We start from the raw sequence: 144,179 nt of genomic DNA, 5'->3' as shown, positions 1-144,179 counted from the left end.
TGCTGGCCTCCTGATGACCCTCAAGGGACTTCCGAGCACCTACAACAAGGACTTACAGGTGTGAAGCTGGGATGGGTGGTGGGCACCCCAGATGCTCACATATACCAGTTCTCAGGTCCCTGGCACAGCCAGGCAAGTGTCCACCTCCCATCCTGTGTGCCCAACCCTGTGGCTGTCCCAACAACTCTCCTCTGCCTTGGGGTGGGGATGAGGGGTGCTCTGTGTCCCCAGGGGAAGGCAGCGGGGACGGGGCCCCGGGGACCATGGGTGCCCCGGGGGCTACTGAGCCTTCCCCTCCTGCCATGTGCCTCCCAGGAGGACAAGGAAGCTGTGTTTGAAGTGGCAGACACCATGAGTGCTGTCCTCCAGGTGGCCACTGGCGTCATCTCTACGCTGAAGGCAAGACTTGCCCCTCCTCCACTCCTTCCTGCCTCAGCCCTACACTGGGGTGGGTGGGCTAGGAGGGTGGTCCTGGAAGGAGGCATGGGTGGGTACAGAAGACTTAAGGGGGATATATGCATGTTTCTGCCCCTGGGGAACAGTGGAGGGACACAACAGAAGCTGCTGCCGTAGGATGGAAGAAAATTAGGCTCAAAGGGGCCTAGGGCTTGTCAACTGGCCAGCTAAGATTTTCTAAAAAAATTACTTATTATGGAAAATTTCAAGCATATATTCTTTGAAAGAGTATATAATGAACTCCTGTGTACTAACACCCGGCTTCAGTAGTCATGAACTCATGGCCATGGTTGTTTCTGCTCTGTCTTCAACCCTGTACCCCCATACCCCATAAATTTAGAAGCAAGGAGTCCCTGGGTGGTGCAAACTTAACGCACTTGGCTGCTAACCAAGGGCTTGGAGGTTCAAGTCCACCAAAGGTGCCTGGGAAGAAAGGCCTGGTGATCTGCTTGTGAAAAAGAAGCCACTGAAAACCCTGTGGCGCACAGTTCTACTCTGACACACGCGGGGTCGCCGTGAGTCGGGAAATCAGAACTGACTCCGCGGCAGCTGGGGCTTTTTATGTAGCAACACACAGCTTCGACAGTCACCAACATACGGCCATTCTTGTTTCAGCTGTATCTTTCCTCACCACCCCCACCCCATTATTTTCAGGCAAACCCCCAGCATCTTATTTCATTCCTCAATATTTCAGAATGTCTCTCTAAAGCAGTGGTTCTCAGAGTGTGGTCCCTGGACCAGTCCCATCGGCATCACCTGGGAACTGGATAGAAAGCCATTCTGTCTCAACGCCAGGTCTAAGGAATCAGAAACCCTGGGGGTGGGGCCCAGTGATTGTTGGTTTCAGTACACGGTAAACCCTCTCGGTGATTCAGATGCATACGAAAGTTAAAAAGCCACTGCCCTGAAGCTAAGGACTCTTGGGAGCATGAATATAATACCACCTAAAAATTGTCAGCAATTATAAGAAGATGGTTCAAGCAGAGAACACAGCGGGGAAGGGTAGGCCAGAGCAGATCAGCCTGAGGCAGGGGACATCCTGGTGGAGGGGGCCAGGCCCAGGGTCCCCAGGGCTTACAGCTCTGTGCCCATCCCAGATTCACCGTGAGAACATGGCACGGGCACTTAGCCCTGACATGCTGGCTACGGACCTCGCCTACTACCTGGTCCGCAAAGGGGTAAGTTTGGGGTGGCGGAGTGCGGGGAAGGGGTAGAGGTGTCCTCTAGCCTGGGCAGGTCCTCCAGGAAGCACAGGAAGTGCAGAACACCTGCATTACCAGTGTCGCCCTGTGCCCTGTGCCCAGATGCCATTCCGCCAGGCCCATGAGGCCTCTGGCAAAGCTGTGTTTGCTGCTGAGACCAAGGGGGTCGCCCTCAACCAGCTGTCGCTGCAGGAGCTACAGACTATCAGGTGTGTCCCGCCCTGTCCCTTTGCCACCTCCCAGGAGGCTTAGCCCGGGCACCTGGAGGCTGGGGCCCCCATTACCCTGGGTCCACTTCCTCTTTCCCCCCAGCCCCCTGTTCTCCGCTGACGTGAGCCACGTGTGGGACTACGGGCACAGCGTGGAGCAGTACGGTGCCCTGGGTGGCACTGCACGCTCCAGCGTCGACTGGCAGATCAGCCAGGTGCGGGCGCTGCTGAGGGCGCAGGAGGCTTAGCCCCCCACCCCTTCGCCAAATAAAGCCGGAGAGAGGAGCCCACCGCCTGTGTCCTGCCCCATCTGTCTCCTCTCCTGACAGTGGGCTTCGGGGGTCTGGGGAACAGGCAGTGGGGACCCTGAGGAAGTGGAGAAACTGGGCAAGGAGGGTGAGGGTCTTGGATTGGGAAGACCAGGGAGAGGATTGCGTGTCCTCAGAGCCCTGCCCTGTCCGGCCACGTCCCCTTCACTATAGGGTATCATGCAATGACCTCCGCCTTGGGCCTCCGGAGATGAAATGGGCACAGCCCAGTGGTCACTGTCCATTCCCCTGCCTCCCCAGTGTCCCCTGGGCCCACCTGCTCAGTCTCCCCTTGCTTAATGCCCCCTCTTCCTTGACCATTCAGATACCTTTACAGGATGTCCCCTGGGCTGCAGCCTGTGCCAGGGCTAAGGGGTAACCTGCAGGAGAGAGGAAAGTGGGGTGTTTGGTGATGGTCGGTCATTGTGCTGGAGTACATGCCAGGCACTACGCTAGCTTCATACAAAGGAGAAGACGCTGCCTCATCAGCCTCCACAGTGACTACAGATAAATGCCTGCAAGCCCCAGAGAGCCGTGCTAACCATGAGAGGTGGGGCCTGGGGGGGCCCAGCCGTGCTGCACCCAGGGGAGGGGCGGCCACAGCGAGTGGGGACCCAGGGTGGGGCATGTGCAGCACGTGGCAGGTGAGGTCCTAACACTGTGCACAGTCACACTCGCAGACACTTCCTGAGGAGAGGGTCTAAGACGGCCATCTCTCACTGTGGGAGTGGAGAAGGGGCACTTCTGCCCGGGAGAGAGGGCAGTGTGAGGGGGCAGCCTCTGCACCAGCAGCCACCCTCTCACAGTGAGGAGACATGACCTAGATGTGGGAAGTGACCAGGCCCACCACAGGTAACAGCCCCTCCTGTGGAGGCCAAGCCCATTGCTACAGGAGGTTGGACAGTCGGGAAGAACTTGGCCCAAACAGAGTTCTTGTAAAAATCCAACTCCTTATAAGCCAGGAGCTAAGTCAAAAGAAATCCTTTCAAAGAAAGCATAGGTTAACATCAGAAGAACTTTCAAGAAAGGCATAAAGGACGTGGGACAGATGGCCTTTAGAGTCTCTTAGGGGTCTCTAAACCCTGGTGGCATAGTGGTTAAGTGCTACAGCTGCTAACCAAAAGGTTGGCAGTTCAAATCCACCAGGGGCTCCTTGGAAACTCAATGGGGCAGTTCTCTGTCCTACAGGGGCACCATGAGCTGGAATTGACTCGATGGCAACGGGTTTGAGCTGGTAGGGTTCTCTAGAAAAACAGAACCAATGAGGTGTATATGTGTGTATATATTAAATTACATATATATATGTATGTATGTATGTATAGAGATATTTAAGGGATTGGCTCACGTGATTTTGGAAGCTGGCAAATCCAAAATCCATAGGGCAGGTGGCAGGCTGGAGACCTCTTCTGGCTTATGTCCCATCCTAAGTCCCAAGATCTGTAGATCAGGGAACAGGAATAGTGCAGAGTGGAAAGAGAGAATGAGTCCTGCCAAAATATTTACAGTCTGGAGGCAGACCACACCCTAAGGAAATGCCCTTTTCAACTGATTGATTGGTTACATTACATTAGATTACATTATGGAAGATGATTACATTATATTACACTTCGTGTGGAACAGCGACTAGACTAGCATTTGGTCAAACCATTGGGAACCAAGGAGCCCTGGTGGCACAGTGGTTAAGAGCTTGGCTGCTAACCATAAGGCCGGCAGTTTGAATTCACTAGTCACTCACTGGAAACCCTAAGAGGTGGTTCTACGCTGTCCTATAGAGTCACTATGAGTTGGAGTTGATTTGACTGTAACAAGTTTTATTGAGAACCCTGGTTGACACATAATATTAACCATCATAGAGTCAGACAGAGTGGGGTCTGAGCCCTGCCCTGTCACATGGCAGCTTTGGTACCTTAGGCCAGTGGCTGACCTCCAGGTCCCCTCATCAGTCATCTGGAGAGGAAATGACAGTCTGCACAGTGCCTGGGGCAGGTAAATGTTCAAGAATTCAGGGATGAGCCCCAGGGCCAGGGGAGACAGAGGAGCCCTTCTACACAAATCTCACCAAAATCCTGGTATGAAATGTCTGAAACTGATGTTTTATTAACAAAGAGAAACAAGTTAAACTCAAAGAAAAATGAATAACCCCTCCTAAGTAAGCTATGCTGGGAGCAGTGAAAACATTGTTGTAAACTAAAGAACCAAACCCCCAACAGTCGGGACACAGCACCAAATTCCAAAAAGGGTCAAAGTCATGGGTCACAAATAGAATCTTCTAGAGCGTGGGTCTCAAAAGTGTGGTTCTACACCAGTAGAATCATCGCCGGGAACTTGTTAGAAATGCACATTCTCTGGCCCCACCCAAGACCCACTGAATCAGACTCTGGGTGGGCCCAGCTATCTGTGTTGTGATCAGTTATCCAGCTGAGTCTGATGTGCTCTCAAGTTTAAGAATCACTGGTCTAGAAAAGGAGCCCTGGTGGCATAGTGGTTAAAGCAATCAACTGCTAACCAAAAGGTTGGTGGTTCGAATCCATCAGCAGCTCTGCAAGAGAAAGATGTGGCTGTCTGCTTCCACAGAGATTTACAGCCTTGGAAACCCTATGGGGTCGCTATGAGTCTCGATAGCAGTGGGTTTGGGAGGTCTTTAGAACCTTGCTATACACAGTGTGTTAGGTTAAGTTGCTGTAAACCAGCAATATAAGCCTGACCTGGGTCCCAGTCCACACCTAGTGATTCAGAATATGTAGTTTAACAAACTTTCCAGCTGCTTCCTGTGAATGTTAGAGTCAAAAGTGCTGATCCAGAGAATGTCTGAAGTCTAGTATCAGAAATGGAGAACTTCCTGTCCATCAAACCACACATAGAATTAAAATAATAATTGTAATACATGCAACGCGAGGAGAACTAGGATGCAGTGAATAAGAAGACTGATGTGATGCCTAGCTGCTCACTTCCAGCAATGAAGACACCCCAATCCACGTGGAAACTCTGTGTTTAGACAGTCCTGTTAGAAGGCTCTTCCTTAATCAAACCAGAATCAGCTTCCCACACACGAGCTTGGCCACGTGTGATCTGACCTGACCAGAAGAAATGAGTCTCTCCTAGCTCAGGCAGAGCAAGAGTTTGTATAGTTTTTCTCCAGACTCCGTCCAAACCTGAGAGTTACTCATCACGTCTGCCTCTTCCTGTTCTGCTGCCAACTGGCTTAGCCTTTTCCTCTCCTTCCCTCTTTTGTTTTTAACCTCAACATCTGTTTACCCCAAAGCTCGGTCTGATGTTGTATTCATTCCCTATCGTGACTGTAACAAATTACCACAAGCCTAGTGGTTTAAAATGATATAAATGTATTATCTTGTAGTTCTGGAGATCAGAAGTCTGAAATGGGTTTCACTGAGCCAAAATCAAGGTGTCAGCAGGGCTATGCACCCTCTGGAGGCTCCAGAAAGGGATCTATTTCCTTGACATTTCCAGTTTCTAAAAGCCACTGGAAACCCTGGTGGCATAGTGGTTAAGTGCCACGGCTACTAACCAAAAGGTCAGCAGTTCAAATCCACCAGGCACTTCTTGGAAATTCTATGGGGCAGTTTGACTCTGTTCTATAGGGTTGCTATGAGTTGGAATCGACGGCAACGTGCAACAGGTTAGAGGCCACCTACATTCCTTGACTTCAGCCCCTTCCTCCATCTTCAAGGCCAGCAGTATAGCCTCTTCAAATCTCTCTCTGACTCTGACCCTCTGCTTCCATCATCACATCTTCTTCTGATTCTGGTCCTTCTGCCTCCTTTGTTTGAAGACCCTGTGATTACCTTGAAGCCACCTGGATCAACCAGGATAATCTCCCCATCTGAAGACTCTTAATTTAAACACATCTGCAAAGTCCCTTTTACCATATAAGGTAACTTATTCACAGGTTATAGGGACAAAGACATGGACATTTTTTGGGAGCCATTATTCAGCATAGCACAGTCCATCTGACTCTTAAAGATTCACATTTGTCTCACATGCGAAATGAATTCACTCCAACACGAAGTCCCCCAAAGTCTCAACCAATTACAACATCAATTCACGTCCAAATTTTCTAAATCTCATCAAAAGTCCCAAATTTCATCATATAAATTAGGTATGGATGAGGCTCTGGGTCTCCATCTTGGGGTAGAATTTGTCTCCATAAATACACTTGTGAAACTCATATGATTGTGGTAAAGATTAAATGAATTCACATATACAAGCCTGGTTGAACAGGCACAGAATAATTGTTACAGATGCCAGTTTTAAAAGGGGAAAAATGGAAAGAAAAAAGGCATCATTAGTTCTGAGCAATTCTGAAATCCAACCCAACAACATCCATTGAGTTTCAAGGCCTGGGAATTATCCTCTGTGGCTCTTGGATCTGCCCTCTAGGGTCACATCACCACCCTTGGAATCAATTTTTGCTTTTCTTGAAGGGTAGCACATGTCTGCAGCTGAGTTGTTTTATCAGCCTGTTTTGAGCTTGTAGAGTTTGGAGAACTTTGATTGCCTTCTGTAGTTTTCTCCTCTCTCTGCTCCTTTCAGGCCAAGCTTGTAGTGTTTTTGCTGATGTAACATTCTCAAGAACCTTGTGGGTCTCCTGTGCATGTCATGGGGATTCACTCCATTAGACAAGACGCTCCTCTAAAGATCTTTCATGGATAATTCCATCTGTATTCCTGGCTTCTGCTGAGATGTCTGAGGGAACCCATGAATCACATGCCTAATCTCTTCAAAGAGCCCTCTGTGTGAGGGAATAGTCTGAATTTTTTATTCTTTTGAGGAATTAGATAAAGTTCCAACTACATTGTTGCCTTTCTCTTCTGAGCATGCTTTACTGACCATGAATCTCTTAATTTTAGCATCTTTTGCAATTTGGATAGGCTGAGAATTTCCCAAATCATCAAGTCCTGGCTGTTTTTTGCTTAGCAGTTATTCCCACAATTAAACTCCTTACTCTTGCATTTTACTGTAAGCAGCAATAAGAAACAAGGCTGCACCTTCAACACTCCTCGGAAATTTCCTCAGGTAAGTATCACAATTGGCTACTTATATTTCTGCTTTCCATCTTTCAGGAAACAATTCAGCTAAGCTTTCTGCCACTATACAACAAAAATCACTTTCATCCAGTTTCCAGTAACATCTTTCTCACTTCCTTCTGAGCCCTCGGCAACAGCACCTTTAACATCCAAATTTCTACCAAAAGTCCGTTTATCACTGTCTTAGGCTGGGTTCTCTAGAGAAGCAAAACCAGTAAAGCATATAAATATATATAACCCATATATAGAGAGAGAGATTTATATCAAGGAATGGCTCACACGGTTGTAGAGGCTGGGACATCCCACGTTTGTGGGTCAGGATAGAAGTGTCTCCTGATTCATATGATTCACATAGACGCAGGGGCTGGTGAACCCAAGATCGGCAGGTCAGAGAGCAGGGCTCTTGCTCACAGGCTGCAAAGATAGATGAATCCCAAGATTGGCAGGTAAGCTGCTAGCTCAAGTCCTGAGAAGCAGAGGTCAGACAAACAGAAGCCAGCTTCAGGATCCAGAGTGAGCAGGAGCCCTGCCAGAACGTCCACTTATACTCAATGCAGGCCACACGCCCAAGGAAACTCCCTTTCAACTGATTGGCTACTCAGAGATTATATCAGATTTCACGATGGGAGTGATCACAACGTCATATGACTGCCAAACACTGAGAATCATGGCCGTACAAAGTGACACACAACTTTAGTGATCAAAATCAAAATTTAGGTATTCTCTAAGAAAATATGGGTTTTCTTCCTACCGTTCTCCTCACTTCCTTCTGAACTCTCACCAACAGAGTCTTTAACATCCATATTTCTACTAACAATAAGTTCAAGCAATCTAGCATTTTTCTAGCATATACCTCAAAACTCTCCCAGCCTCTACCCACTTCTCAATCCCAAAGCCACTTCCCATTTTCAGGTATTTACTACAGCACCACCCCACTTCCAGGTAGTAAAATTGGTATTCCTATTGCTTTAACAATGTAACAGTTTGTATAGCAAATTAGCACAAACGTAGTGGCTTAAGGCCACACAAATGTATTTTACATTCTGGAGTTCAGAAGTCTGAAATGGGTTTTACTGAGTTTTTTAAGGCTGTGGGGGAGAATTCATATCCTTGCCTCTTCCAGATTTTAGAAACCACCTGTATTCCTTGGCTTGTGGCCCCTTCCTCCATCTTCTATGCCAGCAGCATATCACCTTCAAATGTCTCTGATTCTGACCCCCTGCTTCAATTATCACATCTTCTTCTGACTCTGGTCCTTGTCCTCCTGCTTCCCTCTTGTGAGGACCCTTGTGATAACATTGATAGTCTTCCTATCTGAAGATCTTTAACCACATCTTCGAAGTCCTTAGCATGTAATGTAAGATACTTTCAGTTGCCAGGGATTTTCAGTTACCATGGACATCCTCAGAGGGTTATTACTCAGCCTACCACAGACCTGCTCTACCTTATCGTTGGTGGTCTTGCATCTTTGGCTCCCGTTGGAGATCCCTGGACTCTAAGACTTTGCCAGTTCAAATTCCAGAGGGGCTCTGGCTCTGATAGCCCAGCTTAATTTCATCCCAGGCCATGTCTTAGGTCACTGGTCAGCAATGGGTTGGCTGTCTTCAGGCAACCACCTCTAGTTTAATCAGTACCCCACTCTGCACAATGGACCATCTAGCATCAGTTCTCTGATCAGGGGCTCTTAATAGGGTAGTTCAAGCTGAAAGAGGAAGTTGGGCATTGCTGGCTAGTTTACTAGAAATAAAGGAGCCCGGGTGGTGCAGTGGTTAAAGCAATTGGCTGCTAACCAACAGGTTGGCAGTTCAAACGTACCAGCCACTCTGAAGAAAGATGCGACAGTCTGTTCCTATAAAGATTAAAGTCTTGGAAACCCTCTACGGCAGTTCTATGTTCTTTAGGGTCACTGTGATATTTGGAATTGACTCAATGGCAGTGGGTGTGGGTTTTGGTTACTAGATACAACAGAATACACAAATAGTGGTGGCTTAAAGAGTAATGAATACACCAATTCAATATTGAATATACCAACATACCAGCGAACAAGTCTGTCTTGGAAGAAGTACAGCCAGAGTGCTCCTTGGAGGTAAGGATGGCAAGACTTCATCTCGTGTACTTTGGGCACGTTGTCGCTGAAAAAGGACGTCATACTTGGTAAGGTGGAGAATCAGCGAAAAAGAGGAAGACCCTCAATGAAATGGACTGACAAAGTGACTGCAATGATGGGCTCAAACATAGCAAGGATTGTGACTATGATGTTGGACCAGGCAGTGTTTTGTCCTGTTGTACATACAATCGCTATGAGTTGGAACTGACCTGACGGCACCTAACAACAACAACAACAAACAATAATGACAGCTAGTTATCTCACTGTCCAGAGAGTTGATAATAAAGGGCTAAGGAGGCAGGTGCTTTCTTTCTATGCTGCCATCTTCAGTGTGTTTGTTTTCCCTCTGATCCTTGTAGCTTTATGGCCACAAGATGGCTGCTGTGCCTTTAAGCATCTGATCTCACACAACTGCCTTCAAGGCAAGAAAAGGAAGCGGGGGGTGGGGGTGGGGGGGACAGGAAAAATCTCTCTCTTTTTTTAATCAGAAAACTGAATCTTTACCAGAGGCTCCTAGCCTTATTGTGCCAGAACTGTGTCACAGGCCATCCTTAGCTGCAAGGGATGCTGAGAAAGCACTGTCTGGACAAAGGGAATGAAGATGCTTTACTGGCTCTTGTATTCAACTTGAATCATCCCCTGGGGCTTGGGGACAGGTCACATTTCACTGAGCCTGTTGTCACATAAACAAAATCAGGGTCTATGAGCTAAGGAAGAAGAAGGGCAATAGCTGTTGGTTGAGCAGCCAAAGGTATCCAGATAGATGTCTACTGTACTTTTGTTGAAGCACCAAGATCACATTGTCATGCCTGACAGCTGCATAACTGGTAAACTCCAAGCCAACAAAACATCAGGGCTGTATTCCACACGGACACTATGAAACTGTGTCTCTTTCTGGCTTCTGTCATTACTTGGGAAAGTGCAAACTGAATTTTTCCTAATTAGAATTTATCCAGTGAGAGTTGGCTTGGTCTTCTGACTCCTGCAAATTTGATCAGGAATTCATCTATTTTTTCTCATCTAACCCATTACTATCGAATCGATTCCAACTTAATAGCAACCCTATAGGACAAGTAAAGCTGCCGCATAGGTTTTCCAAGGCTGTAATCTTTACAAAAGCAGGCTGCCACATCTTTCTCCCATGGAGCAGCTGGTGGGATCGAACTGCTGACCTTTTGGTTGGCAGCTGAGCACTTAACCACTGCACCACCAGGGCTCCTTCTTCTTAACTAAAATCATAAAAATGATGAAGAGAGCAAGGCTACTCCTCCTTCCATCCTTTTCCCTGAGCCCCTAATCTTTTTATTGTCTCTATAGCCTTTTCCAGAATGTCATGTAGTTGCAGTCATACGGTCTGTAACTTTTTTGGATTGGCTGCTTTCACTTAGCGGTATGCATCGGAGGTCTCTTCAAGTCCTTCCATGGCTTGATAGCGCATTTCTTTTTATCACTGAGTAACACTCCATTGTATGGAAGGACTACAGTTTATCCTTTCACCTATTGAAGGACATCTTGGTTATGAATAAAGCTGCTATAAACATTTGTGTACACATTTTTATGTGGACATACATTTTCATCTCATTTGAGTAAATACGCAATTGTTGGGTCAAACGGTAAGTCTATGTTAAGCTTTGTAAGAAACTGCCAGACTGTCTTCCAAAGTGGCTGCACCGGCTTGGAACGAATGAGGGTTCCTGTTGCTCCACATCTTCGCCAGCATTTGGTATTGTCAGTGTTTTGGATTTTAGCCATTCTAATAGGTGTGTGTTGTTGTTGTTAGCTGCCATCGAGTCGGTTCCTGACTCATGGCGACCCCAGGTATTACAGAGAACTAAGTGCTCTGTAGGGTTCTCTTGGCTCTAATCTTTTTTTGGTTAAACTCTTACTTTTTACTTTATTTTTGCATGGTTTGAATTTTCTACACTAAGCATGTATTACTTTTTCATGCTTTAATTAACTTTTTATTTTGAGGTAATTTTAGATTTACAGAAAAGTCGCAAAGATAGTATAGACAGTTTCTGTATACTTTCACCCAGTTTCCACTAATGGTAATACCGTACATCCAATTCCAGTTGGGTCAGTTCTGACCCACGGCGACCCCAGGTCCACTTGGGTCAGTTCTGACCCACGGCGACCCCAGGTGTTGCAGAGGTTGGCTGCAATCTTTATGGAAGCAGTTCACCAGGTCTTTCCTCTGCAGAACCGCTAGATGGGTTCGAACCACCAACCTTTGGGTTAGCAGCCGATCACAAACCGCTGGTGCCACTCAGGCTGCTCAATAGGTGCGTAGTGGTATCTCATCGTTGTTTTGATTTGCACTTCCCTAACGATTTCTGGGTAACGATTTGTGATGCTCCAATCTGCAACTGATCATGGAGATGGCGCAGGGCTAGACAGCATTTCCTTACATTGTGCACAGGGTCACCATGAATCAGGGGCCAACTCAATGGTAGCTAACAACAACAACATAAATGCATATAATAAAAAACCAAACCTGGTACCATCACCTCAATTCCAACTCATAGCAATCCTATAGAACAGAGCAGAACTGCCCCACAGGGTTTCCAAGGAGCAGCTGGTAGATTCAAACTGCCGACCTTTTGGTTAGCAGCTGTAGCTCTTAACCACTAGGCCACCAGAGTTTCTGCATATATAATATAGTACTATATAGGTAGTATGGAAACCATGGTGGCCTAGTGGTTAAGTGCTATGGCTGCTAACCAAGAGGTCAGCAGTTCAAATCCACCAGGCGCTCCTTGGAAACTCTATGGGGCAGTTCTACTCTGTCCTATAGGGTCGCTATGAGTCGAAATCGACTCGACGGCAGTGGATTTTTTTTGGATATAGGTAGTATAGTAGTATATATACAGCAAGTTGCTGTCCACAGCAGCTGTACCAGCTCTGCCTGCCCACCCAGAGTGTAAACATTTCCCTTTCTTTCCAGCTTTGCCAGCACCTATTCCCAACTTCCTTATTTTTGCAGATCTGAGGTGTATAAAGTGATGTATACTACATATATATAGTAGTATATGTATTTACCTCAGTGTTATTTATATAAAATTGCATATAAGTGGCAGTGTGTATCAGGTTGTTTCTAAAATTGGTTAAGAATTATTATTTTTTATTGTACTTTAGATGAAGGTTTACAGAGCAAACTAGTCTCTTATTAAGCAGTTAGTATGCATACTGTTTTATAACATTGGCTAACATCCTCGTGACATGCCAACACTCTCCCCTTCTCAACCTTAGGTTCTCTATTAACAGCTTTCCTGTCCCCTCCTGCCTTCTAGTCCTTGCCCCAGAGCTGGTGTGCCCCTTAGTCTCGTTTTGTCTTATGGGCCTGTCTAATCTTTGACTGAAGGGTGAACCTCAGAAGTGACTTCATTACCAAGCTAAAAGGGTGTCTGGGAGCCATGCTCTCAGGGTTTCTCCAGTCTCTGTCAGGCCAGTAAATCTGGTCTTTTTTTGTGAGGTAGAGTTTTGTTTTACATTTTTCTCCAGCTCTGTTCGGGACCCTTTATTGTGATCCCTGTCAGAGCAGTCAGCGGTTGTAGCCGGGTACCATCTAGTTGTCCTGGACTCAGTCTGGTGGAGGCTGTGGTAGTTGTGGTCCATTACTCCTTTGGACTAATCTTTCCTTTGTGTCTTTGGTTTTGGCTAAGAATTATTATTATTATTTTTTTAATAATTTTTGTTGTGTTTTAAGTGAAAGTTTACAAATCAAGTCAGTCTCTCACACGAAAACCCATATACACCTTGCTACACACTCCCAATCACTCTCACCCTAATGAGACAGCCCGCTCTCTCCCTCCACTCTCTCTTTTCACCAGCTTCTAACCCCCTCCACCCTCTCATCTCCCCTCCAGGCAGGAGATGCCAACATAGTCTCAAGTGTCCACCTGATCCAAGAAGCTCACTCCTCACCAGCATCCCCCTCCAACCCATTGTCCAGTCCAATCCATGTCTGAAGAGTTGGCTTCAGGATTGGTTCCTGTTACGGGCCAACAGAAGGTCTGGGGGCCATGACCACCAGGGTCCTTCCAGTCTCAGTCAGACTCACTAAGTCTGGTCTTATGAGAATTTGGGGTCTGCATCCCACTGCTCTCCTGCTCCCTCAGGGGTTCTCTATTGTGTTCCCTGTCAGGGCAGTCATTGGTCGTAGCCAGGCACCATCTTGTTCTTCTGGTCTCAGGATGATGTAGTCACTGGTTCATGTGGCCCTTTCTTTCTCTTGGGCTGTAATCACCTTGTGTCCTTGGTGTTCTTCATTCTCTTTTGGTTCAGGTGGGTTGAGACCAATTGATGCATCTTAGATGGCTGCTTGCTAGCGTTTAAGATCCCAGACGCCACTCTTTAAAGTGGGGTGCACAATGTTTTCTTAATAGATTTTATTATGCCAATTGACTTAGATGTCCCCTGAAACCATGGTCCCCAGACCCCTGCCCCTGCTATGCTGGCCTTCAAAGCATTCAGTTTATTCAGGAAACTTAAGAATTATTTTTAAGAATATTCAGAAACTCCTGCAAATCAGCTGCAAAAAGATAGGAAACCCAATGAAAAAATGGTCAAAAGATGTGAATAGGGACTTCACAGAAGGGGAAACCTCAGAGGCGGAGAGGTAGATTAAAAAAAAAAAAAAAAAAACGCTCAACTTCTTAACTAAGCAGAGAATTGCAGATTAAACACCAAGGAGACGTCACTTTACATACCTCAGATCCGCAAAGGTAAGGAAGTTGGGAGCAGGTGCTGACAAGGCTGGAGAGAAAGAGAAACCTTTATACCCTCGGTGGGCAGGCAGAGCTGGTACAGCCTCTGTGGACAGCAACCTGCTGTGCTTGATGAAACTGATTGAGCAATCTGATTCCTGGGTACACCTGGCACAGGTACGAGGAAGTTAACTGCAGCATTATCGGTGGGTGTAGGCAGTTAGGGCAACCTAGCTCTGTCTTCCCAGGGAAATAGTAAAACGCAGCGTTTGTGTCCACGTTGTGACGCTCTGAGTTCCAGCTGGAATGCTTGAGCTGAACCTACGTATAGAGACGTGGAAGATGTAAAACTCGGAAGTTCCGTGAAAAGTTGCCTGGAGCATCTTTGTTTTCGTCCTTTGGTTTTCATTTTAAGCTTGTGTCTCTTTATTCCCTACTGCCTGTGTTTCTGTAGTATTGTTACATGGTCACACTTTGTAGGGGTTGAGTTGCATATTCTGTCCCCTTGCCCCATCCCAGGAGGTGACTCCCTGCTAGTTGGTTGGGACCCAGTTTTATGCCCAGTGTTTTGGTTGTCTGGAGTCCCTGGCTGGTTCAAATGTTAAACGCACTCAGCTGCTAATGAATCCACCCAAGGGCACCTTGGAAGAAAAGCCTGGTGATCTGCTTTCAAAAAATCAGGGATTGAAAACCCTGTGGAGCACAGTTCTACTCTGAAACCCATGGGGTCGCCGTGAATTGGAGTCCACTTGACAGCGAGTGATTTTCGGTTTTGGTTGTCTGTGTTTGTCTAACAACCCCAAGACGCAGTGAATTAAAGAAACCACTATTTTGCTCACAGTTTTGTGAGTCAGGGATTCAGGAGGGCCATGGCAGGGTGGTTTGCCTCTGCTCCCCATGGTGTCGGCAGGAGCATCTGGGACTGTAGAACCACTTCCAAGATGGCGTCTTCACACACAAGTCTGGCCCCTCAGTGCTCCTTAGCCTGCCTCTCCCTCTGTCAACATGGCACTCAGCCTTCCCACATTCCTTGGACACAAAGCATGATGGTGTCTGATTAATCTCACTTCTTACATGCCTACTGGTTTTTAAGAAGCAGGAAGTAGAAACTGCCAGTCCAGTTAAGGGTTACCTCCAGACTCCAGCTCCAGACTCCAGACTCCAGCTGCACTTTGCTTGAGTGAGTCTATAGGTCACAGCAGACACAGGGCCTTCCCAGATTCCAGAGCGGGGAGACAAACTCCACCCCGTGATGTGTAGGGCGAGCTCACACTGCTGAAGATCACAAACAATGGAAGCTATTGTGGCCGTCTTTAGAAATATAACCTGCCCCACCCAGTAGGTTTTTTTAGTTAGACCAATCTCCTTCTGAGTGTATTAGTTTCCTAGAACTACTGCAACAAATTACCACAAACTTGGTGGCTGAAAACAACAAAAATGTATTCTCTACAGTTCTGGAGACAGCAGTCCAAAATCAGGGTGTTGGCAGGACTGGTTCCTTTTGGAGGTTCTGAGGGAAAGCCTGTTCCATGCCTTTTTTCTAGCTTCTTGTGGTTGCCAGCAATCGTTGGCATTCATTGGCTTGTAACTGCATCACTCCAGTCTCTGCCTCCATCATCACAAGGCTTTCTTCCCCTGTGTGTCTCTGTGTGCCTTCTCCTTTTCTGGAGAACATTTGTCATTGGATTTAGGGTTCACCCTAATCTAGTATGACTTCACCTTAACTAATTCCACTTACAAGGACTATTTCCAGATAAAGTCACGTTCCAAGCTTCCAGATAGACATGAATTTTGGGGTGGCCTCTATTCAACCCACTGCAATGGGCTTTCAAATTTCTTTGTCAACATTTATTCTTCCATTTCTAACCTGAAGACCATTCTCCCAAACAGATGAGGTGAAAGTGAAACACTCCACAGCGCCAGTCACTGTGTTCTTGTTCCAAACACAATTTGAGAACACTTTTCATCATTCTAGTCCCATGTATGTTTCAGCCCCTTGCCTCCCTGTTTAAATCAGGCCTCCCCTTGGCGCTGGGCCTTTGTTTCTGCCTCCTCTCTACTCTAGCTGAGCCAGAACATTGCTTTTCTTCTCCCCCTGGCCCACAGGAGATTGTACAGGTAGAACTTGGTTTGTGGGGTTTCCAAAGCCATCCTCCTCCTTAGAGTATCTACTTATGTCCAAGAGCTGGCCTGGCAACAGCTGCTCACTTCTGAGTCACATCCTAGAGTTGTATGATTCCTGCCCAAGATCTGAGACACAGGAGTGTCACTTTGGCTAGGAGAAGGACTGACTTGGGGGCAGGGACCTGACTGAACTTCCATAAAGGTGAGGTCAGAAAGAATGCGTCAGTTGGATGAGTTCCTTCCTTAGGCACAGGACCCAAAAAGGGCTTCCATGTGTCACCTTTGCAGATACCATCTTTTTTTTTTTTTTTTTTAATTTGCTTTAGGTGAAAGTTTACTGCTCAAGTTAATTTCTCATGCAAAAATTTATAAGGCATTGCTATATGACATTAGTTGTAATCCCTACAATGTAAGAGCACACTCCCCCTTTCCACTCTGGGTTTCTTGTGTCCATTCAGCCGGTTCCTGTCCCCTCCTGCTTTCTCATCCTGGCTCCAGGCAGGAGGCGCCCATTTGTTCTCCTGTATCTGCTTGAACTGAGAAGCATGCTCTTTGTGAGTATTATTTTATGTTTTATAGTCCAGTCTAATCTTTGTCAGAAGAGTGGGCTTCAGCAATGGTTTTAGTTCTGGGTTAACAGAGCATCCAGGGGCCAAGGCTTTGGGGGTTCCTGCAGTCTCAGTCAGACCATTAAGTCTGGTCTTTTTATATGAATTGAGTTCTGCTCCAAACTTTTCTCCCACTCCGTCAGGGACTCTGTTGTATTCCCTGTCAGGGCAGTCATTGGTGGTAAACAGGCACCACCTAGTTCTGGTCTCAGGCTGATGGAGTCTCTGGTTTATGTGGCCCTTTCTGTCTCTTAGGCTAATATTTTCCTTGTGTCTTTGGTATTCTTCATTCTCCTTTGCTCCAAGTGGGTTGGGACCAATTGATGCATCTTAGATGGCTGCTCAAAAGCTTTTAAGACCCCCAGACACCACTCATCAAAGTGGGATGCAGAACATTTTTTCAATTAACTTTGTTATGCCGGTTGACCTAGGTATCCCCTGAAGCCATGGTCCCCAGACCCCAGACCCAGCTACTCTGTCCCTCAAATTGTTTGGTTATGTTCAGGAAACTTCTTAGCTTTTGCTTTAGTCCAGCTGTGCTGACTTCCCCTGTATTATGTGTTGTCCTTCCCCTCACCTAAGATGATTCTTTTCTGCTATCTAGTTAGCGAATTCTCTTCTCCCTCCCTACCCTCATAACCATCAAAGAATGTTTTCTTCTGTGTTTAAACCTTTTCTTCAGTTCTTACAATAGCGGTCTCACACAATATTTGTCCTTTTGCAACTGACTAATTTCACTCAGCCTAATGCCTTCCAGATTCATCTATGTCATGAGATGTTTCACGGATTCATCATTGTTCTTTATTGTTGCGTAGTCTTCCACTGTGTGTATGTACCATAATTTGTTTATCCTTTTGTCTGTTGATGCGCACCTAGGTTGCTTCCATCTTTTTGCTATTGTGAACACTGCTGCAATGAATATGGTTGTGCATATATGTATTCGTGTGACGGCTCTTATTTCTCTAGGATATATTCCAAGGAGTGAGATTGCTGATCATATGGTCCTTCTATTTCTCGCTTTCTGAGGAAGTGCCAAATAGATTTCCAAAGTGGCTGTACCATTTTACATTCCCACCAGCAGCGCATAAGTGTTCCAGTCTCTCCACAGCCTCTCCAACATTTATCATTTTGTGTTTTTTGGATTAGTGTCAGCCTTGTTGGGGTGAGCCATTTTTTTTTTTTTAATAATATTTTATTGTCTTTTCAGTGAAGGTTTACACAGCAGTTTAGGTTCCCATTCAACAATCTCTACACAAGTTGTTCAGTGACATTGGTTACATTCTTCACAATGTGTGAACATACTCATTATTTCTGTTTTGGTTGTTCTGTTTCCATTAACCTAGCTTCCTTGCCCCGTTACATTCTCATCTTTGTTTTAAAGTAATTGTTGACCATTTGGTCTCAGATTTTTAAGGAAGTGCAGTACTTATGGGTGACGTTCATTATTTTGTGAGACAATTTGTTATTTAGCTACAAGGTGACCTCAGGGGTTATATTGGTTCAAAGTTTAAAAGTATCTCAGGGCAATAGTCTTTTTTTTTTTTTAATTTAGCATTTTATTTATTTTATTGTGCTTTAGGTGAGCAAATTAGTTTCTCATTAACAATTCATTGTTTGCAATCCCTGCAATTTGTCAGCACTCTCTCCCTTTCCCTTTCCACCCTGGGGTTCTCCATGTCCATTCGTCCAGCTTTCCTGTCTCTTCCTGCCTTCTCATCTTTGCTTTTGGACAGATGTTGCCCATCTGTTCTCATATACTTGATCGACCTAAGAAGCACGTTCCTCATGTGTGTTATTGTTTGTTTCATAGGCCAGTCTAATCTTTGGCCGAAAGGTGGACTTCAGGAGTGGCTTCAGTTCTGAGTTAGAAAGGTGTCTGGGGGCCATAGTCTCAGAGGTTTCTCCAGTCTCTGTCAGACCAGTAAGTCTGATCTTTGTTGTGAATCTGAATTTGTTCTCCATTTTCAGGGCAATGGTCCTGGGGAGTTCTCCAGTCTCAACCAGTGCAGTAGGTCTGTATGCCCATCCTTTGGCTGGCTCTAAAGAGCAGCCTATTCCCCTGATGCACCCTGAGAGCTGCCAGCCCCGTTCAGGTACCTGCTTCTCCCCCGACCGGTGGGACCTTTCATGTCTTCTTCCACTCTTTCCCTGCTGAATGTCCACTTTGGTGTCCTTGGGCATTCTTCCTACTGGCAGGGAAGCTGTGAAGCTTGGAAATGGGGGCAAGGGGCAGCCCTGACCCAGCTCCCAGCCCCTTATACCTCCAAGGTGGCCTCAGACCCAAGGCAGGTAGGGCCTGTCAGGGACCTGGACTGTGAAAATGTCAATAAAAGTTCAAAACTTCCTAATTCCCTGGAAAGTAGCTCACCAGGTCTTTCTTCCAAGGCACCTCTGGGTGGATTCAAACATCCAAGCTTTTGGTTAGCAGCTGAACACTTAGCCATTTCTACCACCCAAGGAACAGCTAAAGGGTACAGGGTTTCTTTTTGAGGTGATGAAATGTTCTAAAATTAACTCTGATGGTAGTTAGACATTTCCCTGAATATCATTGAACTATACACTTTAAAAGGGTGGATTCTATGGTATGTGAATTATGTTTCAATAAAGCTATTTTTTTTTTAAAAAGGAGAACCTCTCTTTTGCCATGAAATGAGAAGAACTGGATTGTGCCCGGTTACCATTACTAAATATTTCTGAACAAAGAGTCTATACAAGAAACCTGATCAAAAGGGAAAAATGCAGAAGAGAACTTCAAATTCTCATGGACTCCAGACTTTCTGGAGCCATGGAGGCTGGATGAACCCCTTAAACCTGAAACCAAAAACATCGCCTGAAGTCTTAAAACCAAACAATAATTTAGCTTAACTAGTAAAAAATGTCTGCCTTGAGCATTATGCTCTTTTAAGGTCTATCTGTATGGGATCTGACAAAAGCAATTCAAAAGATTAGACAGGGATTATACGAATAATTTCAAAGATAAGAATCAACACAAAGCCAATTCCTATGAGGCGGAGGTCAAATCTACCCCAGATGTTGACCATTCTCCAAGCCGCTGTACCACTCCATCTCTGACACCAGCCACTCTCCATCCCCTCAGCTCTCTTCATTCCTGTTTTGTTTTGCCGATTCTCTGCAACACTCGTAGAACTTATGAACTGTACTTACAGTGAAGTGATTTATTAAGGAAGTGACAGAGTACAACTCAGAATCAGGATCAGGCTCAGGAACCAAGTAGGCAGTCTCCCTTCAGTGCAGGACAGCTCTCTCGGCTCCTCTCAGCTGTGCAGGCCTCCTCTTGGCTTCCTGAGGACAGACCTCCTCTGGGCCCCCTGAAGACAGGTTCCTCTCAGCCCTTTCAGGACAGGCTCCTCTCAGTCCCCTCAGGGCAGGCTCCTCTCAGTCCCCTCAGGGCAGGCTCCTCTCAGTCCCCTCAGGGCAGGCTCCTCTCAGCCCCTTCAAGACAGCCTCCTCTCAGTCCCTTCAGGAGAGGCTCCTCTCAGCCCCTCAGGGCAGGCTCCTCTCAGTCCCCTCAGGGCAGGCTCCTCTCAGTCCCCTCAGGGCAGGCTCCTCTCAGTCCCCTCAGGGCAGGCTCCTCTCAGCCCCTTCAAGACAGCCTCCTCTCAGTCCCCTCAGGACAGACTCCTCTCAGTCCCCTCAGGACAGGCTCCTCTCAGTCCCCTCAGGACAGGCTCCTCTCAGCCCCTTCAGGGCAGGCTCCTCTCAGCCCCTTCAAGGCAGCCTCCTCTCAGCCCCTTCAAGACAGCCTCCTCTCAGCCCCTCAGGACAGGCTCCTCTCAGCCCCTCAGGACAGGCTCCTCTCAGCCCCTCAGGGCAGGCTCCTCTCAACCCTGTCAGGACGGGCTCCTCTAGGCTCTGCCATCTGTCACCACTGACTGTCTCAGGGTCCCCTCTGGGCCTGTTGCCACCAGCTTTGCTGCTAGGACCATTCTGGAGCCTCTTGCCATCTTTGCTATTACAGCTCTTGAATCCATGTTATAGCTCTTTTAGGAGGTTCTTTGTCTCTTGGCTCTCTGCTTCTTCCCTCTTCTTTCTTCATTCTGCTGCTGCTTGCTTCTTTCTGACTCCAAAATCTCTGTAGGGCTGGCTGGATATATACACAACTCCTTGTTAATTTCAAGGCATGGCCGCTATAGTCACCTCATTTGCATAGTCTATTGACCAATCCCTGTAAGGTGCATACTAATGCAGCCCAGGACCAGACAAAAAGTATCAAACCACAAGTTGTTTATACCTTATCCAGGAAATCAACCTGGACAAAAGTTAACTAACCCTGTGGGGTGGGAACTAGGGCAAAGGCAGTTCCTTAGGGCTTAGGGGAAAAAATCTCTCAAGCTGTTTTTCCAAAGAACTAAAGCCAAAGGCCACAGAGAGGAACTCATTTCACCACAGGAACCTTAGGGGGCAGTGAGTTGATGTTAATGGAGAGGAACAACTCAGAAAAGGAGACTGAGAATGGTTGCACAACTTGAAGAATGTAATCAATGTCACTGAATTGTACATGTAGAAACTGTTGAATTGGTGTATGTTTTGCTCTGTATACTCTCAGTAACAACAACAAATAAATAAAATAAAATAAAAAATTATGGGGGATCTTTTTGCTGCAACTACCGAGAGAATGAAGATCATTCTCAGTAACCAGACTGTCGACATTCCAGAAATGTTGACAGCGCTCAAAGTACACACAGTTACTGTGAAGGGCGCAGAGTGACCCTGCGGAGGGTCTTCAGTCACATCAGCGTGGAACTCAGTCTCCTGGGAAAGAAAAAGTAGAGGCTCGAGGCTGACAACGATGGTAAAACAGAAAGCAGCTGGCTGTAGCTCTTGGCTGGCTCTCAGACAGGTACGGAAAGCAAGGGTGAGGCTCCGAGCTTCCACGACGAGATGATATCTATGTAGGCTCGCTCCCCCATCAGCGCCATTCTTGAGGAGGTCTCTTGTTGAAATCGGAAATTTCTTGGGTGAAAAATGTATCTGCAGGGTTTGAATAATGCCAGGTATTTCTTGTTCATAATCTCAAGCCCAGAAAGATTAATTAATAACATTGAACTTGTATGTAACTCAGCTGCTTTGTTTCAGCAAACCACAGGAGTGAAAAACAAGGATATCAGAAAATTTTGGATGGTATTTATGTCTCTGAAAAAAAATAGTTCAGCAGGCTGATTAATAAATTAAAAGAGTTGTCCGGCTACAGTAATAACAAGACACCAAACGGTTCCTAAGAGCTATTTGTGATCTGTTAAAAAAAAATGCAATAAAATTCATCCATGGGGGGGAAATTAAGGGGAAGTCTCAAACTTGCTGTTGATCTCTGGTCAGCTGAGCGTCCTGTGACTTATGCTCAGGCCTGTGACTCTTGCATCTTTCCAGCGACATTTTGTGTTGCCGTACCCCACCACCAGAGGGAGCATGTTCTATTATTTTCTGTCCTAGATGTTCAGGATGTACTTCCAATACTGGGTAATTTGGGAGTCTTTTGGGAGTGCCTGGGTGGTGTAAACACTTTTATTTCAAATACCAACAGGGTCACCCATGGTGGACAGGTTTCAGCAGAGCTTCCAGACTCAGACAGACTGGGAGGAAAGGCCAACTCCTGAAAATTAACCAACGAAAATCCTATTAAACAAACAATTTCTTTTACAAGAATCAGCACAAAGCTGGTTCCTATGAGGCGAAGGTTAAAAGATGTCCCAAATGTCCAACTTTTCCAAGCTGCTGTCCCACTCCATCATCTCTAACATCAGCTACTCCCTCTCCCCTCAGGACTCTCCTTTCTGTCTTTGGGTTCCATGATTTGTGGTAACATCTCACAGAACTCACGAACCATATAAGGAAATGGCTCATGCGGTTGTGGAGGCTGGCAAGTCCCAAATCCGTGGGTCAGGCGTAGGCTTCTCCCAGCCCACATGTCCAATTGGCTGACAAACGCAAACCGGCAGATCAAACCACAGACTGCTGGCTCATAAGGCTGCAGAAGCTGGCGAATCAGGTCAGACAATAGGCCGCCAGCCCATGGGGCTGTGGAGGCTGGTGAATCCCAGAATCAGCAGGTCAGACAGCGGGTCTCTGGCTCAAGTCCCAAGAACCAGGTGTCATTTGATCATGAACCAGACACAAGATCCAGGTGCAGAGAGAGCCCCGCCAGGTCATCCACACATATACCTTAGATGCAGGCCACAGCCCAGGGAAGGGTGTAATTTGAGTAAGGGTGGGATGGCCCTTCTTCAAGGCTGCAACCCAAGATATACCCTACGCCAATCCTGCCTCAACTCGACAGCACTGGGTTTTTATTAATCCTGCCTCATCAACATGTAGAGACAAGATCCACAACACATAAAATGGACAACCATACAATATTGGGAATCATGGCTGTCTTAGTCATTCAGTGCTGCTATAACAGAAATACCACAAGTGGACAGCTTTAACAAAGAAAAGTTTATTCTCTCACAGTCCAGTAGGCTAGAAGTCCAAATTCAGGATACGGGCTCCAAGGGAAGGCTTTCTTTCTCTGTTGGCTGCGGTGGAAGGTCCTTGTCATCAGTCTTCCCTTGGTCTGGGAGCATCTCAGCTCAGGAAATCAGGTCCAAAGGACTCGCTCTGCTCTCTGCACTGCTTTCTTGGTGGTATGAGGTCCCCATGCCTCTCTGCTTGGTTCTCTCTTTTGTATCTCAAAAGAGATGGGCTTAAGACTCTATCTTGTAGATCTCACCAATATAACTCACTAATCCATCTCCTTACATCATAGTGATAGGATTTAAAGCACGTAGGGAGATCACATCAGATGACAAAATGGTAGACAATCATACAATACTAGGAATTGTGAACTAGCCAAGTTAACAGATATTTTTGGGAGACACAATTCAATCCATGACAATGGCCTAGCCAAGTTGACACATAACCCAACCATGACAGATTCCATGTACCTTATTTGCATAGTCCCACTCAATCATGTGTGAGTCACAAAGATCATGGCTAGAAGGGCCACGTTACGTAATTCATTACACGGTACCTATGGATCATAACAGAATATTGTCTGATTTCATGATGGAAGATGAGTCTTATAGGCTGGAAAGCATGCAAGAATGGACTCAAACATACCGACAATCATGAAGATGACACGGCACAGTTAGAGCTGACTCAATGGCAGCTAGCAACAACAGAAAGATAGTTTAGAATGGACTTGTTGTTAGCTGCTGTCCAATTGTCCTCTGACTCATGGTGACCCCATCCACCATGGAATTGGCCCATTGTGATCCATGGGGTTTTCAATTGCTGATTTTTGGAAACAGATCCCTGGGCCTTTCTTCCTAGTCTTAGTCTGGAAGCTCTGCTGAAACTCGTTCAGCATCAAAGCAACACACAAGCCTCCACTGACAGATGGGTGTGGGCTGCACGTGAGGTGCGTTGGCCAGGAATTACTTACAGTCAAATAATCTACTGAGCCCGTGCCTCCAATACATAAACCTTATGGATAAAACACAAAAGGAGAAAAGACCCCCAAAGACCTAGCCGATATAATGAAAAAGCTAAACTCGTATACGGACCAGAAACAAGCAGAAGTGGTAAGAGGGGAAGGCCCCTCTGGGGTGTGCTGGGTCAAAGGGCAGGTACTGGAGACTGGACACTTAGCTTCTGTGGGGTACCTGGAAGTGGAAGTGCTCCATGTGTACACCCCCTTGGAGACCACCTGGCAGTGTCTAGTAAAGGGGAAGATGGACAGACCCCATGACCCAGTAGTCTTATCCCTAGAACACGCCTGGAGAAAGTCTCACACATGAGCACAAGGAGCCACGTCAGGAGCACACATTGCAACACTGATTGTAAAAGCAGAAGATAAAAACAACCTAAACGCTCGACCGGAAATCAAAGGAAAAATCAAACCAGTTGCGTGCAGTCAGTTCCAACTTACAGTGACCCCATGTGTGTCAGAGTAGTGCTGTGCTCCACAGGCTTTTAAACGGCCGAGTTTTTGGACGTAGATCAGCGGAGCTTTCTTCTGGGGCACCTCTGGGTGGACTGCAACCTTCTGGTTAGCAGCTGAGCGCATTAACTATTTGCATCACTCAGGAACTCCATCAACAGGAAAAGAGTGAAATAAATAGTGGTTGTGATTATTAAGGTTGTGTGTTAACTTGGCTGGGCCATGACTCACAGTGGTTTGGCAGTTACGATGTAGTTTGGTAGTGATATAATGATGTAATCACTTCCATGATGAGATATGATGTAATGTGATCACCTCCGTGATGAGATCTCCCATGAGTAGCCAACCAGTTGAAAGGGAGTTTCCTTGGGGGTGTGGCCTGCATACAATACAGGTGGACTTTCTGGCAAGGCTTGCAGGCTTTTGCTCACTCTAGATGCTGCAGCTGGCTCCTGTTCATCTGATCTCCAGGTTTTGGGACTTGAGCCAGCAGCATACCTGCCGTCTTGGGATCCGTCAGCCTCCGTAGCCTGTGAGCCAGGGGACTGCTGTCTGATCCCGTGATCTTGGATTTGCCAGCCTTGCAGCTACGTGAGTCAGAAGAAGTCTCCAGCTTGGCCCATGGACCTGTGAGCCATTTCCTTGATATCAATCTTGCTATACATATATTTATACTCTACTGGTTTTGCTTCCCTAGAGAACCCAGGCTAAGACAGTGGTATAGTCACAGGATGGGATACTCTAGAGCAGTTGACATGGATGAAGGAGAACACGGATATTAGTGAGGATAAATCTGACCAAAACATGCCACACCATCAGCTTGAGATCCTTGGGGCAGGGGAATAAGGTCCTCTTCCACGGAGGGGAAGCTGTATCACTGAATGGTTATTCAGTCTATCACAGGCATTCAGAAAGATAATACTTTCAGGTTATAGTAAGTGTCAGGGAGAAAATGACCAGGGAGAATCAGAGAAGAACATGAAAAACAAAAACCAAACCAGCTGTCATCAAGTCAGTTCCTATTCATAGCAACACCGTGTGTTTCAGAGTAGAATTGCGCTCCATAGGGTTTCGTGGCTGTGCACTTTCAGAAGGAGATTGCCAGGCCTTTCTTTCAAGGTGCCTCTGAGTGGGTTTGAACTGCCAACCTTTTGATTAGTAGCTGAGCTCTTAACCATTTGCACCACCAAAGGCCCTGAGAAGAACATTGTTGTTGTAAAGTTGCTTTGACTCATAGGTACCCTATACGACAGAGCAGAACTGCCCTATAGGGTTTCCAGGGCTGTAATCTTTATGGAAGCAGACTACCACATCTTTCTTCTGTGAAGTGGCTGGTAGGTTCAAAATGTAACCCTTTTGGTTAGCAGCCAAGAGCTTAGCCACTGTGCCACCAAGGTTGATTTTTCAACTCATAAACCCATTGCAACTGAGTTGATCCTGACTCATAGTGACCCTATAGGACAGAGGAGAACTGTCCCACACAGTTTCCAAGGAGCACCTAGTGGATTCGAACTGCCGACCTTTATGATTAGCAGCTGTAGCACTTAACCACTACGCCACCAACGTTTCCACCACCATAACCAAAAACCCACTGCCGTCGAGTTCACCACCATAGCGACCCTTTATTCCTTTTGTTTAAAATTCCCTGCCACCTTTTTCCTGCCCATGTGGGAGGTTGAGCACCTCAGGCCTGCTCTTTTCCATAGGTGCTAATGGAAAGCTGATGCTGAGTCTTGGGAATGTTGCAGGAGAAGAGGAATGTCAGAAAGCTAAGGAAGGGAAACGTCTCCTCTCCTCCGGCAGCTGTACCAGGAAAGACTCCCCCACGTTGCAGAACGGGTTCAAGGAATCTTATCGGAGTCAAGGTGCGGAATTGAGAACATTCATAAAAGTCTGTCCAGAGCTGAGACTTGTTCTGTTTGCCGTTACTAAAAACTCTCCTTGTGAATGAGATACTGATACGTGCAGCAACATGGATGAATTGTAAAGATATGCTGAGTGAAAGAAGCTGGACACAAAAGAAAAAAAAAACAAACACAAAAGAGCAAACTGTAATTTTATTCATATGAAGCTCAAGAAGAGCCAAATCTAATCTATAGTGATGGAAAGCCCGTCCCTGGTTGCCTCGGGCTGGGGGGCGTGGGTGGGGGACTAACTGGGAAAGGGCAGGAGGGAACTTTGTAGAATGATAGAAGTGTTTTATATCTTGATAGTGTATACATTTGCCAAGCCTTGTCAAACTGTACACTTAAAACAGGTGTGTTTTATTGTATGTAATTTATACCTCAATAAAGTTGATTTTAAGAAATTAAAAACAAAAAAAAAGAATCGTCCTTCAAAGTTTTTCTACAAGGCGAGGCAGGCCTTTTAAGACAGACCTTAGAGATCATTTTTAGGTCTTCATGTCTTCATTTCTAGTTGGTTGCTGTGCTTGGAAATTGTTGTCCTGGTATTGATATGAAAATAGCAATTAAAATATCAACATCTCTGTACTCCAAAAAGATATAAATACTTGTAGTAATATATGGATTTGTCAATCCAGAGGAGGAAAATTGGCAGTCCCCTTTGCTCTCTCTCTGTCTGAATGTCTAATAAAACCCATGGCTCTGCCAATCCCTCATTCAAATACCAGTTTGAGAGTCTTTAAGAGGCAGTACAGAGCAGAGAAAGGAAACCCTGCTGGCATAGTGGTTAAGTGCTATGGCTGCTAACCAAAAGGCTGGCAGTTCAAATCCACCAGGTGCTCCTTGGAAGCTCTATGGGGCAGTTCTCCTCTGTCCTAAAGGGTCGCTGAGTCAGAATTGACTCGATGGCAATAGGTTTGGTTTGGTTTTGGTTTGTAGCAGAGAGAAGAAGAGCATAAATGCTGAAACCAGACTGCAGACTCAAATGTCAGCTCTGCCCCTTAATAGCCCTGGGGTCTCAGGAAATTGAGTCAACTTTGCTGTGCCTCAGTGACCTCACCTGTAAAATGGGAATAATAATAGTGCCGCTTCATAGGGTTGTTGTGAGAAGTACATGTTTGAATGCTACACAGGAATGAGCCCATAGCAGGGGAAAGACTGTCAATATTGGAGAAAGCGGGGTTTCTGCGAGGAAAGGCCCTGAGAAGACACGAGGGGTGGGATTCTGAGTCCAAGTGGAGGGGCTGGCCTTTGATGGAAGAAGGGGCAATTCATCCAGGACAACAAGAGGGCAACAAGAGAATGTGGGGGCAGCTGCAAGTGGGTGATAGACTTGGGGGTGGGAACGGAGATGAGAGCATCCCCCTCTTATGGTTGTTGGGTGCTGACAAGTCGATTTCAACTCATAGCGACCCTACGTGACAGAGGAGAATGACCCCATAGGTTTTTAACCTTTAGGGGAGCAGATCACCAGGTCTTTCTCCCACGGAGCCACTGGGTGGGTTCGAACCACCAACCTTTCAGTTATCAGCCAAGCGCCTAACCTCTGTGCCACCAGGGGTCCTTATCCCCAGCTTAATCAAAAAAAAAAAAAAAAACAAAGTTTGCCTCAGAGTCAATTTCAACTCATAGCGACCCTATAGGACAGCAGAACTGCCCTTAGGGTTTCCAAGGAGCAGGTGGTGGATTTGAATTGCAGGCCTTCGCTGGTTAGCAGCCGAGCTCTTACACTACACCACCAGGGCTCCATCCCCATCTTCTCAAGGAAATGCAGGGTGAGCCTCACAGTTAACGTGTGGACCGTTAGAGTTTTCATTTCCACTGTGATATAATAGGAAAGTTTTGGCACTTGGAAGCTTCTGCCAGTCTTCTTTATGTTTATTTTTCAGCTTGCCCTTTTAACTTCCCCTAGGACACTTTCTTTCCATCATATTTGAAAGTTGACATGATACTGAAAAAAAATACAAAACCAACTGGAAATTAAGGCACACACAAGAGCAGTTCGAATACATTTAACAATAGCTGCTACTCTGGTACCGAGCTATAAAATGAGGTAATCAAACCACTCTTTTCAGCAAGCGTTGGCGCACTGGTGAGTACGTGGGGGGGGGGTTGGCACTGGTGAGTACGTGGGGGGGTTGGCACTGGCGAGTACGTGGGGGGGTTGGCACTGGCGAGTACGTCGGGGGGTTGGCACTGGCGAGTACGTGGGGGGGTTGGCACTGGCGAGTACGTCGGGGGGGTTGGCACTGGCGAGTACGTCGGGGGGTTGGCACTGGCGAGTACGTCGGGGGGTTGGCACTGGCGAGTAGGTGGGGGGTTGGCACTGGCGAGTACGTGGGGGGGGTTGGCACTGGTGAGTACGTGGGGGGGTTGGCACTGGCGAGTACGTGGGGGGGTTGGCACTGGCGAGTAGGTGGGGGGGTTGGCACTGGCGAGTACGTGGGGGGGGTTGGCACTGGCGAGTACGTGGGGGGGTTGGCACTGGCGAGTACGTCGGGGGGTTGGCACTGGCGAGTACGTCGGGGGGTTGGCACTGGCGAGTACGTCGGGGGGTTGGCACTGGTGAGTACGTGGGGGGGGTTGGCACTGGTGAGTACGTGGGGGGTTGGCACTGGTGAGTACGTGGGGGGGTTGGCACTGGTGAGTATGTGGGGGCGGGTTGGCACTGGTGAGTACGTGGGGGGGGTTGGCACTGGAACATTTGCTTGCTTCTTCTGGCCATTTTGCTGCGTTGATGGCCGTTTTGCCCACTATTTTGTCTGGAACTACCAGGCTTTTCGGGACAGGATGCATCAGCTACGCTAACACGCTGTCTGATACAGTGGGGTGCTATAACTTCACAAAAAGATGTAACTGCTGCTTATAGTGCTGGTGCGGATTTGTAGCCTACAAACGCAGAACTTCTGGAAAATTCTATTTCACACAATTTCTATAAAAAAGAAAAAGAGAATATATAAAATTCAGTGTATATATACATAAAAACCCATTGCCATATACCTGTATATTAAATTAAGGAGTCCAGGTGGTGTGACGGTTAAGTTCTTGGCTGCTAACCGAAAGGTTGGCAGTTCAAACCCACCCAGCTGCTCCACAGGAGAATAGACCTGGCCATCTGCTTACATAAAGATTACAGCCAAGGAAACCCTATGGGGCAGTTCTGCTGTGTTGCGTGGTGTTGCTATGAGTCAGAATTGACTCCACGGCACTTAACGGCAGCATACTGAATTGTATACACTGAATTACTAAGGATATTCTGTCAGGAGTAATCCTACATTACAACTAGGAATGGACGAGAATGGGATTCCTTAAAGTTTTACTCATCTTGTGGCTGCAAGAATTTTACACACATTAACTTCCGGCTACATGCAGTTCAAGCCTTGTTTCTCCTCCATCACCCATGTACTTCTGGTGACAGTGGAGCAAAGTTCACCTGGGGTCCTGACCTTGGTGTCATGGTATCGGATGAGTAGGTTGGCACAGTGGGTAGTAGGAGTTTCTGCCCTCATTATGTAACCTTGTGATAATTAGGGCCAATGACCCTGGCCAGCGTAGCAAAGCCTTTCCTTGATACTAGTCCTCTGGCTGAGGAGCCTCCGTACACCGGATCAGCTAGCAATAACTTGGTTGTACGTGGCAAGTTGAGCTGAAGGAAAAGCAGAGAGGAAAGAAAGTGGTTTTAACCAAGTGAAGTTAAAATATCTTCTTGCAAATTTTACAAAGCCATAAATTTATGTTTTTACCTGAGTTTCCCCCCAAAACAGAGCTTAAGACAAAAAGCCAGGATGCTGGTAGTTTCTTTGGAAGATAATCCTAGAAAGCAGAAGTGAGTAAGCACGAAGAGTGACAGGGAAAAGGAAAAGCCAACACAGGGGTGGGTAATAGGGAGTTCCCTCTTGGGTTAAGTGCTGGACTATTAGCCAAAAGGTTGGTGGTTCAAACCTACTCGGAGACACCCTGGAAGACAGGCCTAGTGATCTGCTTCCAAAAAGATCACAGCCTTGAAAACACTGTGGAGCAGCTCTACTCTGCACACCTAGGGTTAGAATTGACTCAATGGCAACTAATAACATTGAAGTCAATACTATAGGAAACGGGGGCTCGAGTCCACTCCTACCAAACATACAGTATGTCTCCCAGAATTTTCACCCCAAGGGATAGTAGGTGGGAGCATTTAGCCATTGGTCCCATCTTCTGCTGGTGGGAGCCACCCCTGCAATTTGCATGGGGGCTGAGCGGGCTCTCTATTGAGAGGCTTTTGAGCAGAAGGCAGAGATGCGCAGCGTGTAGGGTAGGACACTACATGTCCAAGGTGACCAATTCTCATGGAACTGTCCCTCACAGCTGAGGAGGAACTCAGAGCAGCTTCAATGTGGTAGCTCTCTGCAATCTGTAAAAAAAAATGATTTATTCCTGGAGGTCCAGTAGAACAAGTCCAAGATCCCTGCTGCCATGGCTGGTACTGAGGGCCATAACCATGTTCATCTTCTCCTTTCTCTATCACCATTCTAGATTCCCTGACTCCTGGGCAGCACTTCCACCTGACTAGTTGCTTGCTTGCTCTGATCCCTTGGTTTCCTTGCCTTCGTCAGGCCATGGTTGCTACAATTGCCGGTTTAGTATTAACACTAGACATGGAAGAGCCAAGAAATGGCCTTGTAAGTCTCCTGAGTTCCAGGCATGCTCCCTACCATTCTCATTATGTAACCTCATGATTTAAGAAAAAAAAAAAAAACCAAACCCATTGCTGTCAAGTCAATTCTGATTCATAGTGATCCTATAGGGCAGAGTAGAACTGTCTCATATGGTTTCCAAGGAGAAGCTGGTGGATTCGAACTGTTAACCTTTTGGCTAGCAGCTGAGCTCTTAACCACTGTGCCACCAGGGCTCTTCAGGGCCAATTACTCTGGCCAGTGTAGTAAATTATTTCTTTGATGCTGGTCCCCTGGGCAAGGAGCCTAAAATTTTAGTTCATTGAACGCTTATTTTGTCTCCTAGGAATACCATTTCCCCCCAGCACGTATAAAACCATCAGACCCTAATGTTTGTGAAGACAGGAAAGACCAACTCTGAAAATGGATCACTGGATGTGATGATGAGAGAGGCCTTATGGATTGAATTGTATCCCCCCAAAGTATGTGTTGAAATCTAAACCCCTATACCTGTGGATGAAGGAGCCCTGGTGGCACAATGGTTAAGTGCTTGGCCGCTAACTCAGAGGTTGGTGGTTCAAACCCATCAGCCACTCCACAAGAGAAAAGATCTGGTAATCTGCTCCTATAAAGATTTATAGCCTCGGAAACCCTATGGGGCAGTTCTCCTCTGTCCTGTGGGGTTGCTATAAGTCAGAATCAATCTGACTGCACAGAGCAACAACATACATGTGGTTAGGTCCCTAGGTGGTGTTACATCTCAACTGACTGGACCTTTTGAACATTTGTAGGTGGACTTTATCCAACTTCCACCATCTATGGGACATACTTTCTGGATGTTGTTGTTGTTGTCGTTAGGTGCCGTCGAGTTGGTTCTGACTCATAGCAACCCTATGCACAACAGAACAAAACACTGCCCGGTCCTGAGCCATCCTTACAATCGTTGTTATGCTTGAGCTCATTGTTGCAGCCACTGTGTCAATCCATCTCATTGAGGGTCTTCATCTTTTCTGCTGACCCTGTACTCTGCCAAGCATCATGTCCTTCTCCGGGGACTGATCCCTCCTGACAACATGTCCAAAGTATGAAAGACGCAGTCTCGCCATCCTTGCCTCTAAGGAGCATTCTGGCTGCACTTCTTCCAAGACAGATTTGTTCATTCTATTGGCAGTCCATGGTATATTCAGTATTCTTCGCCAATACCACAATTCAAAGGCGTCAACTCTTCTTCGGTCTTCCTTATTAATTGTCCAGCTTTCACATGCATATGATGTGATTGAAAATACCATGGCTTGGGACAGGCGCACCTTAGTCTCTAGGGTGACACCTTTGCTCTTCAACACTTTGAAGAGGTCCTTTGCAGCAGATTTGCCCAATGCAATGCATCTTTTGATTTCTTGACTGCTGCTTCCATGGCTGTTGATTATGGATCCAAGTAAAATGAAATCCTTGACAACTTCAATCTTTTGTCCGTTTATCATGACGTTGCTCATTGGACCAGTTGTGAGGATTTTTTTTTTATGTTGAGGTGTAATCCATACTGAATGCTGTGGTCTTTGATCTTCATTAGTAAGTGCTTCAAGTCCTCTTCACTTTCAGCAAGCAAGGTTGTGTGATCTGCATAACACAGGTTGTTAATGAGTCTTCCTCCAATCTTGATACCCCGTTCTTCTTCATATAGTCCAGCTTCTTGTATTATTTGTTCAGCAGACAGATTAAATAGGTATGGTGAAAGAATACAACCCTGACGCACAGCTTTTCTGACTTTAAACCAATCAGTATCCCCTTGTTCTGTCCGAACAAGGATAGGTTTCTGGATAGGTTGAAGCTTATCCTTGCTAAAGACTGATGCTACTACAGTAGCTAGAAAATTATTAAAAACTAGCTGGTGCCCTGCCACAACCAATGACTGCTGTGACAGGGAACACAACATAGAACCCGTGAGGGAGCAGGAGAGCAGTGGGATGCAGACCCCAAATTCTCGTAAAAAGCCCAGACTTAATGGTCAGACTGGGACAAGAAGGACCCCGGAGGCCATGGTCTCCAGACCTTCTGTTAGCCCAAAACAGGAACCATTCCCAAAGTCAACTCTTCAGACAGGGATTGGGTTGGCATATGGGATGGGAAATGATACTGGTGAAGAACTAGCTTCTTGGATCAAGTAGACACAGGAGACTATGCTGACATCTCCTGTCTGGAGGGGAGATAAGAGGGCAGAAGGGTCCAGAAGCTGCCTGAGTTGACACGAGGAGAGAGAGTGGAGGGAAGGACTGTGCTGTCTCATTAGGGGGAGAGCAATTAGGAGTGTATAGCAAGGTGTATGTAAATTTTTGTATGAGCGACTGACCTGATTTGTAAACTTTCACTTAAAGCACAATAAAAATTAATTAAAAAAAATTGTTAGTCTTTCCTCTTTGGAGGGCGCTTTCTAAATTCTCCAGTGATAGAGGAGTACATTTCACGGGAACAATTATCAAAGAAATCTGCCATGTTATGCCAATTTGGCAACATCTATATTGTCCCTATAATCCAGTCATCTGGCAAAGTAGAGAGAGCAAACGGAACCTTAAAATTCAAGTTGTCCAAGTTGTCCGAATTTGTAAAACCACCGTGGCCAAAGTACTTTCTTCGGTATTCATGGCTATTGGATCTACCCCATCAGGAAAACATTGGCTATCACCTTATGAAATTATGACAGAATGTCCCATGCATTTGGGATATATACCTTACACAGACAAACAAAACCAAAACCCAACCCTAGAATCCCACTGGAAAGGACCATTCCAAGTCTTGGGCACCACTCACATGGCAGCGAAACTCAACAGGGTAGATCCCTGGGTGCATGTCTCCCAACTAAAAAGAGCCCCTTCTCAGACTTGGTCATGTGAGCCTTTAATGGAACGAAAATTTAAACTCACTCAAGATCATTGTATCCCAGAAGTAGAAGCTCATTGAAAGTAGGCAGCAGTTCCCAGGCAGTGGCTCAGGTGGATGATGTCACAAAGTGGACAGCTTCTGCCCTAGATCACTGATCAAGACTATAAAAAACTGTTATAGAGCCAGGAGTTAAAATGGCTTCCCTCAGCTAACAGCTAACCAATAATCAGCCATAAGATCATTTACCTACAAGAAGCAAGAACTTTATAAAGAATCAGAACTTAGGCAAGTTTTCCCTGTCAGAATGAGTCAGCAACATTCATCCAATCAAGGTAAGTCAGCTTAGCATTCAGTGACCAAAACAAAAAGAAAACTAAATGTTAGTAACCAATCAAAACAAAGGGCAAGATACTAATCTAAGTTTTAAAAGGGCATTTATTATTATACCTGTGTAAACTCAAGCCCCTCACCATTTTCAGTTTGGGGTGTTTCCTGCTCACAGTTTCTCACTCAACAAACCCAGTTAACACTAATTTACTTATTAATGAAAATTTTATTTCTGACAGTATCTATGTATCTGTGTAGATAAAATTTTAACAATCTTGAGATCATACTATATCTACTTTTGTATTCTACTTTTTTTTCCCTTATTTTTATATTGCAAGCATTTGGGGAAAAGCCTTTATTTATTTTTTAGCTTTATTGTGCTTTTGGTGAAAGTTTCCAGCTCAAGTTAGTTTCTCACTCAAAAATGTACACGTGTATTGTTTTGTGACATTGGCTGCAATTCCCACGATGTGACAACACACTCCCACTTTGCACCTGGCGTTCCCTGCTTCCATTCATCCAGTTCCTGTCTCTTCCTGCCTTCTCGTATCACTTTGGGGCAAGAGTTGCCCATTTGGTCTCCTGTATTTGATTGAAATAAGAAGCACGTTCCCCACGTGTTACTGTTCATTTTATAGGCCTGTCTAATCTTTGCCTGAGAAGTAGGCTCCAAGGGTGGTTTCAGTTCTGAGTTAGCGGAGTGTTCGGGGGGCCATAGTCTCTGGGGTTCCTCCAGTCTCTGTCAGACCAGTCTTTTTTCAAGAATTTTAATTTTGTTCTACATTTTCCTCCCACTCTGCCTGCTACTGGGTGGAAACCCCAGGTTCTTGCTGGCCGTGACTTGTATTGGCCAATAAACGAGAGACTGAGGTGGGAGAACAGGAAATGCACCTTTACTTCGTTGTACAAGGAAAGGAGTCAGTCGGAGCTGCTGCTGCCAAGAGTGGGCTGGCAGGTTACCTTTAAAGGGGTTGACAAATAAGGAGGTCATACAAGTTACATCAGCAACGTTCTTCATCATACTACACAGGCACAATGGTGTTTCATGTAACCATCAAGCAAAGGCAGGATTCAAGTGCAAAGCTGGGCGGGGGCAGGTAAGCAGGGGGAGGAAGCCCAGCAAGGAAACAGGGTTTTTCAATACTACACTGAAGGGGAGGAAGCCAGCAAAGAAAACATGATTTTTAATACAGCACTGTGGGGGTTCTGTTTCATATCCAGGACTCTCCGTTGTGATCCCTGTCAGTGCCGTCAGTGGTGGTAGCCGGGTACCATCTAGCTCCTCTGGGCTCAGGCTGGTGGAGGCTGTGGCTCATGTGGTCTTTTAGTCCTTTGGGCTAGTATTTTCCTTGTGTTTTTGGTTTTCTTCATTCTCCTTTGCTCCACACAGGAAGGCACCAACAGATGTATCTTAGATAGCCGCCTGCAAGCTTTTAGACCTGCAAGCCTTTTGAGTTCCTAATCTACCAGTAAATCAGCTGCTGTCCAGTCGACGCCAACTGATGGTGACCCCATGTGTTCACAGTAGAATCTTGCTCCATAGGGTTTTCAGTGGCCGATTTTTTGCAAGTAGATCGATCACCAGTCCTTTGCTTTGAGGTGCCTCTTGGTGGATTGAACCTCCAGCCTTTCGGTTAGCAACTGAGCACATTAATCCTTTGCACTACTCAGGCACTCCAGTAACTAGGTTCTGATGCATTAGATTTACTTCTACTAACCTGGGGGACTCCATTTTCAGTAGGAGGTTCCTTCGGCGAACAAAAAAAGAGATCGGGTAATTTTTTGAACCATTGTGCCCAGGCCAGGTTGCTGCCCCTGGAGCAGGCATCCCTGAGGGGCGGCCTCCACTAGGCACCACAGGGCCTTCACCTGATCCTGTCCAGTGCCCAGCAGAGTTGGTGGAAGTGTTTGAGACCAGCCTCCCAGTTGAAACGTCGGTAACCAGGCCTTCGCTGTGAGGGATTTCACCGGGCTCTCTTTTGGCCCGAGGCACCAGCTGGGCTGCACAGCCCTTGGATTGACAGTGCGGCACAGGCGGGGCAGGCTGGCGCAGAGCCCGGGTCTCAGGGCGGAAAGGCGGGCCCGGGCCTCTGCCCATCTGGACCGGGGCTGGGAGTGGCAATTCCCAAATGCCTAACCGCAGACTCCCAGCTGGGTACGCCTGGGCCTCAGCCCTCAGTCTGGCAGGAGCGAGCACGTGCCTCGGGGCTCGGGTCTCGCCGGCTCATCTAGGCCTGGCATTCGCCCTCAACCAAAATGGCGGGCGAGACGTCAGGCCGGGCCACGTGACCGAGCGACCCGGGATCACGTGACCGCAGCTCCCGCGCGGCCGGGCCCCAGCGTGGGGCAGAGCCGGGCAACGAGCGGCGGAGCTGCAGCGCGGGAGCCATGGCGCGGAGGCCGGCGGTGGCCGTGGCCGTCCTCGGCCCGCTGCTCTGGGGCTGCGGACTGACGCTGCAGGGCGGGATGCTCTACCCCCGGGAGAGCCCGTCGCGGGAGCGCAAGGAGCTCGGCGGCCTTTGGAGCTTCCGAGCGGACTCCTCCGAGAGCCGGCGCCAGGGCTTCGAGCAGCAGTGGTACAGGCGGCCGCTGCGGGAGGTCAGACCCTGGCCTAGAGGCGGAGTATCTCCGCAGGAAGGGAGGCGAGCGGGGCAGGGCCGCCTGGCCGGCAAGCTGGGGCGGGGCACACGCCCGCACCCCACCCCGGCCATACGGGCAGGGGACCCGGGTTCTGGGAAGGGGCGCGCTAGAAGCCACGTGGTGGAAGTGGGGTGCCGAGCACGCCCAAGCTCCTTCCTCTGTGCGCTCGGGAGCCGCCGGCCAGGAGGAAGTGGAAAGATGAGCAGGCTTGAAGGCGAGGGCTCTGGAGAGTGAGAACGGAGCAGAGGAGGAAATGAGAGGGGGCCCGGTCCTGGACAGGATGTGTGTGCGGCTGCAGCCCACCCCTGGCTGGGGGACGGCCAAGCCAGAGAAGTGCCAGCGGCACACAGACCCAGGGTAGGGGGTGAGGGATGGGACAAGCTCCGCTCTGGCAGGAAGGATCTTGGGTGCCAAGGTTCAGATAGAGGGCGGAATTTGCCACCTATCCAGCTAGGGACCCCCACTCCAACTCTCCTCTCCGGACTTGGGTGGGGCCCTGGCAGAGAAGGGGGGTGGGGTGGGCTGTGAGGCCCTCTGGGACTGGCCTCTCCCAGGTCCTCTTTTTTTCTGACTGTGCCTGCCACCATTCAGCAGTGGAGGAGGGGGTGGGGTGCTAGGCCTGTGCCCCACTCACAGTTTCCTCCACCAAGCGGCCCCCCGGAATCATCTGACTCTTAGTCAGGGTCTAATCTCTGCAGGTCCGTCCTGCCTCAGGCTTGCTGTGGTCCTGGGCTCACTCTTCTCCATGGAGATCCTTGGCCCTTGTGCTATCTGCCCTGAGGGAGGACTTCTGTCCCCACCAGCCCTCGGGCTCACACCACCCTGGCATTTAACCTCCCAGCACCCAGTTATCCATTCACCAAATATTTATTGATGTCCTGTGATGTACCAGGACCTGCATTAGGCTGTGGGTATACCACTGAGAAGGGCAGAGAAGGTCCCTGCCTCCTGGAGGTCACATCCTAGAGGTACCCAGTTAATCACTTTTGGAGTCAGTTCCAACTCATGGCGACCTCATGTGTGTCAGAGTAGAACTGTGCTCCTTGGGTTGTTAGTGGCTGGTTTTTCAAAAGTAGATTGCCAGGCCTTTCTTTCGAGGACTCGAACCTCCAGCCTTTCGGTTAGCAGCTGAGCGTGTTAACCATTTGTACTACCCAGGGATTACCCAGGTAGACAGTGAACCATTTCTGTCTCTCTCACACACGCACACACACATACACATACTCAGTGTCTAAAGGACGCTCTTCCGCTGGCAGTTTGAGGACCACTGAGCTTCCTCTTTGCCATCTACTGCCTTGTCTTCTGCCTGAGGGATTCAAGGGTTTGGAGGTTAAAGGGATGTGCTGAGGTGGTATCCAGTGGGCCCTGGCCTTTTTTTCTTCCTATCGCTGATCAGCGCCTGACGGCATGTGCTGATTGGTTATTTGTTTCCTGACTTTTTTTTCTTTGGCTGTATGCAACAGCGTAGCCCTTTAAACGGCTGTATACCCCGCACCTAGGACAGGGCTGTAGGTGTTCACTATGTACTTTGAGGAGTTGTGAGGATTCAGTTGCTCCATAAAAGGCACTGGGCGCTGTTGGCAAAGGATGGTGATGGAGGGCCGCCAGGGATCCCCAGGTCAGGGAAAGCACATCATGTCCAGCCTTCTTCCTGCAAGCAGGGCTGGTGGAAGATCTGGTCACCCAGCTCCTCCTGGTCTCCCGGCCCTGACAGTAGACTCCTAGCTGTTGGCCTTGGCGAGTCCCCTGGCCTTGACTCTAGCTCTTTTTCCCCCAGTTGGGCCCCACCCTGGACATGCCTGTGCCCTCCAGCTTCAATGATGTGACCCAGGACAGGTGGCTGCGTGGCTTCGTCGGCTGGGTGTGGTACGAACGGGAGGCCACCCTGCCCCAGCGATGGACCCAGGACCTGGGCACAAGAGTGGTTCTGAGGATTGGCAGTGCCCACTACTATGCCATTGTGGTCAGTGTGGCAGGCAGCAGGGAGGGACATGGCGTTGCCTTGGGGTGCCTGGCTTCCAGCTGTCACCTGACAGCTGTTTCCTGGGATTAGGGGGTACACTTGTGCCCCACTGTGGGGTCTGCGCCCTGGGCGTTGGGAGGGGATGAGACCTCAGGGCTTCCTCCTCACGCCCTGGCCTGCTGCCCCTCTCTGTCTCCCCGTGTCTGCAGTGGGTGAATGGGGTCCATGTGGCAGAGCACGAGGGGGGCCACCTCCCGTTTGAGGTGGACATCAGCAAGCTGGTGCAGGCCGGCCCCCTGGACGCCTGCCGAATCACCATTGCCATCAACAACACACTCACCCCCAACACCTTGCCGCCAGGCACCATCCTCTACAAGAACGACACCTCCAAGTGAGAAGCACCCTGCCCGTGCCCCCATGCCCCGCTCTGCCCAGTGGCCTTCCTGATAGGGGCGGGGTGGCCAAAGCAGAGAGCTGAGGTTGAAGGACCCAGGGTAGGCCTGACTCGGCCATTGTCCTCCCACGCTAGGTACCCCAAGGGCTACTTTGTCCAGGATACAAACTTTGACTTCTTCAATTATGCTGGACTACACCGGCCCGTGCTTCTCTACACCACGCCCACCACCTACATCGATGACATCACCGTCATCACTGGCGTGGACCAAGACACTGGTGAGGCCTCCTGGCAGGGTCTGTCCTCAGCCAGGCCCACAGAGATCCCTGGGGAGCAAGGCTCTCCCAGCATCTGTAACCTTCACAGGTTCCCACTCACCTGTTGTTACTTCCTGTTGAGTTGGCTCTGATTCGTGGTGACCCCATGTACAACATAGCCTGGTCCGGCACCACCTTCATAACCGCTCAAGTCCTTCACCTACGAAGCTAAAATCCAGAGTCTGAGTGGGCACAAGCTTCAGAAATCACCCGTTTAGTCTGACCCCATTTTTCAAGGAAACTGAAGGCCAGCGAGAAGTGGGGTCTTGCCTGCAATCACATAGCCCAGTCTGGGAATCCCACGTCCCATCCCCACTGTGCCGCCCCCACTGAATGTTCCCCAGCTGCAGAAATAAACTGTGGTTCACTGGGGTCTGGGGCCCCACAGGAACTCAGTGGAGTGGTGGCGGGAGGTGTACTCCATCTGTATGACCCAGGCCATGTTCCTCCTTCAGCCCTGATCTCTGTCTCCCACAGGGCTGGTGAATTACCAGATTTCTGTCCAGGGTAGCAAACACTTCGAGCTGGAAGTGCGCCTTCTGGATGCGGAAGGCCAAATCGTGGCCCACAGCATGGGGGCCCAGGGCCAGCTGCAGGTGCCCAGCGCCCACCTCTGGTGGCCGTACCTGATGCACAACTACCCTGCATACCTGTACTCGCTGGAGGTAATGGCAGTTAGGGCTCTGGTTGAGTTCACGGCTAAAAGGACCATTTGCCCCTCCACCTGCCCTGGCTTCAACACCAGGCCCCAGACAGGTGGGCAGGGAGGTCATCTGAGCTTCCCAAACAATTAGATTTTTGTTTTTAATTATGAATGTATAAAACATTAGCTAATTCAGTATTTTCTAAATGTACAATTCAGTAACATTGCGTACATTCTTCAAGTTGTGCAACCTTTCTGTCCTTCTCCAGATCATTCAACCACCGTTAACGTGCACTCATAGCAAAAGCCCGTCTTGCTTCCTCTCCCCGCCCCTCACCCCCCACCCCCCACCGTCACCACTAAAAATCTTGGTTTCTGTATATTTGTTTATTTCCTGTAAGGGGGATCATCCGACTTGGTTCTTTTGCAACTAACTGGTTTCACTCAGCATGATGTTTTCTAGGTTCACCCATGTAGGGGCATGCATCAGGCTTCATTTCTCTTTATGGCTGATACTCCATTGTACCATATTTTGTTTATTCATCTGTTGAGAGACATTTCAGCTGTTTCCATATACAATTAGATTCTTCAGTGTTCCCAGCCTGAGTTTTTTCAACCCTCGGTGGGGAGCCCACAGTTCTGACAGGCAGACCCCAGGGGCAGGGTGAGGGAAGGGGCTCTCCCTTGCCAGTGGCAGAAGCCTCTGCTTTCTGTGTCTATTTGCCTACAGTCCTGGAGGGGGGCTGATGGGATTGAGAGGGTCCTTCCTGCTGGAGGGCGGGCTTGTGGGGCTCAGAGCACCCAGAGTGCCTCACGCCCAGCCCTCTGGCTCGTAGGTGCGGCTGGCTGCAGAGACGGCAGCTGGGCCTGTGGCTGACTTCTATACCCTGCCCGTGGGGATTCGCACTGTGGCTGTCACAGCTAGCCAGTTCCTCATCAACGGGAAGCCATTCTATTTCCACGGGGTCAACAAGCACGAGGATGCCGATGTGAGTGTGGGGCCCCAGGGACCTCATTATCCATTCCCTTCACCCCTCCCGTGCCCCTGAAACAGTTAGGGCAGCTCAGAGCAGATCAGCAGGCTGCCCAGAACCTCCCCATCCTGGGGCCTGTGCTTGGCTGGGCGGTGGGCTGCTGGGGCGATTCTCCAGGGCCTGGCTCTGGAGGGAAGGACCTCTCAGGGATGCCCTACCCACTCTGCTGGGTCCCGCTGCCCCCAGATCCGAGGGAAGGGCTTCGACTGGCCGCTGCTGGTGAAGGACTTCAACCTGCTCCGCTGGCTCGGCGCCAACGCCTTCCGCACCAGCCACTACCCCTACGCGGAGGAGGTGATGGAACTCTGTGATCGCTACGGCATCGTGGTCATCGATGAGAGCCCCGGTGTGGGCATCGTGCTGGTGTGAGTGCCCGCTGCCCCGCACGCGCAGCCGGCCAGCCTGGCGGGCAGTGACATGCACTCCCTTCCCCCTGCCCCACAGCGAGAGCTTTGGCAACGTGTCTTTGCACCACCACCTGGAGGTGATGGAGGAGCTGGTGCGCAGGGACAAGAACCACCCGGCCGTTGTGATGTGGTCTGTGGCCAACGAGCCCGCTTCCTTCCTGAAGCCTGCTGGTTACTACTTCAAGTGAGTGCCTAGCCTGCCCCCAGGCTAGGTCAGGGGGGCAGCCACGGGGGAGCTGACAGCCACCGGAGAGCTGAGGTCGGCCCTGGGGTGGCGTGTGCTGGGTGAGAACCAGCGTCCCCTCCCAGCCCAGACTTGAGGGTGCATCCAGACCTGGTGAGTCCAGGGTTCAAGTATTGACCCACCTGAATTGTGGTTTTCAACTCCACGGGACCCAGTGTCCCCCCTTTCACACCTGCAGTGAAAGCCAGAGTTAACAGAGCCCACTACACCCAGGAGTCTGGGGGATGCTGACAGTTAACACGCTTGGCTTCTAACCAAAAGGTTGAAGGTTCAAGTTCACCCAGAGACGGCTCCGAAGAGAGGCTTTACACATGTTCCTGTTTGTGGGGTGGAAAGAGAAGAGCCCGTTCTGTGGGACAGAGAGAATGGAGTGGCAGGGTCCAGGTAGAAAGGTAGAACTCTCCAGGCTGGAGTAGGCCAGCTCAGCCTGAACAAAGCTTTGGCGCTTCCCAGCCAACACACAGGCCATGGGCAGTTTCAGAGTGTGGCCCTAGAACTTGAGGGCAGGGGAGAGCTGTTATGTGGCCCAGAAACCACAGCCTTCAAATGAGAAGTGCGATAGTGGGGGGAGGGGGTAAAGAAAAGCAGCCATGAAGAAAGAGAAGAGGAAAATAGGCTTAAACAACCAATGAGGGTGACCTGCACCCCAGAGGACTCCGACGTGTCCTCCCTGAGACAGAGCTTGGCCACGGACTGGTCCCTCTGCTGGGAAGCCTCTTCTCTCCATTCCTCCTGGGTTAACTCAGCTTATTCTTCAGTCTCAGCATAAATGCTGTGTCTTTAGAGTGGCGGTCCCTAACTCTCCAGTCTGAGTGACTCCAATTACCGTGTTATAGAGCCCTGCACTTCCTCTTCAGTAATTCTCACTACAATTTATAACCTTAATTGTAACATTTTTCTGTGTGTGTTTCTCCTACTGCGGCTTCCTGAACCTCTGGTCTTACCTGTTTAAGTCACTACTGGATACGATGCCTGGCTCAGAGCAGGTTGTTATTGTTCGTTGCCATCGAGTCGACTCTGACTCTTGGTGACCCCCTGTACACAGAATGAAATGTTGCCTGGTCCCTCCGCCATTTTCATGATCGTTGGTACATTTGAGGCCACTGTGTATTTTGAGTGCCTTCCAGTGTAGGAGGCTCATCTTCCAGCACTGTATCAGAGAATGTTGTTGTGATCCGTAGGGTTTTCATTGGCTGGTTTTTAGAAGTAGATCACCAAATCTTTCTTCCTGGTCTGCCTTACTAGGTACTTTGTAATTATTGATAGATTAATAAATCTCCCATCCTAATCCACACCCCATCCATTTTTGTTTTCAAGAGCTTTTTGAGGGGTGCAGAAGCTACTTTTTGTCAGCGTCCAGCCCATGGACATCAGCTCACATACCCTGCTTGCCCTTGTGAGGGTAGCCTGTCCTCTGGTCACTTGGGACTCAGTGAGGGAGAGAGAATATGTCAAGGGGCCATGAGATGGGTCTGAAGGGATGTGTTTGTTAACCTGTCCGTCAACACAGGGAGGAAAGCAGTGGTCTTGGTGTAAGTCGTGGTTGTGGTCATGGTCTTGGCTGGGAAGGATGGATGGGAGATGATAGGACATGGGTGTCCAAGTGCCCTTCCCAGACTGACGGACCTTGTGTCCCCTGTGTCTTCTGCCCTCTGTGGACAGGACGCTGATTGCCCACACCAAGGCCTTGGACCCCTCCCGGCCCGTGACCTACGTGACCAGCTCCAGCTATGCTGTTGACCTCGGGGTGAGCCTGGGGTCTCCACATGCTTCTCCTCTTCTCACTTGCCTGTTCCCCAGTCCTGTCCTAACACTTGGTAAAATTGCTGGAAAGAGCCATGAACAGCCAATGTCCAACCGTCACCCACAGACAGTCTTTAGGTTGACTCTGGTTACTCAACTCTTTGCTACACAGTGTGGCTTCTAAGTTGCAAGAGGCTGGGCATAGGGAGATTTCATTAGTTCCCAGCTTAGACTCAGCGTTTTACGCACCTAGATTTGATACACTCGTGACACGTCAGAGGCGTAAGGGAGCTTCCGTTTCACCAGCCAGTGTTTCTTGTTTAGACCTGGCCCATCCTCAGAACCACTAAGGGAACTTTCTGGAAGTGTAGATCTTTGGATTCAGAGATTCCAAATTAGAAAGTTAAGGGTGGGGATCTTAGTTTCTTAGTGCTACTGTAACAAATGCCACAAGTGGGTGGTTTTAAAGAACAGAAATTCATTTTCTTACAGTTTAGGATGCTAGAAGTCCCGATTCAGAGCGCCAGCTCTGGGGGAGGATCCTTGTCTCTTCCAGCTCCTGTTCCTCGATTCCTTGGCGATCTCCACATGGCATCTGTCTTCACCTGTTTCTCCTTGCTTTTTCCTGTGTCTAATCTGGTCTTTTTTAATCTCAGAAGTCATTAGGTTTAACACGAGAGTTACCCTGATGTGGCCTCATTAACGTAACAAATAGGCATAGGGGTTAGGATTCCAACACCTATTTTGGAGGGGATACAATTCAATCCAGAGCAGTGGGGAAAGCTCCACAATGATTCTGATGACCAACCAGCTTTGGGAACCACGGAGGAGACCCGCCCTGCAGATTGAGAGTTGAAGTGATCAGTCCACACTGCTGGCTGGTGGCAGAACTGGCTCCAGCCCGGCCCTTCCCTCTGCCCTCGTGGCCCCTCATCTCTCCTTGCCCTGTCCATCCTCATAAATCCCGGCTCGCTGGCCTGGGGACACAGCCTGTGGCAGCTTCGTGTTGAATTGCTCTGACGCTGTAAAATGGGAGCAAGAAAAGTCTCCTTCACTGGAGAACTGCAGGGAAGCACTAGGGGGGGTGTGCGTAGGAAGAGAAACCACCTAGAGAGAGCTGGTGAAAAAACTGGGTAACAAACAGATGCAAATCGGGCGTACTGTCATTTTAGCACACATGGAGAAAGGTTTATTGGCCCTGATTCTCCCTGGCTGTTCCTCAAGGACCCCCCCCCCCAAAAAAAAAAACTTGTTGCCACTGACTCGATTCTGACTCATGGCGACCCCACGTGTTATGGAGCAGAACTGCCCCACCCCCTTTAAAGCCGCATCAAACCCCGAGGTGGCACCAGGTGGACTTGCAGGTTCTCAGAGCCGGAGGCACATCTGCCTGCTCCACAGCCTTTTTCTGGGCATCACTTGGCCTGGCCTCCTCAGATCACCAGGCTCATTGGTGCAATCTGTGGTCCTTCTCTAACACATCCACCGAAAAGACCCTCGCCAGCTTTCCCTTGCCCCTGAATTTGACCACCATTTGGAGGAGAGGCTCGGGTCACTTGGGAAAGGCCACATCAGTCCAATGCAAGTTTGGAGATCAGTGTTTTTATTAGAAGTGAGTTTGCGTGACATTAGAGATGAGACAAGTGGACACGGAGCCTTTGTGGCTCAGCCCTGCACCGCATTGTTGAGCCTCTAGCCTGTCATCCTCATTCCCACCTGGAGGGGACCCTCTCTGGTCACCGTACAGCCTGCACCACTAGCTCAGGTCCTGCACGGTGAAGCAAGGTTCTCTGGAAAAAATCTGCACTCACCTTCTGTTGGGAATGTTTTTCCAGGGCCAGGTGAGGGAGACACCACCCAGAGAGGAGCAAAGTCCAGTGGGAACAGGGCCTTGGACTTGTGCTGAGCACTGTCTGTCACTGGCAGCCTGCCCAGGGCCTCAGCCCAGAATCGTAGATCTGCTCTGCTCAGACCAGTTGTTGATAAATTTCCCACACGGTGGGCGGGATGACTCTAGGGTCTTCTACATCTGAGTGCTCGGCTGCTGTACAGCCTTCGGTTAGTCAGTGCGCTTTTACGCTCTGTCCTAGGCTCCCTATGTGGATGTGATCTGTGTGAACAGTTACTATTCCTGGTATCACGACTACGGGCACTTGGAGGTGATTCCGCTGCAGCTAGCCACCCAGTTTGAGAAGTGGTACAGCACCTACCAGAAGCCCATCATTCAGAGCGAATATGGAGCCGAGACGATTGCGGGGCTTCACCAGGTGAGTGGTCTAGGACTTTCTCCTTGTTTCACTGTCTAGGCAGTGATGTATGTCGCTCATCTGTCTGAGTGACAAACGTGCGTCATCCCTGGCCCTCACTTCCGCTCAGCCACAAGATTGTACTGATGTCTGCTTTGCCGTACCCCGGCTCCCCTCGGCCTGTGGCAGGGGCTAGCCTCTGCCTCGCTGACTTGGGCCTAAGATGCAGCTTCCCTATTGGTCTCGTGTCCTGACAGTTTCCCAGCAGCGCCCCAAGTGGTCTTCCCTAACAAACCTAAACCTGGGGAACCCCAACAGTGGCGTCCCCTAGCCCACGGGGCGGAGTCCCCGACCCACTTCCTGGTCGTAGCACTCATGGCCTCAGCTCTCTGTCCTCTCCCAGGTTCAGGTCTTCTCCGCCTTTACGCCAAGGCACTGGTTTGTTTTCATGGTGCTTCTTTACTGCTCCTGCTTTTGCTTAGGCTCCTTCTCCTGGGGTGCCCGTGTCAGCACCACGATCACCAACTGACAGACGCCTGTGCAGTGCTCAAGTCTCAGCTTCAGTGTCCCCTCCTGGGGAGGTTTACACCACCTGCCCCAGGTGGAGGGAACTGCTCCCACTGCTCGGCCCCCACAGCAGCTGTGACCGTTCTCCATCTTAGGTCTCACTGTGCACTGTAATCATCTCTGTGGTTCACTCCTTGACCAGACAGACCATTGGCTCCATGACAGGACGTTTCACTCCATTATACATAAGATCGCCATGAGTCAGCGTCGTTGACTGAACAGAAACTAACAACGGACATCCCTGAGTTCCTTCACACTGTCCTGGTTTCACCATCATTACGCTTAAGACTGGTGCCTTCCTTGCTAGATTGTAAGGGACACTTACTTATGTATCACTTTATCTGCAATGCCTGTCCCATTGTTGTTGTGAGGTACCGTCAAGTCGATTCTAACTCATAGTGACCCCATGCAGCAGAGAGTAGAACTGCCCTGGAGGGTTTTCTAGGCTGTAATCTTTACGGAAGCAGATCGCTAGGTCTTTCTCCCGTAGAGCTGCTTGGTGGGTTGGTACTGCCAACCTTTGGTTAGCACATGAGCGCTCAACTGTTAATGCTTCTTGCTTCCAGTCATATTGACAGATACTAGTTATTTGTCAAATGGATGAATGTGCTAAACAGCTGCTTACCCAAACTGGCTACAGATGAATTGTAGGTGAGGAAACTCTGAGTCACACAAGTTCTCCAGTTATGTTCTGACAGCTGCTTAAAACCTGAGGCAGTGACATCTCTTTACTTTCAGCGTAGTTCACCTTTAAGACTGCACTGGTGGGTAGAGATAGAAAAAGAAGACAAAGCAAATATCAGAATTCTGTTTATAAATAAAGCATTTGCTGAGGAAGGTTTTACAAAAGTCTCTTTCCCAAGCTGCGCGGAGCACTGTCATACCCTGGCTACACGCCTACACCAGCCTCAGTGGGCCCTGTGGTCTCCACGGCCCACCATGAGGACAGATTTCGGTCATCGTCAAGTGGAGCTTTATTTCATCGGATGTTTACAGCTCTGCCAGTTCTGCCTCTCAGGTTCTCTCTCTGCCTTGAATTCCAGGATCCGCCTCTTATGTTCAGCGAAGAGTACCAGAGAGGTCTGCTGGAGCAGTACCATCTGGTTCTGGATCAGAAACGCAGAGAGTACGTGGTCGGCGAGCTTATCTGGAACTTTGCCGACTTCATGACCGACCAGAGTAAGTGGCGGTTTGGTTTATGGGAAGGGCCATTGCTGATTTTTTCAGGTTGGCCTTTCAATTCAGGGCATTTGGTTATAGGAACACTGGGGACAAGATGGGGGAAAGCTGGTCTATTCAATGTAGTCTGCATAGAGAATTCCCTAGGAAAAGTAAGTTGAGGTTTTCCAGCTACAAAGCAATCACTCACATACTTCCCAAGTCATCTTATGATTAAAAAAAAAAAGTAAACGGGAGAGTTTCGTATTATGAGGCAAAAATGGCTAACTTGTCTTTGTCCCTTTCACGGCAGTATGAGGAAAACCTAGGAATCCCTGGGTAGCATGAACGGTTGGGCGCTCAGCTACTAACTGAAAGGCTAGGGGTTCACATCCACCCAGAGCACCTTGGGAGAAAGTCCTGGTAATCTACTTCTGAAAGGTCAAAGCCGTTGAAAACCCCGTGGAACACGTGGGGTTGCCACGAGTCTGAATTGACTCAATGGCAACTGTTTTTTGTTTGTTTTTTTTACTGAGCAAAACCTAGACCTTGAATTGTATTTACTTTTGGGATTCGCCCATTATTCCATGAAGATTAATCATGTGGAAGTTAACAGTGACAGCCACGTTCAAAAGTGAATTTCCAGGGGCCTGACAGTTGGGTATAACTGTTAAGGATTAAATACGGAGAAATAGACCATAAAATGGTGGTCACAATACAGAGTAGTGTACGAAACCTGACAGACTGAAGATATTTCAGTCTGTTTTATATTATTCACTTGTAAAAGGTATGTTCCCCAAATATAGGTAAGCTCTCACGTGCTTTGAATGTGGGAGTGTTTAAGTCTTCAAAGGGAATAAGAGTGATACTCTTTCTCAAGTGGGGACAGTGGAGGGCTACTTCAGTTAAGTTGTAAGTGAACGTTCCTCACTTCCTTCTACACCCTTCGATTTCCTGACGTACCATAAGGTAGGATGGCCATTTGGGGAGGTAGGGAAAGACAGGTCTTTGAAAGGTTAAAGTTCAATTGAAAATTCGGACAGATAGGGGATAAAGGAAGCAATGAACAAGATGAGGTGAGGAAGGGGTAAAGAGCAAACCGAATGAGAACACGAACCTCAACTATGCTTGGCAAATATTAATGGCTTCTGGAAGTAACCCTGATGGGAATCTGGGTTCATGGTAAGTGCTCTGGCTTTGCGTAGTGAGAGATGTGCTGTGTGACCTTAGGCAAGTTACCCAACCTCCTCGTATACCTGCAGGGTGGGGATAATACTACCACCTTGCAGGCCAGTGGAAAGATGCCATTTGCTGAAGTGCTTGGCACAGCACCTGGCATTTGCTTTTCGTGGACGAAATGATGATGTGAACATTCACTGGGAAAGCTCTTACTTGCCATTTAACAGAAGCTGTTGAGCTCATTTGGAGGTGGAGCAGGTGTGTTGAGAGTGCAGCCCTGAAGGCCGATGCCAGCTCTGCTTTGTTCCCAGCTTGAGATCTGGCCAACCACCCGCCAGTGGTGGGAGCCAAGCTGGAAGTCTGCCTGTGAGGACTTAGAAACCCACGAGTAGATCTCAAGTGGGCAGCTCTGACTGACCAGGACTCTAGCTTCCACTAGCACTCATCTCTTCAGAAAGGCCCAAGTCAGGAGTCCCTGGCGGCAAGCGGTTAGGCGCTCAACTACTAGCCGAAAGGTTGGCGTTTGAGCCCACCCAGACACGCCATGGAGGGCAGTTCTGGCGATCTGCTTTTGAGAGGCCAGAGCCTTGAAAGCCCTGTGGAGCAGTTCTGCTCTGCACACGGCGTTGCCATGGGTCGGAATCTGCTCAATGGCGGCTAACAACCACCAGCACCACCATAAGGGCGTACATTCAGCGTAAGAAGGGCCTGATTCTTTCTGAGGGAAAACTCCTTGTCCCAGGTCCCTTCCAGTGACTAGGCAGTGGGGTACCCATAATGTTGTAAAAGATAAACTATTTCAGACTTTTTTCCCCTAACAGACTAGAAATTAACATGCCAAGGAGCTGAGGGGCTGGGGGGGGGGAACGGTGGTACTTAAGTATTTAGCCTGTAAGTTGTCATTTCCAATACCCCTTCGAACCCAGTACCCTGACCTATTAGCGAACCTTTCTATATAATGCCCAACCTGCTTCCGACTTGGCCCGTCAGAAGTCACCTGAAAGACTTTTTGCTTGTTTTCAGCACCGCAGAGAGTACTGGGGAACAAAAAGGGGATTTTCACTCGCCAGAGACAACCCAAAGGTGCAGCATTTGTTTTGCGAGAGAGATACTGGAAAATCGCCAACGAAACCACGCATCACCCTTCAGCAGTGAAGGCACAGTGCCTGGGAAACAGCCTGTTTACGCTGTAAAGCAACAACTACCTGCGTATGGCCTAGCCTCTACATGGCCCAACCCGCGGGCTCTACCCGTCAGTGCCCTCCTCCCCGGTAACGGGCAGCTTCCACACGCCGAGCCTCTGCCCTGTAAGGGGCGACTTCCACACTCAGAGCCATGCCTCCTGGACGTGCACAGCTGGCGCTGGGAACTTTCGGGCCTGGGCTTTGTGCTAATCCGCTAGAAGGGAAAGTGAGAAGTGAAAATAAAGGTTTTTCTAGTGTAAAGAGTTGGCTTAACGGTGACCACCCATATGCTGCCGAAAAGCATGTGAAATCATTTTCATGTATCAGGCGGTTTCACAGCCCTAACTGTGCTGACTGTCGAGAGGCGCCGCTTCAGGGCCCGCAGCACATTCTGAGTTGTGGTTACAGCGTGTGCTGTCAAAGGGTGGCCCCACAGTCGTGGTATCACCATGCTCACTCACCAGACTAAGCCAGCTCAACCATGTGAGGGTCAAAGACTGTCGGAGCCTCCATTAAACACCACTGACGGGCCCAAGTCCCACGTGCGCTAACAACTTTGAGAAGCGATACTATGTGGGAGTAATTAATAAGGTGTATAACCACGGGGTTGCCATCAGTCAGGATGAACTTGATGGCAACTAATAACGTATATGTGGGAGTTTCTGGGTTATGCAGTTGGTTAAGTGCTCAGGTGCTAACCAAAAGGTTGGTGGTGCGAATCCACCCAGAGGCACCTTGGAAGAAAGACTTGGCAACCTACTTCCCAAAAATCAGCCACTGAAAATCCCAGGGAGTACAGTTCTACCCTGACACACGTGAGGTCACCATGGGTCAGCATCAACCTGACGGCAGCTGATTTGGCTTCTTTGGTTTATGTTCACATAGTTAAAACGACATGCATAAGAAAGGTGAAAGTGGAAGACTGTCTCAGGGTACCAGTCCTTGCAGGGCACTGTTCTTACCAGTCTAGTCTGGATGGAGTGGACGGGTGAGTGTAAAAGCCTGTCGAGTGTCACACTTGGCTCCAAGGAAGATGACCAGAGCTGCTGCCCATGGGCTGTGCCTGCAGACAAGTGCTCCACGCCCTTCACCTCTAGAGTGGCTCCAGTTCTCTTCTCCCTGAGGACGGCCTTTCTTCAGGGAAGCGTTTCTTCCTCCTTCTTCCAGGGGCTCCATGAAGGCAAGGGAGGGGGCATGATTGCTAAGGTTTCAGCGTTTATCAATCCCAGTTGAAAGCTAAATGCTTTGAGAAAATACCCCTTTTTGTCTTCAATCAAACGGAACACAATGAGCCCATGTAAGTCTTGACAACACCTCGATTCCCGTCTCCCGTGGCGATGACAGTGTCTAGCCAACATGCCTTTTAGTCTTCTTTTCTGCACCCCATGGAAGGGTAAAGATAACATAGCCTGTTTTACGAGGCATCTATAAAAAAAAAACCAAAAAACCTGTTGCCGTTGAGTCAATTCCGACTCGTACTGACCCTATAGGACACGGCAGAACTGCCCCATAGGGTTTCCAAGGCTGTAAATCTTTACGGAAGCAGACTGCCACATCTCTCTCCTGCAGAGCAGCTGGTGGGTTCAAACCACTGACCTTTTGGTTAGCAGCCAAGCACTTAACCACTGCACCAAACCCGTTGTCATTGACTCAGAAACCCTATAGGACAGAGTGGAACTGTCCCGTATAGTTTCCACGGAGTGCCTGGATTCAAACTGCTGACCTTTTGGTTAGCAGCTGTAGCACTTAGCCACTAGGCCACCAGTGTTTTCACCACTGCACCAGCTGCTTTTAAAAACGAGAGTGCAGTCGGTTCAAATAATAAGGAATTCTGGGAATTCCGTATTTGTTGTCGCCACTGAACCCTTAAGTTCCTTGAAGGAATCAAGTTTTGTGATCTAGTTCAGTGTCAAAGAACAACATGTAGGACTCTGCCTTGTGGCATAGTGGTTAAGAGCTACAGCTGCTAACCAAAACGTCGGCAGTTCCTTGGAAGCTCTGTGGGGCAGTTCCACTCTGTCCTGTAGGGTTGCTGAGTCGGAACTGACCGTAAAGGGTTTAGTTTTGGGTCTTAGTTAACAACAGTTTAAAAATTAAATGTAACAGGTACAGCTGTATGTTACAAATCAGAGCAACGGCCCCATTCCTGGGTCCTAAGGTTGTAGCACAGGATAAGGTGTGGCAAAGCTGTTCTTCACATTGATTTTTCTTGCAGATGTTACCTTTTTCGAGGACTCTGACAGTAGTGGAATATTGAAGTTGAGCTGAAGTAAAGCTATGAATTGAAAAGCAGAAAAGCAGCTGATAACATAGTCTTTGTGCTTACCAGGAGCCCTGATGGTGGTGCAGCAGTTAAAGCACTCAGCTGCTAAGTGAAAGGCAGTGGTTCGAAACCACCAGTGGCTCTGCGGGCGAAAGATGCGGCAGTCTGCCCCCATGTAGCCTCACAGCCTTGGAAAGCCTGTGGGGTCGCCAGGAGTCCGAGTCGACTCGACGGTCCCGGGCTTGGGTTTTTACCTGCGGGCAGACTGTAGGCGGTAACACTTTCTGCACGAATTCTGGACAACCACATCCCTAATCAACCCACAGGAATTCCACCAACTAGAATCTCAAAAAACCTAAGTGACCTATAATTTACGAGAAGAAGAATTAGCCTGGTATACCTGTAGAAATGAGGTTTCCATATCAACTTCTTGCGTCTGAAAAGACCGAGTTCATTTCCACTTCCGGTTTGAAACGCACACCACAGCGTAACAAGGATGGAGGCACGACTCCCACAGGTAACGGCTACGTTTATTTTATACCAAAAAGTTATGTGCAACAAATAAACATTCTTACATATTTACATTGGTTTTTATTTACTAGTTAGCAAAACTGTGTCCTAAATCTCTGATGAAGAATATCTGTATTAAAGGGGGAATCTGCCCAGTGAACCCCACTCTCGATGAATGCTTACTCCGGAGCCTAAAGCACTAGTAATAAATATCTTTGATGGAACATACTATACAGATCAAACCCCTAATATTTAGGCCATGCTAAATATTACAGTTTTACAGTAACAAAACAGTTCACCTTTTCTGGGCCAATTTGTCAAAAAATGTTTAACCTGGAGCAGTCTGGAGTCCCACCTGCACCCCTTTTTGTTTTACTGAAGGGTATTTCTCACAAATTAGTGTTTTTTTTTTTTTTTTTTAAAGGCCTACATTGAAACATTTCACCAACACTTGCCTGTTGGGACCAAATACATGGGGACGAGAGTTGCCTATTAGGTACGGCTCCCCCAGATGATAATGGATTTCATTGGTGGCATTTGTCTAATGCTGATTTTCAGGGCTCCATTTCCTGTCAGTATTCACTGATGTCCAGCAGTGGTACCAATCCAAGTTATGAAATCACTGCTGAAGGTAACACTGCGTTTTTGCTGATAGTCTTTTAAAAATAAATATAAATGAAAAACAAGCAAACCAAAGCCAAGAGATCGTTTTAATTTTGCTGTAGCCTTGGTCCTATGTCCTACCCAGTAGGTCCAGAGATCCCTGGTACCAAATGACAAGTTTCTGTCTCTTGCATGAAAATCGTCAGTGCTTGCAACACTCTTTCCAAGTAATGGATCTAAGGAGATGCATGTACCAAGTTCCTGGCACATGGCTAGTTAAACCTGAGTTTTCTCACCAGGTTACCCTCACTGACAGCAACTATCTACAACGAGAAACCAAGTGAAATCTTCCAGAAGCCACCTAGATTCCCTACAATTTACCACTGAACCATTTTTCCTTCTTTAAATGACATTATGACCAACAAATAAGGGTTCATTTGTTGCAAATCACTTCAAAAACCCCAATGAAGCATGGAATTACTGCTAAAAACTTTTTCCCCTAATCCTTCAGAATTGGTGGCTAGTAATGTTGCAGTGTTTAAGTATTTGTTCTCAGATAGTCTTATAACAACCCTCAAATTTTAAAACATGGTGTTTCCCCCTCGCCATGCTTTCTGGGGTGAGAGAGAAGGTGTGGCGGGGGCGGAGGGGGGCGGCGCTGAACATCTTCCAGGGCAAAAAATACCAAGAACTTAGCGCCCAGCTGCAGTGCTGGGATTTCAGGCAGCGTGTGTTCACCTCTCAGTGAGAATAAGAAAAAAAGATATTAATTCTACTGGGTCCCAGGAATGTGGCAAAAACAATTTGTATATAACTGAAACAGTGGTGTTTTCCCCACGGCTTAGGAAAGCAAAGGAAAAACTCGAAGGGTCTTGGCTGAACGTTTTTACATTTTCTCACGTGAAAGTTGAAGACTTTGTAAGAATGGGACATCAAGACAAGCTTTAACTGTACTCTGCTGACTGACACCAAATAGGATGAAAAGCCATCTGCAATTGGGCTACAAGGAGGTCGTCGAGTGCTGCCCCCGATGTTACCTACACCACAGCCACCTTAACCCTTAAGCCATTTCCACTCAAGAGTGAGAGAAACAGAACCTGCTGTGGTGAACAGGAAGCACTGCTACGAGCTGCCCTCCTTGTGTCTCCAGGCATTCAGTCGATGATTCCCAGAGTTCTTTAACTAGTTCAGAATACAACAGCAATATACATAATAAAACAGGCATTGAAACATTCACATTCATGGGAAAACGTAAGCCTCGATGAACTCTATTAAGCCATCTTTTAGGAAACTGGTTAAAAGTTCATGGCAATTCAGGTTTTACACCTGCCTTGGGCCAGAAGGCTACGTGGCATCAATAACTACAGTTAGTTGGAAAAGTACTGAACAGCTGCTGACTTGACACATTTTAGTTTACAGAGCCTGTCTTCTCCCTTCAAAGAGAAGGCAAATAAAGCACTCAAAAGGAACCAGTCTAATTGACCATTTTTAACATAATGACTAAGCAAACTGGAAGCAAAAACACTGCTACTACTCCGTCTAAGGAATAAAATGATCATACAGAACCTTTCCTAAAGAACGTGAGTTTTCTACTTCATGTTGAGAAGAGAAGGAAGGACACTTCTGCCCAAGTTCAACACACAAAATATTTGGTTTGAGAATTTAAGACAGAAGGCACTTTTAACATTGATAGACGATGTTAACCACAGAAACATACTGACACAATTTCATTTGGGTTTATTCAGATTACTTTAAAAAAAATCCCTCCTGTACTTGGGTGGTTATCAGAGAGCGGTGAGGCCGCTGCCGATTCACCTGCAGATCTCTACCTATCTGGGCTCCCCCAGTGGCAAACTGAGCAGCGGGCCAGCCCAGTAAAGTTTACAGATCTAGTATTTGATCCTAAACCAGTTCAACTAGACGTCTTATTAGTGCAGAATGAAACAATTAGTAACAACTATGGACCTACCAAATAGAGCAAATCTACTCTGAAGCGATTGGGCTTATCCTGGTTATGTCAATGTCATAATACTGTCTGGTTGGTTGACTGGCACCAATATGAAGGAAAAATGTCTGCATGAGACCTAAAAATACATTAATATTCCCAGCTTTTCTCAAAACAAATCTACCCATTTCTTCATCCTTAGTGTCCTCCGGGCCATGGACTGGAAGTCTGGTTATGTGACTCATCCTGTAAGGTTACAGCTGGTCCAGTTTTATGACTAGACACAAGCTTGACTTGAACGTCCCAATGGAGTTTCTTCCTTTCAGAGGAAGGAGATGAACCAACCACCCTAGTGTTTCTGCTGTCAGTGCTGTACCCACGGCTGCCGGTACTTTTCATGAGATGCTATCTGGATGGGCTTCCTATTTTTCACTCGTTCATCTGCCAGCATTGAGCTGACAGCTCTTCATTGCTACACCTTAACTAACCTGTACAGTAAGCTCTGCAGGGGTGGAGCCAATAGTTCTTCCTTTATTTACAAATATCACATAAATGGATTCTAGTTGAATCTACATGTTTAAATCCATCTGCTAAAAACATTACATGTTGTAAACATGGCAATATTTAATACAGTATCTATTCTAAAATATTTTCATGTCATGATCACATCTGTTATACCTGAAATTGAATTGATACACATTAGAGAATTACTAGCAATGGTTGCTCACTCGACAACTGGGCAGGGAGTTAGGGCGACATTTTATTACTTCAGAAACGTCTTCAAAGTAAAGTTAAAGCTTGTCTTTGATTGGCTTGGTATATTCTTTTTTTGTATCCATATTTAAACTGAAGATTGACACAGAAAATAGCTAGGGTCCCTTCTAATTTATAGGATTTTAAAAAATCAGTTTTAAGATTTTTGGGGAGAGTGTCTGTTGTGAAAAGTTAAAAAAAAAAAAAAACTGCAAAATAAACTTAACGGGAAAGGGACTTGAGACTGTCAGTCAGGAGTCCATCGGGCCGTCAGTCCTGCTTGGGCTGCAGCTGCCGTTTCCAGGCCTCATTCAAGTAAACTAGTCGTTTGTAGTTGACGATAAGAAGAACGAAGTTCAGCGCGTACGTGATGACGCAGATGAGGCAAAACTCCTTGAGCACAAAGTAGAGAATGTAGGCCAGGTACAGAGACCCCACGACAGACGCGATGGAAGACGTCATAAGGATCAAAGCTGCGACTGCGCTTGCTGTCATGCCTGCAAGAGAAGGGGACACTTGGCTTAGCCACACCTTGACACCAGACAGAAAGTTCCAGAGTTCACAGCTAACAGTTTGTGATTTGCCGCCGTGATGGAATAATGCTGACCTCACGGCAGAACTATGAAATTTGAGAACAAAACTACTGGCCTTTTTGTTAAGATTACGCAGGCTGACTTTGCAGACATGACACCAGTATTACAGCCACGACTTTTCGCTCGATCTAGTATTCCAGGTGAACTAGTCTTACTTACTTCATAACTAGCATTAGTTAGGGATATACATGCAAAGGAAACATGCCACCTTGCAGTCACATTAGACAATGAAGCCAATCTACAAATGTGACAGCCCCAACTCTCCTAAGGAAAAGAGGAACGCAAGGACCACAACCTTCTCTTCCAAACTGGAGATATTTGGTAAGACCCCCTCACCCCATTCCTGGCCTTTTCACTACAGACTCCCCATCCAAGGAGAGTAAATTCGCTTTTCCATGTTTAAATCAAATTCCTCAAAAATCTGTGTCTTTGTTGTGTGCCGTCGAGTCGATTCTGACTCATAGCGACCCATGTGACGGAGCAGAACTGCCCCGGAGGACTTTCTAGGCGTGATCTTTATAGGAGCAGATCCCAGGTCTTCCTCCTGCAGAGCGACCGAGTGGGTTCAAACCATCAACCTTCTGATGAGCAGCCAAACGCTTAACCATTGCACCATCTGGGCTCCTCAAAAATCCATGATGGTGGATAATGACACCAACATGGTGCTGAAGCTTAAAAACAAAAAAAAGTTGTGATAAACATTTCGGAAAGGGTGGATAAGGCAAACCACATTTGGCCAGGTGGGAGTCACACTAGATCCAAAAAAAAAATAATGCAATTGTGCACGTTGGGCCAGGGCTCTCGACAAGCACCTGCCAGAACCTGACCTTCTCGGGCATCTTCACATGTATCATTTTGTAAATTCCCACGGCCGGCAGTATCGAGAACACGGGCATTTATTTTCAAGACTAGAGGAGAAGGCAGAGCTTTTAAGCTACCTCTACCCAACAGCTGATGGAATAAGGATAAGAGGAACAAGAAAAAAATAAGATCAGGTGGTAATAGGTTTAAAAAGGCTAATTAAGAAGCTGAAATCCCTGGTGCCTGCTGAATTACTTATGCTAGGGATGGGCAAATCTGGCCCAGCACCTGCTGTTACATATAAAGTTTTATTAGAACCCAGCCACATTCATTGGTTCACGTATTGTCCGTGGCTGCTTTCACACTACAATGGCAGAGTTGAGTAGCCGCCACAGCTCACAAACCCTAAACTCTTTACTATCAGGCCCTTTATGGAAAAAGTTTGCTAATCCCTGACCTATGCTAAACATCTGCAACTTCAAAAGTTAACGCTGTCATTTCAATTTTATCTGCGAAAGCTCATTTCAAAAGGACATTAACAATTTATTTTTCTCTGCCCCTCTTTCCTCAGCTGTAAAATTGGAGTAATAATCATACCTACCTCTTAAGACTATTGTGGGGATTAAATGAAGTGATAAGTATAAAGCACTAAAATGTTGCCTGACACTTAATAAGTGCTCTATGAATACTGGTTATTAGCTAAATACAGTGGTGTTAAACCGGTCCTAATGTAATGTAACTGGGTTTCCGTGGCCTGGATCAACATTCCCATGGGAGCTTAGAACGTGCTGTAACTCTAAATAGAAGGCGGTCCACTAGTGCAAGGCCTATTCTGTAGCTGTAAGAAAGAATGAAGATAATGTCCTGATACGGAATATCACCAAGAGAGTATTTAAACAAACGAAAAAATAAGCTATACAACATCATCTACAGCATCTGTCTTTTGTTTTAAAAGGAGGAAAATGAAGCTTATATAGTTGTATTTTCCTGTACATGGGGGGAAAAAAAACAAAACTCTCGAAGAACCAGAAAAAGAAAAAAAAAAAGCTACCTGTTAGGGATGAGGGACAGTGGAAACTGGGCAAAGGGGTAAGGGTAGGATGAAGATTTTTCGTTGATTTTATTTTTTTTTATCTTTGAAGTCTGTCAGTGTACTACCTGTGGAAGCATTAAATTTAAAAATACTGTATCAAACTTAGAAGGGAGTGAAGATGATGTGCCCTGGGAACTGTGTCAGATGGGTTCACATGGCCCTCCAGTGACAAAAGAAGAGACTGGGGGAAAAAAAGGCTTCACAAACTGTGAATGGAAAAAATACACACGTGACTTAAAATATGCATTTATAATTAACTAAATATTATAAATTGAAATTTCACTATATTCACTGTATACTCCAAAAGTTCATATATTCAAAAGCTTTTTTTAGGCTCTGTCACTAGGGAAAATGAATGACTGCCTTCTACTTAGGCTTTATATTCTTCTTTAGAAATCCAGACAAATCAGAAATATGTGGAATAAAACGTGAAAACTCTCCCCCCACAAGGTAGCAGCCAGACCCTTTTCTATGCATTTACACGCACATATATGAATATTAGCTTATCCCGTACTTACTATGTCAAGGTTTATTTCACTAAACAAGCTATGTCTTGACAGACCCACCCTTCCCTTTTAATGGCTGCATCATATCTTTTAGTGCGTGTGTACCCCAATGTAGTCAACCATTACCTATTGCTAAGCTACTCGTAATTTTCTGCTATTTTAAACCGTACTGCTGTGAATATCCTTGCGCAGACATCTCTGTATTTCTTCAGGATAGACAGACACGGGACTGGGCAGACTACAGGACTATTGAGAAGAATATGGATTTACAATCTGCCTCATAACAAACCACCTTCAAGTAGATGGAACAGCTGACAGACAATGGAATAAAATATTAATGACTGAGATGCAAGGGCAAAATGGACAGATTGAACTCTAAAAGTATGAAACTTCTATATAATATAAAAATCACAAAACTGACATAAAAAAGGTAACAAACAGAATGGGTAAAATGTTTTGTTTGTAGCAAACATGAAAATGGACCATTACCAGGGCCCCAATAGCTAAATTGGCAATAAAAGGAAATGAAAAATGGTAAAATTAAAATACTGAGCCACTAATATGAACTATTAAATTAGAAAGTTTTTTTGAAAATGAACATTGCTGAGACTTCCGGAAAACAAGACAAGGGGGGAGAAAGCAATTTGGCAATACCTATCAAGATCCGTGGAAACCCTGGTGGCGTAGTGGTTAAGAGCTACGGCTAACCAAAAGATCGACAGTTCAAATCCACCAGGTGCTCCTTGGAAACCCTATGGGGTAGTTCTACTCTGTCCTTTAGGGTCACTATGAGTCGGAATCGACTTGACGGCAGCAGGTTTGGTTTTTGTTTTTTTTTATTAAGATCCATTAAATCAAGGTTTTCTGACTCATAACCCCATGCCTAAAAATGTATTTTGTGGAAATAATTCAAAAGAGGGGCGAGGGTGTCAACAATAACAAAACACCTAAGATGAGAGGCACGTGTGGAGACGATAGTGATACCAAGGAACACAGAAGAGGATGGAAACAGCGGCCACGGGCAGGCCATGGAATTATGAGTAACATTCACCTTTAATGTGCTCTCAATACATAAAATGTTCAAACAGCTACAGTCTATAAATAGTAAGAAGAAATGTTTTGGAGGGAAGACTTGTCTGGAGTTACAGTTTCCCTGAATGGGACTGGTTTTTCTGGACTCTCGGCACTTACATTTACCCCTGGTCACATACCAACAGATACCGAGTTCACCATTTTCACAATCATTAGTGAATCAAATTTCACAACACGAAAACGTGCTACTAATTACCGGTTCTACTATTAACATATGCTTTTATTTAATATAAAGACACGCTTCAGGGCAAAGGCACAAAGCACTAAACAGAATATAACAAAACAAATATTTTTATAATGCTGTATAAATACTTACCAAGTAATAATTGTAGTATATAAAATATAAGTCCAAAGACACTGTTTGGCTGGTTTAATACACCATCCTTTCCAAAAATGGAACCCAAAAGACCAAATCCTCGACCCCACCTGTAAAATAAGGAAAACCAGTAACCCTATATTTGAGTCTCCCTATTTTTAAAAATGTAAGATTATCAGAAAATTTTACCCAATTTTAAAATCACCCGAGTTGCCCAATTTCGTAAACGTCCTTTGTTTAAAGAGTGAGTTACCCCAAACAGGGAGACAGACCATTAGATTGCAATATTGCATCCGACTGAAAATAAGGACCTAAAATTAACATATCTAACTGCCAATATACCCATCTGAATGTCTCAATTGCCAATTTCTATATATTTTCTTTTTCCAAAAGTAGGACAAAGGATTCTTTTCTGATGACACTAGAGTTTGCAGAAGAAGGCTTCTCAGTTTATGCCAGTTTCTCAACAGCGAAACCAATGATATTTTGGGCTGGGTAATTCTTCGTGGTGGAGGCTGTTCGATGCACTAGAGAGGGGTTGGCAGTTCTCTGGCCCCTACTCACTAGACGCCAGTAGCAACACCCCAGCTCCAGGTGCGGCAGCCAAAACTGTCTTCAGACATGGTCAAAATGTCTCCTGGGGCAGGGGCAAAATCGCCCCAGTTAAAAGCTATCAATTTAAGCTAGCCTACTGCTTCATCCAAAGTACGTCGACTGAAAAGTTGCTTCCTGACACACCTCATCAGGGTGTGCATCAGAGACATGTCTTTTCAATGTAGGATTACAGCAGGAAGGACCAGTCCTGGAGAAGGCTGTTACACCTGGTGGGGTAGAGGGTCAGCGAAAAAGAGGAAGACCCTCAACAAGATGGACTGACACAGTGGCTGCAACCACGGGCTCTCACATAACGAAGACTGAGTGTGGCGCAGGACTGGGCAGCATTTCATGCTGCTGTACATGGGCTCACTTTGAGTTGGAACTGACTCGATGGCACCGAACAAGAACATACCGGACACTTTAAGCCTTTCCGAGAAGCATGTCTTAGAGGCGAACACTTGGCACAGGATACACTCCTCTACGCCTCATAAACTTTCATTTGCAGTTTAGCTTGAATTTTGCATTTACCATTTTTAGAATCTTATTTTCTTACTGTTTAAAAAAAGGATTATTAAATTCTGATTTAATAAAACTTTATACAAATATCAAACTAACAGTTACTTGGAAGAAAACCTTGAAGATAATTTTAACTCTGAGTAAGGGTGCTTTTTAAATACCCAAAAGAAAACAACCGGTCCAGGTAAAGCCAGTAGGGAGGCACGCTACTAAAACCTTAACTTGGGTCCTGAGGGCAAACCGCCTGAAAACAAGGTTAAGGAAGTGATTCTTCATTGGTCACGCCCTCTAACTATAAAAAAAAAAAAAACTATACTCGGTATCAAACAAGGATTAGATCAGTGACTCTTCACTGGTCACACCCTCTAACAGTACTCAATCCAAAATATGAGGTGAGCTCCCCTTTGTAACAATGATGCTGGGAGAGGAAAACAACCCCATTTTACAAGCAAGTAAAAGCAGTCAAGATTTTTATTGCACAGAGTTACGCATTTCAAGGAATACCAACTAATTTCCATTACACTCATTCATTCTTTCATTCATCAAACACTTACTGAGCATCCACTGGGTGCATACACCGGGTTCGCTGTCAGGGACCCAGGAGTGAGCAGGCCAGACAGGCTGCTGCCCCTAAGGAGCTTATATTCTGTTTAGGGGAGAGAAGCAGTATACGTGTACACAGGACGCTAAGCTACCTTCAGAAAATGACACTGAGACGATACACAGGGAGATAGAGGGCACTGGTGTACTCTGGAGCTCTGGTGGCACAGTGGTTAAGAGCTCAGGCTGATAACCAAAAAGGTCGGCAGTTTGAATCCACCAGCCGCTCCTTGGAAACCTTATGGGGGCAGTTCTACTCTGTCTTATAGGGTTGCTATGAGTCAGAATCAACTCGACTGCAACAGGTTCCCCCCGACCCCCCACCCCGGTGTACTCTAGAACAGTGCTGCTGGAATTTAAAGTGGGATTTTGTTAAAATCCGAATCTGTTCAGTAGGGCCTAGGATTCTGCATTTCCACCAAGCACCACTCCAGACGATGCCCATGGTGCTGGTCTGAAGGCCTCACTCTGAGAGCCACTGCTCTGAATGGAGAACATGCCAGGGAGCTAGTCTAGCAGACGGCTGCCAAGCCCTTTCTCAGGAACTAAACTGTGAACCAAGCCCTGAGTGATGAGAAACAGACAGTTTCATCATAAGGAATGACAAGAACAGCACACTTCACCAGTGGGGATATTCAAGTGGCCAACAAACACATGAAAAGGTGCTCATCGTCATTAGCCATCCGAAAGGCAAATCAAAACTACAATGAGATACCTCACCCCTGCTAAAATGGCGATGACCAAAAAAAGAGAAACAAATGCTGGCCAAGGATGTGGGGAGATTGGAACCCTTACCCACTGCGACTGGGAACGTAAAACGGTACAATTGTTGTGGAAAACAGTACGGCGATTCCTAAAAAAATTAGAAACAGATCTACCATATGACCCAGCAGTCCCACTCCTAGGTATATACCCTAGGGACCTAAAAGTAATGACACGGACAGACAAATGTACACCGATATTCACTGCAGCATTATTCACAATGGCAATAAGCTGGAAACAACCCAAGCGGCCATCGACAGATGAATGAATACAACAATGTGGTACATACATACAATGGAATACTACCCAGCCTTAAAGAAAAATGAAGTCCTGATACATACTACAACATGGACGAACCTTTAAGACATTATGCTGAGTGAAATAAGTCAGTCACAAATGGACAAATATTTGAAGACCAGGAAAAAAAGGGTGAAACGGAAAATAAAATATTTTATATAATTTTACAGCAGCAGTCCAAAAAAAAAAAAAAAGGCTGCGCCTGTTGATGCTACTTAAAAGCAAATCAAACACATTGCCGTCGAGTCAATTTTGACTCAGAGAGATCCTACAGGACAGAGTACAACTGCCCCATACAGTTCTCAAGGCTGTCATCTTCATGGAAGCAGACTGCCATGTCTTTCTCCTGTGGAGCAGCTGGTGGGTTCAAACCACTGACCCTTTGGTTGGTTGGCAGCTGAGCACTTAACCACTGCAACACCAGGGCAACATGTGTTGATGCTACTTAGGTACAACTAACACTTCCTGGGATTAGTTTTCTTGACTTGAAGGCTTAGGGCCATGGCTTCATGGATCTATCCAGTCAATTGGTCTAAAGTTGTTTTTAGTTTCTGTTCTATCTCCTAAATTGGTGAGGAGCACCTCGGGTCTTAAAAAAGTTGCAAGCAGCCACCCAAGATAAAACAATTGATCTCTATTCACAGGGAACAGCACAGGAAGAAAGGAGACCCAGGAATCAGAGAAGGAAATGGACAGCAGGTTTAACTGCCTATCCATGAACTACTAAGTCCATTGCCATGAGACCAGAAGAAAGGGGCAGAGCCCAGCTACTATTACTGAACGTTTTTATCAAGGATCCAATAGGTAGATGCTGATCAAAAGGGGGAAAATTGGGGAACAGAAATTCAAATGCATATGGAAACCAGGCTTACAATATTCACTGAGACTGGAGAGAACCCTGAATCTACTGCTCAAAAATAATCTTTAAGCGTTGAACCTAAACTATCCCATGAAGTCACCACTAAACAAGTTTAGCTCAATTAATAAAGAATGTTTACCTTGGGCATTGCATGCTTATAAAGAAGTATATGAGTTCAAACCGACAAGTTAATCCAAAGCACAGATGAGAACTTGAAGGGCAAAGTCTAAATAAGAGTAACGAAACAACATGGGTAGAGACAGTGAGAATGGTGACACAATGTGAAGTACGTAGCCAATGTCGCTGAACCGTACATGCAGAAACTGCCAACAGACGTCTATCCGGTTGTGTATACTGCCACCAAAAGAAAAAAAGAATGGCAAGTGCAAAGGCCCTGAGGCAGGAAGGAGCTATGTGTGTGTAAAAGATGGCCATTACGACTGATGCACAGTGCTCAGAGGAGGGTGACAGGAGAATCAGGCACCAGTCTGATCATTTAAATTATTTAGGGCCTTGTTTGCAGGCCATGATAAAGAGTTTGAACTTTATTCTAATTGCAACGGGAAGGTATTCCGTGCCTTTTAAACAGGGAAGTGATGCAAGCTTATTTATGATCACTCTTGGTTACCATGTAAAGCTCAAACTGCAGGGGCCAACAATGGAGACGGAGAAATCCAACTTCTTAGCCCTATTCATCAGAAGTAGGAATTCAAATTTAAATCACTGCCTTTGGAAATAATTGGCTCACTGCCAAAATTATTATGGGTAAAAAGAATTTTTATAAATTCAAGGCACTGGTCTATGCCTAATTATTCACATAAGATCAAGTAGAAATTTTCCGTGAGAACAGTGCAGTAACCCAAGCAATGAGACTATTATTTTACCAAAGTAATATGTGCATAGGCTTAAAAACCTTATGAAACAAAATAGAGACGTTGCCTACCCCAGCCTTCCCCGGGGCGATTCACTTCTCATGCCCAGAGGCAACCACTTTCATGTCTTTTAACTGCTTTCCCCTCTGCTATTCACGAAATAATACGCTTATGTTGCGATTTCTTGATTTATCAATTCAAAGTACTATCTTCTGACTTTTATAATAAACCAGAATATTACCTTATTTAAAAATTTTATTATGGAAACTTAAAACACAAAGAACAGTGTAATGAACACCCAGGGTACCACCACCAACTTCAACAACTGTGCCATTCTCATTTCATCCCCACCTCTGCCCACTCACCTCTTGACTGTTATTATTTTTAGGTATTTGTGAAAGATAAAATTTACATATATTTAATGCACGAATCCACCACCCATCTGTCAGTTGCCATACTGTGGTGGCTTGCGTGTTGCTGTGATGCTGGAAACTATGCCACCGGTATTTCCAATACCAGCAGGGTCACCCATAGTAGACAGGTTTCAGCAGGGTTTCCAGACTAAGACACACTAGGAAGGACATGGCAGTCTACTTCTGAAAAAATTGGCCAGTGAAAACCTTATGAAAAGCAGTGGAACATTATTTGATATAGTGTCGGAAGATGAGCCCCCTCAGGTTGGAAGGCACTCAAAATACAACTGGAGAAGAGCTGCCTCCTCAAAGTAGAGTCAACTTTAAATGACGTGGATGGAGTCAAGCTTTCAGACCTTCATTTGCTGATGCGGCACGACTCAAAATGAGAAGAAACAGCTCCAAACATACATTAGTAATCGGAATGTGTAATATTGTTGTTGTTGTTAGGTGCCGTCGAGTCGGTTCCAACTCATAGCGACTCTATGCACAACAGAACGTAACACTGCCCGGTCCTGCGCCATCCTCACAGTTGTCATGCTCGAGTTCATTGTTGCAGCTACTGTGTTAATCCACCTCACTGAGGGTCTTCCTCTTTTCCACTGACCCTGTACTTTGCCAAGCATGATGTCCTTCTCCAGGGTCTGATCCCTCCTGACAACATGTCCAAAGTATGTAAAATGCAGTCTCGCCATCCTTGCTTCTAAGGAGCATTCTGGTTGTACTTCTTCCAAGACAGATTTGTTCGTTCTTTTGGCAGTCCATGGTATATTCAATATTCTTCGCCAACACCAAATTCAAAGGTTTCAGTTCTTCTTTGGTCTTCCTTATTCATTGTCCAGCTTTCACATGCATATGATGCGACTGAAAATACCATGGCATGGGTCAGGCACACCTTAGTCTTCAAGGTGACATCTTCGCTCTTCAACACTTTAAAGAGGTCCTTTACAGCAGATTTACCCAATGCAATGTGTCTTTTGATTTCTTGGCTGCTGTTTCCATGGCTGTTGATTGTGGATCCAGGAAAAATGAAATCCTTGACAACGTCAATCTTTTCTCCGTTTATCATGATGTTGCTCATTGGTCCAGTTATGAGGATTTTTGTTTTATGTTGAGGTGCAATCCATACTGAAGGCTGTGGTCTTTGATCTTCATTAGTAAGTGCTTCAAGTCCTTTTCACTTTCAACAAGCAAGGTTGTGTCATCTGTATAACGCAGGTTGTTAATGAGTCTTCCTCCACTCCTGATGCCCCGTTCTTCTTCATATAGTCCAGCTTCTTGTATTATTTGCTCAGCATACAGATTGACTAGGTATGGTAATGTGTAACGTACAAAGTATGAATCAAGGAAAACTGAAGTCATCAAAAATGAAACGGAATGTATAAAGATCAATATTCTAGGCAGTAGTGAGACAAAATGGACTGACACTGGACATCTTGAATTAAGACAATGATACGGTCTACTATGCCAGCAGCAATGACAAACTGAAGAGGAATGGGCTCGCATTCATCATCAAAAAGGACATTTCAGGATCAATCTTGAAGTACAATGTTGTCAGAGATACGATAATATCTATACGACTATAAGGAAGTTACTATGACTATTATTCAAATTTATGCACCGACCACTGAGGCCAAAGATGAAGAAATTGAAGATTTTTACCAACTTCTCCAACCTGAAACTGATCAAACATGCAATCAAGATGCACTGATAATTACTGGTGATTGGAATGTGAAAGTTGGCAACAAAGAAGTATTGGTAGTTGGAAAATATGGCCTTGGTGCTAGAAATGATGCCCGAGAGCGCATGATAGAATTTTGCAAAATCAATGACTTCTTCATTGCAAGTACCTTTTTTCAACAACATAAACAGTGACTACGCACATGGATCTTGCTGGAAGGACACACAGGAATCAGATTGACTGTATCTGTGGAAGGAGACGATGGAGAAACAATACCATCAGAAAGAACATGGCCCGGGGCCAACTGTGGAATCGGTCATCAACTGGTCATATGCAAGTTCAAGCTGAAGCTGAAGAAATTGAAACAAATCCATGAGAGGCAAAGTACAACTTTGAGTATATCCCACCTGAGTTTAGAGACCATGTCAAGAACAGATTTAATTCATTGAACAGTAATGACCAAAGACCAGATGAGTTGTGGGATGCCATCAAGGACACCCTACATGAAGAAGCAAAACATCATTAAAAAGACAGGAAAGGAAGAAAAGACCAAAATGGATGTGAGTAGAGACTCTGAAACTTGCTCTTGAACAACATGTAGCTAAAGTGAATGGAAGAAATGATGACATAAAAGAGCTGAAGAGAAGATTTCGAAAGGTGGCTAGAGAAGACAAAGTAAAGTAATAAAATCTGGAGTTAGAAAACCAAAAGGGAAGAACACAGTCAGCATTTTTCAAGCTGAAAAGACTGAAGAAAAAATTCAAGCCTCAAGTTGCAATATTGAATGAGTCTACGGGGACAATATTGAGCAACGTAGAAGCAACAAAGAAGATGGAATGAATACACAGAGTCACTATGCCAAAAAGAAATGGTCAACTGTTCAGCCAATTCAGAAGGTAGCATACGATCAAGAACCAACAGCTACTGAAGGAAGAAGTCCAAGCTGCACTGAAGGCTCTGGTGAAAAACAAGGCTCCAGGCATTGACAGGATACCAAGTGAAATGCTGGAACAAGTAGACGCAACGCTGGAAGCGCTCACCTGTCTATGAAGAAATCTGGAAGACAGCTACCTTGCCAACTGACTAGAAGAGATCCATATTTGGGCCACGCCAAAGAAAGGTGGTCCAACAGGATGCAGAAATTATCACAAAGTATCATTAATATTACATGCTGAAGAGAATTTAAAAATGGTTGCAGCAGTACATCGACGAGGAGCCCGAAGGAGAAGTGATGTACTGACTTATGGTGCTGGCAATGAATACTGAATATATCATGGACTGCCAGGAGAATGAACAAATCTGTCTTTGAAGAAGTATAGTCAGAGTGCTCACATACTTTAGACATATTATCAGGAGGGACCAGTCACTGGAGAAGGACATCAAGCTTAGTAAAGCAGAAAGGTCAGCAAAAAAGAGGAAGGCTCTCAATGAGATGGACTGACAAAGTGGCTTCAACAAATACACTCAAACACAGCAAAGACTGTGAGGATCGAGCCCGACTGGGCAGTGTTTGGTTCTGTGGTGCATGGGGTCGCTAGGAGTTGGAACCTACCGGATGGTTCCTAACAACAACAATGCACGAATCTTAACTATGTAATTTCCACAAATGGACACACCCGAGTAATTCACATCCTGATCACCATGTGGACACTTCCATCTCGCCAGTTAAGTTCCACTGAGTCCCTACTAATCCATCTACCACGCCCCTGTTTGCCCCGTGTGAGAGGCATATGACTGGCTAGCTTGATCCAGCATGGAACCTGAGCTGGATCTCTGGTCTCATGGATCCCATGGCTTTGCTCTTTCTCTCATGTCACATTAAGTTAGAAAACGCACTTATGTTCCAGCAATTTCAGTCAATCAGAGTAACTGTTTCCTTGATAAATACAATTAATAAAGTTAATTTGACACATAATAACTGTTAACAAGCCAACTCACAAGTAAAGTAGACTGAAATTACACATTATTTTCCTTTGAAAGCTGAGTAAAAACAGATTTTCATAATAACGTTACACTTTAAAATCACTATGAGTGGCATAATTAAAAAAACTTTTGTGACTCCTGTTTTTCAAGTTGGAACTTTCGCAAGTAGTATTGTTTTCCTCCACTTCTAAAAACTATACGGGATGATATAAAATGCATTTTATGCGCTAACTCCGTTATTGTTGTTAACTGCTGTTGAGTCTGGCCCCCAACTCATGGTGACCCCCTGCACAAGAGAATGAAGTGCTGCCAGGTCCTGCACCACCCCCATGATGGGCTGCAGATCGAAGTGTTATGATCCACCGGGTTTTCAATGGCCAATTTTCAGAAGTAGATCACCAAGCTTTTCTTCCTACTCGTGGTCTGGAAGCTCCACTGAAACCTTTCCAACATCACAGCAACACGCAAGCCTCCACTGACAGACGGGTGGAAGCTGCACACGAGGTGCGTTGGCTGGGAACTGAAGCCGGTTTTCCCACGTGGAAGGTGAGAATCCTTCCACGGAACCAACAATGCTAACTTTACTCCTGGCTTTTTCTTCCTTTTCTTACCTTTTTTTCCTTGTCCCATTTTTTTCCAAATTCTGTTATACCACTTATCTGTAGAAGGAGCCCTGGTGGCGCTGTGGTTAAGTGCTTGGCTGCTAACCAAAAGGTCGATGGTTCGAACCCACCAGTTTAGTAATACAAAATGGTAGAGCCACTATGGAAAACAGATTGGCTACTCCTTATGAAGTTAAACATACTGTTACCATATGACCCAACAATCTCACTCCTGTTTACCTAAGAGAAATGGAGAACTTACGCTCACACAAAAATTTATTTGTAAATGTTTATAGTAGCTTTATTTAGAATTGCCAAAAACTGGAAACAACCCAACTATCCTTCAACTGGTGAATGGATAACAAACTGGTACATACCTTGGAATATCATCCATCAATTAAAAGGAATAGGACATCATACATACAACGACATGGGTGAATCGCAGATGCATTACGGTAAATACAATGAGCCAGTCCTAAAAGGCCAGATTTTGTAAAATTCTATTTATATGACACTCTGGAAAAGGCAAACAGTAAGGACAGAGAACAGATCAAGGATGAGAGATGGGGGGTGGTGAATATAAAGGGAAACCCTTGTGACGTTGATGGCAGCGGTGGCCACACAACCATATGCACTTATCTAAACTCAAAGAACTGTAAGCCAAATAGTGAATTTCACTGTGTGTAAATTTAAAATTAATTTATAAAATCAATTACATCTGAACAGTGGGCGGGGGGGGGGAAGTGGAGTGAAATTTACAGGGTTGGGTGTGGTTTTGTCAACGTTAGACGTTACCATAAGTGGTCAACTGAGTCCACTGTTCTGGCCACTGTGTATTTTGAGTGCCTTCTGTAGGGGGGCTCATCTTCCAGCACTATAAAAACCAAAAAACCAAACCCAGTGCCATAGAGTCGATTCTGACTCATAGCGACCCTATAGGACAGAGTAGAACTGCCCCATAGAGTTTCCAAAGAGCCCCTGGGGGATTCGAACTGCCAACCCTTTGGTTAGCAGCCATAGCACTTAACCACTATGCCATCAGGGTTTCCATCCAGCACTATATCAGGCAATATTCTGTTGGGATCCATGACTTTCACTGGCTAATTCTCAGAAGTAGTTGACCAAGCCTTTCTTCTTAGTCTGTCTTAGTTTGGAAGTTCTGCTGAAACCTGTCGACCTCTGCTGGTATTCGAAATGCTGTTGGCATAGCTTCCAGCATCACAGCAACACACGAGCCACCACAATAAGACACACTGAAAGACGGGTGGTGGGGGCTCATAAGTACCAATACATTAAAGCTTTGGGAAGCCACCACCTCTGGCACTGTCATACCTGAAGGGAAGCATTCATACAGGACAGAGAATCTGACTGCCCACCTTTATCTCAGAAACTATCAGGACAGATACATTAGGCTTCACCCATGTATTACCTCTCACTGCGACAAGGTCAAGCTTACCAAGTCATTCATCATTACATGAATCCCACGCTACTCTGTACTTTCCATTAAAATCTAATTTCTCATTCCTCTACCCTCTCCAGCCCTTCAGCTATGTCCTCTGAATTGCTTCCTCACTGCTCAATAACATTTCTCTTGGCTTTTAAAAAAAAAAAAAAAACTTTTTCTGCCTTACCTTAGCTCCTGCTGGACAACAAGGATTCTCCTATAGCCCACCGCAGTGAGATGCTATTTAGTCTCACACTCCACATTTACCAGGGTCAGGAAGGAAAAATATCCTCCTTGTTTCTCATTTTGTTTTCAGGATTTTGTTCCTCATCCCTCTTGTAAAGCCCCCTGCTCGCTGAAGGTGTGTTTCAATAGAAAGTTATTTGTCCCCCCGCCCCCCGCAACACTCCCGCTGTTGCCACCTACCAGCCTTAGGAGCACACTCATGGTCACACCCTCATACCCACTCATCCAAGGGAACCTTTAGCTCTGAGTTCTCTTTCTCTCCTACCCAACTCCTACCATCTTTTTGGGAGACTTCAACACCCACAAAGATAAACAATCCAACCATATCAATTATGGTCTTAGCAACTCCAATTCAGTTACTCATTGCCACGCTATGATCAAACCTGCCACCTGTTGTCACCAGAAACAGCAGGAGAGAATAGCACACAAGCGATAACTGAAGAGAGAATGAATGATCAGGAATTGTCCAAAATTGAAACCTCACTTCAAGCCATAGATTCAAGAAGTGCTAAACCTCAGGAAAGACATATAAAGGAAAACACATGCCGGCACATCAGAATAAAACTCTTAAAAGCACAAGAAAATCAGATTTTTAAAAAAGCAGCAAGAGAAGTGGCAAAAGAGCCATATTATTCTTGTTGCTGTTAGGTGCTGCTGTGATCATTAAGGCTGTGTGTCACTTTGGCTGGGCCATGCTTCTCAGGGGTTTGGTGGTTATGATGTAGTGCGGCAGTCCCGTAACGATGTAATCACCTCCATGATGGGGTCTGCTGTGAGTAGCCAATCAGTTGAAAGGGAGTTTCCTTGGGGGTATGGCCTGCATTCAATGTAGGTGGACTTTCTGGCAAGGCTTGAGGGTTTCTGCTTGCTCTGGATCCTGCAGCTGGCTCCTGTTCATCTGACCTCTGGTTCTTGGGACTTGAGCTAGCAGCTTACCTGCCGACCTTGGGATCTGTCAGAATCCACAGTCTGGGAGCCAGTGGCCAGCCAGCTTACCTGATGATCTTGGGATTTGCTGGCCTCTGCAGCCTGTGAGCCAGAGGCCTGTTTTCTGACCTGCCGATCTTGGGGTCCCCAGCCCCTGCAGCTACATGAGTCAAGAGAAGCCTTCAGCCTGACCTATAGACTTCGGACTTTGCAGCCTCTACAACTACGTGAGCCATTTCCTTGACATAAATCCCTCTCTCTCTATATACATGTGTATATATACATATACATAGAGATGCTTCACTGGTTTTGCTTCTCTAGAGAGCCCAGCCTAAGACAACTGTCGAGTCGGTTCCGATTAATAGTGACCCCACGCACAACAGAATGAAACAGTGCCTGGCCCTGCACCATCCTGACAATCATTGCTGTGTTTGAGCCCATTGATGCAGCCACCGTTATCGATCCATCTCGCTTAGGGTCTTCCTCTTTTTCACTGACCCTCTGCTTTACCAAGCATGATGTCCTTCTCCAGGGGTTGGTCCCTCCAGATAACATGTCCCAAGTACGTGAGACAGAGTCTCCCATCCTCACTTTTAAGGGGCATTCCTAAACCATAACAGTAAGACTGGCAGCTAACACATCAACAGAAGAAAGGGAAGTCAGGAGACAATGAACTGCCAACTTAGAATTCTATACTAAGTCTAAATACCACTTGAAAATGAAGGTAAATACTTTTCCAGACAAATAAAAAAAAAGAGAATCTGTTCACAAGCGGATCCACACTAAAAGTAGTTCTTGAGGCAAAAGAAATACAATCCCAGACAGAAGTATGGCGAGCGGGAAGGACTAAAGATGGAGAGGAGAGATACAGGGAAGATCTGAATGAATACTAACGCCACAAACAAGGTCAAGGTCTTGTGGGGTTAACAAATAGGTAGAATTAAAACAAATGACAATAATGACACAAAAGACAGGGGAGGAGTAAGTGAAACATGAGTATTCCAAGGCCTACGCACTGCCTGAGGAGGGATCGAACCACTCATTCATATTAGACTTGAGTAAGCCAAGGGGCATGGTACAACCTACAGGGCAGCCACTAAAAGGACAGTAAATAAACGTCTAGCCAATAAGATACGGGGAAAAAATGGAATGAACAACGTTTGATTAATCCAAGACAAGGCAAAAAAAGGAAGAAAAATGAACACAGAACTGGGGGGAGGAACAGAAGTCATGTTAGCTTAAAATCTAAATATATCGGTAAGTAAATTGATCATGTCCATGGACTATAAAAATACCTACTAAAAATATTACCAAACCTTGTGGGATGCAGCTTACGCTGTGTTTTGAGGGAATTTATCACTATAAATGCACACATTAATGATCTAAGTACCAATCTCAACAAGTTAGAAAAATAACAGCATTTTAAACCCTCTAATAGTAGAATGAATAAATATAAGGCAACAGTCAGTGAAACAGGAAACAAAAGTGTAAATACGAGAGCAAATCAAAGATTAATAAAAGGGATCAACCCCTAGAAACACCCATCCATTTAAAAAGAGAGAAGAATATCAGGAATTAGGAACACAACACTACAGAAGCTACTTAACTTTCTTTTCAGATCCCAGCTTTTGACACTTGTCCCAGGAAGAGTCCCCCCGCCTTCCCATCAGCTTCCTGTGTTTTATACTCTTAGAGCTCTTCTTTCCGACCATGCACGTTATTTACGTGTGTTAACTAAGTACTGTGTCTCCTGCACTGGCCTATGCCCCATCACAGGGATGGCTCACCACTGACTACCCAAGGACTAACCTGTAGCAGGAACTGAATCATTTATTCCGCAAATGCTTTCTCAGTGCCCACTGTATGCCCGGTACTATTTTAGGTGCTGGGAATACAATAAACAAAACAGGCAAAATTCTATGACCTCCTGGAGTCTGCATTCTAGTGGAAGGAGAGGTAAACAAGTAAAATATATACTATGTCAGATGAGGATAAGCAGAAACAAAGCAGGAAAAAGGGGACAGGGTGAGTACAGGGTTGGAAGAACTGCAATTTAAATACTGCATTTAAAATTTAAAGTCAGGTGATCCTAGAAGGCCTCGCTGAGGTGAAAGACCAAATCTTGCACACCTGGTGGGTTTGGAGACCAGCCAGGAAGGCAGTGTGGATGGAGCAAAAGTAAGCAAATGAGAGGAAGAGAGAGAAATGAAGTTAGGAAGATAAGACAAGGGTGGCAGCAGATCATGTAGGATATTTAGGCCATTATTGAGAATTTGGCTTTTCCTCAGAATGAAATGGGGGAGCCAATGGGTGATTTTGGCTATTGTTTATATTTTAAAAGGATCACTCTGTCCACAGTGTTGAAGATAGACTGAGGGAGAAGGGCAGAAAAAAGGAGTCCAGTTATGAGGTTACTGCAATAAACCCAGCAAGAGGGTATGGTGGCTTGGACCAAGATGGCAGAGGTGGAGGTAGTAAGAAATGGCTTAATCCAGGATGTATTTTAAGGTAGAACCTCAGGAAGTGCTGAGGAACTGGACGTGCAGTGTGAGACAAAGAAAATGGTCTAAGCTTACACCAAGGTTTTCGACCTGAGCGGCTGGAAAGAAGAGCTGCTATTTTCTGAGTTGGGAAAGATGGTAATGAAGAGGCTCTGGGGAGACAACCAGGAATTCAGTTTGGGACTGATCAAGTTTGAACTCCCTTTTTTATATCCAGGTGGAGATGTCAGCCAGGCAGCTGGATATATCAGTCTGCAGTTTGAGCTAGAGATACAAATTTGAGAGTTGTCAGCAAATAGATGATATTTAAAGTTATGAGACTGAATGACATCACCAAGTAACCTTTGATTAATGAATCAATCAGTCAGTCGATGACTAATAAACACATGGTCATCAGCTATCAGAGTTGTCAAGGGCAAAAAAGTGGTGTAAACCTTGGGGACTTGAAGCTGCTGTTGGAGTGGAACCATGGCTATGCTGCTTGCTTAGCTTTTCAAGAGGAATCTTCCTTTGCCTTCAGATATTCTCACATAGCAGCTTTGAAGACAAACTGCATAGCCAACATTTCAGGCAGGGCAAGTCTCCGCGGTTTCCTCTTATTTGTTCTCCAAAGTTGGTAAATATCCACTTAAGTGGCACTATAAGTTATCTGCACTGTCTATATACCGTGAAATGGATGCTGTCCATGTCTTTTCAAATCCTGGCTGAGAAAAGTACTGTTTGTGGAGAGTGTCTAAAGATCACCCCAAACATTCATTTCTATGGGTTTTATTTTTGAATCAACATGGATTATCAGAAAGCAATGCCATGAGGCTGTATTGCTCTCCTATGTAAAACTGCTTACACTGAGTTTCACGTTGGTATTATGTCTTGGTAATTTCTACAGGAAACAGCCATATGAGCTCTTATACTCTATTTGCCATACAAATGTTGTTGAAGATATTACCTATAATTTCCGTGTCCTTTACGTGAAACTCTACAAGGGATTCCTTTTAAAATTGATGGGAACAACTTCGCCTTCCCTGAAGAGTTATGGGCAATGTTTCGTTTTGGGGCATGACTACCATGATTATATAATGTTTAATTCCATTTATACAATATTCTAGAACGAGTAAAACCAGAGTGGAAAAATCACAACAGTGGTGACCTCTGGGGGGTGGGGAGTGGCTGGGAAGGAGCGTGAAACTTTTCGGGTTGATGACAATGCTCTACACCAAGGCTTCTCAACAGCGGCACTACTGACAGAGAAGTGACATAACTCTTTGTTGTGGGGGGCTGTTCTGTGCACTGTTGGATTCCTGGCCTCTGTTCATCAGATATCAGTGCTAAACACGCACTCCAGGGAACATCTGACAATGGTCCCTGGGGAGCACAATTACCCCAACTGAGAAGCACTGCCCTATACTTTGAGTTTTGGATTACACAGGTATATGTATCTGTTAAAACTCAAAGAATGTACACTTAAAATTCATGTGTTTCATAGTATACGTACTGTAGCTCAAAAGAAAATGAACTGGAGCTGGGGGCAGAGGGGATTCATTCTCTAGACAGTAGATACTCTTTAGGCCTTCAACTGAGAACTATCCCCTTTTTATTTATGGTAATGGGAAAGGTGGCACCTGCTGTGGGAGAAGTGTGCACAGCTTACCCAAGGTTACTGATGCCACTAGGTTGTACACACACACACACAAAAGATGTTCTGGTACATGCTATGTTATATATAACTTTGCAACAACAACCAAGATACACGTATGTGTGTATATACACATATACATAAACATGTATGTGTTATATACACATGTGCATATGTGTGTATATATCTACGCCTCACTTAATTGACTATCTCATCAGCTGACATTTTGCATTTACAACAATAAAAAATCTACTACCCAACTATTTTACACATCAGCAACATACATCTGGTAGTAGTGAACACTGAGGTGCAAAACAAGAGTAACGCCGGCGGTGATGGTTAAGTTTATGTGTCATCTTGGCTAGGCCATGATTCTCAGTGGTTTGGCAGTTATTGTAATGATGCGGTCATCCTCCATTTTGTGATCTGATGTGGTCATCCTCTATTTTCGCATAATGCCAGTTTTCCCATAACAACCTGGTCTTTGGAACCTAATCATGTTGATAAGTGAGGAGTAGGTACACGTATATATGTAAAAACAAATCAGGGTCACAGAAACTGAAGCTCCTTAGACATAACCAATCACCCCACAGGATAAATTTTCTTGGTTTGAAGACAAGTCGGGAGACAACTTATCATTTGGCATAATATGGTTCAAAAAATTTATGTTCTAATCCTAGTCTGGTGAGAAACATCTGGGGTCTTAAAAGCTTGCAAGCATCCATCTAAGATGCAACTATTGGTCTCTCTTGTCTGGAGCAAAAGAGAAGAAAACCCAAGAATCAGAGAAGGAACCAGTCTACAGGACTAACTGCCTACATGAACTATGGACTCCTCTCTCCTGAGACCAGAAGAACTATATGGTGTCTGGCTACCACCACCGTATGTTCTGATCAACACCATAATAGCTGGATCCTGATAGAAAGGGTGAAAAATGTGGAACAAAACTAAATTTTCAAAAAACTCAGACTTACTGGACCTGCTGAGTCATGAGGAATCCCTGAGACTACTACCCTGAGATATTCTTTAAGCCTTGAACCGAAACTATCCTCCTCAAGTCACCTTTTACCTAAACAGCAGATTAGATCATAAAGAAATAAATATTACCCTTGAGTACTACACTCATTTAAAAAGCCATCTATAGAGACCAAATGATCAACAAATACTCTAAAGCATAGATGAGACGGTTGGGGGGCTGTGAGACTAGGTTAATAGGAAGGGAACGACTAGAACAGAAGTAGTGAGAATGCTAATACAATGTGAAGAATATAACCAATGTCACTGAACAATATGTGTAGAAGTAGTGGAATGGGAACCCGATTTGCTGTGTACACCTCCACTAAAACACACTATTATTAAAAATGGAAAACTGCAAGCAAATAATGAACTCTAGTTTATGACATCCATGCTAAAGAATTTAGGAAGAAGTTTTTAATGATGGTTGGATAAAGGGGTAGATAGCTGTATAAACAAAAAATCCAAACTCGTTGCTGTTGAATTGATTCCCACTCATACTGAATCTTTAGGACAGAGTAGAATTGCCCCATAGGGTTTCCAAGGAGCACCTGATGGATTTGAACTGCCAACCTTTTGGTTAGCAGCTGAGCTCTTAACCACTGCACCACCAGGGCTCCAGACAGCTGTATGGATGTGTGGCAATCCAAATTACAGGTAATCCCCAATTTACCACGGGGTTCTGTTCCGACGACTCCGTCTTAAGTCAGTTCTGATGTAAGTCAAATATTTCATTTTTTAAAGTGTTCACTGTCACTGCTTTTTATTATCGGTATCTTTATAAATCCGGCAGTGTTTTGAACATTAAATTATAAAACTGAACATCTTCCAGTGAACTTCTGAGAATAACATCAGCAAATCATGTGCTGCAACATATTACTAACAGTAAGATGTACAAAAAAAAAAGGACGACTGAAAGTGTGGTCTGATGTAACTTGAACACAGGCAGTCTCCGGCTTACCAACGTCCAATTTATGCCCAACCCATAGTTAGGAACCAACCACTGTAAAGCCTACTATACTAAAAATTCAAGGTACATACAATGGTTTGTAATAGCAAATGGGCACTACTTTTGCGACGCGCATCAGGACATCATTATTACTGTATTATTACGTTAAAGATGTCTTAGTGTATCTGGAAGTGTTTAATGTTTTCTATGCACAGAAAGGTACACTATATACTAAGGCAACTGACGTTAGATACGGAACCGTACCTAACTGCTCCGACTTACATACAAATTCAACTTAAAGACAGACTTAGGAATAGAACTCACTTGTAATCCAGGGACTGTCTATACACGGTAAACTGAGGACTACCTGTATAGCAAAATGCTAGTGGTAGAATCTCAGTGGTCAATATACATGCATTCGCTTTAAAACTCTTAAACTTTTCTGTATGTTTGAAAGTTTCCATAATAAAATATTGGGAAAAAAATTTACAATGGGAGAGGAAAGAGAGAGCATTTAAAACAGAGAGTGAGCAGCTGAGCAAAAGCAGAGGAACATACAAAGTCTGGCAAACTGCAGGTGATTTCAAATGGCGGGAGTAGTACGTCAAGGCAGGAGAAGTGGACAGAAGCCACGTTGTGGACAGACTTCCACACCAGGCACAAGAATCGACTGCTGAATGCAGGCGGTATTTAGTCTCTACCCTCAGCCACGTGAAAGGCAGAATGGAAGGAAAGGAAACTGAGACAGGATTAAGGCCTGAGTCAGTGTGGTGGGAATTGGGTGTAGAGGGAAGGGAATGAGATGAGTAACAGTAAAGAGGTCAACTCCATAAGGCTTAATCATCACCTGGATTTGGAATGTGTGGATGAGGAAAAAAGAGGTATGGGAAAGCAGCAAGGACATTTTTTGTCTGTCTAGAGTAGGAAGAAAATGTCTTTTTCTCTAAAATGAAAAATTATGTGATATTCTAACACTATTATTAACATCCTTTTGACCTAGGATCCTTGGTGTAGGAAAAAAGTTACAGGCATAAGATACAAAAAAACCAAACCTGTTGGCATCGAGTTGATTCTGACTCATAGCGACCCTATAAGACAGAGTAGAACTGCCCCATAGGGTTCCCAAGGGATGGCTTGTGATTCACACTGCTGACGTTTTGGTTAGCAGCTAAGCTCTTAACCACCACATCACCAGAGGAGGGTAAATAAAAACTCTCGAGTCCTGAATTTGAAATGGGAGTATCAGTATGAAATCACCATGTATTTTCATCCTGAAAAAAGATATTTCCTGTATCTGAAAGAGTGACCGATTCATTAGCAAGAGGACCTAGAGTGTGGTCTTCTAATTCCATCTCCCGCTAAAAGAAACCAGGGCTCCTTGGAGAAATGGCTGGTTCCAGGTAGGGGGCAGGAAATGTACAAGATGAACCACAAACATCTGGTCATGCCAGATAATAAGGAAGCTACTGAAGACTACTAAAGTCGTGCCAAAAGAACTCAGGAATCACGAAGAATAGTTCGTGCATCAATAGGGATTATAACTGCAACTGACTGAGGCGCATCAAAAATGTTTACATCCATGAGTTCACAATGATACAAACTATCTGGTCACCACTATGAGTTGGAATCCGCTGGACAGCAACAGGTTCGCTTTGGTTTGGAAATGGTAGGGAATCAAATCACTATCTCGAAAACTGGAATAAAGAGAAAGAAACGTGCTTTTCTCCTCCTTTCCTACACAGATTATCACTGGGTGACCAAGTAGCAGACAAAGGGCGATTTCTCTTTACAGAAGCAGTCCAGCTAATAAATGAAGAATGAATGATAATGTATCATGTTTTCCAACTCCTAGGAAATGAATGGATTTAAAGGTTGAGCATCTAATGCTAATTAGCATGACAAAAGATGCAGCCTTGCAAAAAAATCAAACTTCTAGATGTAACTATAATTTCCCACACTACGGGGAAATTTGTAAGACAACCTGGTGTCTTCAACTAATAAACCATGAGGGGTGGAGATGGGGAACAATTTATAGATTAAAAGGCACATTAACCAACTGTGCTGTGTTCGCATTTGATTCCAATTTAGACAAACTGGAATTGTTTTAAGTAAACATGTATGACATGTATAAAACAACTGGAAATTTGAACACTGACTGGATATTTGATATTAAGGTGTTATTGTTTTTTTTTTTAAGGTACTCTGGTTAAGTTAGAAAAAAGTACTCATCTTTTAGAGATATATAGCTGAAATATGAAATGATATTAATAACATTTTCTTCAAAATAATACAAGATGGAGAAAGTGAATGGGGTATAAATGAAACAAAACAGGTCATATGGTGATAAGTATTGACGCTAGGTGATGAATACATAAGGTCCATTATACTATTTGGTTGATTTACATATGTTCTACTCTTGTTTATGGCTGAAATTCTCCATAATAAAAAATTTTTTTTAAACCTATGAAAAATTAAAACTCCAAGCTTACGCCTAGAAAACAGAATCTAATTTATCCTACCTATGTGGTCTGGGAATTCCAAGCTAAGATTTTATTATTAACATAAAAACAGTCCTACTGCCTCCTAGCAGATTCAAATGCAAAACACCTCTTTGAGTATATTTCTACCACTGGGGATTAAAAGACTCCCAAAGACAGGCAACATGCACTGCTGGATATAAGCTCACGATGAAAAGTTACAAACCAAAGAGGGGGAATAAGGAGACGCAAATAGAATCCCAAGAATGGGAATAACAGAACAATTCAAAAGTGGTTATAAAATAAATGTTCAAAATTAACTTAAGAAATGAGAAGGACTAAACCCCAAGAGAGGGAGGATTTCTGTGTGAGGGCGGACAAGAACTGATTTGAAAATAGCAATGAGGAGCAAAAGGAATGCTGATACCACCCTGTTGGACTCCATGGTATGTGGGCTGGGAGAGAATGAGCAATTGCCATTCAAAAGCTGTGTTCCTGGGGAAGCTGTGAGTTTCACTGAGGTTAAGACTGTAAACGGAAGGATGAGAAGGTTAAGGATGTAGGGGAATTTATTTACAGAGGGCACAGGGGGAAGGGCTAGGAGCAGAGACTGATTATCCCATAGGCAAGGTAAGCACAGTGCTCACCTTGCTTACCAGATTATCTGCAGTGAACAATTTCACATCAAAGATTCTGCTTCTAGGTATGGCTGGCATCTGTCTGTTTCCTAACCGCACAGCACCGTCCTACAGAATCAAAGCCTCTCCAAATTTACAATTCTGATGGACTATAATCCTGATGACCCAGTAAGCAAGCTAAGCATGGGCATCCTTGTGCCTACTTACTAATCTGAAGTGAAATTGTTGACTACAAACTGGTAAGTGAGGTAAGCACAATGCTTACCTTGCTTATTGGATCTACCCTGGTGGCATAGTGGTTAAGTGCTATAGCTGCTAACCAAAGGGTCGGCAGTTTGAACCCACCAGGGGCTCCCTGGAAACTCTATGGGGCAGTTCTACTCTGTCCTACTGGGTTGCTATGAATTGGAATTAACTCGATGGCACTGGGTTTGGTTTGGTTTTTGGTCTACTCCTGGCTAGGAAAGAGCAGCAAAAGGCAAGCGTCAAGAAAAGGAAACAGAAAAACATAAGGACGGACAGCTGATCGGATTTAGAGAAAGCACTGAAGACAATACAGCTGTTCTCTTAAGAGAGGAGTTCCTGGGTGGCATAAATGGCTAAGCACTCAACTACTAACCTAAAGGTTGGTGGTTTGAACCCACCCAGAGGTACCTTGGAAGAAAGGCCTGGCGGTCTGCTTCTGAAAGGTCACAGCTTTGAAAACTCTATGGAGCAGATCCAGTCTGTAACACGAGTTGGAATCGACTTGACGGCAACAACAATAACATGGAATTATTTGTCAACAGTGCATAAAGCGTCCTGTCATGTGATGTAACAGGTGTTAAATAAAAGCTTTAAAAAGATGCAGTGAAACTCCCTACTTCCATAGACTTACGTGTTAAGGCATGTAAAGCCTACAACTCTATTGGGGGAGATACAACGGCCTTGTTCACTACCACTCAAAGCAGGGACCACACACCACCGCTAGTCTATGAACTCTCTGTAAGGGATCTAGGATGAAATCAGTTTGCAAACTGAAAGCAAGCATTTGAAAACTTAGAGAAGTTGGACACTGCCGTGATATCCAGCATTTGAACAGTGACTCTATCTCGTTGAACACAGTGTAGACCGATCCTGATCTTACCAAACTCACATGGTACACTGCACGTGGAATGAGGCGTGTGCCAGTCAGGCACAGAAGAACCAAGTCACATGTGATACCTTAAGGTTATTTTTGTCAACTACTTAGAAAGGCATAAAATCGGAGACAATGCACACATTTATTCACTTTTATAACCAGTTAATTTTGGAAATACTTAAATTCTAATCAAGCTTGCTTTTTAATTTATAATTTAACACTGTTAGCTAAATTAAAGAAGTGAAATGTATATTATTTTTAGCCTAATTTACATACGGCTACCCAGGCTTCGATGGAAAAACCGCACCTTCCGTGAACACACTAGAAAAAAGAAAACTAGTCGCAGTAAATTAAATGAGGACAAGGAAGTGATTCTGAGGAGATGAAGCCCAGAAGAGGCTGTCCTACTTTCCCTCAGGAGTCTGAGCCCTCACATGTTGAGTTTGGTTTCGTAGCCACATTGATGGGGAAGTGCCAACACCACAGTGTGCTCACATCAGAGATGTGCTGGTAAATGGAGTAACAAAACCACCAAAATTTAAGGGAAGCTTACATACAAAATGTACAGAAATAAGCTCAAAATCAAAAGAATTCTTTGAAAGAAAGTACTGACCTGACAAAGCCAACAGGGGCAGATGTGCTCCATTTCACCCCTAAGTGCTTGTTTTACAGCCTCTCTATCCCAGCACTCCGGATTGCTGAGACTAAAGGGCTACAAACAATTGTCAAAAAACAAGCATCCAAGACATCTGCTTGGAAATGCTGGATAAATCTGTACTTTCCAATGAGAGCATACAAAAAACAAAAACAAATCCATTGCCGTGGAGTCAATTCTGACTCACAGCAATCCTACTGGACAGAGCAGAACTGCTCTATAGGGTTTCCAAGGCTGTAAATCTTTACGGAAGCAGACTGCCAGGCTTTTCTCCCTCAAAGCAGCTGGTGGGTTCGAACCACCAACCTTTCAGTTAAGCAGCTGAGCGCTTAACCACTGCACCACCCAGGCTCCTTAATGATAGCCTAGCTCGCTGCATTTAGGAGCTAATGATACAGAAGGCCAGTTTAGAAAACAGAGCTTGCAAAGCATTCTCACTGCACCTTGACAGAGGCACGGATATCGCTAACGTGAATGTGAACATGCCGACAAGGAAGAATTCTTGTTTTTCATTTTACAGCCGACAAATACAAGGAGCACCGGGCTGGGTAAAACCTGAAGAGTTACACCCTCGGTAACAGTGGTTTGGAGCTGTGTGCAGAACAATGCTCTGACGGCACAGCTGCCACGACAAGCCAACATTCTGGAGTAATTCCTCAGACTCAGGACCTTGCATCAGAACGTAAATCAACACGCTGCCTCTCTCCCTGACACAATCTTCGTACAAAAAAGTCTGTTAAGCTAAACAGCACGCTTAGTGTCATAACAAAAATTCTGAAAATGTAAATGAGAAAACATGTTATAAACAACTGTTAATGAATTGATGTTAAAACAATGATTACGGAGGAGAGGTCTGTTCAAGTCTGAATTACAGCACAAACTTTTAGGGTTTCTGCAAGGTTAAGAAACGAGTTTGGTTCCAACTTTCAAAAAGATGTGAATCAGACAGCCAATTTGTCTGCCATCTTCAGCACTTTCAATGATTTCAGTATTTCCACATAAGGAAGAGGTGCCATGGTTTTCAATGGCAGGTACGATGAACAGGGCAAGGGCTTGAAGAGCCGTTTCTACTGACTGTCATTACCAAACACCTTCTAAATGTAACAGGGCATTCTGAAATTCAGTTTTCCAACCAAGTGAGACACACACATGGGAAACTTAATGGAATCAGAATCCATTTCTTTCATCTAAAGACAATTTAACTATTCACAGCACAAACTGTGAGAAGTGGCTACCACTGAAACATAAAAGATACACCTGAGACCACAGCGTCGCTGGCTTTATTCTGGATAAAATTCACAACGAATGTCCTGGGTTTGGTGAAACTGCTTTAGAAGAGCTTTTCTTCCCTCCCCATCAACAGTACCTCGGCAACTACGATTTCTCTACTGAGGAGTACCACGAAACCAGAGCACAGCAGGAGTTCAGATGCACGTTACCACCTGAGGGTGGCGCTGTCTTCAATCCAACCAAGGTAAGTCGATAAGCAAGAGGCAAGCTCACGTCTCACACGCAAAACGTTAAATGCTGACAAACGCATTTGTTTAAAGTGTGTGTTAGGTTTGTAACTTTTTGTTTAGTTAAATTCCAAAATTGACAGAAAGTTAAGTGTCAGAGAGAAATCTGCCATATTAGTTGACTATACATGTAATTTTTATAATTCTTATCCCAGTGTTGTATTTATTCTATGTTAATTTTAAAATGTAGTTTTTTTTAGCTGAATATCAGTTTTTACTTTGCAAATCTGATGTTTTCATTTATTTTTTTAAATAACTTTAGTTCACAGAAGTAGCACTCCACAATGGGTTCAAGTTAAAAAAACAAAACACGTCCTTAATCCACAGACTGAGAAGCACTGGGCTAGTCTTAGGTGGCTACTTGTATCTGGAGTTTATGCCAACATAGTAAGTCTAGGTAAATTCTGAATAAATCTCTATTAGTTTTGAGATTTTGCTAACACTTGAAGTAAATTTAGACTTTCAGTACTTGGAAATTTAAAGGGTAGAGGAAATGTCAACTGTCATGGTATTCGCATGAGGAGTAGGTGTGGCCGCCATGTACCAGGAGTTGGAACAGATCTGACACACTGCTTGCTTGCTTTCATCCTAAATAATGAACGTCTGGACGAGAACATAACCTTTTCATATTTAATCCAGTGTTCTGTCCACTGAAACTGTTGTCTCTGATAGGAAAAAAAAAAAAAAAAATGATGATGAAGGAAGAGTGCCTTACAAACGAAATCTATCTTAGGCTAACGAGCTGAACAATATTGTCTTTGGGAATAGTAAACTGTTCTCTGTAATCCACGATGCCTGTACAACCGTCTCCGCCAGTTCCAGAACATTTTCTTGCCCTTAAAAGAACCCCCATTACTGTTACCAAAACAAAAAAAATCCAAACCTGTTGCTGTCAAGTTGATTCCAACTCACAGTGACACTGTAAGAAACTGCCCCATAGGGTTTCCAAGGACACCTGGTGAATTCAAACTGCTGACTTTTTGGTTAGCAGCCGAACGCTTAACCACTGTACCACCAGGGCACTCCCAATTCAATTGTCTTTTAAAGAGATTAAAAAATAAATGCCTTATTTACACCCTCATATTTGCCGTTTCCAGCATTTCTGGAAGATTCAGATTTCTATCCTCCTTCTGCCTGAATAACTGCCTTTAACATTCCTTGCCGTGCAGGTCTGCTGGCGACAAACTTTCACCATTTGTTATCTGAAAAGTAGTTATTTTGTCTCCATTTCTGAGAGGTATTTTCCTAGGTAAAGAATCCTAGACTGATCGGTTTGTTGGTTTGGGTTTTTTTTGTATTGTTTTGAAGCACTTTAAAGCTATTATCTTCTGATTGGCTGTTTCTGAAAAGAAGTTTGCTGTCATTCTTATCTTTGTTCCTCTGTACACAACATATAATTTTTCTCTGCCTACTTTAAAGATCTTCTCCTTATCACTGGTTTCAGCAATTCAGAGGCCCTGGTGAGTAAAGCACACAGATGCCAACCAAAAGGTCAGCTGTTTGAACCCACAAGCTGCTCCACGGGAGAAAGATGTGGCAGTCTGCTTCCGTGAAGACTGACAGCCTTGGAAAGCCTACGGGGCAGTTCTACCTCCATCCTCTAGTGTCACTATGAGTGAGAATCAACTTGACAGCAAGGGGCTTGGGTTTTGGGTTTCAGCCATTTGATGCTTATATACTGTTATGGATTGAACTGTGTCCTCCAAAAATGTGTGTCAACTTGGCTAGGCCATGATTCCCAGTACTGGGTAGCGGTTCACCATTTTGTGATCTGACATGATTTTCCTACCTGTTGTAAATCCTGCCTCTATGAAATTAATGAGGCAAGATTATAGTGGCAGTTATGTTAATGAGGCAGGACCCAATCTACAGGATTAGGTTGTATGCTGAGTCAATCTCTTTTGAGATACAGGAGAATCAGAGGAGAGGGACCTCATGCCATCAAGAAAGAAGCTCCGGGAATGGAGCACGTCCTTTGGACCTGGGTCCCTGCGCTGAGAAGCTCCTAGATCAGGGGAAGACTGATGAGAAGGGCCCTCCCCCAGAACCGACAGAGAGAGAAAAGCCTTTTCCTGGAGCCGGGACCCTGAATTCAGACTTCTAGCCTCCTCGACTACAAGGGAATACGTTTCTGTCACAGCAGCACTAGATAACGAAGACATGTGCCTTGGTGTGGTTTTCTATGTTATTTATTCTGCTTGGGATTTGTTGGGCCTCTTGGATCTGTGCGTTTGCCGTTTTTGTCAAATTTGAAAAATTTCTGGTCATCTTCTCTTTTAAATATTTTTTCTGCCCTCCCCTCTCCCTCTTTTCTGGAGCTCCAATTACATGTACCTTAGATTGCTTGTTTTTGTCCCTGATGATTGTTCCTGTTATAATCACTGATGTTCTATTCATTTTTCTATTGTTTTTCTCTGCACCTTTCATGTTAGTTCCTACAGCTGTGTCTTCAAGTTAACTGCTCTTCCATGCCTCATCTGCTGTTTAATTCCATCCATGGATTTTCTTATTTCATTTCTCTTGTTAGTTCTATCTGGGTCTTTTTTATACCTTCAGTTTCTCTCCCCATTATGTTCACCATTTCCTTTATCTTCTTGAACATGCAGAGTATATTTATAACAGATGTTTTAACACCTTGTCTGCTAAGTCCCTCATCCCAGTTGTTTCTGCTGATTGATTTTTCTCCTGATTATAGATCATAGTTGCCTGGTTCTCTGCATGCCGGGTGATTTCTGACTGAATCTTAGACACTGTGAATTTTATGTTTTGGGGTATTTGATTTTACCGTATTCTTTTGAACAGTGCTGGACTTTGTTCTGGCACACTCTTAAGTTTCCTGGAATCAGCTGGATCCTTTCAAGTCTTGCTTTTAAGTTTTGTTAGGGAAGGTCCACAACAGCCTTTAATTTAGGGCTAACTTAGTCCCATCACCACTGCGATGCCCTATGATGCTCTGTGTACACTCTGGCCAGTAGGAGCAGTCTGTGTTCACACGAGCCTGTGTGAGTTCCAGGAATTATATGGCCTACTGCTTGGCACTGGTGTTCCTCTCCTGGTCTCAGGTGTCTTCCTCTAATGCATGTGCAGATCAGTGCTTAGCCAAAGACCTCTCTGCATATCTCTGGGGTTCTCTGTGCAACTCCCTTCTCCCTGGGAATCTGCCCCACAAATTAGAGCTGCCTCGGCCTCCCCCTGGAAACCCTGGTGGCGTAGTGGTTAAGTGTTACCGCTGCTAACCAAGAGGTCAGCAATTCGGTCTGCCAGGCGCTCCTTGGAAACTCTGTGGGGCAGTTCTATTCTGTCCTATAGGGTCGCTATGAGTCGGAATTGACTTGATGGCACTGGGTTTGGTTTGGTTTTGGGTTTGGCCTCCCCTAACCCCTATCTCCATATTCTTAACGCGATGAAATCACCAGGCTCTATCTGGGGTTTCTATCCCTGCTCTGTGGCTTGAAAACTACCTTCCGACAGTAAGATGGGACTAACACAGAGCTCAGTACATTTGTTTCCCTTCTTTCAGGGATCACAGTCCTGTGCTGCCTACTATCCAAAGTCTGTAAACTGCTATTTCATGTATCTGTCTAGCCTTCTAGTTGTTTAAGGTAGTAACATAAATCCAGTCATTATTCTATCATTTCCAGACAGAATAAATCTTGTAAAGGAACTGATTTCTCAATTTCATATCTAAAGGCCTCATCTCAGTCTTCACACAGCTCTACATAACCACTGACAATGCTAACCACTCTTTTTTTCTTGGAAGCTGCTCCATTTAGAGTTTGACAGGAAACTTTTAATACTCCTACCTCTCTGATTATGAGTCCTTATTCCTGAATCCTCAAATATAGGCAAGTTTCCAAAGTTCTGTTCTTGCCACATTTTCATCTCCATCTGTGCAGAATCTCACCCTGGGTAATCTCAGTAAGTCCCAAAATTTCATGTATGACTTCTTTTGCTACTGACTCTTAACACAACAGAAACACCACACGGGACTGCCCTAGGATGTCTTTGTTCAGGAACAGGACACAACAGGACACAGAGAAAAAAGGGAGAATACAAAATGTAATCTCAATTACATTTTAAAATGCGTGTTATTATACATATATATATATATATATATATAACCCATTGCTTTTGAGTCGATTCCAACTCACAGCAATCCTATAGGACAGGTTAGAACTGCCTCCAATAGGGTTTCCAAGGAGCAGGTGGTGGATTTGAACTGCTGGACTTTTGGTTAGCAGCTGAGCTCTTAACCACTGCGCCACCAGGGCTCCAAATACAGCTTCCAAGGAGTGGCCAGTGGATTCGAACTGCCGACCTTTTAGTTAACAGCGGAGCTCTCAACCACTGTGTCACCGGGGATATGATATACATACATATATATATATCCCACTACCATCGAGTTGATTCTGACTCCTAGTGACCAGGGGGAAAAACTCATAAGTTAATTCACTAAAATGTTAAGAATGACTGTTTTATGGATTTTTTTTTCTTCTGTGTTTTCTTCACATACACACAAATATTAAGTTTATAATGACAAAAGTTATTTTTTAAGTCCCCATTTCTAGCTCACGACTCCAGCTGTTTCACAGGCCAGCATCTCAAACTGGTATTTTCAAAAGCCAGTCACATGTTTTCTACTTAGAGCCTGCCTGTCCCCCTCTGTTCTAGTTAATAGGTCGCAGTCCTCCCACAGACTCCAGACTCATCTCAACTGGTTCCTCTGTCGTCCCCACATCCATCCTACTGGAAACAGTAAGCTTCAATTCGTGGGAAACAATATTCATGCAGATGGTTCTAGAATATTGATCTCGAGCAGCACTGAGAAGCTAAGAGAATGAAAATTCCCTTTTTTCCAGGTCAGAGATGCAGGAGAAACCTGCATAGAGGAGGTGATACCCTTGGCACAGAACCACACTGTGTCTGGGGGAAAGAGGTAGAATGTGAAGAGAGGGCTGAGTCTGGACAGTAAGCCCAGGGAAAAACCATTGATCAGACTGAGGGTCAACAGCCTGCGGGCTTGAAAAGCCTACGTTTTGGTTGGCATCTACAGATAAAAAAAATAGGAGAAACATGCAGTAAAATAAGGCTTCAAGTGGTGCTTGGGCATACAGCTGTTTTGCTGCTAAAAAAAAAAAAAAAGCCGGCATTAAATATTGCTTGAGATGGATACTATGCACCAGCTATCAACTTTCCACCATACAATTAAGCAGCTCCAAATGATAAGGTTGTACTTTATTTTAATGCTCTTTTAAAAATAGATAATAAATGAACAATATAAAAAAGCTACAAAATACTACACAGGGAGACCGTCTCCCAATTCTGTCCCTGGGCCACCCCTCAGGGAGAGCCAGTGTTTATAGATTCTCCTGCCCTGCCAGAGAGAAAAGCCTGTATGTACACGCCTTTTATACATTAAAAAAAAAACACATAAACGGTAGCATACTACACATACTGTCCACGCAGCTGGGGTTTTTATCTTAGAGACTTGTCTACATTGGTTCCCACACAGCTGCCTTTCCTCTTGTAACAGCTGCTCATTGTAGGACTATACCATTATTTATTTTACTAGGTCCCTACTGAGAGATTGGAAACGCTGGTGGCAGAGCGGTTAAGTGCTACGGCTGCTAACCAAAGGCTGGCAGTTCGAATCCACCAGATGCTCCTTGGAAACTCTATGGGACAGTTCTACTCTGTCCTACAGGGTCGCTATGAGTCGGAAGCGACTTGACCGCAGGGGTTTGGTTTTTTGGTTTACTGAGAGATTAGATTTTGTCCAAGCACTGGCTATCACACATATAGCAACGAATGTCTTCATACTACGAACCCCGACATACACGAATGTGTGTGTGCGCGCGCGTGCACGCGTGTCTGTGTGGAGAGAGACATGCCTAGGATGGCACTGCTAAAATAAAGGGCATGTGCATTCTTTATGCGTGACTGTGTCCATGCACACTATTTTTATATTTAAAAAATTCTACTGAAGCGATAATAGACATTCAGAAAAGCCCACAAATCACAAGTTTATAGCTCGGTGAATTTTCCCGATATGAATACATCCATGTAACCAGCACTCAGATGAAAAAAGAACACGAGGAGCCCCCCAAGCCCCCACATGTCCCCTTCCAGTGAGCCCCCCGAGGGGAACACTGTCCTCACTTCTGACACCACAGATTAATCCTGTCTGCTGTTTAACTTCTACTTTTGTATCTGGCTCTTTGACTCAACATTATGTTTGTGAGTATCCTCTGTTGTGTGAACTGTAATTCCTTCACACTTGTTGCTCCATAATGCTCCACTGAGTAAATAATAGCACAATTTACTTCCTCATACTACCCTTGAGGTATGTGTGTTCTTAACATTAACATTACCAAACCACTCTCCATAGCTGAGAATCCTACCATTCAATTAGGAGGCGCTACTTTCCTACACTTCAGCCAAGAGTTAACCAAACTCTTGATCTTTGCCAATATGATACATTAAAAAAGCTTTCAATATAGTTTGAATTTGTTCCCCTATTATGACTGAAATTGAGGATCATTTCCGGTATTTAAGAGCCACTTGTCTTTCCTATGAACTGTCTCTGAACTTCTTTTGCGTTCTTTGCTATTGGGTTGTTAATCTCTTTCATACTGATTTAAGGGGGTCCTGTTTTGTTTCATTTTACGGAAATTAGCCCTTTGAACATGATGTAGCGGCAAATATTTTTTCCTATTTCATCACCGGAGATGCAACTTTGTTTATGCTAGTTTTTGGCATACATAGGCTTTATGTCTTTATATACACAAATTCATCAACATTTTTCTTTATGGTTTCTGAAGTCTTGTAAAACTTAGAGCAATTGGGACGCTCACACATCGCTGACAGGAGTGTAACCTGGTATGCTAACTTTGGAAAACTGGCAACATATACTAACTATACGTATACCCTATGGCCCAGCAATTCCACTCAATTACAACAGAAAATGAGTATTTACGTCCATCAAATATGTACAAGACTGTTCTTAGCAGTTTTATGCTTTGTAATAAAAAAAATGGAAACAACTAAAATTTCTATCACCAGTGGAATAGATTAACTGTGGCAATTTAACACGACACTTGTTGCTATGGTTGTTGTTAATTGCTGTTGAGTCAATTCCAACTCATGGCAAACCCATGTGCCAGAGTAGAACTGCTCCACAGGGTTTTCTTGGCTGTAATCTTAACAGAAGCAGATCGCCAGGCCCATCTTCCTCAGTCCTGCTGGGTGGGTTTGAACCACCAACCTTTAAGTTAGCAGTCGAACAAACTAAACTAAACTAAAGTCCAACTGCGACATGCAACATCACAGACACAAATAAGAACCTAGACACAAAAGACTTACTATATGATTCCATTTATTTGAAGATCAAAAACAGGCAAAACTAATATACAGACCCAAAACCCATTGCCGTTGAGTCAATTCCAACTCATAGTGACCCCACAGGACAGAGCAGAACTGCCCCAAAGGTCTTCCAAGGCTGTAATTCTTTACAGGAGGAGACTGCCATATGTCTCTCCCATGGAGCAGCTGGTGGGTTTAAACCGCCAATCTTCTGGTTAGTAGCTGAGTGCTTAACCACTGCGTCACCAACTGAAAACAACCAAACTCACTGCCATCAAGTCAATTCCGACTCATAGCAACCTACTGGACAGAGTAGAACTGCCTTATATTGTTTCCAAAGAACAGGCTGGGGGATTCGAACTGCCAGTCTTTTGGCTACCAGCCTGAGCTCTTAACTACTATGCCACCAGGGCTCCATACCGCACCACCAAAGCAAAAACCAAACCCATTGCCATTGAGTCAATTCTGGCTCATAGTGACCCTATAGGACAGAGCAGAACTGCCCCATATAGTTTCCAAGGAGTGCCTGGTACACTCTAACTGCCAACTTTTTGGTTAACAGCCATAGCTCTTAACCACTATGCCACCTGGCACCACCAGGATTCCTTAATCTCCGGATAAAGATCTGAAAAGTAATTACCTTTTGGGAAGGTGGTATTAACTGGAAATGGCCCAAGGTCAAATTCTGGAGTGTTGGAAATAGTCTGAATCCAGATGGTAGTTACTTTTGTATATGTTGTTCTCGTCAGGTGCCATCAATTTGCTTCTGACTCATAGCAACCCTACGTACAACAGAATGAAACGTTGCCCAGTCCCGCGTCATTCGCACAATCGTTGCTATGCTTGAGCCCACTGTTGCAGCCACTCTGTCAATCCATCTCCTTGAGGGCCTTCCTCTTTTTCACTGACCCTCTATTTTACCAAGCATAATGTCCTTCTCCAGAAACTGATCCCTCCTGAAAACACGTCCAAAGTATGTGAGACAAAGTCTCGCCATTCTTTCTTCTAAGGAACATTCTGGCTGTACTTCTTCCAAGACAGATTTGTTTGTCCTTCTGGCAGTCCATGTTGTAGCCAACATTCTTTGCCAACCCCATAATTCAAAGGCATCAACTCTTCTTTGTTCTTCTTTAATCATTGTCCAACTTCCGCAAGAATATGAGGCAACTAAAAATACCATGGTTTGGTCAGGCACACCTTAGACCTCAAAGTGACATCTTTGCTTTTGCAGCAGATTTGCCCCATGTAATATGTCGTCTGATTTCTCGACTGCTTCTTCTATGGGCGTTGATTGTGGATCCAAGTAAAATGAAATCCTTGACGACTTCGATGTTTTCTCTACTTATCACGCTGTTGCTTACTGGTCCAGTTGTGAGGATTTTTGTGTTTTTTATGTTGAGGTGCAATCCATACTGAAGGCTGTAATCTTTGACTTTTGTATATACATACATAAAAATTTATTGAGTTGGTCTCTTAAAACCTGTATACTTTACTATCTGGCAACTGTTGCTGTTGTGTGCCTTCCAGTCGATTCAATTCGATTCTGACTCATGGTGATTCTATAGTATTAACTCAATAAAAGTTGGTTTGTTTATTTGGTTTTTAAGTGAGATAGCAAGCTAGCTTTCATTTTTCCCAAATGGCTACTTAGTTAACCCAATACTATTTATTTAAAAATTCATTGTTTTCCATTCTGCATCCTACTTTGGTGAGTGGCGTCAAGGGTCTTAAAAACTAGCAAGTGGCCATCTAAGACGTATCAATTGGTCTCAATCCACTTGGAGCAAAGGAGAATGAAGAACACCAAAGACACAAGGAAAATATGAGCCCAAGAGAAAGAAAGGGCCACATAAACCAGAGACTACATCAGGCTGAGACCTGAAAAACTAGACGGTGCCCAGCTACCACCAATGACTGCCCTGATAGGGAACACAACAGAGAATCCCTGATGGAGCAGGAGAAAAGTGGGATGCAGACCTCAAATTCTGCTAAAAAGACCAGACTTAATGGTCTGACTGAAACTGGAGGGACCCCAGAGGTCATGGCCCCTGGACTCTCTGTTACCCCAAAACTGAAACCATTCCTGAAGCCAACTCTTCAAAGATTAGACTGGACTATAAGACATAAAATGATACTGATGAGGGGTGTGCTTCTTAGCTCAAGTAGACACATGAGACTATGTGAGCAGCTCCTGTCCAGAGGCGAGATGAGAAGGAGAGGGGGACAGGAGCTGGTTGAATGGACATGGGAAATACGCCATGGAGAGAAGGAGTGCACTGTCACACTGTAGGGAGGGCAACTGGGGTCAGATAACAATGCGTGTGTGGGTTTCTGTATGAGACTTGAGTTGTAAACTTTCACTTAAAGCACAATAAAAAAAAATTCACTGTTTTCATCTTTCTCACATATAACATTTTTGAAAATGTGGCTCCTTCAGTATTCTCAACTATTCCAGTGAAAACTTGTCTACTCCTGCACTTTTAATTACTTTAGTCTTAAAATAAACTTTAATATTTAATAACAGTAATTTCCCCGTTCGTGAATATTGATTTTCATAATTTGTACAGATAATTTTGTTCTTCTATATAAACTTAGAAGTTTTAAAAAGTCTGTTGAGATATTAATTTTGATTATACTGAATTCATAGATTCTTATATTTTATCAAGACAAAGACAAAAGTACCACTAAGAAAAAACACTGCCGCACTGTAGCGTAATGCTGTCTTATGACTGAGGGTTTTTACTTTACGCCTATTTAAAAAGCTCTTTTAAACTTATTCAAACAATGTTTTTATGTCATACATGACTTATGCTTAGAGTAAGAGAAAAATCAACTGGCTAAGATACTCCTAAAACTTTTTCACAGCTACCATATGGACAGAAGTGATTTGAAGATGCTATCAATTTTAAGACGTATCTCAAAAATGACGAAATGCAAAAAAGTATGCATTTGGCAATACGAATTATGGAAATTTAGAGGAGATACCAACTTTCTTCCAGTGTGGAAGCTATCCCATCCGAGAACAAACTGCTGCAGCATTTATTCAATTCTTCTTTTATGTCCCTTAATAAGGTTTTACAATATTTTTCAGAGATCTCCTTCATGTTCTTGTTAGTTCCTGTTTATTTCTGAGTAACTTTTTCTTCAAAGATCCTGTTACTCTGCCTGGAGTGAAATATATCAAAATCCCCACTTTTCACTTCTCTACCACTTCTCCTCTGACACCAGCTGTACAAGCAGTGCATCCTCCTCGGACCCTAACCACCCAGATTAAGGTCAAAGCTCACACGTTAAAGGACACAGTCCGCCGGACTGCTGAGTCAGGCCAAGACTACAGACGCTAGCTTGGGAGTCCCTGTGACCCCCTCGCTTCTGACCTGCTGGCTCCCACTGCTCCCTGAGGTTCAATAATTCGAAAGGACTCATGGAACTCGGGAAAGTGCCATACAGGTAGTCCCCGACTTACAACGTATTCAAGTTACAATGAACCAAACAGCACTTAACAACCATCTGATTTCTTTTGTACATCTGACAGCCCTGGTGATGCAGTGGTTAAAGTGCTCAGCTGCTAACCAAACAGTCAACGGTTTGAGCCTGTCAGCTTCTCCAGCGAAGAAAGATGTGGTAGGCTGCTTCTGTAAAGATTTACAGCCTCAGAAACCCTATAGGGTCGTTCTACTCTGTCCTGTAGGGTCGCTCTACTCTGTCCTGTAGGGTCACTATGAGTTGGAATCAACTTGATCGCAACAAGTTTGTTTTTTTAGTTTTAAAATCGACCTGACAGCAATAGTTTGGTTTTTGGTTTTGGAACTAGTAAAGAAGCCTAGCAGACACTAAGCAATCATGGTTAATATCACCAGTGATGAGTCATGGTAATATCATAATATTATATAATTTCCTTCCCCAAAATCCACAGTCCAGTCTAATATGAGAAAACATCCCACAAACCCAAACTGAAAGACACACAAAATACCTACCCAGCACTCTTCAAAACTGTCACTATTGGAAAAACTAAAGACACATGATGACTGAATACTATGTAGTATTCTGAATTGGATTCTGGAACAAAAAAAGGATGTCCATGGAAAAACTGGTGAAATGTGAATAAAGCCTATAGTCTGGATAACAGTATTAAACCAATGTTAATTTCTTAAGTCATATACCTAAGAAATGGCTATAGTAGAGGTTACCATTAGGGGAACCTGGGTGAAGGAGATACAGGAACTCTCTCCATTACCATTACTTTTCTGTGTATCTAAAGTACTCCAGAATAAAAAATTTATTTGAAAAAAAAAAAAGTTTAGAAAAGTTACTGGAATCAAAGAAAATATATTAAAATCAAATGTATCTCTATATACCAGCACCAACAGAAAGTGACACTAAATCAAAATACAAAATACCTAGGAATAAATCTAATGCAAGATGTGCTAAACCTCTATATAGAAAACTATAAAGTATTGAGAAAAAAAATTAAAGAAGACCAAAACACATGGAGGGATAATGTTCATGAACTGGAAGACTCGATAGTATAAAGATCTCAAATATCCTCAAACCGATCCAATGCAATCCCAAAAAAACCCTGACAAGTACTCTTGTGGCACCTCATAAACTGATTCTAAAATGTATCTGGATAGGCACGGCATCAAGAATAACTAAGACTTATTATCCACTGGATATCTGGACATAAAACCAGAGTAGTGATTTTCAAACTTTTTGATCTTACACTCATACATATTGAGGACTCTAATCTATTAGATATTAGAACAGAAAATTTAAAAATATTAATTTACTCAAGCCATTGCTTGCTAACATAAGTAGCATTTTTTTATTATAAAAACAACTGTTTCCAAAACAGAAAGATTTAATGAGAAGAGCTGCACTGTTCTACATTTTTGTAAATCTCTTAAATGTCTGGCTTGAAGGAGACAACTGGATTCTCCAATCTGCTTCTATATCTGTTCCGTTGCGATATCATGGCATGCAGCCTCTGGAAAACTCCACTGTACATTCATGAGACAATGGGAGCAAAAAAGATAAATGACATCCTAATTTTTTAGTATTACTAGGAAAATAGTTTTGACTTTGTAGGCCCCCGAAAAGGTCTCAGAGACTCCAGAGAGTCCCCAGACCACACTTTCAAGAACTGCTGAAATAAAGTGGCACAAGGAGACAAAAAGAATGGGATAGAAAAGAAAGTCCAGATAACCACCTGATTTATGACAAAGTTGGCTCTGCAGAACAGAGTGTGCCACAATAATCAGATAGTCATGTAGGGAAAAAATAAAATTGATCCCTATTACCTCATATCATTAAAAAAATTCCATATAGATCATTGATCTAAATGTGGAAGGCAAAACAACAGAATAGCATAGACTATCTTTATCAATAAACCAAACCAAACCCACTGCCGTCAAGTCGATTCTGACTCACAGCAAGCTGAGAGGACAGAGCAGAGCTGCCCCACAAGGTTTCCAAGGCTGCAATCCTTACAAGGGCACACTACCAAACCTTTCTCCCACTGAGCAGCTGATGGGTTCAAACCGCCAACCTTTCAGTTAGTGGCCAAGCGCTTAACCACTGCACTGCCAAGGCTCCTCTAAGCTCTAATTTGTAAAGAGAAAGATTGATACATTTAACTACATTAAAATTAAGAACTTCTGTTCATCAAGGAATCTCTAAGAGTGAAAAGGCAAGCTAGAGAGTTGAAGAAGGTATCTGCAATGCATGTATCTGACAAAGGAGTCATATTCAAAATACATAAAAAAAAAACTCCTACAATCAATAGGACAAATATAGAAGACCCAGTAGAAAAATGGGCAATGAATTCAATGAGCCTTTCAAAGACAAGACATCCAAATGGCCAATGAACACATCAAAGATTGCTCAACCTCATCAGTAATCAGGGAAAAACAAATTAAAACTACAAAGAGGAGCGTTGAACAGTACAACCACTTCGGAATGACAAACTGTTCCACAGTTTTGTTGTTAGTTGCTGTCAAGTCAATTCCAACTCCTGGCAACCCCGTATGTGCAGAGTAGAGTTGTTCCACAGGGTTTTCATCTTCTGAGGCACCTCCTTCCCCCTTGTGAAGTTTGAGGAGGTCAGACGCCTTGGCCATGCCATTCTTACGAGGCTCCTCTCGCTCTTCCTTCTCTCTTACTCTCAGGAAGGAAGAGGGCAGATTGGAGAGCACTGAGTGGGCTTGGGTGCTACTGGGTAGAATCACTGTTAAAAGATCAGCACACAGGTGTGGGCTCACTTTTCTGCTTCTTCCACTTGACTGAAGTGGTTGAGAAGGCCCAGTCACCTCCCTGCCTACTCCTCTCCAAGGACAGCCAGGGCTAAACCTACTACTGAGACAGCAAATGCGGGGCAGGTAGCCAAAGCCAGATCAGCAGTGGCCAGGGCAAATCGGCTCTCTCTGGTTACACTGCCCCAGGCACTGAGAGCAACAAGTGGAGCAGGCTTTGCTCACATTCACGGCACAAGGGTCCCATCTCGTCATGTTTGAGAACTGGGAAGATGGAGGGGGCCACGGACTGTTTTAGACTGAAACCATCTAAGCTTAACTAGGTGGCAAAAAACGGGTTCTCCACATGAACCAGCTAGGCTCATTTCAGTCTTCTGTTACAGAGTTTGGTGCCCAAGTCTCAATTAACAATAAAATGCAAAGTGCTTTTGTTTTCGATTTGCTAGTACAAATATTTAATATGAATCTCTCCCTCAGGGACTCTAAAAACCAGCTGCCATTGAGTTGACTCCGACTCATGGCAACGCTACAAGACAGAGGAGAACTGCCCCATAGGGTTTCCAAGGAGCGGCTGGTGGATTCCAAACGCTGACCTTTGGGTTAGCAGCCAAGCTCTTAACCACTGTGCCATCACAGACTTGGAAATAGGAGCTGTAGACTGAGGAGAATTCTGAAATTCCTGGGATCTCTTCCCTGAGTAGCTCAAACCCAAACCCTTGCCATCGAGTAGATTCCAACTCATAGTGACCCGAAAGGACAGAGCAGGACTGCCCCCATAGGGTTTCCAAGGAGTAGCTGGTAGATCTGAGCTGCCAACCTTTTGGTTAGCAGCAGAGTTCTTACCCACTGCACCACCAAAGCTCCAAACATAGCGTCCCTGGGTGGGCTCCAACCACCAGCCTTTCAGTTAATAGCCCAACGCACTAATCAACTGCACCACAGAGACACACCTGAATGCCATCATAAAATTATCCTAATTTCTCAATTTCTGGTATCACATGAATCAAAAACAAAAAAATATATAAGCTCACCTACCTCTCAGAAAAATGTATTCAACAAGAAAGCAGAAATAGTAGTTAAAGGTGTAGGAAAATGCTCCGTAATGCCTGATGAATAATAAAGTGTTAATTAAAACATAAACAAGCAATCATTTTTAAACCCGTTAACACCCTCCCCCCCAAATATTTAAACGATAAACTCTAAGGCTGCCAAGGCACTGCTGACAGTGCAGCAAATTAGCCCAATTCTTGGAAGGGCAACTTGGTGACACAGATCAGGAACCAACCCTGGTGGCTGCTTTTTTTAATGACAGAAGAAAACAGAAAACAACAGAGGCTTCGATTCATGAATCACAGGACCTCCTTACAATGAAAACGGTGCAAACACTCTAAAAGTAAGACAGCTGTGTGACCGTTAACACTGAAAGAGAACCGAGGTATTTACAAACTGTTAAATTTAAGAACAGCTAATATCTGCTGAACGGGTAGGTGACAGCACTGTGCCAACTGCCTGTACAAGGGCTATTTAATTCTCAGAATAACCCTGTGAGGCAGATGTTACACTAACCTCATTTTACAAATCAGAAAAGTGAAGCAGAGAGGCTAAGTAATTTGCCCAGTGTCACAGAGGTAGGCCAGAGGAGAGCAGGGATTTAAACCCTGAAACACGGTGCCAGTGTTCCACAAGGTGCGGTATGTGCACTTCTGAAAAACGGTATGTACTTCCCGTGCATTAGAAAAAGTAACCGGTACACCAACGCGCAAGTTCACAGCTCTCACGGCCAAAGGTTTTTGGGATTTTTAGGTCAATTTTAAGAAGACTGTTACATAATTACTAGCGCAGATGATATAAACGTGCAAACATAAGGAAGAGGCACTGGAATGGCTGCACGTCCGGCAAATACTGCTCTCCCCTTCAGACGAGGCACTTTCTACCTCACACACTGCGATGCCCGACCAATTTTTCGAAACCTCTTACGGATTTTTTTAATTAAAATAACCCCTCCTAAAACATTTTTTAAATGAAACTATAGTAAAAGCACTGTATTAATTTATACTATCAAAAACATCCTTAATGTTCAACAAGGTAAGAGTTATCAACTTAATTTAATAGTCCGCAGTCAAATAAGTGACAGTAAGAAACAGAGATCATACTATACTGCTGTGGTGTGATGACGGATCATTCTGTACGGCCCTTCTCGTCATGGTCTTGTGGCTCCACCCAGTGGACTGGGGACTGTGCAAATGGGGTGATTGTGGCCCCCAGGGGACTGGTCATTTTTGCCATCCCACTGGGCTTGAAAGGGGTCCAATTCCAGAGCAGAAAAAGGGTCTCACCACCATCAAAGAAGAAGGGCCAAGAGCAGAGTGCATCCTTGTGACCCAGGATCCCTGTGCTGAGAAGCTCCTGGAACGCGGAGGCCAAGTGAGAGAGAGAGAGAGCTGTTAACACTGAAGACGGCAAGACTTGATGGCAGAGAAATGGTAATGGGAGAGACTGGCAGGAGATGGTGTGGTGGCCTTCCCAGCCCACAGAGCAGGAAAGCTGAGTGCCTTTGGGCAGGAGGCTTGCTGGAGGAGTAGGGTGCCTCCAGGCACTTGGGGGAGTTGGTCTGCTGACCCATAGAGCTAGCGCCGAGTGCCTTCGGGCCAAGGCTTAGTGGAGGAGTGGGATGCCTTGAGGCGCTTGTCGCCAGAGCTAAAAGAGCTTTGTGGTAACACCTGCCCAGCAGGGCGGAGGCCAAGGGACCAGAGAAAGGCGTGCCTTGGGCACAGCTGAAAAGAAGCTGTCCTGATGGAGGAACTGTATCCTGAGGAGTCCTCAACCTGAACTGTAATCTGTTACTTCCCTAATAAATCCCATTAACTGTGAGTACTGTCTGTGAGCTGTATGTGGCCACTGCAAGGAATTATCAAACACAGCAGAGAACTAGAGTGCCGTGGGAGGGACGGCTGGTGTCAGAATTGGTAAAGATGGCAGAGACAGGAGGTATGTCTGACTTCCGCCTCATAGGAATCAGCCGTGGGCTGTTGATCTTGATTCTCCTTCCCCCTTGTGAAGTTAGAGGAGGTCAGACTCATTAGGTCCCTACCTCACACCAGACACAAATTAAAGAGCTAAGGAGGGGAGTACTGGGGGAAGAAACTGCAAACTATCGAAGTATTAAAAGAAAATATATGAGAATTAAAAAAGCAATTTTGGGGTGGTGGAGATTTTGCTAAACAAGATTTTAAAAAAATGCTAAAGTTACAAAGCAAAAGATCTGACCACATAAAAAGTTAAATGATTAAGTTACATGATTTTAAAAAGTCATGTGATTACAGATACCATAGACAAAATTAAAAGTGACAAACTGGGAAAAATATGTGTAACGAACAGAATAACGGATGAATTACTGTGCTATCTAAAGGCTCCTACTAACCAATAAGAAAAAAAGACAAACAACCCAGAAGGGAAAAAAAAATGCACAAAGGTATGAATCGACAATATCTAGAAGAAATACAAATGATCACAAACATTAAAAAAAAAAATCCACTGCCATTGACTCCAACTCATGATGACAAGTATCTGTACAAAAACTAGGTTACAGACTCATCTAACACCTGATAAACTACACTCTAGGTGATTAAGAGTTTAGAAATAAACACTCATCTGGTATCATAATGGGAAATGTCCTTCTAAGCTTAAAACCCATGGGAAAAAAATTACAAAGAAAAATAATTCTTCCTATGTCATAAAAAAACCTTCCATAATACAAAAAATTAATAAAACTGAACTAAAATGATATAAATGTTCATACAAACATAATGAAATATAATAAAATATCCTTTAAATACATGAAAGATTTATTTAAATCAACATGAAAAATTCCAAGACCTATAAAGGCAAGACTCAAGGGAAGAAATGCAAACAGTTAATAAAAATGTGAAAATCATTAAACCTTGCTGTTGTCTGAAAAAAAAAAAAAAAGAGGCAAATCAAAACACTGAGGTGACATTTTGCATGTATCAAATTGGCAAAGATCTAAAAAGTCAGAATGCCCAATATGGGAAGAGTACAAGGCACCTGACATTCTTTTACATTATTGGTGGGGTTTTTAATAACGTAGGAAAACAGTTGTGACATGTTAAGTGAGGAAAAAAAGATAGGAAATACCTATAGTATGTTTTCAATCAGTAACAGCAGCTAACTTTTTATGAGCACTTATTTTTGTGCCAGGCACTGTGCTATTTTACATGAACTGGTACACTTCATATTCACAATAATCCTATGAAATAGACATTTTATTACCCTCATTTTATGCAGACGGAAACTGCGACAACACAGAGGTTAAGTGGTGGAGCCAGGATTTCAAACCAGGTAGTCGCTCTAGAACCTGTGTTAACTATTAATACCACGCACAGAAGGAAATTAATCAAATTCCTAAAACACAGTGAAGTCCAGTATACTATTCACTTTAATTCCTTATTTTGTCACGGATCCACCCCTAATTTACTTCTCAAATATAATTAATTTTTTAAAATGTCACCAATCACATTACAGCTGTCCTTGAAGCTCCCCTAAAGTTACACAGGCACACCTCATTTTACTACACTTAGCTTTATTGTGCTTCGTAGATCTTGCGTTCTTTACAAATTGAAGGTTGGTGGCAATCCCGTGATGAGCAAGTCTACTGGTGCCATTTTTCCAACAGCATGCGCTCACTTCATACCTCTGTGTCATGTTTCGGTAATTTGTAAAGTATTTCACCAAGCTTTTTCATTATTATTATATATGTTATGGTGATCTGTGATCAGTGATCTGATCTCTGATGTTACTATTGTAATTGTTTTGGGGCACCACGAACCGCGCCCATATAAGATGGCAAACTTAATCAATAAATGTTGTGTGTTCTGACTACTCCACCGACCTGCCAGTCCCTGATCTCTATCCCTCTCATTGTGCCTCCCTGTTCCCTGAGACACAAAATTAGGCCAATTAATAAGCCTACAATGGCCTCCAAGTGTTCAAGTTAAAAGAAGAGTCACATGTCTCTAACTTTAAACCAAAAGCTAGAAATGACTAAGCTTAGTGAGGAAGGCGTGTCAAAAGCTGGGACAGGCCAAAAGCTAGGCGTCTTGCGCCAAACAGGCAAACTGTGAATACAAAGGAAAAGTTCTTGAAGGAAATTAAAAGTGCCACTCCAGTGAACACACAAATGATAAGAAAGCTCAACAGCCTTATTGCTGATATGGGGAAAGTTTTAGCGGCCTGGAAAGAAGATAAAACCAGTCACAACATTCCCTTAAACCAAAGCCTAATCTGGAGCAAGGCCCTAACTCTCTTCAATTCTATGAAGGCTGAGAGAGGTGAGGAAGGTGCAGAAGTCTGAAGCTAGCAGAGCTTGGTTCGTGAGATTTAAGGAAAGAAGCCATCTCCACGAGCATAAAAGCGCAAGGCGAAGCAGCAGGTGGTGATACAGAAGCTGCAGCGAGCGTCCCAGAGACCCAGCTGAGGTAACTGACTGAAGGCGGCCAGAGACCCAGCTGAGGTAACTGACTGAAGGCGGCCAGAGACCCAGCTGAGGTAACTGACTGAAGGCGGCCAGAGACCCAGCTGAGGTAACTGACTGAATGCGGCCAGAGACCCAGCTGAGGTAACTGACTGAAGGCGGCCAGAGACCCAGCTGAGGTAACTGACTGAAGGCGGCCAGAGACCCAGCTGAGGTAACTGACTGAAGGCGGCCAGAGACCCAGCTGAGGTAACTGACTGAAGGCGGCCAGAGACCCAGCTGAGATAGCTGATGAAGGCAGCCACACTAAAAAACAGATTTTAGGTGTAGACGGAACAGGCTTATATCAGAAGAGGATGCCATCTAGGACCTTCAGAGCTGGAGATGAGACGTCAATGCCAGACTTCAAAGCTTCAAAGGACAGGCCGACTCTCCTGTTAGGGGCTAATGCAGCTAGGGACTTACAATGCTCCTTTGCCATTCCAAAAATCCTAGGGCCCTTAAGAGCTATGCTAAATCTACTCTGCCTGTGCTCTGTAAATGGAACAACAAAGCCTGGATGACAGCACGTCTGTTTATCACACAGCTTACTGGATAGTTTAAGCCCATGTTGAGACCTGCTGCTCAGAAAAAAGATTCCTTTCAAAATATTACTGGTCCCTGACAGTACACCTGGTCACCCAAGAGCTCTGATGGAGATGTACAAGGAGGTTAATGTTGTTCTGATGTCTGCTAACACAACATCCATTCTGCAACCCATGGATCAAGGAGTCATTTCAACTTTCAAGGCTTATTATTTAAGACATACATTTCCTAAGGCGATAGCTGCCATAGATGGTGATTCCTCTGATGGATCTGGGCAAAGTAAATTGAAAACCTTCTGGAAGGGATTCACCATTCTAGATGCCCTTAAGAACACTTGTGATTCACTGGAGGAAGTCAAAATATCAACATTAACCGGAGTTCGGAAGTCGATTCCAGCCCTCATGGATGCCTTTGAGGGGTTCAAGACTTCAGTGGAGGAAGTAACTGCACATGTGGTGGAAAAAGCAAGAGAACTAGAAGTAGAACCTGAAAATGTAACTGAACTGCTGCCATCTCACAATAAAACTTTAACGGATGAAGAGTTGCTTCTTACGGATGAGCAAAAACAGTGGTTTTCTGACCAAGAGACAAAAAGGGCAACATAAATCAGAGACTACATCAGCCTGAGACCAGAAGAACTAGACGGTACCCAGCTACAACTGCTGACTGCCCTGACAGGGAACACAACAAAGAACCCCTGAGGGAGCAGGAGAGCAGTGGGATGTAGACTCCAAATTCTCGTAAAAAGACCAGACTTAATGGTCTGAGACTAGAATGACCCCGGAGGTCATGGTCCCCAGACCTTCTGTTAGCCCAAGACAGGAACCATTCCTAAAGCCAACACTTCAGACAGGGATTGGACTGGGCTATGGGACAGACAATGATACTGGTGAAGAATGAGCTTCTTAGATCAAGTAGACACATAAGACTATGTTGGCATCTCCTGTCTGAAGGGGAGATGAGAGGGTAGAGAGGGTCAGAAGCTGGCCGAATGGACATGAAATGAGACAGTGGAGGGAAAGAGTGTGCTATTTCATTACGGGGAGAGCAATTAGGAGTATAGAGCAAGGTGTTTATAAATTTTTGTATGAGAATCCGACTTGATTTGTGAACTTGCACTTAAAACACAATAGTAAAAAAAAAAGTGGTTTCTTGAGATAGAATCTACTGGTGAAGATGCTGTGAACATTGTTGAAATGACAACAAAGGATTTAGAATATTACATAAACTTAAGTTGATAAAGCAGAGGCAGGGTCTGAGAGGGCTAACTCCAATTTTGAAAGATGACCTACTGTGTGTAAAATGCTGCAAACAGCATCACATGCTACAGAGAAATATTTTGTGAATGGAAGAGTCAATAGATGTGGCAAACTTCACTGTTGTCTTATTTTAAGAAACTGTCACAGCTACCCCAACCTTCAGCAACAACCACCCTTATCAGTCAGGAGCCATCCACATCAAGGCAAGACCCTTCGCCAGGATACGAATCCCTGATGGGTCAGACGATGGTCACCATTTTTTAGCAATAAAGTACTTTTTAATTAAGGTATGTACATCGTTCTTTAGACATAATGCTATCACACACTTAACAGACTACAGTATAGTATGAACACAACTTCTATATGCACCGGGAAAACCAAAAAATTCATGTGACTCATTTTATTGCGACATTCGCTTTACTGTGGTAGTCTGCAAATGAACCCGCAACATCTCTGAGGTACGCCTGTGGATGCTGATAACAACAGAAATTTTATAGATCATAATCCAATGGCTTTCAAAAAAATTTTAGGAAAGGAACTCTTTTTTCTAAATGAAATTTTATGTGGATCCCAATATGAGAAACAGATTAAATCAATATTTTATTCTGTTCATATATTTTTAAAGTTCAAATTTATAACTTTTATAATGAGAACAATGAAGCTCTTCTTATGTACACATACTTTAAGTTATAGTTGACTGAAAAGCACTGTATCAAATTTGTTTTGTTTTGATTACAGACTACCAAGAAAAATCTGATTTCACAGAGATTAACACTTGCAAGTGGAAAGAGTTGTTTTTAACGGTACACAAATACTATCTAGAAAAGTTGGAGGTTCAAGTCTACCCACAGGTGCCTCAGAAGAAAGGCCTCACAATCTACTTTCAAAAAATCAGCCACTGAAAACCTGTGAGGCCCTGTTCTACTCTGACACTCATGGGATCACCGTGAGTCAGAGTCAACTCTGCGGCCAGCGGTTAAGGCTACCTAAGGGTTCAACCACACCTATCCGGAAGTCTAAGTAGTAGAATATTTCAAAGTTAAATCTAATAATATTAAGGAATGTGAATACTTGGTAATCACAAATATTTTGGTAAAAAGGAAAAATTTACAACATATATGAAACATGACATCAGGATATCATGCAGAAGCTATTCACATGTTATTACATAACGCAACAAGTTTGAGAGTAGTGAATTTGCTTACACAATTTTTTCAGGGAGCAAACAAGTACTGGCCTGAATTTTTTAAATACCAATATAAAGCTACAATCTTTCTGATCAATAGCGTTTTTTTAAATTTAAGTATATGAACAAAGAAAGCAAGAAACTCTATTCTCAGGATTGTTATCTGGATGATATTCAGGATAATTTTTAATTTTTTTTTTCTTTTGCTTATTTTCCTCCAAATATTCTTAGTGTCCTGCCTTTTTTTTTTTTTTCTTTTTTACTTATTTTTTTCCCACCACCACAAAGCAACCCTGGCTCCTGGCAACCACTAATCTGCTCTACATCTCTATAATTTTATTTCAAGGGTGCTATATAAACACAGCCATACAGTATGCAACATTTTGAGATTGGCTTTGTTAATTCAGCGTAATTCCCTTACGATAAGCTGGCAGTATAAAGCAGTGGTTTCCAAGGTGTTAAAATTCAGCAGGATGTGCACGAGTGCACAGAATTGCTTAGAGTGTCTTGAAGTTTAAAATGTTGAACCGTGGATCAAATGCTTCTGAAATCCCTGCCACACCTCCACCGAGCTAAGATCCTGAGGCACAAACTCTGAAACTGGTAATCTGGTCCAAGTCCCTCACTTACTGGAGACAAACGCAAGGCTCAGTGCTTTGGCCTTAGCGATCTTTACAGTAATTCCTGGTCTTTCCTTTTTCTGGCTAAACTCTATAGATTCCAGTCCTTTCCCAACTCACGTGGGCCTATGTCCCTCTCAAATATGACAGCTTGCTATTTCCCCCAAACGGCCAGTTTTCTACCCTTTCATGCCATTCTTCATGCTGTCCCCAGAGCTCCTCCGAATCACAGAGGAAATAAAGGTCAGGCCCTTTCTCCTGTTTCTGTGCAGCAAGTCTGTGTGACTTGACCAGGAAACCAAACCCGCTGCCATCAAATCGATTCAGACTCATGGTGAACCCACAGCTACAGAACAGAAGTGCTCCATAGGGTTTTCTTGACTGTAATCTTTATGAAAGCAGGTCACCAGGCCTTTCTTCCACAGTGCCACTGGGTAAGTTTAAACCACCAATCTTCAGTTAGCAATCGAGCACAAACCCTTTGTGACATTTCCCTCAAAAAGAGACACCAGCCCCAGTACAGATTCAAACTCTCTCTTTTCCCTCTTGCCCCCACCTCCAGGTGCCTAGATCCACTTCCCCTGGTTATCCTGATTAAGTCTTCCTGATAGCTCACCCCCACTACTCATCTGTTCACCAACGGAGTGTGACAAGTGCCACTGTCTTTACAGGTTTAGGTTAACAGTTGAATGCAAACAGATTATACCACCTACATGGTACTTTTTTTTTTTAAGATATGGGAGGTACTAGTCCAACATTTTGCAAAAGAAAGCAATTTTCTGTGGACCTATGACTTTCAAGTACTATTTTACAGTTTTAAGAACTATAAAATTATCAAACCTATTAGTTCTTCAAGAAGATCATTTGTGCTACTTTTATATAAAAATCTGTCTAGCGTAACTTAGGGGAAATACCCACAAAGAACATTCTGCACATTGTTTTCTTTCTCTTGTCACACTTTTGAAATTGTTTTAAATGGACTTTAAGTCTTTATAGGAGTCCCTGGATGTTGCAAGTAGTTGATGCGCTTGGCTGCTGACTGGAAGGTTGGCGTCTACCCAGAGGTGCTTTGGAAGAAAGACCCGGTGATCTACTTCCCAAAAAATCAGTCACTGAAAACCACATGGAACACAGGTCTACTCTGGCACACGTGGGAACACAGGTCTACTCTGGCACACGTGGGAACACAGGGCTACTCTGGCACACGTGGGAACACAGGTCTACTCTGGCACGCGTGGGATCGCCATGAGTTGGAGCTGACTCAACAACAACTAGTACTGATATACTGTGCGAGGGAGTGAGCAATAAATACCCTATAAAAACCCAAACCAAACCCGTTGTCATGGAGTCGATTCCGACTCATAGTGAACCTACGGGACAGAGGAGAACTGCCCCATAGAGTTCCCAAGGGGCGCCTGGTGAATTCAAACTGCGGACCTTTTGGTTAGCAGCTCCAGCACTTAGCCACTACGCCAACAGGGTTTCCAAATACACTATACCTCTAAACAATTCACATTACCTAAAACAAGAAGCTTATATGACTTAAGGAGTTTACTATCAGATACTGCAAAAAATCTAACATCTTCAATCAACGATAACAGCTGTAATTGAGCACATACTTTACTCCAGGTATACACATGCATTGCCATTAATTCTAACACTCGTATGGCAAAGCAGATTTTAACATAAGAACATAGGAAGAAACTGAAGCACCATGGAAATAAGTGACTAGCTTAAAGCCACAAGGCTAACAAGTGGCAGAGCGGTGACTCCACCCAGATCCTTGGGACCCGAGCTCAGTGCACCACATGGAGGTTACTAAATGTTGGCTGGCAAGCTGGTGCAGATTTGCAGGGGTATTTTCATAAATTTCCATAAAATGAGGAAAAACAAGGACAAGATTTAAAAGTCATTTATTCTGAGATTCTGTTCTTTCAAATTTTTTGGAGTTTTTTTTTTTTTTAAACAAAATGATGGGGACAGTAGATAATGATGGGTGGTGTTGTTTTTATTGGCTGCACTTGGCAAAATTAAAAAACTGCCAACTCCATTGTGGCTGCCTTTTTTTTTTTTTTTTTTAATATTACTTTTGAAATCCTAAAGTCTGGGAACTACTCCCTTCTACAATGATGCCTCCCAAAATACCAGAAGATTTCACAAACACACACACCCCTCAAGATTATTTCATTAATCTCTACCTCATTCTATTTGGATTGAGACACTTAAGAGAGAAATGAGAATAAAGTGAGTTTAAGCCACCGAAAGTCCCAAGTTCACCCTGGATGCCGCCAGAGGCCCTTCCTCAGGACTCTTTTCAACAGCTAACGTTCCTCATCTTTTCCCTTCAGTTCTACAACACAAACTAGGCTCAAACTCTCTTTTCCCTAAAGTAGTCCTATCTTTGGATACTACTGCTAGATGGCAATCAATATTCAAATCAAAAAAAGGGAATTACTCCAGGTGTCCAACAATCTGCTTTCACTTAAATCCCCTTTCACTCTGACAAAATAAAAACTTTTAATGATGTTTATTCTACCCACTTTCAAAAGAGACCTTTAATTTCCAAATGTTCAGATTTCCACTAGAAAAAATATATATGATTTTGCAGGTAGTTTATAAACCAGCTGATCAAACTGGGTAAACTGCTTGAAAATTATTTTATACATGGCAATGAGTTATTCAGTCCTCTTACAGACAGCAACTGTTTTGTTTTTTTAATCCTCCTCGTCCAAAAAAAAAAAAAAAAACCAAAACCCAGTGCCATCGAGTCGATTCCGACTCATAGCAACCCTACAGGACAGAGCAGAACTGCGCCACAGAGTTTCCAAGGAACGCCTGGAGGATTCGAACTGCCGACCCTTTGGTTAGCAGCCGTAGCACTTAACCATTATGCCGCCAGGGTTTCCAATCTTTTTTGTAGCAAGCATCAAATTTCAAACATTCTATGTACATAGCTATACAACCAAACATGAGTTTCAGTCACAACATATTAAATTCATATTTAAAACTATAAAGAGATTCAGTTATTTTTAGTCTTATACCTACTTATATATACTTTCAATATACTACTTGATGTGACTTACTATTATTTTATGGTGCTTTATTACACAGGAAAAAACTCACAAAAACTTGGCTTTTGCAGGACACATAACCATTGAGAATATTTAGTCTACGCACAGTTCAAAAACACTCCTTCTTAAAGAAAAGTCAATTTTAAGAACTTAGGAAACACAGTTTGGATAACACAAAGCGAATTACTCTTTCCATACCCAAATGTTAAAAGGTCCACTTAAATTTATTATGTACTACATGTTTCCAAAAATCTTAAATTGGTATAATTCTGCCTAATATCAGAAGTTAATTTTATTTCCTCTTTATTTTTTAAACACTTGAAATGTGCTGTTTGATAGTCTTTTTATTATTACTTATTCATTCGACTAACTTTGGGGGCAAAGTACTTTTAAGTTAAAAAGTCCTTTTAGATAGAGAAAATAACTGCCAAAAATGTTGGCATAAAATACACTTAGTGGTTCTCAAAGGGTATGAGAGTCTATTCAGTCCATGAACTTGGTTCAAAATATCCATCGGCAAGTGTGAACTTGTTGTAACATGTATTTTTCACTGTAAACTGATCCCTATATTTTAAATGCATTTAAAAAAAATGTTTAATGCAGCCATAGGGATGACTTATTTTCCCACTAAAAAGCTACAGGGTTTGAGCTTACAAGCAAATGAGACAGAGGACCTCATCCAGGAAAAAGGCTGCCCAGGTGGAAAAGGCGGGCAGTCTGAAGTAAACCCCAGAAGTAACAGAAACTCCAAGCTAGCTGATTCATGTAATCACCAATATGTGGGTCAAAATAAACTAGTGAGCTACACATTTCTGACTACCTAGCAATTCACGGATCTAGCAGAAGGGGAACAACTGCTCAAAGGTGACTATTCCTGTTACCAAACTTCAAAACATTTAGCACAGTATGCGTGTCTCTATTATTATTGTCATCTATCAATTCTGAAATGAATGCTTTCACTTTTGCTGATTTTTATTAACTTCCCCCCCAAAATGAAAAACAGCAGCCACCTTTTTAACGTAAATTCTTTTTTCAAGTAACTTGCGGAGGAAAACTGAATGCAGAAATTAAAATGAACAAACAAATCAATCACAACATTTTAAAAACCTAAAATCATCGGTAACATAAATCGACCTCTCTAGCTTTGCAAAGCGCGTATTTTTCATAGTTTTTTGTAGGTATCCCATTATACTCATCAACAACGCTTAAAAGTCACCCCAATGCAGAAAACGCCATCCCCACACAAGACACACTCTTTCCACTCCAATAAGCTTAAACTGCCCCCAAACTCAGGCCACTGCCCCCTCCGGGGCACACAGCAATAGGCCGGGGGAGTCCGAGAAATCAGAGATGTTAAGGGCCAGGATCTTCTCCCAGAAAAGAGCAGGGTCAAATTCGCGTTTGCCCGCCAATGTCACCGTCTCCAGAAGTCGGCAAATTCTCATTAGCGCGCCCGGAGTACAAAGAGGCCTGCCCACGGAAACACCTGTCCTAGCCCCGGGAAGGCGGTGGGGAAGGCGACCGCCCGAGCCCACGCCGCCCCGAGCCTCCCGCCGCGGACGCGGGTGGGCAGAGCCTTGGCGGCTCCCGGCAGGGTCCCCGCCCCGACCCCGGGACCTGTCAAGCCGGCACCAGCCGCCCTCCGCGCCCCCTCGCTGCTCCCCAGCCCGGCCCCCGTCCGCCGGCCTCCGGCTGCACTCTGCCACCTCATCCCGCCCGCGCCCGCCGCCCCGCCGCCGCCGCCCTCCCGGGCCTGCGCTCGGCCGCCCCGGCCCCCCAGCCGCCGCCCCCTGCCCGGCGCCGTCGGTCCCCGCGGCCCCCAGGCCCCAGCGCCGCCGCCTCCGGCCCCCGGCCTCCGCCCTCGCCCGCCCGGGCCGCTCCCCGCGCCAGCTACCTGGAGGCCAGCGCGGCGGAGCACTTCACCCAGGGCCCCAGGTCGCACAGGGCCCGGTGCTCCGGGTCCCGCTCCTTCTCGCGCTCCACGTGGTAGGCGTAGATGGAGAGCAGGATCCCGGCGGCGCACACTGCGTACCGGGCCGCCCGCTCCCACCGCGGCACCGACACTCTCAGCAGCACGGGCGCCGCCATCTTCCCCCCGCCGCCCTCGCCGCCGCCTTCGCCGCCGCCGCCGCCCTCCGCCTCCACCTCAGCCGCCGCCGCCGCCCGTCGGGGCCCGACCCAGCCGCCGCCGCTGCCGCCGCCGCCTCCGCCGCCGCCGCCGCCACCGCCGCCGCCGCCGCCGCGCCCCATTGGCTCGGCCGCCTCCCCCTGGCCCCGCCCCCGCGGGCGCGCGGCCCAACTGCCCCGACAGGCGTGAGCCTGGCAGGGTGGGGAAGGCGCGCGCGGGCGCGGAGCGAGGGGGCGGGGCGCGCAACCGCCGGGGGCGGGGTCGGGGCGGGGCGCTGCGCGGCAGGCGGGGCGCCGCGCGGTGGGCGGGGCCCGGGCGGGCGGCGAGGGCGGGCCTGAGGGGTGGGGCGATGCATACATTTCAAAGATTCCTCCGCGTATGACTGGGCGAGACCCTGGCACCTCCTCCGGGGGCGGTAACCAATGACCATTCTCTTTTTCCTTTTTTGTCGTTATCACTTGATATTTTCTAACCCAATCCAAAAGAACCCTGGCCAATGCCCGGAGCTCCAGAGCTCCCCTCCAAGTACCTGGGCGTCCTCACACCACCTTCAGGCACCGCAAGTTCAACATGTGCAACACAGCTTTTTTTTTTTTTTTTTTTTTTTAATGATGTATGAATGCCTTGCTTCTCTGCAAGCTGAATTTGAGATGACTTTTTTTTAATATCATTCAGGTAATACAGAAAAACATAAAAATGAACTAAAAAATCGGGACAAGCGAAAAAAACAAGACAGAATAAAAGGGTACGACCAGGAGTAAGAACACAGATAAGCAGGCCATGGGGTCTTGCACGATTATTAAAATCGAGCCATAAATTTGGCTCTGAGCTTCCGAGTGGCCAAAACTAAAAGGAAAACACACGTGTGATTCTCATTGTCCCTAAGAAAATAGAAACACACTGCTATTGGAGACTGCTGCCTTTTCCCTGGTTGTAGCTCTCAAAGAAATTCTCAGAGGCTTCATATAGTGATCTTGCGTAATAAGCAATACCTTTGTATTAGTTATGTATTGTGTAATAAATTACCCTAAACTTGGCAGCGTGAAACACAATTATATTTAGTTTCTCACAGTTGCAGGCATCTGGGCCGTAGGAAACATCTGGCTTCCGCACAGCAAGGGATCGAAGCGGGGCAGATTAACTAGTAAGTAAGGTATGCGTGGGTTTACAGTAACCAAGGTGCGTACTTGTGTTTACTTACTGATCTGTTGTGAACAGTTTCATATGGGTTTCACATGATGTGGTGAAAAGCAGGTGAAATTGTGCACTAGGGATTAGTAAGTAAGCACAAGCATGCCCCTGCATACCTTGCTTATTGGGTTATCTATTCTTGGATCTGAGAGACAAAGAGACAGAGTCACCACCTTTTCTGTACATTAATATTGGAAGGGACAGCCCATCACATTTACATATTCTATTAGTTAGAAACCAGCCCACACTCAAAGGGAGATGATTACACAAGGCCAGAAGACTAGGAGATTACTGGGAGCCATTTTAAAGACAGCCCACCAGAGCCTTTAAAAACATGCCCACGATAATCCTGTAATAATTTTCATAAATCTAAGTGGATTCATTGTCCTGCAACCCCCCTCCTTCTGGATTCGTTTACTCAGTTAACGCAATCTGCTGATCATTCGGCTTCTTTCACTCATCGTTATGTCTGTGGAATCTACCCATGCTATTGTACCTAGCAATTGTTATTTTTCATTGCTGTGCAATAGTTCATTATATGAATACAACACAATTTTATTTCTCCATTCTACTGTTGATGAACATTTTGGTCCATTTTTTAGCTATTATGAAATGAAGCTGCTATGAATATTCCGTAAATGTCTTTTGGTAAACGTAAGCACTCACTTCTATTGAAAATAAATCCAGGAGAGAAATTATTGGGTCAGAGAGTATACGTATACTCCAAGCAGACACCAAGGTGGAATAAGCTGTGCGGGAGATTTACTGGGAAAATGTCTGCGAAAAATAAAGCCGAGAGGGAGCCTTCAGACCACAATGCAGGCGCGACAACTGTGAAAAGAGAAAGGAAGGAAGGAGGACTGGGTAGGGGAAGCCTCAGACTGCAGTGCAGTCAGGCTGCAGCAAATCCCAGAGTAAAGACCGCCCATCGCAGGAACCGTTTGTAAGGCAGGAGTGGCTCAATACTAGTGCCCCTGCCATCCACCCTCGTTGGCTGAGAGTGACTTGGGGAGAGCATGGCCTCAGCACGAGCACTGTGGTGAGTCAAAGCTACAGCAGCTACAGGTTATTGGCCAACAACCCTCCTTGCAGCAGGCTCTCCTAAAGAGAGATCCGAGTAGTATACCACCGTTGCCGCCACACTACCAGTTTTCCAAAGTGTTTATACCGGTTCAGACTCCCACCAGCAGTGCATGAACCTTCCCGTTATTCCACCAAACCTTGGCATAGTCAATGGTTTTTATTTTAGCCGTTTTGGTGGCTCTATAGAGGGATCTCATGGTGGTTTTAAATCACCTTAATCTGACGACTAATGAGCAGATTAGCACCTCTTCATATGCTTATTGCTTATTGACCACTTAGATATCCTATTTGAAGTGCACGCTTTTAAAAATAGGGTGGTTATGTTTTTCCTATTGATTTGTAGAAATTCTTAATGTATATTCTGGATACGAGTTCTTTGTTGCATAGGTGTATTGCAAGTATCTTCTCCCACACTGCATTTTCCCTTTTCTGTCTGGTAATGATACTTTTGTTGAAGATAGAACAAACATCTTTGAATTTCTCATATGCATTCCACTACTTCTTACCTTGGGGCCTTCACACATACTCCTACTTATCAAAAGTTTAGATATCTCTTCCTTCCAGGAAGGCTTTCCCACCTTTATTTTAAGAGTCAGGTTCTTCCACCTCAATTGTAACAGCCAGGACTCTAGTAACTTACTAGGCCAGGAGCTCAAATCCCATTAGGATTTTCTTTCTCCATGTCCAGTGAAAAAGGAAGACAAAAGAATTGAGGCATTCAAACTGTGGTGTTGGCAAAGAATACTGAATACACCGTGGATTGCCAGAAGAATGAACAAAACAGTCTTACAAGAAATATAACCAGAATGCTCCTTAGAAGAAAAGATAGTGAGACCTCAACTTGCTTACTTTGGACGAGTCATCAGGAAAGACCACTCGTTAGAAAAAGACATCATGTTTGGTAAAGCGGAGGGTCAGCAAAGGTGAGGGAAACTCTCAGTGAGCCATGGACTGACACAATAGTCACAACAATGAGCTCAGACATATCGACGACTGTGAAGATGGCACGGAACTGTACACATTTTGTTCTGTTGTACACGGGGTTGCTATGAGTCTGAGCCTTTGCAACAGCAACTAATAACGTATGTTGATTTTGTTCTCTCAGGCCAGTTTTTGCATACAGAAAGAAAACTGACCTCCAGTAGTTGCTACATCTTCAATCTCTTTTTTCTCCTACCAGGAAGGGAATGCCTCTCTTCTCTTGAAAAGTCCTGGGGAAAGATTCCAACAGGTTGACCCACCTAGGTCACTCATGGGCCCTGTAGGAGAGAGAAAGAATGCTGGGGATGGCAGCCCCCATAGGCCTATGGCTTAGATTCTGCAAAGGACCAGTGCTCCCAAATACGGAGAAAGTGCTTTTTCCAAACGCAGGAAGGGGGAACTGAGCAGACACAACAGGAGGCTAATTGTTATGGATTTAATTGTGTTTCCCAAAAATATGTGTTGACAGAAAGAAACAATCTTTGATAATTACAAGGGAGGGGAGGGCTGGGGAGGGAAAAACACTAACTAGATAGTAGGTATTTAGCAACTTTGGTGAAGAGTAAGTTAATACACAATACTGTGGAAGTCAGCACAACTTCACCAAGGCAGAGTCACAGAGCTTCACAGACACATCCAGACTCCCTGAAAGACATGAGTTACTGGGATGAGGGCTGGGGACCATGGTCTTGGGAAACATTTAGCTCAATTGGTATAACATAGTTTATAAAGAAAATGTTCTACATCCTATTTGGTGAGAAGTGTCTGGGGTCTTAAAAGCTTGTGAGCGGCCATCTTAAGATGCTGTACTGGTCTCATCCCTGCTGGACCAAAGGAGAATGAAGAAAACCAAAGACACAAGGGAAAGATCAGTCCAAAGGACTAATGGACCACAACTACCACAACCTCCACCATACTGAACCCAGAACAACTAGACAGTGCCCAGCGACCATCACCAACTGCTCTGACAGGGACTGCAGTAGAGGGTCCTGGACAGAGTGGGAGAAAAAAGTAGAACATAATCAAATTTGGAAAAAAAAAAGAGACCAGACTTGCTGATCTGACAGAGACTGGAAAAACCCTGCAAGTATGCCCTGCAGATACCCTTTTAACTTAGTACTGAAGTCAATCTCGAGGTTCACCCTTCGGCCAAAGATTAGACAGGTCTATTGGGCAATCAACAGAAACCCTGGTGGTGTAGTGGTTAAGAGCTACGGCTGCTAGCCAAAAGGTCGGCAGTTCGAATCCACCGGAAGCTCCTTGGAAACTCTATGGGGCAGTTCTACTCTGCTCTGTCCTATAGGGCTGCTAGGAGTCAGAATCGACTCCACGGCAATGGGTTTGGTTTGGTTTTGGATAGGACAATCAATAGCACGGGAGGAACGTGCCTGGTAGTTCAATCATGTATAAGAGACTAAATGGACACGCCAGCCCAAAACAAAGATGGGAAGGCAGGAAGTGACAGGGAAACTGATGACTGGAAACAGGGAAGCTGGGGTGGAGAAGGGGAGAGCCTTGACACATCAAGGGGTTGGCAACCAATGTCAAAACAATTTGTGTATTAATTGTTTGATGAGAAACTAATTTGCTCTGTAAACTTTCACCTAAAGCACAATAAAAAATATATATGTGTGTGTTGAAATCCTAATCCCTATAAGCCCTGGTGGAGTAGTGGTTAAGTGCTACAGCTGCTCACCAAAAAGTCGGCAGTTTGAATCCACCAGGTACTCCTTAGAAACTCTATGGGGCAGTTCTACTCTGCCCTATAAAGTCGCTATGAGTCGGAATCAACTTGACAACAACAGGTTTGTTTTATACCCATGGATAGGATCCTATTTGGAAATACGGTTCCATTTGTTATGTTAATTGGATCGTACCTGAGTATAGTGGGTTCTAAATCTAATCACTTCTGAGTTGTAAAAAGAGCAGATTAGACACAGAGGTACATACCCCAGGCAAGACAGATAGCATATGAGGGATGTTGGTGGCTCCCCACAAGGAAGGGATCAACACAGCCAAGACCCTGATTGGATTTTTACTCTTCAGAACTGTGAAAAAATACATTTCTGTTCTTCCAAACCACCCATTTTGTATTTCTGTTACAGCAGCACTAGGAAACGAAGACAGTCATCCATTCATTCATTCCACAAATATTTGCTGAGTACCTACTATATGCCAGGCACAGTTGCAAGGATTGATGATTGATTGGCAAGCCACGGTCTCACAGAGCTCATGTTCTGGTGGGAAGTGGGTAGGACTGCCCCTGTTGGGCACTCCCAGGAAAGAGCCCTTGTTGCTGTCTGGGAGAACTCCTCTGCTCACAGGCAGGTAAGGCTGTTTGTCAGCTTTTCTGTCGGACCAAGTGATGGCCAAGGCATTCTACTGTCAGTAGACACAGATCCGGGAGGCTGCTTTCAGCCAATCCAACAATGTAAACTTCAGAATTTGTATAGTTATGGAACCCTCGTCCTGGTAGAAATACAAAATGGTGCAGCCAGTTTGGAAAACAGCTTGGAAACTCCTCGAAATGCAAACCATAGTTTCCACATGGCCCAGCAATTTGACCCCTAGGTAGGTACCCAAGAAACTTGAAAACATACGTCCATACAAAAATTTGTACATAAATGTTTATAGTAGCATTATTCCCAAGAGGCATAAAACATCCATAAACTGACAAATGGATACACAAAAGGTGGCATATCCATATACTGGAATATTATTTAAACACAAAAAAGAATGAAGTGTTGATACATGCTACAATGTGATGAACCTCTGAGTGAAATAAGCCACTTACATGAGCTATCTAGAATAGGTAAATTCACAGAGACAAAGTAGATTACCAGTTACAAGGGGCTGAGGGGAGGAGGGAACAGGGAGTCATTCCTTAGTGGGTACAGGGTTTCTGTTTACGATGATGAAAATTTTTGGAAATAGCGATGATGGTTGCACAAAATTCTGAATGTACTGAATGTCACTGAATTGTACACTTAAGAATGATTAGAATGGAAAATTTTGTTTTATATATATTTTACTGCAATAAAAATATTTTTTGAATGAATGAACGAGCAGTCAAAAATTTCAGCAATCAGTGTCTTCTCCAGGAGCCCTGGTGGCACAGTGGTTAAGCACTTGGCTACCAACTGGAAGGTTGGTGGTTCGAACACACCAGCCCCTAAGCAGTCTGCTTCCGTTAAGATTCCAGCCTTGGAAACTCGAAGGGATGATTCTACTCCGTCCTATATGGTCGCTATGAGTCTTAAACGGTAACAGGTAGTATCTTTGCACAAGGAATAGGCCCCCAGCAATTGTCTTTTCCCAAATAAAAGGAAAAGTTCTCTCCAAGATGGATTTTTTTACCGCCCCAGAACAAAATGCAAAACACACAGAAAGTTTTTAAAATAGCTTTTTGCCCTCTCCACCTTCACCACACTTCTCTTCAGCCCTTCTTTTCCTGGGATGTTCATGTCCGTGTGGATGGCCATGAAAGTTCCCTGACTCATTATGTGTCTTCCTCAGCTCTGATGACCTTTGCTTCTACTCCACTTAAGCCACTAACAGGTCACTCCCTTCTCACTCCTGTGAATGACCAGATTTCTGAAATCTGAAATCCAATATTCTGCTCTTGTGCTCGCCCTCTGTGGCAAGTTGTATTTTCTAACGTGGCTGCAACAGGATCTCCCATTCCCATGTTGTTGTGTCCCATGGAGTCAATTCTGACCCCACAGCAACCCTAAAGGGCAGAGCAGAACTGCCCCCTAGGGCTTCCTAGGCTGTAATCTTTACGAAAGCAGAATGCCAGGTCTTTTCCCCAGTGGAGTTGCTGGCGGGTTTGAACCACCAACCTTTCGGTTAGCAAATAAGCACTTAACCATGGAGCCACTAGGGCTCCTCCATCCCACATGCTCTTCTTCAATGTGACCTTGATGCTCTTCTCATGGAGAGGTGGGGTCTCTGCTCCTTCCCCTTGAGTCTCAGAAGATTTGCAACTGTGGCAGAAGCAATACTATCTACCATCTGAGGCTGGGTCATAAAAGGTGATGCCATTTCTAGGTGGTCTTCCTGGAATGCTTGCTCTTGGAACCCAGTAGCCGTGCTGTTAGGAAGTCCCAGCCACACAAGGAGGCCACCTTGACACCTTCCAGCCAATAGCCCCAGCTGAGGTCTCAGCCGACAGCCGGCAGCAGTCATCAGACACGAGACTGAAGAAGCATTCAAGATGACTTTAGCCACTGCAATGGCATAAGAGACCCCAAGTGAAAACCACCAAGCGGAACCTAGACAACTCCCAGAACCATGAAAAATAATAATAAATGACTGATGTTGTCCGAAGCCACTAAAGTTTTGAGGTTTTTCATCATGCAGCAAGAGGAGCTAAACCAAAAACCAGTAGCCATCAAGTCAGTTCCAGTTCCTGGCCGCCCTGTGTGTGTCACAGTAGAACTGCTCCCCGTAGGGTTTTCAATGACTGATTTTTTGGAAGTAGATCACCAGGCCTTTCTTGTGAGGTGCCACTGGGTGGACTCAATCCTTCAACCTTTCAGTTAGCAGCAGAGTGCATTAACCACCCAGGGACTCCACCCAGGAACCCCAGGGTAAGTAAAGCACCCTCCTTCCCTTCTAGTTCCCCAGTTCTGTAACCAAATCTAGCCTGTCTCTGGAGCCCTGCTGTGCCCCACAGACCAGCAGGAGGGGAGTCGGGGCCGCTCCTGCTCTTCCTGACTGCCTTCAGAGCATTCCTCATTCCTCACCCTCCTTGGATAGCCTAAGCACCTCTGCATTCTCCAGCATTCTGTCCTTTCAATACTCAGTCCCCATGTGATAAGGAGCCCTGGTAGCACAGTGGTTAAGAGCTATGGCTGCTAACCAAAAGGTCAGCAGTTTGAATCCACCAGCTGCCCCTTAGAAACCCTATAGGGCTGATCTACTTTGCCCTATAGGGTTGATATGAGTCGGAATGGACTCGACAGCAACGGGTTTGGTGTTTGGTTTTGTGTGACTGAAGGAGCGCTGGTAGCCCAATGGTTAAAGCATTCAACTGCTAACTGAAAGGCCGGCGGTTTGAACCCACCAGCTGTTCCATGAGAGAAAGATGCAGCAGTCTGCTCCCGTAAAGATTTACAGCCTTGGAAACCCTATGGGGCAGTTCTACTCTGTCCTATGGGGTCACTACAACTTGGAATCAATGCGACGGCAGTGGGTTGGATTTGTGTGACTGAAGCAAACCCGGACTTTATGTGGTCCCCTCCCTAAGTATTTCTGAGATTCTCCGAGGAGGCTCAATGCCACCCATGAAGGAGTGAGTTAATTTGCTCATTATCCTGCACACCAGCCAGCAGTCTGTCACTGTGGTGGCTTGTATGGTGCTGGAAGCCATGCCACAGGCATTCAAATACCAGCAGGGTCACCCATGATGGACAGGTTTCAGCAGAGCCTCCAGCCTAAAACAGACCAGGAAGAAAGGCCTGGCAATCTGCTTCTGAAAATCAGCCAATGAAAACCTTATGGATCACAACAGAACATGGTCCATTACATTGCTGGGAGACGAGCCCCCTGAGTTAGAAGGCACCACACAATAGCTGCAAAAATGGACTCAAACCATTCTCAGGAAGACGGTGCAGGACTGGGCAAAGTTTTGTTCAATTACACATAAGGTCGCCTTGAGTCAGAGCCAAACCAACGGCAACTAACAACCAAAAGCGGCTCTCCCTCACGCCGCGCTCTTTCTTTGTTTGCATTTATCTCCTTCACTACATGAGAACAGAAATACTTTAGAGCTAAACAACATGCGTGCTTCTGTTTAAAGTAAAACACAGAAGAAATAAACCCCTGCCAAGATGCTAGATTCCTAGTGGGACCGTGTGTTAAAAACAGTAGTCTTCAAGTTTAACTCCTTGAACGCTTACCATCTTGTTTAAACTTCCTAATTAGAGACTTTCCAACTCTCTGCAACTCCACAATAATTCAGAGGAAGCTAAGAATCAGTGATTCAAAAATAATTTACGACAGACTTTACCTCGTTTTATAATTAAGTTGGTGATTTTTCTTCCAGGTTTAATTAGTCTTGCTGGTACAGGAAATATTTTTTGAAAGAGGCTCTCCATGCTAGGAGCAAGGCCTCTCCTGGCAACCTTACAGCCATGAGCCACAGTAGAAGGGAGCCCTTCTCTTTTACGTAAGAAATGTATTTCACAAAGGCATACCGAATGAGGGCAAATTTTGAGTCTCAGAGGAACTGGTCTGGGACAGGCTGAGAAAGGCAGTACTACGTTGGTTTTTGTAGCTTTGCCACTTGCTAACTGAGGGCTCCGGGCAAGTTACTTAGCCTCCCTCTGCCTCAGTGCCTTCATCTGTAAAACGAAGATGACAGCCGTACCCACCTCGAAGGGTTGGAGGAGACTGAATGTATGAGTGCCTGGCACACAGTCAGTGTTAAAATTGTGATCGTACTCCTTGTCACTATGGGTAAAAGAAAAGCGCAACATTGGGGGGTAATTAAATTCTCCTGGAAACAATGGCTGAAAATAAACTGCTCCTCAAAAACTGAAATTATCAAGTTAGGTAGATGTTATCCAAACTCTAGCTACCTATAAGATCCCTGGGCGGCACAAACAGCTTGTGCACGACTGGTGACCAAAAGGTTGGCAGTTGAAACCCACCTAGTCGCACTGTGGAAGGAACAGGTCTGGCGATCTGCTTCCATAACGATTACAGCCAAGAGAACCCTGTGGGGCAGTTCCACCTGGTGAATTCACGGAGACAGAAGAGTCTCTAAGTCTCAAATCAGCAACAATAAAATCTAACTGATTTCTCTCTTCTAGTAACTACGACTCGACGGCAGTGGGTTTGGTTTGGTTTTGGTTAGTAAGTCCACGAACAGGTCAGTGTGTGTAGTTGCTTAAAAGAATCTTTAGCTGCTAATTTAAAATGCAGATTCCTGGGCTTTGTCTCATACCTGTTTCCCACTAGGGGAGAGGCCTAGGGATGTGTATTTTTAACAAGCCCCCCCCCCCGCCCAGATAACACTAATAATCTGACACATTCGGTGGGTAAGACTGGTTGACGGGTTGGTAGGTGGGTTGGTTCTCCAGGATAAAATGATGTTGGCCATAGAGCAGTGGTTCTCAAATTTTTATCACGTGGAGAGTTGTTAAAAATTCAGATTCCTGGTCTTAAGTTCCAGAGATTCAGATTCAGAAGGTCTGAGTAACACTGTGACCCTTAAGTGTCATTCGCTGGCAGGAGAGAAGCTAGATTTTTTTTTTTTTTAAAGAAAGAGTCTGGCTTTGCTGTGTGATTTGAATACCCCAGGCCTCATCAACTTGTAGCTACAAAGGTTACTCTGAAATTATATCTGAATCTTGTTCATTCTGAACCCCACACGGTTATGCAAGAATCAATTTCCCTCCCCAGGTATGTCTGGAAATCTAAAAAAAAACAAGTCTCTACATGTGTGCATGTACTTATCGTCTTGGTGTTCAGCTGACTATGGTTCAAATCTCAGCTGCATCACTTAGCCAAGCCCTGGGCAAGTTACTTTTTCCAGTTATCTACTGTTGCATGGAGTCCCTGGGTGGAGCAAAAGGTTATCGCACTCGGCTGCTAACCAAAAGGTTGGAGGATCGAGCTCATCCAAAGGCACCTCAGAAGAAAGGCCTTGAGATCTACTTCTAGAAAAATCAGCCATCAAAAACCTTACGGAGCACAGTTCTACTCTGGCACCCATGGGATTGCCGCGAGTCAGAATTGACTCGATGACAGCTGGTTTTGTTTCTTTGTTGCACAACAAATCATCCTATAACTTAGTGGCTTAAAACAGCAGCGATCGCTTTATCATCTCTCATGGTTTCTGTGGGTCAGGAATTGAGGACAGGCTAGACTGATTCCACTCAGACACAGTGGCTAGAGCAGTTGGGGGATGGAGCAGCTGGGGCTGGCTGGATCGCTCTCATTCTCTCTCACTCACTCTCACTTTCTCTTCCTCTCTGCAGTTTTGGATTTCTCCACGTGGTCTCTCCATGTAGATTAGTTTGCTTGGGCTTCCTTACAGAATGGCGGCCTCAGGGCAGTCGGGCTGTGCTACCATGGCAGCTCAGGGACCCAGTGCAAGTATTCCAGTAAGCAAGGTAAAAAGTGCCTTACCTTCTGACCTAGCCTTGGAAGTCACCTGTGTCATTTCCACTGCACTTATAAGAGAGTCAGAGGCATACCCAAAGTTAATGGAAAGGACTCCATCTCTCAATGACAGGAGCATCAAGGTCATCTTGTAGAATAAAATGTGGGATGGGAGATATTGTTGTAGCCATCTTTGGAAAATACAACCTGCCACATAACAACCTACCTAAGCCTCAGGAGCCCTGGTGGCACAACGGTTAAGCACTCAGCTGCTAACTAAAAGGTTGGTGGGTCCAACCCACTAGCTGCTCCATGGGAGAAAGATGTGGCAGTCTGCTTCCATAAAGATTACAGTCTAGAAAACCCTATGGGGCAGTTCTACCTGTCCTGTAGGGTCACTATGAGTCAGAATCGACTCGACAGTACACGACAACAACTAAGCCTCAGTTTCCCATCTGAAAAATGAGGATAATAATACCTACCTGATAATAATATCTACCTGATAGGGTTGTGGAGCCCTGGTGGTGCAGTGGTTAGGAGCTGGGCTGTTAACCAAAAGATTACCAGTTCAAATCCACCAGCCACTCCTTGGAAAACTTGTGGGCCAGTTCTACTCTGTCCTGTAGAGTCACTATGAGTCAGAATCAACTCAACAGCAACAGGTTTGGGTTTTTTTTTTTTTTTTTTTTGATAGGGTCGTAATTAGGAGTAAGTGAATAAATACAGAAAGCACTCAGAATAGTGTCTTAGGCTGGGTTCTCCAGAGAGGCAAACCCAGTCAAGCATATAAATATGTATATAGAGAGAGATTTATATCAAGGAAATAGCTCACGCGATTGTAGAGGCTGGAACATCCCAAGTCCATGGATCAGGAGAGAAGTTTCTCCCGATTCACTTAGGCGCAAGGGCTGGCAAACCCACGATGCACAGGTCAGAGAACAGGGCTCTTGCTCACAGGCTGTGAAGGTCGACGAATCGCAAGATCAGCAGGTAAGACAGCAAGGCTTCTCCTGATTCAGGCAGCTGCAGGGGCTGGCGAATCCAAGATCAGCAGGCCAGGGAGCAGGACTCTTGCTCACAGGCTGTGAAGATCTACGAATCCCAAGATTGGCAGGTAAGCTCCTAGCTTAAGTCCCAAGATCTGGAGGTTAGATGAACAGTAGGCAGCTGCAGGATCTAGAACAAGCCAAAAGCCTTGCCAAGGCTAGCAGGAAGGAAGTAGGTGGCAGAGGGCAGAGAGATGAAGGCCGAGGGGGTGGTGAGCCACCACAGGCCATACCCCCACCTGTACCACTCAGCAGATTCCACCATGGGGGTGATCACATTTCAACAGGGAAGTGATCACAACATTATACAACTGCCAGAACACTGAGAACCATGGCCCAGCCAAGCTGACACACGATCTTAACCATCACAAATAGTACCTGGCATACGCGAAGAACTCCACCAGAAAAGACTTGGCCATCTGTTCCCGTAACGATTTCAGCCTAGGAAACCCTATGGGGTAGTTCTATCCTGTTGAGTCACTATGAGCCAAAATTGACTCCACGGCACACAACGACAACATCACCATCCTAACCATGATCCATCTCTTCATTGCTCAGGGAACCAAACTGGGCAGGCAGGCCCTAACGGGTCCTCAGAAACACCCCTCTGAGCCCGAGCACAATTAAGTGTTCTGGAATTCCCATTCTTTGCAATGTTATCCATAATTTGTTATGATCTACACAGTCGAATGCCTTTGCATAATCAATGCCCAGAATCAACACCACCAAAAAAAAAAAAGCAAAACCGATTGTCCTTGATTGGGACTCAGGGCGAACCCATCTGTGTCAGAGTAGAACTGTACTCCGTAGAGTTTTCAATGGCTGACTTTTTAGAAGTTCATTGTCAGGGCTTTCTTCTGAGGCACCTCTGGGTGCACTCGAACCTCCAGCCTTTCAGTTAGCAGCTGAGCATATTAACCTTTATACCACCCAGGGACTCCTAATTGAGGGTTAAGACCCACAAAAATTTGAGATATTCATTACTATTGATGTGATCTTTGATAAGACCTTCCAGCAGATGCAGTCTGGGGAAACATGTCACTCCACAACAAGCTTAATGATCCATCAGAGAACCAGCTTTCCAGGCCCTTGCCACAGGCTGTGACCTCAAAGCAGTGCCATGAGCCATCTTAGAGTTCCTGGGGCTGAGGGGAAAGTATTTCTGGCAGTTTCTTGTTGATATACTGTTGCAACGGTTTTTTAGTTATCTTCGGCATAACTGTACTTGCATGATATTAAGGATCTTATTCAATAATTTCTATATTCCATTGCATCACCTCTATTTGGAACAGTCATGCGTATGCCATCTATTCCAGTCAATTGTGCAGGTAGCTGTCTTCCAAATTTCCTGGCATGGGTGAGTAAGCACTTCTGGCGTTAGATCTGTTTGTTGAAACATCTCAGTTAGTATTCTGTCAATTCCTGCAGGCTTGTTTTTGCCAATGCCTTCAGTGTAGCTTGGACTTCTTCCTTCAGTACCATTGGATTTTCATCAGGTGCTACCTCCTGAAATGGCTGAATGTCAGACAATTCTTTTTGGTATGGTGACAGTATGTATTCTTCCATCTTCTTTTAATGATTCCTGTGTCATTCCATTTTTTGCCCATACCTGTTCCCGTTGCCATCCAGTTGATTCTGACTCATACCGACCATATAGGACAGAGCAGAACTGCCCCCATAGGGTTTCCAAGGAGCAGCTGGTGAATTCAAACTGCTGACTTTTTGGTTAGCAGCCAAGCTCTTAACCACTAGGCCACCAGGGCTCCTTTTGCCTATGTTGTTGTTGTTAGGTGCCATTGAGTCAGTTCCGATTCATAGCAACCCTATGTACAACAGAACGAAACACTACCCAGTCCTGCGCCATCCTCACAATCATTGTTATGCGTGAGTCCCTTGTTGCAGCCACTGTGTCAATCCATCTCGTTGAGGGTCTTCCTCTTTTCCCATAACCCTCTACTTTATCGACTCAATGGCACTGGGTTCTACTTTGCCAGGTATGATGTACTTCTACAGGGACTGACCCCTCCTGACAACATGTCCAAAGTATGTGAGACGCAGTCTTACCATCCCTGCTTCTAAGGAGCATTCTGGTTATACTTCATCCAAGACAGACTTGTTCGTTCTTCTGGCAGTGCGTGGTATCATTCAATATTCTTCACCGCCGCCATAACTCAAAGGCGTCAACTCTTCTTCCGTCTTCCTTATTCACTGTCCAGCTTTCACATGCACATGAGGTTACTGAAAACACCATGGTTTGGGTCAGGCACACCTTAGTCTTCAAGGTGACATCTTTGCTTTTTGACACTTTAAAGAGGTCTTTTCAGCAGTTTTGTCCAATGCAATGCGTCTTTTGATTTCCTGACTGCTGCTTCCATGGGTGTTGATTCTGGATCCAGTTAAAAAACAAAATCCTTGACAACTTCAATATTTTCTCTCTTTATCATTATCTTGCTTATTGGTCCGGTTGTAAAGACTTCTGTTCTCTTTATGTTGAGGTACAATCCATACTGAAGGCTGTGGTCTTTAATCTTTTTCAGTAAGTGCTTCAAGTCCTCTTCATTTTCAGCAAGCAAGGTTGTGTCATCTGCATAATGCAGGTTGTCAATGAGTCTTCCTCCAATCCTGATGCCCCGTTCTTCTTCATATAGTCCAGCTTCTCAGGTTATTTGCTCAGCATACAGGTTGAGTAGGTATGGTGAAAGGATACAACCCTGACGCACGCCTTTCCTGACTTTAAACCACAATGTATCCCCTTGTTCTCTTCGAACGACTGCCTCTTGATCTATGTACAGGTTCCTCACGGGGACTATTAAGTATTCTGGAATTCCCATTCTTCGCAATGTTATCCATAATTTGTTATGATCTACACAGTCGAATGCCTTTGCATAGTCAATAAAACACAGGTAAACATCTTTCTGGTATTGTCTGCTTTCAGCAAAGATCCATGTAACATTACCTATGATAGTTCTAGTTCTGAGTCCTCTTCTGAATCTGGTTTGAATTTCTGGCAATTCCCTGTTGATGTACTGTTATAGCCACTTTTGAAGGATCTTCAGCAAAATTTTACTCCCATGTGATATCGTTCAATAATTTCCACATTTCTATGGAATACGCATTAATATGGATCTCTTCCAGTCAAAGTTCTTGGTGTAGACAAGTGAGTACTTCCAGGGCTGCATCCATTTGTTGAAACATCTCAATTGGTATTCTGTCAATTCCTGGAGCCTTGTTTTTCGCCAATGCCTTCAGTGCAGCTTGGACTTCTTTCGGTATCACCGGTTCCTGATCATATGCTACCTCCTGAAATAGCTGAACATTGACCAATTCTTTTTTGGTATAATGGCTCTGTGTATTCCTGCCATCTGCTTTTGATGCTTCCTGCAACACTTACTATTTTCCCCATAGAACCCTTCACTATTACAACTCAAGGCTTGAGTTTTTTCTTCAGTTCTTTCAGCTTGAGAAATGCTGGGTGTGTTCTTCCCTTTTGGTTTTCTATCTCTAGCTCTTTGTACATGTCATTGTAATACTTTACTTTGTCTTCTCTAGCCACCGTTTGAAATCTTCTGTTCAGCCCTTTTACTTGATCATTTCTTCCATTCACTTTTGATGTTCAAGAGCAAGTTTCAGAGTCTCTTCTGACATCCTTTTTGGTCTTTTCTTTCTTTCCTGTCTTCTTAATGGCCTCTTGCTTTTTTCATGTATGATGTCCTTCCACAACTTGTCTGGTCTTCAGTCATTAGTGTTCAACATGTCAGATCTATCCTTGAGATGGTCTCTAAATTCAGGTGGGATATAATCAAGGTGATACTTTGGCTCTCGTGGACTTGTTCTAATTTTCTTCAGTTTCAACTTGAACTTGCATATAAGCAATTGATGGTCTGTACTGCAGTCGGCCCCTGGTCTTGTTATGACTGATGATACTAAGCTTTTCCATTGTCTTTTTCCACAGATGTAGTCGATTTGATTCCTGTGTATTCCATCTGGCAAGGTCCATGTGTACAGTTGCCGTTCATGTTGTTGAAAAAGGTATTTGCAATGAAGAAGTCGTTGGTCTTGCAAAATTCTATCATGTGATCGCCGGCATCGTTTCTACCACCAGGGCCATATTTTCCAACTACAGATCCTTCTTCTTTGTTTCCAACTTTCACATTCCAATCACCAGTAATTATCAATGCATTCTGATTGTATGTTCAATCAATTTCGGACTGCAGGAGCTGGTAAAAATCTTTAATTTCTTTATCTTTGGCTTTAGCAGTTGGTGCATAAATTTAAATAATAGTCATATTAACTGATCTTCCTTGTAGGCGTAGGGATATTATCCTATCACTGACAGCGTTATACTTCAGGATAGATCTTGAAATGTTCTCTTTGACGATGAATGTGATGCCATTCCTCTTCAAGATGTCATTCCTGGCATAGCAGACCATATGATTATCCGAGTCAGAATGGCCAATACCAGTCCATCTGAGCTCACTAATACCTAGGATATCAATGTTTAAGCATTCCATTTCATTTTTGATGATTTCCAATTTTCCTAGATTTATACTTCCTACATTCCACATTCCAATTACTGATGGATGTTTGCAGCTGTATCTTCTTATTTTGAATCATGCCACATTAGTAAATCAAAGTCCTGAAAGCCTGACTCCATCCACGTCATTAAGGTCAACTCTATTTTGAGAAGGCAGCTCTTCCCCAGTCGTCTCTTGAGTATCTTCCAACCTGGGGGGCTCATTTTCCGGCACTATATCAGACATGTACCACTGCTATTCATAAGGTTTTTACTGGATAATTCTTTTCAGAAATAGACTGTCAGGTCCTTCTTCCTAATTTGTCTAAGTCTGGAAGCTCAGCTGAATTCTATCCACCATGGGTGACCCTGCTGGTATCTGAAGACCGGTGGCATAGCTTCCAGCATCACAGCAACACGCAAGCGCCCACAGTACGACAAATGGACAGACACGAGTGTACATGCCATAATTACCATATACCATAGTGTGTATGTACCATAATTTTTTTTATCCATTCATCTATTGATGGGTACTTAGGTTATTTTTCTCTTTTTGCTATTGTGAATAATGCTGCAGTGAACACGGGTGTGCATACGTCTATTTATGTGACAGCTCTTATTTCTCTAGAATATATTCCTAGGAGTGGGATTGTTGGATCCTATGATATTTCTATTTCTAGCTTTTTAGGAGGCGCCATATTGTTTTCCATAATGGTTGTACCATTTTACATTTCCACCAGCAGTGCATAAGAGTTCTAATTTCCCCACAAACTCTCCAACATTTGTTGTTTTCTGGTTTTTTTATTAGTGCCAGTAATGTCGGGGTGAGATGTTATCTCACTGTAGTCTTGATTTGCATCTCTCTAATAGCCCCTGTTGGCATAGTGGTTAAGTGCTACAGCTGCTAACCAAGAGGTCGGCAGTTCGAATCCACCAGGTGTTCCTTGGAAATGCTATCGGGCAGTTCTATTCTGTCCTACAGGGTCGCTATTTGTCGGAATCAACTCAATGGCAGTGGGTTTGGTTTTTTGGGTTAATAGCTAATGATCAGGAACATTTTCTCATGTGTCTGTAAGCCACCTGAATGTCTTCTTTGGTGAAGTGTCTATTCATATCCTTTGACCATTTTTGATCGGCTCATTTCTCTTTTTGTTGTTGAGGTGTTGAAGTATTCTATAGATTTTACAGAGTAGCCTTTGTTGGATATGCTGTAGCCAAAAATTTTTCCCCAATCTGTAGGTTCTGTTTTTACTCTTTTGGTAAAGTCTTTTGATGGGCATAAGTGTTTAATTTTTAGGAGCTCCCAGTTATTTAGTTTGTCTTCTGCTGTTTGTGCATTGTTAGTTTTGGTTTGTAATTTATTTATACTTTTTTTTTTTTTTGTATTAGGGCCCCTAGTGTTGCCCTTATTTTTTCTTCCATGGGCTTTATTGTTTAAGTTTTATCTTTAGCTCTTTGATCCATTTTGTATTAGTTTTTGTGTATGGTGTGAAGTATGGGTCCTGTTTCATTTTTTTTACAGGTAGACATCTAGTTCTGCCAGCATCATTTGTTAAAAAGACTGTCTTTTCCCCATTTAATGGAAATTTGGGCCTTTGTCAAAGATCAGCTGACCATAGGTGGGTGGATTTACATCTGGGTTCTTGATTCTGTTCCATTGGTCTATGTGCCTGTCCTTGTACCAGTACCAGGCTGTTTTGACTATCATGGCTACATGATAGGTTCTGAGATCAAGTAGTATGAGGCCTCCTACTTTGTTCTTTTTCTTCAATAAAGCTTTGCTTATCTGGGGCCTCTTTCCTTTCCATATAAAGCTGGAGATTAGTTTTCCTATCTTTTTAAAGAATGCTATTGGTATTTGGATCAGGATTGCATTATATCTGTAGATCCCTTTCGATGAAATTGACATTTTCACAATGTTGAGTCTTCCTATCCATATGCATCGTATGTTTTTCCATTTACGTAGGTCTCTTGGTTTCTTGCAATAGTGTTTTGTAGTTTTCTTTGTATAGGTCTTTTACATCCCTGGTTAGATTTACTCCTAGTATCTTATCTTTTTAGGGGCTACTACAAATGGTACTGTTTTCCTGATTTCCTTTTCCAAGTACTCTTTGTGGGTGTTTACAAATCCAACTGATTTTTTATGTTAATCTTGTATCCTGCTACTCTTCTGAATCTTTCTATTAGTACCGGTAGTTTTCACGTGGAATCTTTGAGGTTCTCTATATATAGGATCATAATAAAAGTCATATTAATTGGTCTTCCTTGTAGGTGTATGGATATTATCCTATCACTGACAGCGCTGTACTTCAGGATACATCTTGAAATGTTCTTTTTGACAATGAATGCAACACCATTCCTCTTTGAGTTGTCATTCCCAGCATAGTAGACTATATGATTGTCTGATTCAAAATGGCCAATACCAGTCCATTTCAGCTCACTAATGCCTAGGATATCAACGTTTATGTGTTCCATTTCGTTTTTGACGATTTCCAATTTTCCTAGATTCATACTTCATACATTCCAGGTTCTGATTATTAATGGATGTTTGCAGCTGTATCTTCTCATTTTGAGTTGTGCCACATCAGCAAATGAAGGTCCCGAAAGCTATACTCCATCCACGTCATTAAGGTCGACCTTACTTTGAGGAGGCAGCTCTTCCCCGGTCATCTTTTGAGTGCCTTCCAACCTGGGGGGCTCATCTTCCAGCACTATACCAGATAATGTTCCGCTGCTATTCATAAGGTTTTCACTGGTTAATGCTTTTCAGAAGTAGACTGCCAGGTCCTTCTTCCTAGTCTGTCTTAGTCTGGAAGCTCAGCTGAAACCCGTCCTCCATGGGTGACCCTGCTGGTATCTGAATACCAGTGGCATACCTTCCAGCATCACAGCAACACACAAGCCCCCACAGTCCAACAAACTGACAGACACGAACCACTAGGGCCAAAGATGAAGAAATAGAAGATTTTTATCAGCTGCTGCAGTCTGAAATTGATCAAACATGCAGTCAAGATGCATTGATAATTACTGCTTATTGGAATGCGAAAGTTGGAAACAAAGAAGAAGGATCAGTAGTTGGAAAATATGGCCTTGGTGATAGAAACAATGCCAGAGATTGAATGATAAAATTTTGCAAGACCAATGACTTCTTCATTGCAAATACCTTCTTTCACCAACATAAACGGTGAATATACACATGGACCTCGCCAGATGGAACACACAGAAATCAAATTGACTACATCTGTGGAAAGAGGTGATGGAAAAGCTCAATATCATCAGTCAGAACAAGGCCAGGGGCCGACTGTAGAACAGACCATCAATTGCTCATATGCAAGTTCAAAGTGAAGCTGAAGAAAATCAGAGAAAGTCCACGAGAGCCAAAATATGACCTTGAGTATATCCCACTTGAATTTAGAGACAATCTGAAGAATAAATTTGATGCATTGAACACTAGTGATCAAAGACCAGATAAGTTGTGGAATGACATCAAGGACATCATACATGAAGAAAGCAAGAGGTCACTGGAAAGACAGAAAAGAAAGAAAAGACCACAATGGATGTCAGAGGAGACTCTGAAACTTGCTCTCGAACGTCGAGCACCTAAAGCAAATGGAAGAATTGATGAAGTAAAAGAACTGAACAGAAGATTTCAAAGGGCGTCTTGAGAAGACAAAGTAAGTTATTATAATTACATGTGCAAAGAGCTGGAGATGGAAAACCAAAAGGGAAGAACATGCTCGGCTTTTCTCAAGCTGAAAGAACTGAAGAAAAAGTTCAAGCCTCAAGTTGCAATAGTGAAGGATTCCAAGGGGAAAATATTAAATGACACAGGAAGCATCAAAAGAAGATGGAAGGAATACACAGAGTCATTATACCAAAAAGAATTAGTCGATGCTCAAGCAAGAGGTGGCATATGATCAGGAACCAAAGGTACTGAAGGAAGAAGTCCAAGCTGCTCTGAAGGCATTGGCGAAAAACAAGGCTCCAGGAATTGATGGAATATCAGTTGAGATGTTTCAACAAACAGATGCAGTACTGGAGGTGCTCACTCGTCTATGCCAAGAAATATGGAAGACAGCTTCCTGGCCGACTGACTGGAAGAGATCCATATTTATACCTATTCGCAAGAAAGGTGATGCAAGCAAATGTGGAAATTATAGAACAATATCATTAATATCACACGCAAGCAAAATTTTGCTGAAGATCATTCAAAAACGGCTGCAGCAGTATATCTACAGGGAACTGCCAGAAATTCAGGCTGGTTTCAGAAGAGGATGTGGAACCAGAGATGTCACTGCTGATGTCAGATGGATCCTGGCTGAAAGCAGAGAATACCAGAAGGATGTTTACCTGTGTTTTATTGACTATGCAAAGGCATTCGACCATGTGGATCATAACAAATTGTGGATAACATTGCGAAGAACGGGAATTCCAGAACACTTAATTGTGCTCATGAGGAACCTTTACATAGATCAAGAGGCAGTTGTTCGGACAGAACAAGGGGATACTGATTGGTTTAAAGTCGGGAAAGGTTTGCGGCAGGGTTGTATTTTTTCACCATACCTATTCAATCTGTATGCCGAGCAAATAATATGAGAAGCTGAACTATATGAAGAAGAACGGGGCATCAGGATTGGAGGAAGGCTCATTGACAACCTGCGTTATGCAGATGACACAACCTTGCTTGCTGAAAGTGAAGAGGACTTGAAGCACTTACTAATGAAGATCAAAGACCACAGCCTTCAGTATGGATTGCACCTCAACATAAAGAAAACAAAAATCCTCACAACTGGACCAATGAGCAACATCATGATAAATGGAGAAAAGACTGAAGTTGTCGAGGATTTCATTTTACTTGGATCCACAATCAACAGCCATGGAAGCAGCAGTCAAGAAATCAAAAGACGCATTGCATTGGGTAAATCTGCTGCAAAGGAAATCTTCAAAGTGTTGAAGAGCAAAGATGTCACCTTGAAGATTAAGGTGCACCTGACCCAAGCCATGGTATTTTCAATCGCATCATGTGCATGTGAAAGCTGGACAATGAATAAGGGAGACTGAAGGATTGACGCCTTTGAATTGTGGTGTTGGCGAAAAATATTGAATATACCATGGACTGCCAAAAGAATGAACAAATCTGTCTTAGAAGAAGTACAGCCAGAATGCTCCTTAGAGGCAAGGATGGCACGACTGCGTCTTACATACTTTGGAGATGTAGTCAGGAGAATCAGTCCCTGGAGAAGGACATGATGCTTGGCAGAGTACAGGGTCAGCAGAAAATAGGAAGAACCTTAATGAGGTGCATTGACACAGTGGCTGCAACAATGGGCTCAAGCATAACGATTGTAAGCATGGCGCAGGACCGGGCAGTGTTTCATTCTGTTGTGCATAGAGTCGCTATTAGTCGGAACTAACTTGACGGCACCTAACAATGACAACAACAACATGTATAGGACCATATCATCTGTGAATAGGGATAGTTTTACTTCTTTCTTTCCAATTTGGATGCCCTTTATTTCTTTTTCTCGCCTTATAGCACTAGCTAGGAATTTCAGCACAATGTTAAATAGGAGTGGTGATAAAGCGCATCCTTGTCTTGATCCCATTCTCAGGGGGAATGATTTCAGCCTCTCTCCAATGAAAATGATGTTGGCTGTGGGTTTTTTATAGATGCCCTTTTTTATATTGTGGAATTTCCCTCCTATTCCTATTTTATCAAGTTTTGTCAGGAATGGGTGTTGGCGTTTATCAATGCCTTTTCTCCAACAATTGAGATTATCATGTGATTCTCTTCTTTTGTTCTATTTGCATGGTAGATTATGTTGACTGATTTTCTAATGTTGAACCATCTTTGCATACCTAGTATGAATTCCACTTGGTCATGGTGTATTATTTTTTTGTTATGATGCTGAATTTTATTGGCTAGAATTTTGTTGAGAATTTTTGCATCTATATTCATAAGACATACTAGTCTGTAATTTTGTTTTTTGTGGTATCTTTACCTGGCTTTGGTATGAGGGTTATGTCGGCTTCATAGAATGAATCTGAGAGGATTCCTTCCTCTTCTATCCTCTGGAATAGTTTGAGTAGCATTGGTGTGAGCTCTTCTCTGAATGTTCGGTAGAATTCTCCAGTGAAGCCACCTAGGCCGGGTTTTATTTTTGAGCGGGGGGAGTTTTTTTTTTTTTTATTACCCCTTCAATTTCATCTCTTCTTATGGGTCTGTTCAAATTTTCTATCTTAGTCCATTTCATTTTTGATGACTTCCAATTTTCCTAAATTTGTACTTCTTACATTCCACATTCTGATTATTCATGGATGCTTGCAGCTGTTTCTCCTCATTTCGAGTTGCGCCATATCAGCAAATGAAGGTCCTGAAAGCTTTAGGTCAACTCTGCTTTGAGGAGGCAGCTCTTCCCCAGTCGTAATTTGAGTGCCTTCCAACCCGAAGTTTATCTTCTAGCACTGTATCCACACATTGTTCTGTGGCTATGTATAAGTATTCACTGGACAATTTTTTCAAGAGTAGATTGCCAGGTCCTTCTTCCCAGTCTGTCTTAGTCAAGATTTACCCATGCAGTAGAATGTATCAGAATTTCATTCCTTTTTATGGCGAATAATATTCGATTGTATGGAGAGACTACATTCTGTTTTTCCACTCCTCCATTCATGGATATTTGAACTGTTTCCAGCTTTTGGCTATTGCAAATAGTGCTGCAATGAACACTGGTGTACAAGTATCTGCTTGAGTCCCTGCTTTCAATTCTTCCGGTTATATGTACCTAGGGGTGGAACTGCTCGGTCATTCTATGTTTAACTTTTTCAGGAACTGCCACATTGTTTTCCAAATGGCTGTACCATTTTACATTCGCACAAGCAGCGAATAAGGGTTCCAATTACTCCATATCCTTGTCAATCCTTGTTATTATCTGTTTGTCTTTTTTTTTTTTTTTTAATAATAGCCATCCTAATAGGTGTGAGGACACTCTGCTGGTGTAATGGTTAAGAGTTTGGCTGCTGACCAAAACTTCGGCAGTTCGAGTCCGCCAGCCACTCCTTGGAAACCCTATGGGGCAGTTCTACTCCGTCCTATAAGGTCGCTATGAGTCAGAATCGACTCAAGGGCAATGGGTTTTTTCAGTGACTAACAATGTTGGGTTACTGATATTTTATGTGCATATTGACGATTTGTTTATCTTATCTGGTGAAATGTCTATTCAAGTCCTCTGCCCATTCTTTAATTGGGTTATTTGTTGTCGTTGGGTTGTAGAAGTTCTTTATATATTCTAGATATTTATCCCTTATCACATACGTGATTTATAAAGATATTCTCCCATTCTGTGGGTTGTATTTTCGCTCTCCTGATGCACAAAAGTTTTAAATTTTGATCAAGCCCGTTTTACCTATTTTTTCTGTTATTGCCTGTGATCTTTGGTATCATATTTAACAATCTGTTGCCACATCCAAGATAATGAAGTTTCCCCCCCAAAATTTTTATAGTTTTAGCTCTTATGTTTAGATCTTTGATCCATTTTGAGTTGATTTTTGTATATGGCATAAGATAAGGGTCCAACTTCATTCTTTTGCATGTGGCTGTCCAGTTTTCCCAGCATCATTTGTTGAAAAGACTGTCTTTTCCTCCATTGAATAGTCTTGGCACCCTGGCTGAAAATCAGTTGACCATATATGTGACCATATATTGTTTATTTCTGGGCTCTACAGTCTATTTCATTGGTCTATATGTCTATCCTTATGCCAATACCACACTGTTTTGATTACTGTAGTTTCATAGTATGTTTTGAAATCCGGTAGTATGAATCCTCCAATTTTGTTCTTTGGTTTCAAGATTGCTTTGGCTATTCTGGGCCCTTTAAAATTCCATATGAATTTTAGGATGGGTTTTTCTATTTCTGTGAAAAATGCCATTCGTATTTTGACTGGATAGTATTGTCATCTTAACAACACTATGTCTGCTACTCCGTGAACATAGAATATCTTTCCATTTATTTAGTTCTTGTTTAATTTCTTTCAGCAATGTTTTGTAGTTTTCAGTGTATAGACTCTTCCATTTCCTCGCTTAAATTTATTTCTAAGTTTTTTTTTTTTTTTTGATGCTATTGTAAATGTAGTTGTTTTCCTAGTTTCTTTCTCACTTTGTTCCCTGCTGGTGTAGAAACACAATTAATTTTTGAGTGTTGACTTTGTATCTTGCAACCTTGCTGAATTCATTTATTAGCTCTAACAGGTATGGTTTTTTTTAATTTGTTTGCTTGTTTGTTTTGTGGATTCTTTAGGACTGGCTTTCTGTATATATATAGGATCATGTCATGTCTGAGCAGAGATAATTTTACCTCTTCCTTTCCAACTTAAATACCTTCTATTTCTTTTTCTTGTCTAATTGCTCTGGTTGGAACTTCCAGAACTATGTTGAATAGAAGTGGTGAACGTGGGCATTCTTGTCTTGGTCCTGGTCTGAGGAGCAAAGCTTTAAGTCTTTCACCATTGTGTATGATGTAAGCTTTGAATTTTTCATATATGCCCTTTATCATGTTGAGGAAGTTGCCTTCTATTACTAATTTATTGAATGTTTTTTTGTCATGGAAGGGTGTCAAATTTTTTCAAATGCTTTTTCTGCATCAATTCAGATGACCGTGTGGGATTTTTTCCTCTTTATCCTATTAACGTGTTGTATTACACGGATTGAGTTTCACATGTTGAACCATCCTTGCATTCCTAGGATAAATACTACTTGGCCATGGTGTATAACCCTTTTAATATGCTGCTGAATTCTGTTTGCCAGTATTTTGTTGGGGATTTTTGCATCTATGTTCAAAAGGAATATTGGCCTATAGTCTTCTTTTCTTGTTATATCTTCGTTTGGCTTTGGTATCAAGGTAATGCTGGCTTTATAGGATTAGTTAGGCCATGTTCCCTCCTCTCCTATTTTTTGGAAGAGTTTGAGAAGTACTGGTGTTAATTCTTCTTTAAATGTTTTGTGGAATTAACCAGTGAACCCATCTGGTCCTGGATTTTTCTTCGTTGGTAGGTTTTGGGTTACTGATTCAATCTCTTCACTTGTTATAGGTCTGTTGAGATTTTCTATTTCTTCTTGAGTCAATTTAGGTAATTTAGTACACTTCTAGGAATTTTCCCATCTCTCTTGCTGTTGTTCTTGTTGTTAGGTGCCATCAGGTTGGCTCTGACTCATAGCAGTTTATGTGTAACAGAAAAAATGCTGCCCAATCCTGTGCCATCTTCATGATTGTTGCTATGTTTGAGTCCATTGTTTTGACCATTGTACACTTTGAGTGACTTCTAACAAGGGGGCTCATCTTCCAGCACTGTATTGGAAAATATTATGTTGTGATCCACAGGGTTTTCATCAGCTAAATTCTGGAAGTAAATAGCCAAGACTTCCTTTCTACTCTGTCTTAGCCTGAAACTTGTCCACCATGGGCAACCCTGCTGGTATTTAATATACTGGTGGCATAGCTTCCAGCATCATAGCAGCACATAAGCAACCACAGTACGACATACTGCCAGATGGGTGGTAGAGTGGGAGTGTCTAGTACAACAAAAACCAGGCATCGAAGTCAGCAGTTAAAAATTCCAGAACCAAGAAAATAAGCCTATCGAAAGAAAGGGAAGCCCTTAGTGCTTTACTTCTCTGACATTAAGGATATTTTTAATGTACGATTCTGAATTTGGCAAGAGGCGTGAACTGTGGCCCCATAACTGGCAGAGAGTATTCCAGACGGCACAGCATGCTCACTGGGAGCGGCTTAGCCAACATTGCAGCCTCATGCTTGGCCACTCACTTTATTCACAAGACCTAGCTCAAAATGCCTTTATAAAAATCAACTCACTCTATCCTCCAAAGGTTAGAGATTATAATTCTAAAGATATTCAAAAGAAGGTAATTAAAGTTATAAAAGCAATGGAGGAAGGAAGGGAGGGAGGAAAGGAAGAATAAGAATAAAGCAATGAAGGAGGGCAGGAAAGACAAAAAATAAATACTCCCATTTCACTTTGGTAATTACAAGGTTGCAGGAATCCATGTCAGGTCTACCTTGAGGACCACAGCACTCTCTGTTGTTGTTGTTGTTGTTGTTGAGAATATACACATCAGAACATGCACCAATTCAACAATTTCCACATGTACAATTCAGTGACATTGATTGCATTCTTCAAGTTGTACAACCATTCTCACTCTCCTTTTCCAATTTGCTCCTCCCCATCAAAGCACTTTTTGAATGAGTGTTTATTAGAAATTCACTAATTAACTCACAGAACTGCCAAGATGAAAGGATCTTAGTAAACATGTGGTCTCACTTTCTAATTTTAAAAATGAGGTAACTGGGTTCCAAAGAGGCTAAGTAACTTGCCAAGTTGACCTAGAAGAGTGACTCTTGAGTCAACTGTTACCGCAAGGGTCCCTCACTTGAAACTCGCAGAACCTGATCCTGCCTATGGCCTCCAAGATTGGAATCCAATCAGGAAGAGCGAAAGACTAAGCAGTTGTGACTCCACCTCAGCAGACAGTTTGTCCTTTGCCTTTTGCACCCCCTTCCAGCAAGCAGTATTTCTCAACTTTGTGTTTGTGCAAACTCTTGGGCAGCAAAAATGCCTGAGCTAAGAGGCCCTTCACTCTGCAATTGAGGGCAAAGGCCTTGATGGCTTGGCCTTGTTCCAGACTCCTTCCTCCGAAGCCTCAGGTGGCAGAAATAACCCATTTATGTTTCCTAAATAAGTGAGTAGAGACTAGGCCCATCAAGTAGGGGTAAAAAGTCACCTTACCCTCACTGGAGGGACCCTGGAAGACATGCCCCCAGAATCTCTGTTAGCCCAGAACTGAAACAATTCCCGAAGCCAACTCTTCAGATAAAGATTAGACTGGACTATAAGATATAAAATGATATTTGTGAAGAGTGTGCTTCTTAGCTCAAGTAGGTACATGAGACTAAATGGGCAGCTCCTGTCCAGAGGCGAGATGAGAAGGCAAAAAGGGACAGAGGCTGGTTGAATGGACATGGGAAATACAGGGTGGGAAGGAGGAGTATGTCGTCACATTATAGGGAGAGCAACTAGGGTCGCATAGCAATGTGTGTACAAATTTTTGTATGAGAAACTAACTTGAGCTGTAAACTTTCACTTAAAGCACAATAAAAAAAAAAAAGTTACCTTGTTCTCGAAGTCAAAGACAAACTTCCAAACCAGAGGAGAGCAGTGGTTGGTCCATACTTTGTAGATGACCTCACAACTGGCCACCTGGCAAGGAACAGACAAGCAAGGGGATAAACTCAAAAAGATATTTGATGATAATGCTAGCGGAGATTGAAATAATTTGCTTGTTTTTGTATAGGTTTCCTGGTGGCACGAATGGTTTGCATTTGATTACTAACCTAAAGGTTGAGGTTTGAGCCCACCCAGAAGCACCACGGAAGAAAGACCTGGAGATCTACTTCTGTAAAGACGACAGTCAAGAAAACCATATGAAGCAGTTCTACTCTATAACACATGGGGTTGTCAGGAGCTGGAATTGACTTGCCAGCAGCAAGTTTGGGTTATTTTGGTTTTGTTTTTGTATACGTTTTCACTCAGCCCAAATGAAGCTTAACACTGAGCTCCAAGTATAAGATAAACTGCAAGAGAATGCAAAATAGCACATGGAAAAGCCTGAAAAGAATTAGGAGGAGGAAAGTTGCATCCAGGGGCATTCAACGGAGTTTGATGCTAAAGGAAGGAGGAAATGAAGGGCTGAGAGAGTAACGTTTCAAGAGTGGAGCAGGTTCAGATTCTCATGGAACTCAGACTTTCTGGAGCCATGGAGGCTGGATGAACCCCTGAAACTACAGCCCTGAGATAATCTTAAATCAAAAATATCCCCAGAAGTCTTCTTAAAACCAAAAAATACCAAACCCTTTGCCATCGAGTCGGCTCTGACTCATAGTGACCCTAAAGGAAGGAGTAGAACTATCCCACAGGGTCTCCAAGGAGCCACTGGTGGATTCAAACTGCCGACATTTTGGTTAGAAGCTGAGCTCTTAACCACTGCGTCACCAGGGCTCCAAACCAAACAATAGTTTGGCTTAATAGGTAAAGAATATCTGCCGTGAGCATTATGCTCTTTAAAGAACTATCTATTTGGGACCAAATTGACAACAGCAACTAGAAAATTTAGCTAGGAAGCTTGGGGAGCAGAAGGTTTATGGTGGGGGGGGTGGAACAACGTAGATAAGGAGAGCGAGAATGGTAGCATAATTTGTAGAATGTAATCAACGTCACTGAATTGTACATGTAGAAATTATTGAATTGGTGTATGTTCTGCTGTATATTCCCAACAACAACAACAAATAAATTAATTTAAAAAAAGAGTAGAGCAGGTATTTTTATCAGAGAGAGTGTTTATTGGACTCTACTCCATTAAAAAATTGCTCTTGGGAAAAAAAAAATTGCCCTTGGAAATAAGAATAATATTTATTCCCTGTGGTTTCCAGAATACCAAAAAAAAAAAAAAAAGAAGAAGAAAGGTAGGGGGAAGGGGAGAAAAGGAGAACCATCAGGGAAAATAGAAGGAGGGCTTGAGCAAGAGCTGAGGAAACCTTCAGAAAGTTTGGGGGCAAGTCCAAGCTCTTTCTTCACCCTTCCCTCCTCCAATTCTATACTTAACACAAGAAAGGCTTTCCAACCCTATTTTGACTTATCTTTCACATTCCTATATCCGTGCCCCTTTCTTAAGTATTTCATTAAGGAGGGAAGTGGTGAGCTAGTACAGTCTACTTCCCCACCACCCCTAGAATTTTCCTTGTGGAAATAGGACACAAGAAACAAACATTCAGACCAGGAAAGCCAGGGACACTTTTGTTCTGGTGAAGCGGAGTGAAGCTTAATTAAATACGCTGGGGAGCAACTTCAGCGCTGCAAAAATGGAAAATGGTGTTCCACTTCTAGGTCCCACTAAAACACATTATCCATAGCTTTTAGCTCTAACAGAATCCAGTGAGTTAGAAAGGACCATTTTCATTACAGCCTGGTAAGATCACAGGTGATCCACAGTAATGAGTATTAAAGTCAATGAGAAAGGTGCCCGGTATTTTTTTTTTTTCTCTTTACAATTGTGTACGGATTTTTTTTTTAAATCATATGGTAATTCAAATGTTGAAACATTTTTAGAAATACAGAAATACTACCTGGATCATTTTTAAAAGGCAGAGCTAGTAAGTGTTCAGGTTTATCTGCCTCGTAGAAAGTTCTAGCTTTGCTGAAAAGAGGAAGTTTAAAAGACTCCAAGTAGGAGCTACTGCAGTAATCTGGGCCAGAAGTGATGATAGATAGATGACAGGTAGGTAGGTAGATAGGTAGATTGATAGACAGATAGATAGATGCCATGAAGTCAACACCAACTCATGGTGACCCTATGTACAAGAGAACAAAACGTTGCTCAGCCCTACGTCATCCTCACAACCGCCAGCTTGTTCGAGTCCATCATAGTGGCTACTGTGCCGATCCATCTCACCAAGGGCCTCCCTCCCCCTCACCGGCCCTCTACTTCACCAAATAGGATGTCCTCTTCTACCAATTGATTCCTCCTCTAGCGAATCGGACAATGTTCTCTTTTGATCCATAAAGTTTTTCTTCTTTTAATATAGATTTATTTCTTTTGTTTTTGTTGAGAATATATGCAACAAAACACACCAAGTTGACAGTTTCTATATGTACCATGGAAACCCTGGTGGTGTAGCGGTTAAGTGCTAAGGCTGCTAACCAAAGGGTCTGCAGTTCGAATCTGCCAGGCACTCCTTGGAAACTCTATGGGGCAGTTCTACTCTGTCCCACAGGGTTGCTATGAGTCGGAATCAAGTCGACGGCACTGGGTTTGGTTTCGGTTTTTTTATATGTACCGTTGGAGCCTTGGTGGCACAGTGGTTAAGAGTTATGGCAAACTATGGCTGCTAACCAAAAGGTTTGCAGTTCAAATCCACCAGCTGCTCCTTGAAAACCCTATGGGGCAGTTCTACTCTGTCCTACAGGATCTCTATGAGTTTGGTTTTTTACATATACCATGCAGTGACATTGATTACATTCTTCGAGTTATGTAACCATTCTCACCCTCCCCCTCTGAATTGTTCCTCCCCCACTAACCATAAGGTTTTCATTGGCTGATTTTTGGAAGTAAATCACCAGGCCTTTCTTCCTAGTCTGTCTTCGTCTGGAAGCTCTGCTGAAACCTGTCCACCGTGGGTGATGCTGCTGGTATGTGAAATACTCGTTGCATAGCTTCCAGCAACACAGCAATAGGAAAGACACCCCAGTAGGCCAAACCGACAGGTGGTAGAGAAGAGATTACTGCTGGATTGAAATAATGACCATGGGAGCAAAGGGGGGAAGGAGACAGACAG

At 44.4% G+C, this 144,179-nt stretch overlaps 3 protein-coding genes across 4 annotated transcripts in view; 2 read left to right on the top strand and 1 right to left on the bottom strand.

Annotated features, from left to right (window-relative positions):
* Positions 1 to 2,765, top strand: part of ASL (argininosuccinate lyase) — an 11,249-nt gene extending 8,484 nt beyond the window's left edge. The window contains exons 12-16 of the mRNA XM_049904559.1: positions 1 to 58; positions 316 to 399; positions 1,554 to 1,634; positions 1,761 to 1,867; positions 1,971 to 2,765. The exon at positions 1 to 58 is cut by the window's left edge and continues 2 nt beyond it. Coding sequence (XP_049760516.1) covers positions 1 to 58; positions 316 to 399; positions 1,554 to 1,634; positions 1,761 to 1,867; positions 1,971 to 2,115 — 475 coding nt within the window. The 3' untranslated portion in view covers positions 2,116 to 2,765. The remainder of the gene's footprint in view (positions 59 to 315; positions 400 to 1,553; positions 1,635 to 1,760; positions 1,868 to 1,970) is intronic.
* Positions 2,766 to 36,792: 34,027 nt separating this feature from the next.
* Positions 36,793 to 53,007, top strand: GUSB (glucuronidase beta). 2 transcript variants are annotated; one of them, XM_049905089.1, is made up of 12 exons: positions 36,793 to 37,062; positions 38,882 to 39,067; positions 39,277 to 39,458; positions 39,597 to 39,739; positions 40,256 to 40,443; positions 41,258 to 41,410; positions 41,642 to 41,820; positions 41,900 to 42,046; positions 43,769 to 43,853; positions 45,940 to 46,116; positions 47,706 to 47,841; positions 50,023 to 53,002. In XM_049905089.1, exons 1-12 carry the CDS (start codon positions 36,853 to 36,855, stop codon positions 50,190 to 50,192), a joined length of 1,956 nt encoding a protein of 651 aa, XP_049761046.1. In that variant the 5' UTR covers positions 36,793 to 36,852; the 3' UTR covers positions 50,193 to 53,002. The 2 variants fall into 2 exon arrangements, with proteins under 2 accessions (XP_049761046.1, XP_049761048.1); XM_049905091.1 differs by lacking the exons at positions 36,793 to 37,062; positions 39,277 to 39,458; positions 39,597 to 39,739 and having other exon boundaries at positions 39,001 to 39,067; positions 50,023 to 53,007.
* A 3,444-nt stretch (positions 53,008 to 56,451) lies between these two features.
* Positions 56,452 to 112,833, bottom strand: VKORC1L1 (vitamin K epoxide reductase complex subunit 1 like 1). Its single transcript, XM_049905103.1, has 3 exons — positions 112,621 to 112,833; positions 60,659 to 60,768; positions 56,452 to 56,754 (listed from the first exon to the last, which is right to left on the bottom strand). The coding sequence occupies exons 1-3, from the start codon at positions 112,812 to 112,814 to the stop codon at positions 56,528 to 56,530; spliced, it is 531 nt and encodes a 176-aa protein (XP_049761060.1). The 5' UTR covers positions 112,815 to 112,833; the 3' UTR covers positions 56,452 to 56,527.
* Between the last annotated feature and the right edge of the window lie 31,346 nt (positions 112,834 to 144,179).

This window comes from Elephas maximus, chromosome 12 (genome assembly GCF_024166365.1).
Source record: "Elephas maximus indicus isolate mEleMax1 chromosome 12, mEleMax1 primary haplotype, whole genome shotgun sequence".
In the NCBI taxonomy this organism is placed as follows: Eukaryota; Metazoa; Chordata; class Mammalia; order Proboscidea; family Elephantidae; genus Elephas; species Elephas maximus.
This window is presented reverse-complemented; position numbering and strand designations above follow the sequence as displayed.

What these genes read in the sequence shown, in the direction of transcription:
- VKORC1L1 (XM_049905103.1), bottom strand. Translation starts at nt 112,814, where the DNA reads ATGGCGGCGCCCGTGCTGCTGAGAGTGTCGGTGCCGCGGTGGGAGCGG. An exon ending in TCCGCCGCGCTGGCCTCCAG is followed by an intron (nt 60,769 to 112,620) that starts GTAGCTGGCGCG and finishes CTTATTTTACAG; the next exon opens with GTGGGGTCGAGGATTTGGTC. An exon ending in TATACTACAATTATTACTTG is followed by an intron (nt 56,755 to 60,658) that starts GTAAGTATTTAT and finishes CTTCTCTTGCAG; the next exon opens with GCATGACAGCAAGCGCAGTC.
- GUSB (XM_049905089.1), top strand. Translation starts at nt 36,853, where the DNA reads ATGGCGCGGAGGCCGGCGGTGGCCGTGGCCGTCCTCGGCCCGCTGCTC. An exon ending in TACAAGAACGACACCTCCAA is followed by an intron (nt 39,459 to 39,596) that starts GTGAGAAGCACC and finishes CTCCCACGCTAG; the next exon opens with GTACCCCAAGGGCTACTTTG. An exon ending in TGGCGTGGACCAAGACACTG is followed by an intron (nt 39,740 to 40,255) that starts GTGAGGCCTCCT and finishes TGTCTCCCACAG; the next exon opens with GGCTGGTGAATTACCAGATT.